At 35.3% G+C, this 124,958-nt stretch overlaps 1 protein-coding gene and 1 pseudogene across 1 annotated transcript; one reads left to right on the plus strand and one right to left on the minus strand.

Annotated features, from left to right (window-relative positions):
- Positions 1-40,700: 40,700 nt before the first annotated feature.
- Positions 40,701-40,843, minus strand: LOC114804577 (small nucleolar RNA U3; annotated as a pseudogene).
- A 20,084-nt stretch (positions 40,844-60,927) lies between these two features.
- Positions 60,928-115,233, plus strand: LOC105217201 (uncharacterized). Its single transcript, XM_011192093.3, has 5 exons — positions 60,928-61,406; positions 83,035-83,201; positions 104,390-104,526; positions 109,697-109,873; positions 114,415-115,233. The coding sequence occupies exons 1-5, from the start codon at positions 61,320-61,322 to the stop codon at positions 114,510-114,512; spliced, it is 666 nt and encodes a 221-aa protein (XP_011190395.1). The 5' UTR covers positions 60,928-61,319; the 3' UTR covers positions 114,513-115,233.
- Positions 115,234-124,958: the final 9,725 nt, after the last annotated feature.

Genomic DNA, 124,958 nt, shown 5'->3' on the forward strand with positions numbered 1-124,958 from the left:
TATGGCCCAACATAAAAGTTTATGCAAAAGAAAAATCCCTCAATTTACTTTAAACACCACTTTATGAGTTATTGATAAACTCAAAATTTTAAACTCGAGTTTACTACTACACATATTGGAGTTTATAGTAAAACTCTATCCACAAATGGCGAATTGACACACAAATATCTTGATTTTTCTTAAACACCACTATGAGAGTTAATGTTAAGCTCAAAATCATCAACTCGAGTTTATGCCCCAACATAAAAATACTATAATTTTTCTAGTTTTATACTTAGCGCAAACAAATTTTCTTTAAGCTCAATTAAAAAAAAAAAATATAAATGTATATTACAACTCTCTGTCGCAAATCAATCAAGCCGGCGATTAAACACAACATATGGTTATAAAATGCCACGTAATTACTATATTTTGCCACAAAATATAATTACTTACATAAATGCAAATAAGTCGTGTGTAATTATGGCATTTTATGAGAATGCGCATGCGCGCATATGATAAATGGCGGAAAGAGTGGAGAAAAAATTGTTGAAGATGAAAATAGCATTCAAATTAATATGCCGCAAAACATGTGCGCACACATTTCTCGAAAATTGAGTTAAAATATTTATTTGCATTAATGACAAATTCATTACAAGCACGTACAGGTGGTGCTGGGGCTGGTGCTGTGCTGCAGCGGCTGCCTGCTGGCGGCTGCGCCAAGCGGCGACTATGGGCAAATTGATTTATGCGCCAGCTGGTGAGCCGGTGTTAATTGAGCAGTCGTCTTGCTGTTGTTGTTATTGTTATTTTACTGTGTTTTTTTGTTGCTTGTTGTGATTTTCCTGCATTGCTCCGCGCGCAAGGTCGTTACCGCTTTTGCCTCGAAGTTGTTGCGACTGCGCTACATGTTGTTGTTGTTATTGTTGTGCAATGTTGTACGTATACACAGCAGCGCAGCAGGGTGTGCCGGTAGGTGAATATGCAGTGGAAGGGAAGCCATAGATTGATGAGCTCATCGTTCGCTCGAGCTGGTGGCGTTGCTGCGGCGCTGTCATTTTGCGTTTGTGACAGCAACACACCGAGGGAGATTTGCCAAATGCCGCAAAGTGAATGCAATTCGATTAATAATAATCTATTAATAGCTTGTGTTTACATATGTAAGCCAGCTTGTTAGTGCTGGATTGCATTGTTTTTTTTTTTTGTACTATTTTCAGAGCTGTTGTTGCTCAAGTAAGAAGGATTTGGATGGAAAGTTCATCTAAAGTTTTAAAAGGCAGAGGAGACGCTTAAACTGTTGTCTAAGCGATAATTTTGTTGAAGACTCAGAATCAAGAAGACTTTGAGTTGCCAACATTTTACGCTCGGAAGTAAACCAAACACTTTTTAAGAGATGGTATATCATATCAGTAAGAATTCGCACGGATTCATGTTAAGTTAAGGAGCTGTTCAAAAGTATCCCACTTGGACAAATAAAATCGCGAGACCTTTGAGATTTGTGAAACTCATAAATATCGACACCAGAGGCCCTCCGAAGTCAAATCGCTTGGAGTGTAATTCAGATTTGTTGAAGCGATTAATATTTGTTCGGACCAATCCATCTAATTCCCCGTGGTAATGAGATGTTTCTGTCTCAGTTTAGCAAAAGCCGGATAGTGAAGACGAAAGTGTCAAGATGTTGCGACGTTCTGAACCTCACTAAGAGAAAGTAGTTAGGTGGACCTCCCACGATCCACAGTAAACTGAAAGAATGTTGTTGTCACGCAGGTGCTGGTCATTAACCTTCCTACCAAGCTCATTCCTAGTCCACAGTTCTAGTGCCAGAACACAGGAGGATAGTGTGGAGAAAGTGTCTTTACATGCAAGTTTATGAGCTCTGCTGTTCCCAGCAACTTCGTTGTAACCCGGAACCCAGCAACCAGGACTGAAACAAGAACCCCCGGACTATTTTTTTAATACGATACAGATACCTTGAGGTAGTTTTAACTTACCGTGACTTGAATTTGAATTTGTTTTCGTCCGAAATCGGGAGAATCAGGACCAAAGAAACTTGTCTCTGCAGACTTCATCAAAGCTATGGTTCAAAGACAGACCTCTGCAAAACTCTCGGAAAATGTTGGATCCATCCATAATAACGATATATACCCTATTTACTCTTAATTTTCCACCTGGAATGGTATCGGACCAGGGTCATTCGAGAGTCCATCACACAAACTCGGTGCAACACCAACTCCACAGCGAATTCTTTTCATGCGGAACAAAAATCAAACTCCAAACTTTTGGCACAATGTCATCGAACTCGAAAAGTTCCATATTTTCTTCACAGAAGAATGCACTTTGTTACAGTTGCGGCAGTTACTTATTGTTGTTGTTCAACTTGGTGTTGCAACATTTGTTTATTCTACCTTGTTATATGAGTAAGCTATTGCTGTTATGAGGCACTCCACACTATTTGCATGAGTTCGGCTGTGTGTGTATGGAAGTGAGCATAAAAAGTATTATGTTCAGCAAGCGCTGTGGCTACCAGCATTTTCTCGCTCCATTTCATTTTTAACCATGACGCAAATTTGTTGTGCTAGTGCACAGTGCTTCCTCATGGCAGCAGCAGCAGCCGCACTAGCCACAGCGGCAATAGCAGTAACTCCAGCAGCAGCTATAATAACAACAACAGCAGCGATCGGTGGCAAGGAGAATATCTGCAACATTTGTGCAAACGGTCACTGGCAGGCACTCGGGCAATTTAATTCAAGACAGGCCACAGTAGGCAGGCAGTGTGGCACGTAGCAACGTGCAACTGCAACAGCAGCAGCAGCAGTGGCAGAAGAGTGCAATGGCCTCGAGAAGCAACTTGCGACAACAACAAATCGTCCGTTGTTAGTAATGCTAACAATATTTGTTGTTGTGCTTATTGCGCTTGTTGTGAAAAGAGTGAAGAAGTAGTTGGAGAAAGAAGGTGCGCGAAGGGAGAAAAGCGTGAGAGAGAGGGAAGGAGAGAGCGTGAGTGCAAAATAAGCAAGAAATCAGCCAAAGCAACCGTGAATAACCAATTCAAAGAGATTTAAACAACATTTGCTGTTGTTGTTGTTTTTATTATTACCACAGTCAGTTGCTGCCACAAAACAAAAGCAATAGAAATAACAATGCATAGAGCAGCTATAAGAAATAAGTTCGCACATCTTACTGCCGCCAGCTAAGGCAACTCCATAAGAATGGGCACTGATGATGTTGAAGGCTACGCTGTTGATGTTGCAAACGCGACCGAAGACGGGAGTTTGAGTATGCAATCGTAAAGTCAAAGCGAACGAACGACCTCGCATCATTAGAAGTGGTGCTCGCAAGCCGTCGTCTCCACCTTCTCCTAACAACTAAGCCCGTTCACACATTGCAACAAACACACGCGCCAAGTGTGGCTGGAAAACGGTAAAGAGGCAGAGAAAGGTGGACAAGTGGATGTTGAGTGTTCTTTAATGCATACATACTTGATTACATATAAAGAAGGAAACTTTGTTGTTGTTATTGTTGCCGTTGTACCCACTATTAGCAGACTGGGCAGCAGCATCATCATCAGCGTTGTTGTGGACTAGCAGCAGCAGTGTTGACACAAAATTAGACATTGTGGAAGAATACGTTAGTTCAATACTACGTCACGGTAGGTGTACTTACGTAATAACAACAATAAAAACAACAAATAACGGAAACTAATTTTTGGTTAAAATCTGGTACTCTGTACCCTGACTACCTGAATGACGAAAATATAGTTTAATATTATAAATATACCGAACTTCAATTTAGGGGTTGGGCCTAGGCTAGGTCCAGCTCAACTTAAAAAAGTTGCTATAATAAGTTTCTGAGGATGTGAACCCTGAGCTGAGCTGTTGTTGCTGAAATAAGAAGGATTTCGATAAAGGGTTCAGGCAAAGTCTTTAAAGGCAGAAGTTAGACTCCAACATTGGTCCAGAGGAATCTTATCAAGATCCCTTTTGGGACAAGTTGGGCTAAGTTAAGTTGAAGGCCTGATCCGAAGGATATCACTTGGACAACTAAAATCGCCAGTACTTTGTGATGTCGCATGTAAACTCATATATATTAAATACCAGAGACGCTCCAGTATCGACAAAGCGCTTTAAGCGTAATACAAATTTGTTGAGGCGGTTCATATCTATTCGAATCTGATTGATCAGATTCGTCGATGTGAGTGATACCGACCCTCAGTATAGTAAAATCAGGACTGTGAAGACAATTTTTTTTTGATCGGCCAGTTTCCTTTTTCCGAAAATGGTGACCAAGAGTTGATATCACACCCATAAATAAAAATATATGCATTGAGAAATTTGAATTGAGTTCTATGATATAGAAAAAGTAACCCCAACCCAATAGTTCACAATTTAAAACAAGTCTACGAATCAAAATTCATCCCTCTTCAAAGATTCATCGAATATTTCATTAGGTTATAAGGACCTTAAGACTCTGAAGACCAGAAGAGTCACGGAACTTCAAAAGATTTATGGAAAACTTTTAAATCGGGGCCTATATTTCAACGAATAGGAACCGAATAATCTTGGATCATCCCTGCGTCGAAATCCGGCTGTTTTGAGAAGAAGTATCTTCATTAGATTATTTGCCATTAAGTTTTTAATACCGATGCCTTGAAAATCCATAAGGTATCAGTCCTCAGCTTAAGGTGGATCTAGAAGGAGGTGCCTTTGCTTGATCTTAAAAATCCCCCTTTGAACCTAGTAAATGGGATGAAGAGTATGCCTGCTATAGTTAAGCATTACTGCCGCTGCGAAGATATGAACTGCCATTGCAGCTGTTGTTACTGTTGCTGATGTTGATGCCATGTGACGCTATGCAAAAATAGATGTGGACGCAAAGGTTGTTTTGCGGCTCTTGGCTCTTGGCCGCTTGACTGTGACTGCTGGAAATGATTCGTTGCCACGCAAACGTCATTTTTACTGTCTAACAACCAACCGACAGTCGAACAACTGAACAACAACGCAACAGCAATATCAGCAATAGAGCAACAGCAAAAAATCAAATCAACAACAACAAAGATGCACACAACACGAATCAGCAGCAGCAGCAGCAACAGCAATAACAGCAAAAGACAGACGAAATTGCCAAGCAGCATAAAACTTAACAACTATCGTGTTGTTCGTTGTTGTTGTAGTCATAGTTGTTGCTATTGCTGTTAGCAGTTTGATGTTTTGTCCATTGACTTTGAAATGCCCAACATGCATGTTTAGAAACATATGTTGCTACAAGTGTATGCATTGAGTGTCTTCGTAAGTTTGTGCGCTTGTGTGAGGCTTTCGTTCAGATATGTTTGTATGAATGCATGTCAGTCCGCTAGTTTATGTCCGTAAGTAAAAGCTTGCATTCAAATAGTCTCACTAACTTGTAGTTAGAATGCGAGCGTGAAAAGGTTATTGCCACCGCTTCCCATACACACAGATACACACACATACTTGCATTTGCGTTTACTTTCCTACAAATGTTGCTGCATATGTTTGTCTTCAAGCATAGTGGTATCTATGTAGCAATGCATTGAGTTGACGATGGCGGAAATGGGTGAATAAGGTAAACAACTTAGGGCCACATGCAAGTTGTCTTGTAAACACGCACACATATCTCACATATCTACGAAATCTATAAAAAGAAATAATATAGGCGGGCATAAATATGAATATTGAATTGCTTGGTTGTTAGAGAATTTATAAATTATAAATTATAGGGTAAATTACTTTCAATAGCAGATTAGTAAACTTTTAAAAAATACACCCAATAAAGTTTTTGGATTTTAAAAGGGTAGGTTCACTGTCTTGACAAATTTGATGGGATTTTAGAGTTTACGTCAGTCAAGATGATTAAAATACAATTAAATTCATTAAAAACGGTTAACCCAGAATCCTAACCGAAATTTGTGTGAGTAAAACGTGGAAATTGTTGTACACTTATAATCAGAATGGACTCAAGTAGTTTTATTCAAATTTGTATTCGATTGGAACGGCCTATTTTCAATATTTTTTTCTAAATTAAATATTTAGTTAAAACTTTGTATTGTCTTAATACACAGTTAGTGGGAGATTACAGAAATCTTTGAAAAAAAAAAATTAAAAACTCTGACATCAATTCCGGTGACCCCTCGAGAAAAAGGTACAGGCTTTACCCCTAAAAATTCGTTTTAGTTAAGACTTCAAACTAGAATTTGCACAAAAAAAAACTGAAAATTTGATATTTGGCAGTACGAACCTTTGTTTTTTAATAGTTGAAATTGTAAAAATAATAATTCGTCCAAGTCATTTTAACTCAAATACCTGTCTGAAATTTCGTCAATATCGCTTGAGTAGTTATAGAGAAATCTTGATAACCGCCAAAGCAGAGCTTTGAGGAAAACACGTTTATCTTCAGATTATCCAGAATTATTATCAGAATCAACTAAAAATTTTAGGAACATATTCCACAGATTTTGTAGAAGACAAAAAAATTTCCATTCTGTTTTAACCATGAAACCCATGCACAGCGGTTCCACCCATAGGCCAAAAAGCAGAAATCCATCTCACGATTTTTTGACAAAATGTATACTGATGTCCTCTAAATTGTCCAAACTACCTATCTAACGGTACTTTCTAAAAATAGACTTAAATGCTGGAACTATAACGATAAATTATCTTAAAAATTTTTACAAAGCCTTACTGAAAGTTTTGCCACTCCGACCATGACCAATAAAAGTATTTTGCGCATTATCGCAATATAAGTGCAATTACTGTGCTTTGTGAGCTATAGGATCTAGTAGTCGGATGTGGCCAGTTTTTATACTCTCGCAACCTGTTGCACAGAGTATTATAGTTTTGTTCACATAACGGTTGTTTGTGTCACCAAGAAATAAAAGAGTTAGATATGGGGTTATATATATATAAATGATCAGGATGACGAGTGGATTTGAAATCCGAATGTCTGTCCGTCCGTCTGTCCGTGCAAGCGATAACTTGAGTAAAAATTAAGATATCTTAATGAAACTTGGAACACACATTCCTTGGCACCCTGAGGAGGTTGCTTTCAAAATCGGTCCACTGCCACGTCCACAAAATAGCAAAAACCGAAAACCTATACAGTGTCATAACTAAATATGTGGCTAACTTTAGCTAAAACATAATTAATTCGCAGATATTTTATTAAGAATGTGGAATCATGGTATCCGATTAATTGCTGAGATCTCGTGAGCCTTGCAATAAGTTATTATCAGTCGTTAAGAACCCTTAAATTGCTTTGTGCAGCTATTACATTTTATTATGTACAGTAGTTTTCCGAAATAATGAATATTCGTTTTAGCGAAAACCGCTTATAACGAACAAGTAAATTTCTTACATTGAGTACCTTAAATAACGAACATCGAGAATTTGTAAGTACTCAGTTTAACGAACAACATGAAGAAGACATATGAAGAAAGAGGAAAAAATCAAATAGCATCGAACCAGAATTAAAAATAAAACTTGAAAAAAATTAAAAGAAATGTGCAAATTGAAAAAATGTTGAATTTTATAAAAAGGCTTAAAATTATTGATCACCACCAAATAGAAGTATGAGTGTCAGAATTGGTCCATTTTGGAAGAATTTATTGGATTTGAATTGTTTTGTTATGGTTTTTCATTTTTCTAACAAAAAATATTAATTAAGCAACTTATTAAACTGCAATTTACGGATATTTAACTCATTTTGATTGAAAAACATACCTCTAGGTGAGTACTCGAATTAACGAAAAATTCGATATAACGAACAGGCCTGACAATTAATGTGTTCGTTATTTCGGAAAACTACTGTACCATTGTGTAACACAAGTAGTATATTTCGCACTACTTCAGCGATAATGAGAGAACATTAAATTGTTGCACACTGGAAATCTACCTCTCACCCTTTGCAGTTAATGGTTACTCATACGCCGTGGGTGGCGCTTTTTAATGATTTGATTGCCTACCTTGGCATGTGCCGACAAACGATCAAAGTGACAGTCGATGAACGCGCCACAGCATATAAATACCAAAAATAGAAGATGCGCGAGAAACATGCGTGTGCGTACAAGTTGACTTGTTTGTCTATTGGACGCGCGTTTATTGCTTTTTCATGCGCTGCTGCAATTTGTCTATCAACAGTAGCCGCATACAAACACAAACAATTTACATATTTATATTTACATTTAATTTGGCTCCACTCGCTGTACGCGGGCAGTAATTAGTAGCTGCTAACTGCGAATTGTAAATAAAAGCAGCTGCGGAAAAAGTGACTTTTTCTTTTCATCATCCATTCATCCATCACTGCATTCGCTTGATGGCGATGCGTGTTTTCAAATCATTATATTTTTTGCGAATTATTTGTTATATCCAGTGGTATTTCTGTAGTTGTCTTTTGTTTTTATTGCTTTCATTTGTTTGCTTGTGCAAAAATTTGCATTGTCAATTTTCTAGTCATTTACATACGAGTGCGTTCATCAATACCGATGGACGTGTGTTTATGTTGTTGTCATGCTAATTAGATATTCAAACATTAGCACAAGCATCGAAAAAAAGAGAACGCAAATAGCAAAGGAACATGCTGCAAATAATTGAATGACAAATTTGTGGAAATTAACGCAAATTACATACTATATTTGCATAGTGGCCTTGAAATTATTGGTAAAGTTGAAGGTATTATAGATATACATACATACTTACATATGTGTGTGTGCCTATGTGGAGTAGAAAATGTATGTGCTGTGCTGAGTTTGAAGAATAGGTTATGTTATGTTATATTATGTTAGGTTATGTTTTGTTAAGTTATGTTATATTATGTTATGTTATGTTATGTTATGTTATGTTATGTTATGTTATGTTATGTTATGTTATGTTATGTTATGTTATGTTATGTTATGTTATGTTATTTTATCTTATGTTATATTATGTTATGTTATGTTATGTTATGTTATGTTATGTTATGTTATGTTATGTTATGTTATGTTATGTTATGTTATGTTATGTTATGTTATGTTATGTTATGTTATGTTATATGTTATGTTATGTTATATGTTATGTTATATTATGTCATGTTATGTTATGTTATGTCATGTCATGTTATGTCATGTTATGTTATGTTATGTTTTCCGAATAAGTGGTATTGAGAAATTAAATTTTGAAACCTAACCTAATTCTTGAAAAAGATATTAAGAGGCTGTTTTCACTTCAAATAGTAGTCGACAGGGTGACAGGCAGGGAGAGGTAGTTACTCCATGGAGAATCGGTTTATTTAGGAGCATTATTTTCGAGGGAAGTTCCCAACTTAGTTCAGATATATTTTTTAACATGATAGACACAACTAAAGCTGATTTCTCAGTCAAAAAATAATTTTAGCAGAATTTGACAGTGTAAATTTGGTTTTTCTATATATAACAGCACCAACGATATATGCCTATCCTTCCCCTACAAATTTAATACCCAGCCTTCCAGCAATCAATTCAACTACACCTCTATTCTGCTCTTGTCATCAAAATCAGAAATAAACTTTTCTATGACCAATCTTAAAATTATGACATCTCCTACAGATTCACAGATTTGAAGGCGATGGAGAGAAATGTCACTGAAGAAATCGCAAAAATCATGAATGCGAAACAAATTTGATGCCGCCTCCAAACCACCTACTAGGTCACTGAATTTACGACTATTTTTGCAGCCAAGCAAACGGTCGCTAATACATATTTATATGTAAGTATGTATGTATATTGGGAGGTGTACATGTTTACATATAAATATCTGTGCTTGCATGACATGACCATTAAACTGTTTTGTGTTGCAAATAACATCAAATGCAACGAATGCTGCTTACAGTAATCCTCGTACTTATTCGTTCAACAGCGAATTCGTGCGCAACCACTTCATACTGGGCCGTGAATGCGGCGACCTTAACCCTTTTATGTGTGTTAGTGTGTGTGTGCGTACCGCTGTGTTATGTGTCTAAGGCCGCTGGTGTTGTCGCCGACGTTGATGACCAGCGCCACAATGCAACAACAACAGCAGTACTTAGACATGTCTAACAAACGCTTCAACAACCACAACAACAATGAAAACAGCAATAACAAGCAGCAGTCAGTATTCATCAGCAACGACACGAATGCCATCAAACTATATTACAGCTATTTGCGCCGCCAACGAAATGTACGAAATGTTTGCATGTATGTTTGTATGTATATGGGTTGTTGTAGTTATGTATGTATTTTTGTGATATTGCTGTTGCTGATAAATGTGAAGATTGAAATTATAACGGCATCGCGCAGCACCCATGAAAAATAATGCTTACACACCGAGTACCGTTAGTTGGGAAGTGTTGAATAAAGATTTTACATGAAAAGCCAAAGGAAACTCCCTGTGAGTAATAGGCGTTGAAAAATATGCTAAATCATTTTTTGTTGTGCTTTTCTATAGCGGAAAAAATCAAGTTTTGACCCAATGCGGAAATGAAATCAAACCAAATTATACCATTATTGCTTACATATATAGCTTTGGATGTAAGTAGGGGTGTCCTTTTGAGCAAAAAAAAATCGAATACAGTCCTCTCATGACGGTTATAGTATAGCAATTGATAGTATACGGTTAGAATTTTTTAGTATCGATGGACTTGGGTTGGATTAATGGATTTTCATTAAAATAATGCTCAGAACAATCTTCCTAATACCATTCCACGCATTCTTAACTTAAATTTATAACTGTAAACATGTTAAATTATACTGAAACTCAGTAGTACTCCACCTAACTAATACGTACTTAGTACCCATATATGGTTTTTTTATGGTTTTGTAATCTAGACTTGAAGGGTAACTACCAAAAACTTTTAGAATGAGCAGAACTCTTCAGAATTCGATTTTTTTCAAAACCGAAAATTTGTTAAGTTTGAATTAATCCAAATTGTATTTGAATGATAAAGATAAAATATGGCATTTCTTCATATTTTCATACTTATATACAACAACACATGCATGTACAACCCTAATGTAGTATTCGGTACAAACTAATGTGACTCGGTGAACAGATAAAGGATTTGCAGCACCCACTATTGTCATAAAACACAGAGGTAAAGTTAAAAAAAAAAATATAATAAAAATAGCATAATAAAAGCAGTAGGCACTAAATAAGGCGATGACTGAGGAATCATTGAAAAATGTATAAAAAAAATCCCTTAAAACCGATAGATAATGCGCCGTCACTGTTGTTATTGCTTATGAGTAGGTACATGTTGGCAATAAAACTGCACTTAAAACTGGGGCAACAAAAGTCAATTTGTTGATATCTGAAGTAATACAACAAAGACACGTAAAAATTCATGTAACAGATGTTATGTATCATTTATTCATTTTATGCAACAGATGTCTAAATATTATAGTAAAAACGGAAAACAGAAAGCAGTTTTATGTAAAACATATTTATACAGTTGGTATACAAGTATTGCAAAATCTCATAATAAATCAATAAAAGATGGCGTTGCGAAACTTTTGCAGTTTGTCGGGATAACCCAATTTATATACAGTGGAACTTCTCTAACTCGAATCACCATAATCCACAGAAAAACTTCGAGTTATAGAAATTTTCATTAATTAAAAAAATTTTTCATAAATTTTTCAAAAACCTGAAAAATCTAGATTTACCCACAAGTTTAGTTATTTACATACATAATACATTAAAACATGTATTCTGTAGTTTTGTTTGTGGCAGTCTGCCATTGTTTAGGCCTTGACGTCTGCATCCATGGCTTTGTTACACGATTTATTAAATCTATAAGTGTAATATCATATTTTTTATTCGCCTCCGTACGAATATAGGGACTCTTTTAAAATTCTGCATCGTAGTAAATATTTAAATTTTGTATTATGTACTGATCGAAAAGTTTGATTAATGGAAGGAAATTTGTATGAATTTTTAATGTTATTGCAAATTTAAGAGTTAACTTCGAGTTAAAGAGTTGAGTTATGGGAGCAGATTTCTATGAAATTTGATATCTAAACGCTATTGCCAATTCAAAAGTTCGAGTTATGGAGAGTCAACTTATAGAAGTTCGAGTTAGATATTTAAATATATTATGATTTTTAAGGTACTAAAGTACCGCTGAGAAATAAAACTTAAAAATTCAACCGTTGTACAAGGAAAAAAGCTAACTCGTGAAACAAAACCGTCACATACATGGAAATAAATAAATATGCTATACAAGCTGTTATCGATTGGCTAACTGCTAATCGAGTAAACTTTCCAAATTTTCATACAAACTGGCAGCACTGAAATCGAATTGTCTTTACTTGGTCGCACTGAACTCTTCAACCACCGTCCATGTCTTACGTTTTCTTAAAGTTTTTTATTCAATAAATTCAATACAAAAATACTTACGATTTATCTTCGCCTGCCATTTTCAATTTCAAATTTGTGTATAACAATTTTTATTATTTTGACAGTAATTTGTCCTTTGAGCCGTTTTCAATAGTAAAATGGTTCTAAAATGTGTAAAACAAAACTTGGTAGCACTCAGGCGATTGAAATTGTAATTAGGTATTCGCATACTCTCCTCACGAATTCAACTAGATAACTTTGTTGTTGCTTTCACATGTAAAATTTTTGACAGGCGAGCAGCACCCAAAGATGGCGAGCAGAGAAGTGACCAATCGATGACAGCTACACTTACACTTTATTAAAACAACAAAAACAGAAGAATATATATTTCACTATTTCTTCAATTTTCGCATTTTATTTTCTCGTTGGATACATTCTTGCGCGCTCACTGTATTTGTGCGGTGGATGGCATGGCTAACGCTTAGAGTCAAGTTGCACACCAGTAAGCTCAGCTTTGTGGAAATAACAGGGTGCATCAGCTAAATATAATTTTCGTGACGGAATTATTTGAGTCGCGAACCCAAAACTCCGAAAATTTTTAATATAAAATCGGATGGACTGTAATACATTTAGTTAGTGATAATTTAAAATAATCGATGACAGGAATCTGGAGTTTTCGACAAACAAAGAAATTAAGGAAACGAATTTGTATAGGTTTGTGGCATAAATGGGGCAGTCAATAAGATATTTATGAAATAATTCCAGAACTTACTTGCTTTCTAAAATATAAAATGTCTATAGCCTTAATATTAATGTGTTCAGTGAAACATTCGGAAGCATATTGTCTGAATTTTTTATTAGTCTTTCTTTATATGTGACCTGGGGGCTTAGGTGTCAAAAAATCAATTTTCACTTTTTAGTTGATACGGATGGAAGATGACAGTTGTTTATTTTTAACACCTGTTTCCCAGAAAACTAGTTTTCGCACGTTAGCTCCCTTTTCGTAGACCAGGTCACATATATTCTAGTGAGATGATTACATACATACTTTCGTTTATGAAAGCTCTACTTTCTACTTTCCTAAGTGATATTATTCACTTAAAGCCATTTTCATTGCGTTTTCATTAAAATCAATAGCAGACCATTTAAAGACCCAAATTTTCTCTCAGCAAAATAATAATTTAAATATTTTTTTATCAAATACCGTGTTAACGTTCATATTCTGCATTTACATACCTTCTTTAAATGAAAACATAATTGTGCTTTCATCAATTAGTAAACACATTTACAGCCGAGTATATACATACATACATAGAAACAACTGTACAACCGCACCCGAGCACCGTCAGCAGGTGTGCAGGACAACTGCGATGCCAATGAAAGAGGGTTACTGTTGTCTTAGTCCCTTTTATTGTTATTACCCGCACTTAATTATGCTTATAAAACAAAAACAAGAATAATGTAGCATAACAAGTGCGACGTAGTATGAAGCAAAACAAAAACAGAAAATAATGCAAAAAGTTAAAAGTGCGTACAACAAAAAAATGAAGAACAACAACTATAATTATGTTCGACACCAGAGCAATTCATTCAAATTAGCGTTAAAATAAATCACGATGGTCAAAAAGCCAGTCGCTTGCTGGCTAAACGCCTAAAAGTATACAAAAATGAAGGTGCAAAATGTAGAGTTAAATTCGTAAGAATTTTGTAAAAGTCAAAAACAGAACAAAAAACAAAAAAAGTAAGGAATCTAACAACAAAGCCAACCCAGAGCAAAAAGCATTGCAGTATGCAGCTGCTGGCAGGAACAAGGAGAGAACATAAGAGTGAGTGAACGCGAGAGTGCGAGGCAAATGAGGAATTTGAAATATTTCTGCTTTGTTGCCTTTTAATGGCCACCGCTGCGAAGCTGGAAAAACTTTTTATGTAGGCGAAATTAAGATTGAAAGGTGGCATTCGTGGCGCACATAAAATTAATCATAATGGGCAAATGAGTGAGCAATGCGCGACGTGTAATGGCGTCGAGCGGCGGTACGCCTCGCCACGCATAGTTAGCGCCCACGGCGTTTGAGGTGTGTCGAGGCGTTGAAATACAACAATATGCGCTGCGCTACATTGCCGCCGTTACCGAGCGACTGAAGTGCCGAGGCGTTGCGCGTTGTTAGCGTTTGACTGAATCGGTGTTTAGGGGGTGAGGGTATTGTTGAGATGAAGGAAAACCTTTTCTGTCAAACTGAGTAGTAGCCAACGTCATCGATTAGTATTAGTCTCTTTCGCCGGATACTTCGAGCGTTTTTTTTGCTTTTCTCATGCTAAAACGGTAACTTTTGTGCAATGTTGCCAACGAGCGCGACAAGCGTCGCTTAATGAGGCATTGAAGTATGTGCTTATTAAAGGCATTCGCTTGTATTTGTGGGTGGATGTGAGCTAGAGTGTTTGGTTAGCGTTAGTGTTAAGGGGAAGACACTCAAAATATAATGATAACTTCCATTCAAGGTGGGGTTGAAAATGTGTTTCTAAACTAGTTAAGTAACTGTCACTGAAATATTTGAGAGCAATAGACATTTAAAATGTATAAAGGTTTATCAAACTTCAGAAAAATATAAAAACGAATTTCATTAAATTTTACTGTATTAAATATTCTAGTCAAAGAAAAACTGTGAAAATTATGAATGAGTGGATTTTCATGTACTGACTTCTACAGCCTGACAGCAATAATTCTTGGCTTATCTTGGCTTCATCTTCATTTCTAAGCCTTATAAGAAGATTAAAAAAATAATAAAAATATTTCTTAAATAAAGCTATCTTTCTTCGATTATGCAACTTTCACTGATTAATCCCCTAAATATTACCTAAGGAGTAACACAAATTTTTCTATCTGAAATTGAAATCGAAATTCTTCCATTTCAATTCATACAATTCCATTCCATTTTTTTCATTTGCCACTCAAAACTCTGCAGCAGCAATTAAGCCAGTCACTGACCTGAAAATCCTTAAAACTCTGCTAATTTGTATAATTGGCCGCCTCGCTTTCAAACTGACGGCAGCGTATTATTGTTTGTGCACAACAAAGCCCGTTCAAAGGCCAACAAATGCGTATGTAAAAGTTTTTTCGCATCCTGACTGACACTCAGCGTCTCAGCAGCTCGGCAGCAGCAGCAAAATTCGACAGACGAAAATCTTCTCAAGTGGAAACAACAATTCATTTGCATGCCATACGCTTTGAATGGCAACTTTGTGGCACAAAAGAGAAGACAGTATGGCAGAAAGACAAACTAAGCGAGGAGGAAGCGCAAAAAATAATCCAACAAAAGGAAAAATTATGATATGCTACCTGTTTTTTTGGTACATGAAATAAAGTGAAAACTCTTCCAGAGACCAGTGAAAATTATAAAAAAAGGTGATTTCTCTGCATATTTGGTTCACATTAATTTTTGAATGCAACTTAATGAAACATCTTACATTTGTATGTGTGTGTCTACAATGTTTCACTTGATTAATTTTCAAACAACAATTCCATAAACTCTTTTCCGACAAACAATTTGATATCTATTTCAATTTCATATCTGTTTTCTATGTTATAACTATGTTATTGTGTACTTGAGATATATTTCTATATACTGTGTGCCATCGCATCACCCCGAACTTGTCATATAATTGAAAAAGTTTTCCAACTACCAAATTTAATGTACTTGTATTTAAGGTCATCACTCGTACATATATCCATCCAAATCAATTTTGATTGCTCTCCTACATTTGATTTTCCGTCGCAAACTCTCGAAAAGTTCCATTTGTATTAATTTCAAAATATTTACTTTTCATTGCTCATTTAGCTCTCCAATCGAGTGTGTTTGCCTCTGAGTGTGTGACTATGTTTTCAGTTTCTACAACTAAAAGTCAAACACAGAGTTGATATTTATATACTCAGACACATACATATATCCAGTGATAGTATGTGGGCATGTGGGCGCGTCTGTATTTGGGCAGGCAGTGTTGAACTTTTGTGGCAATGAACTTGTGTTGCTGCAACATAAATGTGGTCGGTGAGGAAAAGCTGTGAATTAGTATCTAATTAGAACACCTTTCAATTCTTAATAAAAAAAAATTTAATTCTCAAACAATACAACAAATTACAAGAAATTACAAGAAATTAAGGTTAATTTCATTGAAATCTACAGAAGACAGTCTTTCACCAGAACATAGAGACTATCCTAGAAAATCTGTGCTATTAAAGTTATCAATTTTATCCATTGCAAAAAGCATATCATAAAGTCCATTGAAAGTTGGAAACACTAAGATTAGGTATATGGGTACTAGGGTAGGTTTCGACCCGATTTCATTTGGCACGGAGGCATATTATTAGAAGAATTTCCCTCTGAATTTCTTCAAAAGATCTTCACTTGTGCTTAGTGCATCATTGTATAGTAAACGATTCAGATGGACTTCAAAGTTCTGGTATATAGGAAGTAGGCGTGGTTGTGAACCGATTTGACCTATTTACACAACATACCAGGAAAATATTATATACCGAATTTCATTGAAATTGGTCGTGCAGGTTCGGAGATATGGTTTTTGATCCATAAGTGGGCGGAACCAGCCCATTTAAGATTTTGTATACCAATTTGAGTACAGCCTTTCTGTACCTTCTTTATAATGAGATTTAAGGTTTCTGGTGTTTTCCCTTACTGAATTAAAGTATTTTTATGGGAGGTAGGAGTGGTTACCATCCGATTTCCTCCACTTTTTGACTGTATAAGGTAGTATCTAAAAGAAACGACTCTAGAAAATTTGGTTGATATAGCTTTAGTAGTTTACGAGATATGTATAAAAACTTAGTAGTAGCGGGGCCACGGCCACTTTCCCGGAAAACTTACATTCAAATATGCCCCTTCCTAGTGAGTTCCGTTGTGCCATAATTTTATCTGTTTTCGCTTTTTCGCCATTTTGTGGGAGTGGCAGTAGACCCATTTCGCCCATTTTCGAAAGCAACCTTCTTATGGTGCCAAGAAATATGTGTACCAAGTTTCATTAAGATATCTTAATTTTTACTCAAGTTATCGCTTGCGAAGACGGACGGACAGACAGACATCCGGATTTCAATTCTACTCGTCACCCTGATCATTTATGTATATATAACTCCATACCTAACTCGATTAGTTTGAGGTGTTACAAACAACCGTTAGGTGAACAAAACTTTTATACTCTCTTAGCAACTTTGTTGAGAGAGTATAAATATCATCCTTTCAGCATTTCTGTCCTTCAAGCTCAGTCTAAAAGCTTTACAGAGTTACAACCTGAAGCCTGAATTAACTATATTTTAAGATCAAATGATCTGCTGTTTCCAGATTATCTTTCCTTGCAACTTCTTCAACTGGATCGGTACTAATTGTTTAGTGCTTGAAGACTTTTGAAGTCGGACCTACGATTACCTACCTACGATAGCCTATCGACTTGAACCTAAGAGGCTACTTATTAATGGCAGTTATTCTTTTTAGTTTCATTGAAGTAGATCTTACGTCCTCTCTCGACGATCAAAAACTAAACTCTACAAGTTCCTCATCATTCCCGTCCTACTTTATGGTGCAGAAGCGTAGACGATGTCAACATCAGATGAGACGACACTAGGGGTTTTCGAGAGAAAGGTTTTTGCGGAAGATTTATGGTCCTTTAAACATTGGCAACGGCGAATACCACAGACGATGAAACGATGAGCTGTACGATTTATACGACGGCATTGACATAGTCCAGCGAATAAAAAGGCAGCAGCTACGCTGACCAGGCCATGTTGTTCGAATGAACGAAAATGCTCCAGCTCTGAAAGTGTTCGATGCAATACCCGCTGGTGGAAGCCGAGGAAGAGGGAGACCTCCACTCCGATGGAAGGACCAGATGGAGAAGGACCTGATGCTGAATGTGAAAAAGAACCTTGCCGAGGTTTGAAGGTTTGAAGTCTCGATCAAGACAAACTATTAATTAATCAATTAGAGTAAAGATTTCTTCCGCTTGGACACTGCTCTGCTAATGCCAACTGCACTGTAACTAACACTTTATTTTTTATATTTAGTTGTTCCCTCAAATAATCTCATTTTCTTTTCATAAACTTTCTATTATACTTTACCCGTTCTCAAATCCCAATTGGCCACTTTCAAATGGAAGCCAAATAAATGAATCAAAAATAAATAAAAACTTTTTAAATACAAGTGTGTGCATACAAACATAAATAAAGCTGAGAACTGAGCTGAGTGTAAACCATGAGCACAAATAACGGTAAACTAAAATAAATGAAAACAAGTTAAACAACGCAGCTATTATTTTTTACTATGGCCTACAGTGCGCCACAATAGTCTGGCAACTCAACGAAATTTCATAGCATAACACAGTTATATGAATGAGTAAACACACACACACATACACTAACAAACGGCTCTTGTTGTAGTTGAGTTAGTGAAAGTTCTCCTAGGGGCGTTTACCTTCAAATAACGGTCAATTGGTTTAGTGTGCTTTTTGGCGCAAATGACTTTGTTTTCTCTAATTTACCAACATTTCAATTTGTACTCGATTTTGGTGTGGCGAATGCGGCCTTTGTGGGTGTGTGCCCTCTCTATACACGCCACTACGGGCGGTGTAGATAAACAAACGTTAGGTGTATATAAATAAATAAATAAATGTTGACATTGTTTGTAACTACCGCATGAGGAGTTTGTTCGAAAATGTACTTTTGATTGAGTTTCTAGATATGTGTTAGTAAATAATGACATTTGTTGTTGGACTGCAAATTGTTTTGTGGGTAACGGAATGAGCATTTTGAAATATACCCTTCGGAATATGTGTTAGTGAGTGCGAGTATTCCCAGTGGATATTAATGGCGTGAAATCTTATTACTTAGTTAGCGCAGTTCTTCTTCTAAACTGGTAAGAGATATCTTCCTTCCTTATCCAATGTTTTATAAAAAGTGTTACTGTGATCGGATTTAGTTCAAATATGCGCCGTTTCGTTTGATAATATGTTTCCATCTAGACGGCAACTTCATAATACCCCTTCGTAGAAGCCTTTTCACAAGCCTCTTTTGACTTCTGGTCGATTGCCTCCTTCAAGCTCCAAGCATATGAGAGCAGCTCATTGTGGATGATTCCCTTCCAATCTCATCAAACACACAGCAAAACCTTCCTGGCCGTCAATCCCGTCTTGGCCACTGTTTGGGACGAGTCACAGGCCTTCGACCACGACCGTTTTCGCTTGATATTGTCGTATGTGATCCATTTTTCGTCGCTAGTCACCACCCGCTTCAAAAATGGGTCGAGTTCGTTCCGTTAGCGGATTTGGCGTTGATTTGGTCCAGAAGGTTTTTTTGCGCCAAATCATGTGGCACCCAAAAATCCAGCTTTTTTGTGTATCCAGCCTTCTGCAGATGGTTTAAAATGGTTTGGTGACTAACTCCCATCTCCTGGGCGATGTCACGAGATGCCACATGCCGGCCTAACTCGATGTTTTCCATGATTTGACCGGTATTCTTCGTAACAGGTCTTTCGCCAGCTGGCTTATTCATGAGTCGTTTTTACCTGCTCTGAATCGTCGAAACCATGCCTCCGCAGTTCGAAGTGATAGAGTACCATCCCCCAAAACACGATTAATCACAAAGAATGTTTCTCTAGCGGATTTGCCTTTAACGAAGGAAAACTTTTAAATTGCGGTAGTGAACTCCCGCGAAATTCAAAAGACAAAAATGCGGAAGGGAGATATTTGCTAACCCAATATAATATAATTTACACTTACAGTTAAACTAAATGCTTGGCCGAACTGAAGCCGAATAATTGATTTTAAATCTTTGTTATAGGAAAAATATACATATATAGTCAAGGCTTAGTCATTATTATTATTGAGAGACTCGTGAAACTTTATATAAAAAGAGGATCTAATCGAAAGCTTGGTCTTTATATTTTCTTTTCCATATCTACTATTAGCTTAAAACCACTGGGTTTTTTGTTAAGTCATAACTTGATTCATTAAGTTTGATTGTTTATTTTCACTATTGTGATTTGATTGGAGTTTCGATGTTCAACATTAGTTTGATTCATTCATTAGGTGAACTATAAGGTGGGTGTCATTAATCACTGATCGCCTTTAATGGCTTATAAATAATGGTGGATGAACAATATTATCAATAGAATCACGTAGTCAACTGATATTGATATAGACTAAAGGATGTTCGAAAATATAAGTCATTACAAAAATCGGTCAACAAATGTTTCGATATATTTAATTTATATTCTACTTTTAACTTAATTTCATTGCTTTAACAATTTTATAGATAATGTTAGACATAGGATATTGATGGCATTTGTAAGACATGAAGTATTTCAAGATTCTAGATCTTCTGTCTTTCTTCTTATAATACATAGATGCTACAGGATTTGCTTTACAAACCAAAAATCTCCAAAGTTTGGGTATACCTCATAAATTTGAGAGCACAGATCACACAAAGAAAGATCTCCCAAAAACATAAAATTAATACCTTAATCTAGTCATCTCGGATTCCGATGGGCGCACTATCAATTAAGTGTCTCAATCACAAGTTTTCTATGCTGAGAGTTTGGATAGCCTAAAAGCAAAAGCATTATTCAAAGGACATCCCTTTAAAACCTCCAAAACGAATTTAAGAATCACTAAAAATTTACGCCTTTAATTCAAATAACCAACAGCTCAGCACTCTACAAAACAAAGCCGAAGAAAACAAGAACTGAAAAACCAATAAACACAAATGGCACAAAGCGCAAATAAAATCAAAATCCAATCAAAACATAAAAATATTTTGTTACTGATTCGTTGAGGGTTGGAGTAAATTTATGTCCCCACGCAGACAAATCCATAAAATACACGCGTAAGCAAAGCTCCTATGTACATACAACATATGCAATACGCGCTACAAGTAATGGCGCGTAGGAAGTGGGGGTTATGAAAGAAAGTCATTATAGCAACAATCGATGATTATGCAATACATACATATCTATATATATAGTATAGTATATTCGTATGTGTACTTGGAAAGGAGTTGACGTGCTGGCGATATGGCTGATTATGTGAACATGTTGCTTGGCGATAACGTGTTGGTAATGGCGTCAAAATAGCTTTACTCGTTATGACTTGTTGTTGTGACTAAATGTGGAGGGCCATAATATATGTATGACAACAACATAAGCCAGTCACTCGATAGCATAGAATTTAATTGAAATTATACATTAGCAGACAGAAATAATAAAAAATTATTTATAGAGATTCTAAAGAGAAACATTTAACATAAAAGAGAGAAATTTGCTTATCACAGAGGCGCTTCTGATTTCAAAAAAGCTCAATACATTTATCTTTTAGCATATTGCTTTGCATAAAGTTATGGCTGAACCTTATATGAAACATAATGTGTTTCAGAACATTAACTTTTATATCGCCTTTAATAAAAATATTTATATAGACCATATAACTCGGTAGTACTATATGTCAACACTTTCTCTCCAGCTTGGTCTAAATAACCAAATACAAATAGCATAATTAATAAAACCACACATCCACCAAGAAATTACGCGAAACCAAATTTATGTTGCTCATTTTGTCGTCTGCTAAGTGAACACAAATTAATAAAAACCGCATTCGCCACAAGTGCAGCGCGTAATTTGAACAAATGCATAGAAATATTTGTAGTTGTAAAAAAAAAATACCCTGTCGGAAATTCTTGGTAGACAAAATATATATTTTTTCAATATTCTATAAAGACTTTAATTTTATGGTACAAACTATAATTAGGCTTATTTGTCTACAAAATTTTGGACAATATTAAATTCCAACGGATTCTAGGAAGCGGTACCAAATATAGGACCACTTAAGGGAGCCCCCATTCTCGGTTTCAAAAAATCGATTTTTTATTTAAATCGAATTATAACTATTCAAGAATGTTCCTTTAAAATTTCAAGTGAAAATTTCAAAAACTCTTGAAGATATAGCCGATTCATGGTGGAAGCGTCAGGCGACAGCGAGAACGCGCACGCATGGGCCACCTCCCATTAAATAGCATAGCTGATTGAACGTAGGTAGGTTTTATACCCAAGAAATTGCTTCTAAAAACTTTAAACGCGTTTTCTCGAAACAGTGTTTTTACGACTGGCGTATGAAGTTACTCAAAACCTATCAATCCAATCGGTTTCAAATTTTAATACGTTATTCTATACATATGTAGCTATGGTATGAATTAGGATAAATCAAATCGATGAACATCTTCTTTACTTTTCAACTTGATCAAAAAAAAAATTTAAAGGTCCGCCATTTTGTTAATTTTTGTGCGAAATTAATAATCTTAGTGCAAACCAGAGCCAAACATGTACTCTTTCTAATCCCGTTGGAATTTTTGGTTTCAGATGTTCCAGTGAGCGGCAATCACATGCGCCACCGAAAAGAAGGGCTTTTGTTTGATCACAAAAAACAACAACAAAAAGTATGTAAATTATTTTTCTTCTTTTTTAAGGCTTCAAATAAATGTATGCAAAGTTACAACCCTAAAAAATAATTCATTTAAGAGCACATTGAAAATCGTCAAGATTTGAAATGGGGAATCAGGCAAATTCATAGTTGAATAAACAAAAAATTGGCCCATAGATGTCAAGTGAGATAGAACCATCAGTCCGACTTAAAATAATTAAAAAACTTGACGTCAAGAAACTCTTCGTGGATAGAATATGAGTTCATAGATAGTCTATCTGAACTTTATTTTACTTCTGAATTCGTTGGACAAGTTCGAACAGAGCTTAGATAGCCTAACTCTCTAATAGCTTTTAAGTAAAGAAGAGCTTTCTTTAGCTTTGTAGAGCTTTTTTAAATTTTAGAGCTTTAAATACCGACTTTATAGAAATGCTATGTATAAGAGGACCCCTCAAAATGTAAGACCCTATATCTTTAAGATATTTTGAGTAGAATTATAGAACTTTGAGATGAACTTCCTAGCATCCACCAACGAAATAAGTAAAATACCTAACCTTGAATCCAAAAAAATTTCCCTGCACGACCTTCACCAACAGCAGCAATTGTTGCAGTGCTCATAGAAATTACAAAAACAAAGCAACTGGAAAAGTATGCACAATAACATTTGGAATACGAACAGCTAGTTCGCCCTTAGTACTCGTATTATTAAATTTCATATTTCATTGCTTACGACTTCATCGACGAGACTCAATTTGGAGCTTTGGCGCACTTCATATTCGACTCAATATTTGCGAATGTCAAAAACCAATAAGCATAATTTTGTGCAAATACTCATTTGGCCGCATGCATTGCAAGCATGTCTGGGGGTCTCGAATTACCATATATGCATATGTATGAGTCCAAATATGTAAATGTAAACGTAATTGTGTTGTTGTTGTAGTAATAAACAAAGTTAGTCAATTTGATGCACGTGCCAGAGAGCATGCATTTTTATTTGTGGTTTTTATTGTGATTTTTTTGGTTTTTTATTGTAATGTGTGGGAGTTAATGTATGAGTTGGGGTCTAATAAAGAAAGTAACTTATAAAAATGTGTATAAGAAGTGAAACTCTTGAATATTTTGGTATTCCAAAATTGATTAAAACGAATATTAAATTAAAAGTACCGTTATGACATACAGTGCAACACTCTCACAATAAAATATTTCATGTGCCAGTCGTTACATAAAGCACGTGCCTCTAACTTGCCATTTATGTGAAGGCGCTTGATTTATATATGTACATAAAAAGGTATGTATGACCTCGAATACATATAGGCATGCATGTGTGCAATTTCATATTTGTATAATTTCGCTTTCGTACTCTTTAATTTATTTCATTTTACGAGCAAAGTTGGCAAATAACCAAAATGAATGAGATATTCGAGACACACATACCTCCGCATAATAGGTGCCTGCACAAATGTGCGCTGCATACAATCTGCAAACCGTTTGGGATTATTGGATTTCCTTTGTTTTTCTCCACTTTTCTCGCACTTGTCGGAAATCAGTTGATGATTTACCAAACTTGGCACTTTTCTTCGGCGTTCACAACTTTTCGCACACTTCAGTCAAACACTTTCGGCCTTGAGCGGAGAGCAGACACGGTAATAACTTTCACACTTATGATTTCGAGTCGAAATTTATGTAGCACAGAACAAACATATGTACATATATGAGTGGCACCTGCATATATGAGAGGTGCTCGTGTTCGTAAATTAAGTAATATTTATTGTTATAGGAAATGCGAAAGGCATGAATTATTTCAAATGTTTACGGAAGTCTTGAGTGTGCTTTTTAGTATTAACATAATAACTGCCAGTTCAGAAAGTAAATCTGTAGTACTTAGGCATTTTGAGTCTGCTTTCAGTAGTCTGCTTTACAGGTTTCAAAAAATCCATTTTCTTGTTTTGTTTTAAATCCAAATCCAATCCAAAACTATCCAAGAATATGTCTTTAAATTTCCAGAGGCCAATTCGACATATTTTCGAAGCTAGAGCAGTTTTAGTGGCCGAGCGTCGAGCAGATGCGAATGCTCAGGCAGACCTTTAAAGCGCGTTTTCTCGAGTTTTCATTTTCACAAGTGTTAGAAAACGGTGCCGGCGATAGCAAAAAGAATATATGTCCGATCGAAAAAAACCAAAGTGATCTAGCTTCAGTATTAAATTATCTTCTCTTTGAACTAAAAAGTTGGACAAAATATTATTTAAACTACTTGTTTTGCAACTTAAAGTCAATTTTTTTTTTTCTTAAAAAAGTGAATTTTATTTTTCAAACTTCGAAAAAATTTGTAATTTTATAACTTCTTCGGTATTTTTTTAGTTCATAAAGAAAAGAAACTTATAAAAATTAAAAAAAAAAAAAAATTGGTTCGACTGTTTCAGATGCATCGCACGACCTCCATCACCGGCACCAATTTACAAGTGCAGACTCCAGGCGCTCCAGAAAAATACTTACAACTTTGAAAAAATTTCAATATTTTTTAATAATAAATATTGTTTTTGAAGCCTTAAATATAGTACACTATCGTCTTAAAATTGCGTTTACCGCAATCATTTCCTTACTTAAAAAAAAAAAAATTGCTAAAAAACGCTTTTTTCGGCTTCTAAAACAGACTACTGCCTTAAATCCTAGTTTGAACTGTTAAAAATATTGCACAGCAGGACTGCATTATGTTGCTGGCCACTCGCAACATGTATATTGCTTACTGAAGAAACTTAGCATGCTTTTAGGCTACTATTAAAATATGCGCTCAACAATTAAAATAGGCAGGAGCTGGGCTCTTATTGTAAGTGAATTCAGTGTAAATCGATTCACTGATTGAAGTATAAATAACGTGTGGCGACGTGCTGCAGTTTCGTGACGGTTTGCGGAAGGTGAATTGATAAATATTTTGCAGTGAAAATTAGTGAAACATGGTGCAAGAAATAAAAATGTGTATTATTTACTATATTAACATTAATCTTTAATGTCATTAGACTAAAAATATAATAGTATTAGTGTCATAGTGAAAATCAAAGTGATCATTCACGTTTCTGCATGCAGCAACCAGTCCGTTCTCTTCGGTTCGGTTCATTCGTCTCGTAAGTGTGTGTTTTTATTTTGTGCCTTTACGCATCAGCACTAGTGCGGGTGGTGTTCGGTTTTCCGCGGTCGGTTTTGATATCAAAATATTTTAAAATATAAGCAAATTGAGTGAAATATATTTAGTGTAATAAAACCAATTTATAAAGCAGAGTAAAAATAAAATAAAATTGATAATGTGTGCAGAAATAATATAAAAATGGAAATTATTTAATCATGGAAATTATAAAGCTTTCGAACTAAAGTTTTCCACACTTCAAAGGTAAGTAATAGCAACATTTGTTTGGCAAATTTTTATCAATATTTTTCTCAGTTTAGGGTTTGATACCGATGCATTATATATGTTTTGTTATACGATTGCCTAGCGCTTACAATACTCGTGCTGGTTACCTTACATATTGAAGATATTCAGGGGTGTTGTAGAATCCAAGACAGATTTGCTGAATGTCAGAATGGCAAACCAATTCTGATTTTCATTGGTGTCACAGAATCTTATTGGATTTTCGTCTTTTCGAATATAAGCAAACCAATATTCGAGTCAGCTGTTCTGCTATCTAATCATGGGGAAAAATTAGCAAGACATGTTTTGTTTTTGTAATCATATAATTAGTTAAAAATATTCATTAAACCTAAAAAATATAATTAAAATGAGAAATTATTTCAGCTTTTATTTTATTTGGCAATGAAAGTAGCGCGAAACAATGAAAGTTTTAAGGAATCACAGTACTTCGCTTTATGCTCAAAGGAAGTCAAAAATAGTAATTATTTTTATGTAAAAATGTACATATCTAAGTGTACTATATATATACAGTGGAACTTCTCTAACTCGAATCACCATAATCCACAAAAAAACTTCGAGGAAATTTATATGGAATTGCCTTTCAATGCCACTTCAAGAGTTCGAGTTATGGAGAACTTCGAGTTATGGAAGTTCCACTGTATATTGTTTAACTTTTATATAAAAAGTTAGATATTTCCATGATCACATCTAAATTACTTATTTTGTAAAATTCTTAGAATATTTTATTTTTTCCGTTGAATTCAATAATTACGTCAGTTAGCGTTCTTATCTTATTTTTTAATAATAATTATATTTTTTACAAAGCGTTTTAACGGCAAATCAAAATAAATTTGAACAAAATGTCTCAAATCTGTCAGCTCTGAAGCTCTTGGTTTGTTTCTGATAGTTAAACCGATAAAATTGGTTCCATGACACCTAAAACCAATAGAATTTCTGATTCGAACATCAAACCAATAATATCAGAATTCATGACACGAACCAGAATTGTTTGTCGGTTTGAATTCTGATTCCGACAACTGTCAGATTCCACAACAACCCTGATTAATCTAAATCAATTGGTACCAAAAAGTTATACATTTTATATACACATTATTTTATATATTTAAAAATTTAAAATTTGTTTTTTTTTTTCATTTAAAATTTACCTTTAATCCATTAAAAGAATCGCTGCTGGAACATCTTTGAATGTTTTAACTTAAAATAGCAAATACATTTTTTCACAAATATTTGGTCACTTCGAATCGAATTCATTGTATTTATAAATTTATTTATTTATTTATGCACTGCTATTTTAATATTTGCATACATACACTACCGCTCAATATGCACAACAAAAGCACACGCGAACTCCAGTTACATTTTCGCACATTGCACGCACTCACTAAAATTTATTTACTTTTAAAATCACTTCTCACATTAGCTTCTTTATTTATTTCATAATTTTTTTCCTTATTTAATTAACCACACAAATACATCCACTTTTTCTTATTATTCCTTCACACACACATTTATCAAACCGAGCCGATGTTGCAGCACGCGCTTTTAATGTAATACAGAATTGTTTCTGCTTTTCTTTGCACGCCTTGCATAAAAACATGTTTTGTTTTGTGCAATTGTGTTCCTGAAAAATATAATTGCTCATATCACTCACATGATTTTAGGCGCTCTCATTAGCAACATCAAAATACAGTGTGGTTCCTATGATACATATAAATAAATTAAGAAAAGTTATAAACAATTAAATTATAAAAAATCGTAGTTGTTATTGTAAAGTATTTGCCAATCATATTTTAACTGTATAATCAGATAATAATATTATTTTCTTAATTCTTAATCTTAAAAAATATATAAACTATTTATTTGGGATAGCTAGCATCATGTTGCCTAGCATCATTGCATTTTGTTGCTAGCTGCCAGCTACATTTAATTCTAGTTTACTAAGAAAATTTAGCATGCTTTTAGGGGATCATGAAAATTTGCGCTCAACTTTGATACAGGCAGAAGCTGCGCTTTTATTGCAAGTGAGTTTAGTGCATCGGGATAATTGAAGTGGTAGCAAAGTGCGAAGAAGTGCTAAATTTTTGTGGCGATTCGCTCGTAAAGTATTATTTTTATAGTGAAATCTATGTTGAAAATAGTGAAAATTAATTAAAAATCGTGCAGAAAATGAAAGTGTGTTTGAATTAAAGTATTTTTTCGCCATTGTGCACGTGTGTGAAAAAATATAAAAAGTCGGATTTTTTTTCTGCAAAATTAGACTATTACTCTAGAAAAGCAATGCAGTGCTTCTCTGAAATTATATTAAGTTGTGTATATAGTTATTATTGTTATTTTAATTAAATGTGGTATAAAAATAGAATATTTGTTAAAAATGTGATCATTCATGTTTTTGCATGCAGCAATCTGTTGTTTCTCTTCACTTCGGTCGTTATAGTGCGTTATCGTTCGCCTCGTTAGTGTGAGTTTTTATTTCGTACGTGTACGCGTCAGCACTGGTGCGGGTAGTGTTCATTTTTTTGCGGTCGGTTATAGTAAAAAAGTGCTTAAAATATAAGAAAAATAAGTTAAATAAATGTAGTGTAATAGAAATAAATTAAAAAGCAGAGTAAAAGTAAATAAAGTGAAAATGTGTGCAGAAAATTAAAAAAAAAATATTAAAATTGAAATTTGTTCAGAGAGACTGAGAAAAGTGAATAGGTAAGTCACAGTAATACTTTTTCAACATTTTAGAATTATTTACATTAAAATATCTATAAAATAACTTTTATATTGGATTCTAAATAATTTACATCATATTATAACTGAAAAATCACATATCGTTATCCATTAAGCAAAATAATATTTTTTTAACTGAACTTAGCTTCCACAATTTTTGCAAACTTTGACCCACAAACAAATGCAAAAACTTTACAATTTCCCAATCTGCTCTCAACTATTTGAATTAATACAAACCACAAAGCACTGCATGCTGCCACAATTGCGACAAGCATGCAGCCTATAACATTTGCCACCAACACTTTGTTGAACAGAATTTCCAAATTTTCACCAAAAATATGCCTTCCTTGACAGCAGCAATAGCAAAGTTGCCAAACTTGCCACTCAACCGGGTAATAAAAGCGCAAACAACTGACAACACAAACAAGCAGCAAAACAAAAAATGTTGCAGACATAATAATAACAACAACAACCAAAGTATATGACTAAAATATAGAACAACCTCAAGCACACAAAAAGGCAATACGAAATTGGCCTGCCAGCATGGCATATGCTTTTTTGCAGCGCTCAAATGTGTGATGCAGCGCCGGCAGCGAGGCAAGCAAATGTTGCCTGCCTATTTAGTGGCCATTCAAGTTGTGCAAGAAACTACCTGAGGGACAGTCGGGGCTAGTTATATGCAAGACAAATGGGGGAAGTCAGAGAGGCAAAACACTAAAACGACAGGAGCAACAAAAAATATGGTGAATGAGCAATCAGTGAATGATGCTCCATACAGAAGACGAGGAGCAGCAGCAACGACAAACGACAACAATAATAATAACAACGATGATGCGAAAATATTGTCACAAATAAAATAACTGCAACGCCAAAAAACAGCGAGCAAAACATTTGCCAAGTAGACGACTAGCTGACGAGGCTACTAAAAGTTTGAAAGCGAAAAGTTAGCTCGAGAGGGTGCTCTCATTGACAATGCTTGCATGCAAATATTTAAATACACACAGCCATGTAATGCCATACAAACTTATATGTGTGGCTTCATTTAAGGCCACTCTGTTTGCCTTGCCCCTTTCGTCGGAATTTCGTAAGTATATAAACAGCATTTTTTTCAATTTTGTTTTTTGTTGTTGTTGACTGCACTTTGCTGCCTGCTGCTATATTGCATGCAAATGACGGCGAAAGGATGGCGGTAGAGGTGTGTTTGTGAATGGTTTTCGGTTCGCGAGGGTGCATATGCTGCATTGCTTTTGGTTATTATTTAAATGTATGTAGTATATATTAAGGTGTTCCTTAATTTTCATGTGAGATTTTAAAAGTGGAAGAATTTTATTTTGGAGAATTTATCTTAGGAAAAGAAAAAAAGTAGACTACAAAACCTTTTTCAAAAATGAAGAAAAAAGTCAGTTCGATCGGCTATCTTGGCTGATGAAATACTATTTGATAATTAAGGAGACATACTAAGAAGAATTGAAGAATGACAAAACAAGAAAAAAAGTTAACTTCGGCTGTACCGAAGCTAATATACCCTTCACAGGTGCATTTCTTTTAGTAACTATGTGTTTAAGCAAATCTAAAGATGTAAGAAAAAGTAAGTAAAAAAAAAGAAAACATTTTACTAATTCTTTTTAGCCGTGGTTGTTTGCTAGAAACATTAAGGTTATATAGTTAACCGATCTGAACAATTTCTTCGAAGATTATATTCATTACCTTAAGCAGTAATCCATGTCGAATTTCGTGAAGATACCACGTCAAATGCGAAAATTTTCCATACAAGCCATTGATTCCGATCGTTCGGTTTGTATGGCAGCTATATGCTATAGTGAATCGATCTGAACAATTTTTTCGGAGAAATAATTATTTCTATAAACAGTAACTCACACCAAATTTCGTGAAGATATGTAGTAAAATGCGGAAGTTTTCCATACAAGCCATTGATTCCGATCGTTCGGTTTGTATGGCAGCTATATGCTATAGTGAACCGATCTGAACAATTTTTTCGGAGATTAAATTATTTCTGAAGATACCACGTCAAATGCGAAAATGTTCCATACAAGTCATTGATTCCGATCGTTCGGTTTGTATGGCAGCTATATGCTATAGTGAATCGATCTGAACAATTTTTTCGGAGAAATAATTATTTCTATAAACAGTAACTCACACCAAATTTCGTGAAGATATGTAGTAAAATGCGGAAGTTTTCCATACAAGCCCTTGATTCCGATCGTTCAGTTTGTATGGCAGCTATATGCTATAGTGAACCGATCTGAATAATTTTTTTCGGAGATTAAATTATTTCTATAAACAGTAACTCACACCAAATTTCGTGAAGATATGTAGTAAAATGCGGAAGTTTTCCATACAAGCCATTGATTCCGATCGTTCAGTTGGTATGGCAGCTATATGATATAGTGGTCCGATATCGACAAATGAGCAGCTTCTTGAAGAGAAAATAACATTTGCAAAATTTCAAAACGATATCTTAAAAACTGAAGGACTAGTTTAATTATATACAGACAGACAGACAGACAGACAGATGATCAACATACTGATCATTTATGTATATACTTTATAGAGCCTCCGACGACTCCTTCTGGGTGTTACAAACTTCGTGACAAACTTAATACACCCTGTTCAGGGTATACAAATTAGGAAAACAACTCAAAGGAAGTTTAATAATATTTAGGACAACTTAAGTCCTCACTGAAATAAGTAAGACAACAGAAAGAATCTGTCTAATAAGGTACAAACTTAAGCGAGTACTAGGGAAGGTATTATAAATCCGATTTCTTGCAGAAAAGTATCGGCAAAATAAAATATTTGAGAGTATATTAGGCTCTGTCCCAACCAAACATTAACGTCAACCATTGAAAATTACGATTTCTGAATAATTTTTGGCTTGAAAGGCTCATCTCACTGATTCAACCTATTTTCAAAATATCAATTTTTATAATTTAGACACACCCTAATGCTCTTCCTTCTGTTCAACATATATTAAATACATACATGTATATATTTGCATGCACCGTGTGTTGGCTATTGGCTCCATCGTTGCACCTCGCCAACTCGGGCACGTTTGCCAATATATTTATGCACGTCCTGTTCGCGCGCGCTGCAAAGTCAGCCAGCAGCATCAATTTTAATATTAAAAACATTTTGTCGAAAAATTTCTTGCAAGTTGACAATTCAATTGAAATGTGATGGAAATTCATTTCTAGGCGAAAACGTGACAATTCAAGTCAAACTTTAGTTATTGCGGTGGGTACAACTAGCTTATATGTAATAATATATGGTTAAGATAAATACATAGTGATCATCTATAATTTGTATTGTGTCTCTTGACATTTCGTAGAGAGTTGAAGTCTTCCACTGGAGATTTGTTTAAAGATTATTTAAAATTCATAGAAAATTGTATGGATTGAATCTCACAATCATTTTTATGACCCAGAAGAATTACTTAAAGCTTGGATATTGTATTATCTTTGGTATCCAAACTGAAATTTATATATTTTTTAGCTTTCTTTCAAAATAATCCATTATAAAATAACGCCAGCTCAAGAGTTGATCCATAACAAATTAGCACAGACTCATAACTAATATCAAGAACCCTAAAGTCCTGTATTACAAAAGTAAAATCAGACTTTTAAGATAATCATTTAGCATTCCTTCAGAAAATTTAATTTAATAAGAACTTAAGCGCATTTCATTTCAACAAATTATGCATTTAAATATGGAATTACAAAATAAATTTTATTCCCAACCGTTTTTATCCCCTTTTATGTTTAATAAACAAAAAATAAACGAATATCTCTTTGAATACATCTATTCATGTCATGTTTGTCTATCAGTCTGTGCGCACAGTTTAAAGTTAAGTGAACTTCTCAAGGGATATAAAGAGCGCTTCGCCACTACAGTTACTCCTTCAGTGGCGTTGCCAATACGAGATACTCGTATGCATATGCGCTTGTGTCTGTGTAATCTCTAGACGAACATAAACCAGCACTTAAGCACTCAATTTGTGTCCAAAGTGTGGTGTATTTATGTGGTTTAGTTTTAATACTTAAATTGCTATTTATTTACTTAAATAGCAGCTTTGAAGTGCAATCTCAAAATGTAAGTTAGAATAAATTGTTTGCGCAGTCTTTATGACCCTCTTGAGCTGTTGTTACTGAAATACTTCAAAATTTAATGGGTTGCAGCTTAAATGTAGGCAATAATTTTTATTTAATAAACAAAAGGGGCAATGAAATAGTGAGTGCGAACTGTTGCATACCATTTGGCGCGTTTTAATACTTTAAATAAATATTTTAATCATAAAATAATAGATTTTGAGACTCAAGTTCATATATAATTTGGTGTTTTGTGTACTTTATCTCTCATATCCCTGATTTTTGTAACCAATGTTGAAAGTCTTTGAAAATATGGAATAATGAGAAACGTTGCCTACCTTTTGGCGCATTTTACCAAAGACGCATACCGAATATAATATGAGATTATATGATTTTGTATTAGTTTCTCAGAAGCATTTTTATAAGGCAAGAAAATTGTCCTTAATTTTGTAAATAAAACTCAAACTAATCTTAATTATCTTTAATAATTATTTTCTGCTGCCACATGAAAATTAAATTCCATCATATTTGGCATATAACAAGTTGAGCCGTTATATACACACTTAACTTCAACTCGTCAAACAAATCTTTTTTTTTCTTTCCATGTTCATATTTTACAAGCTGCTAAATTAAATTCCAGTCAATCTGTGTGAAAAATGAATAAAAGAAGGAAATGTGGAAGAGGTTTGTCGAAAAGAACGAAGAAAGACCGAAAGAGCATACGAAAATTATAGGCCCAAAGGTGTTGGCTGGCCAAAACGGATGCGGAATTGCAATTGCAACAACGCACTGCAAGAAATACGCTTGAATAATTGAACAAAAAAAATAATAATAATAAAAAGAGCACATTCAAAAGTGTATAAATCTTCGCTTTATGGCTTCTCCACACTTCGCTCTTAAATGTTGATAAATTGAAATGAAACTGCTTTACAGAAATTAAATGCAATGCAATGAAATGAAATTAAAAGTGTTGTCATCCTTCTCTCGACGCTTTCTTATATCGCCTGTGGTAGCAGAGCGCTTTAAAAGGAATTTCAATTAAATTGATATAAAAAGGATAAAGATATGTTGGATTTTCGAGTTGAGCGTAGTTTAAGTGGTTACTTATGTGCGATTAAATGCTGAATACCGTCGCGTATTTAAGTGAAGGTCATCAATTTGAAGCGAGAAATTACACTTTGGCCAAATAGTGAAGTCGAAGGGGAAATTATATTGGAGTGCATTGCGCGAAGACTTTTGGTGATTGCATTTATTGTTTATTTATTTAATTATAATCAAACAGAGTGTACTGATTTTTCTCTATTTTATTTTATTTTACTTTATTTTATTTTATTTTATTTTATTTTACTTATTATTTTATTTTATTTATTATTTTATTTTATTTTATTATATTATATTTTATTTTATTTTATTTTATTTTATTTTATTTTATTTTATTTTATTTTATTTTATTTTATTTTATTTTATTTTATTTTATTTTATTTTATTTTATTTTATTTTATTTTATTTTATTTTATTTTATATTATTTTATCCATCGGCCCTAGGAATTTATACCATTAAACGTCGCTAAAGCAATTTAATATTTGTTTTTCATCACATTTTTTTTTGAACTGCCAGCCAAACTTCAACGGAAACCCCGAACCCGGCAGGAGTATGCAAATAACTTGCCTTTAAATGCAATAAATGTTGTAAATGTTACGTATACGCCAAGGTAGCTGTGACATTAATTCACAAGCCGAAGGGGCGTAAGCAGAGAAATCAGTTGCGGAATGTAAACAGTTTTGCTTGCAGCACGAACTTGCTTAAAGCACAAATCTGCATGTCAGTATATATGTATAAGTGCACTTACGTGTTTACATATATGTAAACGCAAGCGGGGGCTAGTGAATATTCACACGAATAATATGCTCGTGTGCAGTTTGTTCACCACGTACACGTATGTCACAGCACTTGCTTTGGTTAACAAGTTCACACCCCTTTGGACTAATTAAATTTTAATTACTTTTCATTACACACACACACATCCGCACAATGTCAGCGATATGCTATAGAGGTGATATGGTTGATATTGCATATTTATTATTTTTTATTTATTTTGGGTTTTGGGCATGAGTGTAATGAAAGCAGTAAGTTTGGAAATTAATACATGCACTTTAAATTACTTTCGATTTGGTTGCACGTGTATGTGGGTTTTGTCACTTTTGGCAGCGTAATTATAAGAATATTGTGCAACCGTTTAACTTTGTGGTTTTCATTTGTGGTTGCCATGTGGGCGTAATGTTATTGTTATTGTTACTGAAGTGTCGTTTTGCAATGCAAGCAATTGCATGTAATTGACGTTGCAACGTGTTTACTTTTGTGGAGAATATGAGAATTTAAAATACGGAAGTGAAATTAAAAAAATAAATAAATAAAAACTTAACGTAGAGTAACGTAACATAACTTAAATTAACTTAACGTAACAATTCTAATTGAAAAAAAATTAAAAATTTAATTCAAAATATATTAAATAAATAGAAAAAACTTAACGTAGCGTAACGTAACATAACATAACATAAATTAACTTAACGTAATAACTGAAATTGAAAAAAATAATAAAATGCAAATCTAAAACAAAATAAAAAAGGTAAACGTAACGTAACTTAACATAACATAACTTAACAAGACTTAACGTAACAATTGTAAATGAAAAATAAAAAATTTAAATATAATTTAAAATTAAAAAATTAATAGATAAATGAAACTTAAAGTAGCGTAACGTAACATAACTTAAATTAACTTAACGTAGCAATTGTAATTAAAAAAATTAATATGTAATTTAATTTGAAATAAAAAAAAATATATATAAATAAAAAAATCAAATGAATATAAAATACTTAACGTAACGTAACATAACTTAAATTGGTTTAACGTAACAATTGAAATTGAAAAAAATTGAAAGTATAAATCTAAAACAAAATAAAATTCTGAACGTAACGTAACTTAATAAAACTTAACTTAACATAACATAACATAAAAGAAAACATGGAAGTAAAAAAATAAGTAGAGTAGTCTTAATTTGACTATACTGAATTTTAATAGTTATCTTTGTCCTTTAAGGTAATTGAAAAATATCATATTTTTTCTAGAAAATCGCTCGAACTCGCACCATTGTCTTCATTTACTCCTTAACCAATCCGCACTTCGGAGCAATTAAATTGCTTGTTTTATTATTATGCCGGCAAATCTAATCAAACTCAAGGTTGCTTCGAAGAAACCAACAATATATAAATTTCAAACACTCTGCGCACACAATTAAGTTAATCCACACGAACACGCACACGCGCACCGTTCTACATTAAGAAAATAACCACAGAATGCCATATTTGTGGTGAGTAGTGAGTTAAAGACCCCAGCTACCGAAAAGTGAAGAATGTAAGCTTCTTTTGACACTTCAAATTGTAGAAAAGTGTTGCCATTTTTATGGCTTCAACTTGACAATATTGCAAGGGGTTGTGTCAGCAACGCTCGGAAATGCATTGCTGCAGCGTATTAAATTGAAAGTTTTTGCTGATTTCTTTTATGGTTTTTATGGCATACCAAATTTCCTTAAGGACACTTCGGTGAATTTTTTCCCACGAACGCGTGGGGTCATAAAATGTGTGTGTGAAAAGTAGTTGGCACTAAAAATTTGCATCTAACGAGCAAGAATATTAAATGGTAATTGCTTTGCGAATTTTTGGCTATTCGAATTGTTTGTGTGCGGCACTTTTTAATGACATTGTAAGCACTTTATAGTGAGTACTTTAGTTGAGTTGGTTTCGCGATTATATGTAAGAGTGTTGAGGAAAAGAGTTATGCAATTCCAGACTTCATTCCGTACCGCGACTTTCGCTATTCTTAGTTTTTGTTATCCTCATATTTTATAATCACAAGTTATTCAGAGCAATACGGACGTTTTTCATTTTTTTTTAATTTTCTTTGGTTTTTGCAATCAGCTTGTTAATTAAAATGCGAGCTTTTTCAAAAACACCAAATACATATAAGTTTGAAACACTCTTCAGGCGCAGTAACTCCTTTCTTACACTTACATATGCAGTGGATCTTCTACAATATTATTTACTCTAGAACAATTGTAGCATACGTACTTATATATATACACCAGAAGTCAGTACACAAAAAATATGTTGGTGGTGAGTATGCACTTTATGAACTTGCACCGAGAAGTGCTTTCCCATACATCTTCACATGGTAATTACTTTGAACTACAGAGAAGCTGAAGTGGAATAATATTTTCAGCAGCAGTTGCTCGAAGTATTTGTAGGTCATGGGGTTGAGGTGGAAGGGTAGAGATCGCAGAGCCCTCATCTTTAAACTCCTCTAAAGCCATTGTACAGTAGAAAGAGAGCGGCATGTAAGTAGTAATGAAGAGTTATGGATGGTTAAGGGTGGACAATGGTCCACAGATTTGTCAAAAAATGTTGTATCAGATCGAGACAGAAGTATTTATTTTTATTAAAAGAGTAGGAGAAATACCGTTTGTTATATCAAAGAGTATTCGTAACAGATAACTATATGTGAAACCTATTGATATTGATATTAAAACCCTGAAAGTCATGCACTTCATCTAGTCTTCCTTAATTTGAATAATGAAACAAGTTTCGTAGCGGTTCTTAACCCATTCCCTCCCAATGTACTCGCTTGGGTACAGAAAAAAATCATGTGTTTTTGGGTACAATGGGATCGAATTAGTTTTCTGTACCCAAACGAATACAATGGGACGGAATGGGTTAATATAATCTTAGCATAGAAAGTAATATCTTCTAGAAATAAACAGAATAGTTAGTAAGCAGCTGATATTTTCAGTAGAACTCAATTCTCTAAATTATCTATAGTTCCATAAGAGAAAAATTAAAATTTCCTTCGAACTCTCTCCCATTTACCACTGGGCTAACAACCAATAACAACAATCCTTTCGCCACACTAATGTTGAATGTTACAATGCACAAGTTCATATTATTGTTATGTGGTGTTGTTGTTGTTCTTGTTGTTGTTGCTGCTGTTGTCTTGCTTTATTGCCTGCACTCGGGCACACAGGAAGTAAGCAAGTAAGTGCTGTAAAAGAGAGAAGAGTGAAAACAACTGGATTAGTAGTGTCTGTGTGCATTGTAATGATAGTGAGTGGTGCTTGCTGCAAGTGTTGTTACAGCTTTTACACTGCTATTGATGTGATGCTTTGTTGTCTGTTGTTGTTGGAGGTATTGTATTTTGTTGTATGTGCTTTAATGTGTTCATTTTTATTGCTGTTTCTGCTGCTGTTTCTATTGTTTAACATCAATTGCAAGCAGCTGCAAATGCAAATGCAAATGATGAACTTGCACACACATACATGCATATACACAAACATACAAACATATGTAACCATGTGTTGCCTGAGAGTTGTACTGATGCGGCATATGTTTCCAAGCAAGTGTGGTTATGTAGTTGTGGCGAAATGTTGCACTGAACAATATGATACACTAGTGTTTGAGGCCTTTGCAGTAATACAACTCATATAATGCATGTGTGCTATGCACTGCTATGTCTGTATATACGCCATGAAACTATATTATTTGAATTCGATTTCTAAATATTCTGAAAAGTAATCTGATTTTGATTTTACTTGACTTTAGTATTAAAGTTATTAAGCTTTATTATTTACGAAAAGTTTTTGAAACTATTAGAAGCTTCCCATAGCTAAAAATAAGTCGAATTTTATTTCCTTGTACTCAATTATTTTGTAGTTTATACTACTCCATTAGCAATTTCACATATTTTCATTCAAAATATTCTATATACCAAGCTTTTACCAAAAAAAAAATCATATATTTCTCCTTGAAACTCCTTAATATACTTACACCAGTTATACTTTTCAATAAATTTCCCACTAACTGTAATTTCAACTTCTCAGAAACCGCTTCCCATTTATTTAAATTGCCTCAAAATTGGTTAACCCTCATCTATACACACTACTAACCGCAGTCAGGATAACTACAAATATTGCCAACGGCGTTTCATCAGCAGCACATTAACGAGGTGTAAACGAGAATATTTATTATTACTAACAAGCAGACGATTAACACTGGCAAATATGTACACAAAATGCCGAAAGCGTTATAGTAAGTTGACGCTTGTAAGCTTGTAGTTGTAGCAAATTGGCAAGTTCGAAGGGATAACGCTAATTTGCTCGTGAAACTATATAGTTTCTTGAAATAGATTATGGATTTAAATATATTTTTTGTGCAAAATTTAGCGAAAATAAATGAAGATTCAGTAAAATTTTTATAGCTTTATGCAATTCGAAGTAGAAAAAACTATTTTAATTAAAAATATTTTTTTAGAAATAAATAAAATTAATTTGTAATGTCTATATATCCACTCGATATACGCTTTCATTCAAAATAATTGCGAAGATGTGAATGAAACTCTTCAAAGTGTAAATTCTTATGCTACAGTGAAATTATTTTACACATACAACTTTTAAAATACTGTCTTGTTAGTCCTATATTGTATACAATAAATATATATTTTGGTATATACATACCTAAGTATTTTCACTGCAAAGCTGCAAATAATATTGTTTTTTTAGTTGCTGTTTTAGCTTAAAACAGCTGATGTTGTACAGCAGTGAAACATTTTAAGATTCCATTCTGTTAAATACATAACAGTAAGGAGGTTAACAGTGTTATGTTAAAGGCACTAATGGAATGTTATATTAACGCACAGTGGTGACGGTCACTACATTGTTGTAGTAAAAAATTTTATAAGTTTTCCAGAAAATGATTTTTTTTCTGTGATTCTGTAATCTACCTTATGAGCCTTCGTTGAACTATTACGGAATGTGTCTGAGTCTTACATTACAAGATTTTAGATTTTAAAAGACTTTAGAAATCGAAATTATATTTTATGCCGCCTCAACAACAACAAAATTTATGTATGCCCTGTTCAGACACACTCCATTCAACATTTCGACCTGTAAAATTAGTTTCTCATGCCTTTGTTACACGATTTATGAAATCTATATCATATTTTTTGTTATCCTCTATACGATATAGCTGAACTCTTTTCAAATTGTGCCTCGATAGTAAAATTATAAAGCTGGTATTATGCCCTGGCCGAAAAGTTGGATTTATGGAAGGAGATTTGTATGAAATTTACCTTCTATTCCCAATTCAAGAGTTCGAGTTATGGAGAACTTCGAGTTATAGAAATTTTAGTTATGGAAGCAAATTTGTATGAAATTTGATTTCTAAATGCTAATGCCAATTCAAAAGTTCGAGTTATGGAGATCTTCGACTTAAAGAAGTTCAAGTTATGGAAATTCCACTGTATTACAAAATAATTTTAAATATATTTTAACAATTTTTTTATAAAAAGTAACGCTTCAAAATATACATTTTCTTAAGCGTAACCGCTTGGTCAGGATTTTCAAAAATTAATTTTTTTGCATTTTCGTTAAGTGCAATATTGAAAATCAAAAAAAAATTTCCTGAGGCCGCCATTTTGTTAATTTTTGAAGAAAAAAAGGTGCGTGGAGTCCCTACGTGCGGAAGAAGTTATAGTTACTTCTTAGTGATATTCCAAGAAATGCATATCATTTTGTATGAAAGAAAACTAGCGAGAGGGAAAGAATAAAAATATGGTGGAATTTCTAATATGCCACTAGACAAAATTATAAATGAAGTTCATAACGCTGTCAGATAAAACGATATACCTCCTCATCGCGGGTGCTAATACTTTCGATTTGCAAAGAAAGTAAATGAAGACTGACTACAGAAATGATCCTGTCAAGTATGGTCTTAACTTTTCAACGGCCAACGCACACAAACTAGTTGAGAATTCGCAGAAATGAAACAGAAACAAAATAAAAATAATGCGCAAGCATACAATCATACATGTAGGTACACATGTGAATATGTCACTAACCAAAAATTTAAACATTGTTCTACAAAAACAAGAATTGCTAAAATAGCATAAGCATGGCAAGTGCTTTAAGTTCTCTGCTTTACTCTCATTCACTCTCTCTCTCTCTTGCGTTAATTGTTCAACGCTATTTCCTCTCCACTGAAGCGTTAAACAATTATCGCAACCTTTTCCGAAGTCGTATAAGAAGTATAACTTCAAAAAAATAAAAAAGTTTCGATCCGACCCGGGATTATCTATTTTTAAAAGTAATCCAATTGATTTTAGATGAATTTCCAAGGTCCTATAATTGTCACCGCAAGAATATATATAACTTTGAAAATTATACTTTTTTCCAAATTTTCGTGACTTCAAGTCAAAACATTGTATAATAATGACATATTATTACTTTTGTCAAATAACATGATTTAATAGCATAAAAAATTACTGAATAATTTTGTCGTGTCTCTGACTACCCCTAACCCCTTAAGTCACTTAAGAGCCTTCAATAAAATTTTATGTGAAGTTTTTGAAATTTATAGTAAATAAAAGATTTTAGGAATCAAAATAATATTTTCTGAGGCTGCAACTGCAACAACATTAAACATTTTGATCCATAAAATAATGGGTAGTAGTGTAAAATTTAATTTCTATGATATTTTTATGGCTTTTAAACAATTTTAAATCGCGTAATTATAGACCCAAGATGATATTTTAAAAATTTTGTTAACGAAAATTAAGGTTCTAAAATATGTAATCAGTACTTTAAATTTCACGTAAATTTTTCGAAAATAGCACAGTTCGTTTCATAACATAGCATTAACAGTGCTCTGTTATATACAGTACTGAACAACATAACTCATCACAGGTTACTCATACGCACTGTACCACCTGTAACAGCGAGCCGGCTGTTATGAAAAGTAAAAGTGTGCAACCACTCTGCTCAGTAACAGCAGCTTGTGCGCAGCTGCCAGTGAATGCTGCAAAAACAAAAAGAAAACATACAAACATAGAAATTCATTAGCACAGCTGATATGTCGCGTACAAACAACCCCCCAAAACCAATCGAACACACACACGCAAGTCAACATTTGTATTTGAAAGTATGAGAGTGTGTGTGTGCCGCATATATTGCGCTGCTTGTGCATGCCGTTAATGTGCTGGCTGTGCAATGCGGTCGGTTAGTCTCACGTGTGCGGCCAAAGCGTCAACAACTCGAAACGGAAATCGGTGAAAGTACGCACGCTAGTGAAGTTTAGAAAAATATTCTAAAAAGAGTAATAAGCGAACACCCACGCGTAAATTGTGATTTGTTAGGTGCTGAATTTGAAGTTGAATAAAATAAAATAAAAATTAATTTGAGAATTTTCGAAGAAAAAATATTCGAAAACGCATTAGCAAGCCTAGCTTAGCACTACAAGCGGTAAATTTTTGTATTTATTATTATTATTTTTTTTATATATTCCTTTGTTGTTGTGCACTGCGACCTGTTGTGTTGACAAGTCTCCCGTATTTGTGGCACGTATGCATGAAATAAACAAACAAATATCCGCTGTTGGCTGAATAAATAGAAGAAAGTGTGAAAATTAAGTGTAGAAACATAAAAATAAAAGAAGATAAGCCAAACAGCGACAATCAACTGTCGCACAAATGAAGCTATAAAAATGTGCGCGTATGTATGAAGATGTGTGTTCGTGTACGTGCATGTGACAAAATGAGTGGCGTATAATTTTTGCTGCCAGCCAGCCAGCCAGCCAGCGAAGGGCATAGCGCTGCGCGTGACATTTCGTGTCTCTGCTGGCAAATTATCCCAGTGTAGCTGATGAAACGACGTGCGGCGTCTAGAAATAGATAAGCAGCAAGACATACAAAACGACATATGTGTCTGTGTGTGTGTGCAAACATGCTGAACGTATACAATTTCACCTACACTGTGTGGCAAAAACAAACGCCATTAAATAACAAAACGTAGAAGTAGCAGAGACAGTGTGTGCGCCGGAAATGTAACACAAATGAGACAGTTAGGAAAGACAAAGCGTGGGCGTAAACAGTGAAACAAAAAAACACTAGGCAAGCGAAAGTAAATAATATGTAGAAAAACAAACACACACATAAAGAGCGTCCTTAATGTGTGCGAAAAAAGAAATGAATTAAATACACAGCTCCTGCGGTTCAGGCGTCGACTTCCAACCAGCACGTGCATGTCGTCCCAAGTGACATACTCGAACATACAGACATACACCGGCATACATGATTAGAATATTTTATACAACTTTCCAAATAGTTGGCGTACATTTTTGTGGGCGAAGTGCTAATTAAGTTGAGTTAATTTGGTTTCTGAAAGTATATAATTTCATTTCTCATTGAGGTATTTCATAAAGACTTAAAAAAATTAGTTTAAATTAAATAAAATAAATAAAATAAAATAAAAAAAATAAAAAAAAAAAATAAAAAAAATAAAAAAAATAAATAAAATAAAATAAAATAAAATAAAATAAAATAAAATAAAATAAAATAAAATAAAATAAAATAAAATAAAATAAAATAAAATAAAATAAAATAAAATAAAATAAAATAAAATGAAATGAAATGAAATGAAATGAAATGAAATGAAATAAAATAAAACACTAAGAAATTTCACTAAGGGCCTGTTGTTAAAAAAAAGAAGATATGAAAATGTTGTTCTAAAAATATTGTGAAATTCAAGTAATGGAAGGATAAAGTTAACATTATAATCCAATTTCGTTTTTATTAATTTTTTGAAAGTTGGCAATAAAATCTATAAACATAGCAAAAAAATGCACACAAATTAAAAATAAAATAAAATAAAATAAATCGTTAAATATTATTCTTATTATAATTTAAAGATTAAAAAAAATCGTACATACTCCTGAACGTTATTTAAAAAAAAATCGTTTGACTATGTAGATCACATGGTAGGAGATGTATATCGACAATTTCCGTATACCCAGATAACTTCGAATGTTTGAAAAGCTTTCGGTATGATGACGTTTCTTTTGATTTAATACTTTAATTAACAAGTCTTTAATTATGAGTCTTATCTCTTTAAACACATTCTTGTTATACAAAAAGTATGCGTCGTATTCCGAGAATGACTGATCCATTATCTTTGTAAAACTAGGTGTGTGCCTCTGATAAAAGCAGCTTTAGTGAGGGTAACATTTCGTTTAATTATTTCTCTTAAATTACTTATTTGAATAACAATGAAAAACTATTTTTTATTACTAAATATTAAGCAAAGTTTTAAAAAATAAATAAATTAAATTTTATAATAATAAAATATACAAATTTAAATAATAAATTTTTAATTTTTATTTATTCAAATTGTATAATTTTAAAAATTTAATATTTCATATTTTTTATATAATTTTCTATTATTTTTTATATTTAAAATTCAAACTCTGATTTATTTTGTAAGTATTTTTTATATAAAGGTCATATTCTAGGCGAATCGTTTGCCTTTAATAATTAGAAATTCTTGGTTCCAGCTTTTCTCAGAACCAAGCATCAACTAACTACCACCCACTGCAATAAACTGATTTCGTTATTTGCCCGGTTGCTTTATTTGCCGTGTGACCATGAGCAATTATTTTATTTTTCAATTTCGTTTTATATTCCGTTTGCCAGCAGCAGCAGCAGCACTGTCTATGTTTTTTGTTTGTCTAATTTGTTTTTTTGTTTTGTTGCCAATTTGTTGGCTTGCATTGTCACTGCCGTTAATTTGTACAAGATTTTCATTTGTCCGTTACCGCCTCTCATGAGCAAGCATGTGAACGTATGTACTTAATATGGACATACAGAATATTTCACTTTGCTTTGCCTTCACGCTTGCCTGCACAGCTATTAAGCGGACAGCTCCTTCAACTGCCTTAGCCTCTACCGTTGTCTAATGTTTGCTTAGCTCGCACCTCGTCGGCTATATTTGCCATGTCCTTAATGTGTCGTGGGCGCAACCGTCAAGCCAAACCGAGTCGAGCCACTGCGCCAAACTGGGCAGCCAGCAGTCACTGATAGTCGCTGGTGAGCCTTTAACTCTCGCCATGTCGCCCAACACGCTGTGTGCGCCCTGCAGCGACCCGGTGTCTCTGTCCGGCTATGGCCAGCTTGGTTTATTGTCGTCATTTATTGTGCTGTAACTAAAACTAATTGAATCATTTCTTTGTTTGCTCGCCTGCATTATCTGTGTGCTTTGCTCAGTTTAACTGCTATTTTGTCGCTACTGCTATTGCTGCTCTTGTTGTTGTTGGTGCTGTTGTGTCGTATTTTTATTTTGCTTTATTGCCATTTTGTAGCCATTCTATTGCTACCTAATTACACCAGCAACAATCGTTCGGCTATCGTGCAAATGCGCGAGAAATGAAGACAACAACATTGCGTCGTGTTTTTATTGTTTTTTTTGCGCGTCTGTTGCATAAACAAAGGCGCTGCCATCGCACCCATCGCCACCGTAAACGCGGTAAATTACTTTACGCATGTCTGGTTTCATATTTTAATCTTTGTTTAATAACAAAAAGTGTCTTGTCTTAAGCGGCAAGGACAAACAAGAAAGTGTTGTCATGTGCGCCTTTGTTTACTCGCACACTCACTCACTCTCTCACTCACTTGGACGTTGTTGGGATATCAAGTAAAATGGCTGTAAATAAGCAACAGCGTTTATTTAGATATTAATGCTGCGCAATTTTTAGCTCGTCTTCCATGGTAGCAGCGAAGGCGTGTGAAATGGAAAGGCAACATAAAGCTATTATAGCTCTATTAAAGTTTAGTGCAAACGGAAGACGTTAACGGACAAATTTGTCTGAATGAAGATTTGATGTAAAATTATTTATTTTTCTTCTCTTAGTATTTGTAAGGAGAGAAATTGAGAGATGTTTAATTCTATTTAGTTTTGATAAGAACTACGACTAAATTCAATAAAATCTAATTCGAAGGTAGTTTGTGCGCTGTATCAATAATTTTAAAATTTTATCCACACTAAGAAAAGACATCAATATACCAAACTTTGGTGGATCAAAAAACCTATTATAGATCCAATGCTGTGATGTTGTGTTCAGAAAATTTCAATTATAATATACCCTTACGGAATGTATGTATTTGCCTTACTCGGCTCACTCATCAGTTGTGATCAGTAGAGATATTTAATTACTTAAAATCTTATAGAATCTAGATATAGGATATAAAGTTATTATATTAGGTTGTCAAATATCTCCCTTCTGCTTTTTTGTTCTTTATTCAATGCTTTATAAAAAATGTTACAGTGATCGGATTTAGTTCCGTTCCGCCGTTTCGTTCGGTAATTTGTTTCCATCTAGACGGCAACTTATTTGCGAAGAACTCGGACAGCCACATTTCACAAACCTCTTTTGAGTTCAAATTTATACCACCAAGGACGTTCGCCATGACAGGAACTGGTGGTAATCACTTGGCGCTATATCTGGGCTATATAGTGGATGCGATAAAACCTCCCGTCTAGCTCCCGTAGCTTCTGACAAGTCATCAATGAAGTATGTGGTCTGGCGTTGTCCTGGTAGATTACTACACCCTTCCTATTGGCCAATGGACGCCTGGAAGCTTCTGGTCTATCGCCTGCTTTAAGCGGTCCAATTGTTCGCAGTAGATGGTAGAATTAAGCGTCTGGCCATATGGAAGCAGCTCATAGTGAAGCTCCCACCAAACGCACAGCAAAACCATCCTGGTCAATCCCGCTTTGGCCATAGTTTGGGACGATTCACCGACCTTCGACCACGACCATTTTCGCATTCCACCATCCGCTTCAAAAATGTGTCGAGTTCATTCCGTTTCAGCAGCGTATCGCAGGCGTTGATTCGGTCAAGAAGGTGTCTTTGCGTCAAAAAATGCGGAACCCAAACATCAAGCTTTTTTGTGTATCCAGTCGTTTGCAGATGGTTTAAAATTGTTTGGTGACTAACTCCCATCTCCTGGGCGATGTCACGAGATGCCACATGCCGGTGTAACTCGATGTTTTCCATTATTTGACACAGGTCTACCTATGGTTTATCCATGGAGACGTTTTCACCCGATCTGAATCGTCGAAATCATGCCTCCGCAGTTCGAAGTGATAGAGTACCATCCACCAAAGCAGCATTAATTTCACGGAACTTTTCTCTACCGGATTTGCTTTTAACGAAGGAAAACTTTTAAATAGCGCATATTTCGGCGTTGGTGAACTCCATGTTTACACGTCTACAACTGTTGAACGCAATATCCAAACTAATCGTGCACAGCGTGGTTTTGTAGGTTATGTCAAGACCTTTCAAAGATGTATAGTATTGCCAGATACGTGCTCTGTAGCGCTTTATACATAGCCGCGAAATTCAAAAGACAAAAACGCGGAAGGGAGATATTTGCCAACCTAATATATGTATACTAAAGACTAAAGAATAAAATCTATAACCACAAATTTCTAAAATGACGTCAAGAATAACGTTCGAAACTATAAATCGGTCTGGAGATGGTTTAAGAAATAATCTCTTCTCGGAGATTATGTTGGCTTGTTCCATGAGGAGTTTCAAAGTTGTTTTAGCTCCTTTTTTAAGAGCATAATTGGATCTTCTTCTTATATTAGTCGTAAATTATTTTTTTTAATATCAGTTTTTTCACGTTTAAATTATTATACTTGCCACAAAAAATAAACTGATATTACAATATCTACTCTATTGTAGCATTCTCAGTATATTGACTGCCTTAAATCGCTTTGGCTTTTCAGCAACTATAATCCATACTTGACAGCTATGCATAATAAATACTAATAAATATATTGTATATTTAAATAAAATAACTGTTGAAAGTTATTTATTATCGCATCAAAATATTTGTTGTTAGCTTTCGTTATTAATTTTGCTACAAAACAACCAGCTATGTACCATTAAGATGCCGCAAATTGACTTTTGATCTTCACAAAATAAATATAATTTTTTATTGAAAAACAAATTCAAAACGAAATGAATGAATAATAAATCGCATCAATGCATTTCAAATGACAACACATCAAATCTGCATTCATAACTGTACATATATCGCATGTAATGCAATTGTTTTAGTCAAACAGATAGCAAAACTCACACGTGGATATGTACATATGTATATGTATAAGTAAGCTGATGTGCACAACAAGCAATTTCATTCAGTTTTATATATTTATGTGATTATTTGCTTAGACTATAGAGACCAATAACTAGTATAGTAAAACATGCAAATAAAATTTTATATTGAATTAGAAAATGGAATTAAAGAGGGCGCGGGAGATTTCTGGGATTTTTTCGTAAATTTTTAATAGAAAATTGCACAAATTGTCGATTTATCCCTTAATGCGGACTAGTTTTTTTGTTGTTACATTTAAAAAAAAAATATCTAATATGATATATTTTTTTTATAAATTTACATTGTGTGCATTATGTATGCGAGTGTTTTTGATGAATATTAAAATTTTTTACGTTCGTGAAAAAATGCTGAGTCAAAAAAAAATGCATAATATGTAAGGAGTGGTATAGTTCCAGTGGAACAAAAAATAAACACTTTTTAAAAAATAAGGAGTTTGTAAGGAGCCTTAAGTATATACAGTGAAACTTTTTGTTCACCTCCATAAAATATAGAGTGACTCTTCTAAAATTCTATCTCGATAGAAAAATTTTATATTTTATAATATGCCATGACCAAAAAAATTCGATCTATGGAAGGAAATTTGTATGAAAGTTGCACTATTGCCACTTCGAGTTATAGAAATTCGAGTTAGCGAAGAAAATTTGTATGAAATTTGGCTTCTGCCAATTCAAATGTTCGAGTTATAGAGATCTTCGATCTTCCACTGTATATGGGATAGAGTTCTTTTTGTTTGGTATATGGAGGCTAATAGACGTTTCACACAGGAGCTAATTGATAAATTAACCGGCCTCTGCTGTATTAAAACGCTGATTAAGATCGATTTACCATACAAAATAAAAATCTATAAAAATTTTTAATTGAATTTTAATCGACTTGAAAATGGAATGCAACTCTGCGACAAAGACCATATTTGTAATTATATATACGTTCGTTGTTCACACTGCAACGACGGTAGATGTCGCTGCTAAAAATAGCAATCAGCTGTTAAAACTTACCATATTCTTATGAAAAACAAAAACACAAATGTATAACAGCTGATCGGTTATCGAGTACCAGTGCGAACGGCAAAAACTGGTATCTCAATTAAAATTTTAATTGATCAATTAATTTGGCTGCGTGAACAGGCTATAAGGGGTTTTAAGTTCATTCCCATTTTTACGAAAGTTTGTTCTACATAACCAAGCCGATTAGGGGCTCTCAGGAATAATATGCCAAATTCGTTGTATAATCTACTCAAGTATCACTTCTTGAGATATGCTTTTAGTCATTCATTATTCATATCATTTTAAGTTCTTACAAACAATTGTAATGCCAACAACACTATTATACCCTACACCATATGCTGCTCCAGTATAAAAAATCACACATTTCACGCCCTGCATGCTCACAATAAAAGATACAAGCGAAGTGTCAATGAAACGCTGTTATTTTGATTGCGGTTTTTTATGCCATTTACTGATTGGCAATTTTGTTTTTTTAAAGCTCCACAATCCGCAACGCTAATAATAATTTTGATTGCAACGCTTTTGATGTGCGATGCAATGTGGATTTATTGGATTTTTGCAGCTTAAAACTTTAAACGATTATTTGTATATGTCAAAAATATAATTTGAAATTAAATGCGTTAAAGTTTTTATGCATTTAGCAAGCAATTCAATAAAAAGCGCAAAATGTGTTTATTTGCTTTACGAAGATTAATGAGGTTTAAAAGCTTATATTAATTGTTAGAAAAATATAAAAAATGTTAAGATATTTATGGAAATGTTTTTAACGGGTGATTTTTTTGAGGTTAGGATTTTCATGCATTAGTATTTGACAGATCACGTGGGATTTCAGACATGGTGTCAAAGAGAAAGATGCTCAGTATGCTTTGACATTTCATCATGAATAGACTTACTAACGAGCAACGCTTGCAAATCATTGAATTTTATTACCAAAATCAGTGTTCGGTTCGAAATGTGTTTATCGACAAATTTTGTTCAGCGATGAGGCTCATTTCTGGTTGAATGGCTACGTAAATAAGCAAAATTGCCGCATTTGGGGTGAAGAGCAACCAGAAGCCGTTCAAGAACTGCCCATGCATCCCGAAAAATGCACTGTTTGGTGTGGTTTGTACGCTGGTGGAATCATTGGACCGTATTTTTTCAAAGATGCTGTTGGACGCAACGTTACGGTGAATGGCGATCGCTATCGTTCGATGCTAACAAACTTTTTGTTGCCAAAAATGGAAGAACTGAACTTGGTTGACATGTGGTTTCAACAAGATGGCGCTACATGCCACACAGCTCGCGATTCTATGGCCATTTTGAGGGAAAACTTCGGAGAACAATTCATCTCAAGAAATGGACCCGTAAGTTGGCCACCAAGATCATGCGATTTAACGCCTTTAGACTATTTTTTGTGGGGCTACGTCAAGTCTAAAGTCTACAGAAATAAGCCAGCAACTATTCCAGCTTTGGAAGACAACATTTCCGAAGAAATTCGGGCTATTCCGGCCGAAATGCTCGAAAAAGTTGCCCAAAATTGGACTTTCCGAATGGACCACCTAAGACGCAGCCGCGGTCAACATTTAAATGAAATTATCTTCAAAAAGTAAATGTCATGAACCAATCTAACGTTTCAAATAAAGAACCGATGAGATTTTGCAAATTTTATGCGTTTTTTTTTTTTAAAAAGTTATCAAGCTCTTAAAAAATCACCCTTTACTTGGTTTTATTGAAAATATAAATATTTATTTAGTTTAGTTTTGTTATTTACATATATTCTGTATTCCTTAAGCGATCATTGTTGGTCATGTCGTATACGTAACTTTTATGTATTGAACGCATACAGCCACTTCTCACACTAGAATCCTTCTTTTATGTTAAAATGACTTTAAAAAGTCTTTCTGTGCATTTTAGTCAAACCAAAATATCTCAGGGGAAAGGCTACAAGAGGTCCCTATAAATGGAACAGTAAATGACATACATGCCTAACAGTTCTAATATCCTTGACTAAAACAAATCTAGAAAAAAGGAAATCATCATTAATATCCTTCTCTAAGGATGCCTCTAAAGTATTCAGCTGAAGGTATTCTTAGATATTCGTTTAGTGACCTTGAAGATGAAACCTCTCTGGACTTGCTTAATCATAACAGTAAATACAATTACACACATAATCTCCAATTAATGCATTGTTCTGACCACAAGGCAGCATTCTACAGCTACAACATTATTAATATTTCTAACGGAAACACAACGTTATGCTGCAAGAAACAATTAGTACACTGTTAGTGACATTGCAACATCTTTTGTTGTAGCCAACACACACACACACACACACAAACACAGTGGCTTGCAAAGCTCCCCCTCTGTTGTTATGTAAATAATTTAATTCACTAATTAAGTGAAGTGAAGAATTCGTGCAACTTAACCGCAGGGGAACTGGCTACTTGCCACAGAGTGCATTAATGCCAAACAACTTTGCTCCCGTGCGGCAGTTTAAGCGTAATTTTGTATGTCCGTATGTATGTATGTATATATATTCTTATGTATGTACATATAAGTATTTTTGTGTGTGTGCATGTGGTCCAATGCCAGGTGAGGGAATTCAAAATAATGAAATATAAAAATTATTAATTCAACCACAAAATGACGCAGTGTGACCTTTTGCCATGTCATGCGTATGCAAAGGCGCCAATGCATTAAAATAATATGGAAATAAAATAAAATATAAAGCGCTGAAACAAAAGAACTTCCGCCATGAGAGTTGCTGAAATTTTAATGAATGCTATGGTCGCAAACAAAAAGTAAAAGCGAAAAATATTTATATATCCGCATGCAAATATGGGTGCTTAATTATGATGGCCGCTGGGGAAATTGCATATGCGTGTTCATTTCCAAAGAAAGAAATAAATACATAAGAAAGCAATGAGTGCGTGGCAAATTTTACAGGGTGACAGAGACTATTTGCTTACAAAAATAATAAAATAAAAAAATTAATTGCCAAATGGTGGCTTGACCCAAGTTCTTCTTTAACCCAATTCTTCATGACACATTTTCAAAAAAAACCCTCGATTCTATCAATCATTCAAAAATTTAGACCATATATGGTCTACAACTTTGCTTCCGCCGTTTTTTCCAAATTTAAGACTTTTTTTGTATAAAAAAGGGTACAAAAATGTTATTCAAAATATCGGGCGTCGCTAGCTACTACTTTTGACCATTCTTTCTGACAGCATGCGTATTCCGTGCAAATGTCGAGAATTCGGCACAAAAAGTGACACTTTCACTTGAGAATAAGTTTGGGATGCAAACAGATCTCTACAAATATTTTGTTAGGTTAATGTTGACAAATGTCCAAGATCGATATAAAAAGATTTAATCGATTTAATCGACCAGTGCTTGACCCTAGAGACATCTATTGGAAAACGGCGGAAGCAAAGTTGTAGACCAATACATAATTGTTAAACAACCTAACTTCGACTCCCTCAAAATTTTCCTCAGTTTTTTTGAGGGTTTGAGACCCCTTTACTAATTCTCTAGACTCTAGTTTAGCTCTCAAAAAAAGTTTTGTGTAGGTAGGTTTAGGACTAAATATTGTTCGAGAATATCAGAAGATCAGGCAGTCCGTGGCTGCCCACAAATACGGCACCGTTCCGTTTACTTACACTCGACTGACGTAAGAACATTGTCTATTCTATTCTTTCTCTTCAATGCGGTATAATTGGTTTGGGTCCTGGATCCAATTTGTTTTCCTATATCTCCTAAAGAGATAACATATCACTAATTGAGAGATTTCCAGATACTAGTATTTTAGCTTACTACCGAGTTAAATAATATTGAAGACTGAAATCAAAGAACTTTTGTTGAAGACCCAAATAAATATTGGTGAAATCCTTCAAATACTTCCTTAAACGATTGTAAGTGTAAGTTATGTCAAGTTCGACATTAATTTGAAGCCTCAATAGATGATATGTAGGGATTGGATACATCTCACTCGAAACTCTAAAATTTGATTAAGGTCCAACTTCAGTCCATATGAGTTCTCCGCCACTTTAAACTATTTTTTCAGCCTAAAACCTTAAACATCTACACCCCACTCTAGCTCTCTTCACCTCATTAACTCAAGTTACTTACAAAATAAAACATTTGGAGTAGTGAATCCTCGTTATACTTCATTGCGCACGTTCAAATTCAATTATGCTGCGTCAATAAGTGAAATTATTATTATCGGTCTGTGTACCACTCAACATCCGAGGGACACTAACCAAACCCGCACACATTCAACAAATATATTTGTTATTGTTACTAGAATGGGGTTAACACAACATCAGCGGGCACTGGTCTGTGTGCGATTGTGCGCTCTTTTCAACTATTTCGTTTATTTGTAGCAAAAATGCTGATATGCATACAGATTACAAATAATATGCTACTACAGATTTGTGCCCCACATATACATATATATATATATATATATATATATATATGTATGTAAGTATGTAGAAGAAAATCATTCGTACCCAATTCATTCGCCCAAAACGATTTCACTTTATTTTATGAGTTTATTTGTAGCGCAAATATACATATGTAAAAGGATTTCACAAATAAAGAAATATAACGGAGTATACATATAACGGGTGATTTTTTTGAGGTTAGGATTTTCATGCATTAGTATTTGACAGATCACGTGGGATTTCAGACATGGTGTCAAAGAGAAAGATGCTCAGTATGCTTTGACATTTCATCATGAATAGACTTACTAACGAGCAACGCTTGCAAATCATTGAATTTTATTACCAAAATCAGTGTTCGGTTCGAAATTTTTTATCGACAAATTTTGTTCAGCGATGAGGCTCATTTCTGGTTGAATGGCTACGTAAATAAGCAAAATTGCCGCATTTGGGGTGAAGAGCAACCAGAAGCCGTTCAAGAACTGCCCATGCATCCCGAAAAATGCACTGTTTGGTGTGGTTTGTACGCTGGTGGAATCATTGGACCGTATTTTTTCAAAGATGCTGTTGGACGCAACGTTACGGTGAATGGCGATCGCTATCGTTCGATGCTAACAAACTTTTTGTTGCCAAAAATGGAAGAACTGAACTTGGTTGACATGTGGTTTCAACAAGATGGCGCTACATGCCACACAGCTCGCGATTCTATGGCCATTTTGAGGGAAAACTTCGGAGAACAATTCATCTCAAGAAATGGACCCGTAAGTTGGCCACCAAGATCATGCGATTTAACGCCTTTAGACTATTTTTTGTGGGGCTACGTCAAGTCTAAAGTCTACAGAAATAAGCCAGCAACTATTCCAGCTTTGGAAGACAACATTTCCGAAGAAATTCGGGCTATTCCGGCCGAAATGCTCGAAAAAGTTGCCCAAAATTGGACTTTCCGAATGGACCACCTAAGACGCAGCCGCGGTCAACATTTAAATGAAATTATCTTCAAAAAGTAAATGTCATGAACCAATCTAACGTTTCAAATAAAGAACCGATGAGATTTTGCAAATTTTATGCGTTTTTTTTTTTTTTTAAAGTTATCAAGCTCTTAAAAAATCACCCTTTATATTCATACATTTAACGACATGTGTAAATACATTGAAGCACCCTGTTGCCATAAGCACTGGAATTTTAATGACGACAGCCATTTCTAGCATTCGTACGAAATTGCTAAGCGGATATTAAGCTAAAGTATGTTTTTATTGTGACAGGTTATCCTCAGCTCTCACTCTCTGTCTTTGGGTCTCCAGGGTTCACCATGACGTATTGAATTCTCAGTGGGTCTCTCGGGTTGTCCTCTTTGGCTCTCAAGGGTTCTCCACTGCTGTTTTGGTCTCTCAGTGGTCTTCTTCGGATCGCTTTGTCTCTGTAGTGTTCTCTGTTGCTCTCTTTAGGATTTTCCTGAATTGTCTCAGTGCCTCAGGGTTCTCATTAGTTATTTTTGGCTCTCAGGGGTTCTACCGGGATATCAGTTTCAGTTTTTTTCTTTGCAGGCACCTCTAAGCAATTCTCACGAGCTCTCAGTTGCTCCCTTCAGTTCTAAGGGATTCTTTCGTGTTCTCCGTGGCATTCAGTAGCTCTCCCGTGTTCTCCTAAGCTCTAAGAGGTTATCCCGGGTTCTTTTTAGCTTTCAAGGAATTTTTGTAGCATTCCCCCAGGTTTTAAGTAGTTCTCATTGAGTCCCCCGTGTTCTCCTGAGCTTTCAGTAGCTCTCTTGGACTCTAAGGGGTTCTCCGGGGCTCTCAGTAGCTCTCAGGGCCTCTTTTTTGCGCACGGTGATTCTTCTATGCTCTAAAAGGCTCTTTCGGACTCCCAGTGGCTCTATTTGACTCTCATGGGCTCCCTGCTATCAGTCACTAGCTCTTTCCGGTTTTTACCAACTGTCACCGATCCTTGTTAGCTCTCAAAAATTCACACCGCTCTCACAAAATATCAACGATTTTCACGTATTGAACCTTTTATTTTTTTTAATTTTTGCTCACAATCAAGTGATAAATTTCAACTGTAACTACAATGCTCGCCCTCTACCTGCACGGTCGTAAAGAAACCATGAAAATATATGAGAGAAATTTTCCAAAATATTTGCATCTGTTCAATGTTACATGATATTTCCTTATTTTTGCATGATTTATTGTTGTTCAAGGCATAAAGCAAGTTCAGAAGTACTTCCTGTGCGTGGACAAATTAGGTGTATTGATATGTACACGAGAGTATGTGTATTAGTATTTTTCTGTATTTTTCAACAAATTGGCCATGCCTTAGCTTACGACTGTTTCCCAGTTTGCGTTTTGTGGGCTTTGACTTCAGCTTTGGCTTTCACTAACGAACTGCGAATAGCGCATTGTCTACACATGCGAAATGTTTAAATGCATACTTAACGGTATTAGGCACGATTTATGCATGCCACCCTAAGCAACATACTAGCTAAGTTGGCTGCGCTTACAGATATTTTTTATGCTTTTTCGCCAGCGCTGAGCATTGAGTGTGTGCAAATTCCTTGTTACGCCACAGTGCCACAGTCACAGTTGTAAATCAGCGGATGTGTTTGGGTTTAAGCGCCGTGTATGCTTTTGAGAGCGTCTGTGTATGAGTGTGCGTGGGTGTTAAAACGACATTCTCAAGTGCTGCTGTTGCATGAGCAGCGCTTAAATGCGTACATCTCTAGAGATATGTATTTGCAGGCACCACCATGAGATATGCATATTTGCATATCTGTGTGTGTGTATTTATAGAAATTCAAGTTGTGTGTGTGCAAATCCATATAAATACTCACATTCTGTCGTTTTGTTATATAAGTAATATGTATTTTTGTATTACTTCCGCTTTGCTGCCTTGTAGCACTTTCTGCCGGCATTCATTTTGCCACTTTCAACAACTTACTACAAGTGAAATAAATTTCTCCGAGTCTCTTGTGGTAATACCCACTTGACACATTGAGTTTAGCGAAATTTGTGAATTTGCGGTTTTGCCACACAAAATATTTATTTTATTTAGTTGCCAGAGAGCATGACAATATTTGTGTGAAATGTAAAAATGCAATGTTTGTAGCTTTATTATATATGATATAGTTTGCATAGTTTCACTGTCAGTGGTTTTACATATGAATTTATTTGCTTACTTTGTGAGTAATAAATTTAAGATACTAAAATACGCTTGATTACCCAAAAGCAGCGCATAGCCCAAATGTACTTTTTATGGTCAAATGAAATAGGTTGCGGTCAAAAGGGAGCCTAACCTGTGTGGGTGCAATTGAGCTTTCATCGGAAAATAAATAAAATTTACATTTCTTTTGGAAAAATTTATGCGAGACAGAAATGTGGGTTTCTACTATTACATTTCCAGTTTTCTAAAAATAAATGCCAGGTGTTGGTTTAACATTTCTTTCAACGATGTATTTAAAGGAGTTTTAAAGGTGTAAATTTTTAAAAGGAAAGTTAAATATAGTAGTGATAGCGGGATGGGAAACATACCGAGAGCTGAAGAGAGAAGCGAGACGCATTTGCAGAAAAAAAAGAAAGAGGCCGAAATGCGTGAGTATGAAAAGCTTGACAAGCTGGCCGACAGGGGTAATGCTCGAAAATTTTACGAAAAGATCCGGCGACTAACTGAAGGTTTCAAGACCGGAGCACACTCCTGTAGGACCCCCAGAGGTGATATAGTTATGGATGACCAGAGTATAGTGAGTTTGTGGAGGGAACACTTCTCCAACCTGCTGAATGGCAGTGAAAGTACAACAACAGGAGATGGCGAACCCGATTCCCCAATCGACGACGATGGAACAGATGTTCCATTGCCCGACCGTGAAGAAATTCGAATACCAATTACCCGCTTGAGGAACAATAAGGCGGCTGGGGCCGATGGATTACCGGCCAAGCTATTCAAATACGGCGGAGAAGAGCTGATAACGTGCTTGCATCAGCTTCTTTGCAGAATATGGTCAGAAGAAAGCATGCCTGACGATTGGAATCTCAGTGTATTCTGCCCAATACACAAAAAGGGAGACCCCACAATTTGCGCGAATTACCGTGGGATAAGCCTCCTCAAAATCGCGTATAAGGTTCTGTCGAGCGTACTAGGAGCTTTCGAGAGAAAGGTTTTGCGGAAGATTTATGGTCCCTTAAACATTGGCAACGGCGAATACCGCAGACGATGGAACGATGAGCGGTATGTGTTATTCGACGACATAGACATAGTCGAGTGTTGTTCCAATGGATGAAAGTGCTCCAGCTCTGAAAGTATTCGATGCAGTACCCGCTGGTGGAAGCCGAGGAAGAGAGAGACCTCCACTCCGATGGAAGGACCAGGTGGAGAGGCACCTGGCTTCGCTTGGTATAACCAATTGGCGCCAAACTGCCAGAAGGAGGAGACGTGGCGGAGAGATGCAGAGCTCTCTTTTGGAGCATCTCTATAGCATTAAGTCGAAATAAATAATGAAACTTGAAGTAGTCAGCGCTGAAAATTTCCAATATAATTCTGAAATACATTGAAAATAATTTTAAAAAATGTTTCCTTATAATTTGAAAGTCATTTCTCATTTTACAATCAAAAATTTTAAAATTTAATTTTTGGAAGCATTATTTTATCAATTCTTTCATAATTTATTCCTAACTTGTAAACAATTATTAGCTAATAACCACCTTAAAAGCATTAAAGTTATCAACAATCTACTTTGTACACACACACCCAAGCATTCTGTACATTCAACAAATGCACAGGGCACCACTGCGTATGATCAACCTTAATTATGTATTATCCACAGTAAGCGCTATTTGTGCTCACAACTGCATTTAATTGAATTATTTGCATATTTTTTCATACAATCACACACACACACACCTGCATTTCTGTTAAATGCTCTAACAACCGCACTTTTATTATGACTTTATAATGGCAATTGCGGTTTGTATGGAAAATAAGTGAGAACAAAAGCTCGCTTGCTCGCCCGTTACTTCAATTTATGCTCATGTGCCAGCGTGCGTTGAGCGGTGTACGCTTATGCTGTAGAATATAATAAGTTAATTTTCATTTAAATGACTGTTATGTGGCATATACATCGGTGCATACCACTGTGTGTGGTATGCAACTGAGTGCAGGCAATTTCTCTTTTATGCACACCTTTTGTAATTATGGTAATGAATAGCAGTAGTTTAATTTTATGCACATTATGCACATTTTGATGATGGTCACCACATACATATAGCAAGAGAGTGTGTGTGTGTGTGCTTGTAAAAAGTCTCAGGCTTGCGAATATATGGAGAGGAACTGGTAATTATGTTTGATGTGTTATAGAGACCATTGGTTTAATTTATGTGATGACTATACTATGTTGACTTAAAATTAATAAATTAAAATAATGTTGAAAATATATTTTTTTAATATTGAAAAAATACCGATTTTTTATACTTTCGCAACATGTTGCAAAGACAGTATAATAGTTTTGTTCACATAAGGCTTGTTTGTATCACCCAGAAATAAAAGAGAAAGATATATGGTTATTTATATCAAAATGATCAAGATAAAGAGTAACTGAAATTGGAATGTCTGTTCACCTGTCCGTCCGTCCGTCTGTGCAAGCGATAATAACTTCCAATATATGATATACAAAAATGACCTTATTATTTCGCTCATGAAGGAAAATCGGTGTGAGATGGTGAGAATCCACGCTAACCAGTGGGATCCAGTGTCATTAAAAGCTTAAAAAAACCATTGAGAACTATTGAAAGTCAAGGAGAAGTTCTAAACTAGTTCTCATAATAATACTTTTCGTGCAAAGCTACCTTACCGTATTTAATAAGGGTTAGGCTTGAAAATCATAATGTTGTTATTGAAATAGTTTTTTTGAAATATTTTTCTATTGGAAGCCTCCCCTCTGATTGACGAGGCCCCACCCGTAATACGAGTTTTTATATGTATCTCAAAAACTACTAATGCTAAATAAACCAAAATTTCATTTCATTCATTTTAGTCACTTTATAAAGCGGCATGAAAATGGAAAAAATCGGATTATAAGAATAAGTTTTTTCCGAAATTTTATATTAAAGATGGTAGGGAAAAGCTCCACTTCGGCTGATAGAAAAAGTGGACTTATTATTGACCACTTATGGGTCAGAAACCATATCTGATTAACTACTTGACCAATTTGAGCGAGATTTAGTTGGTAACAGTTTCTAATTATTACAGTAGTATAGTTTGAAAATGGTAGAACTCGGTTCACAACCACGCCTACTTTCCTTATACCACAATTTTGAAGTCCATCTGATTCAATCACTTAGTTATCTATAAATTTATCACCAGTGAAGACATCTGAACAAAACTTTGCACAAATATAGCGTTTCTAGTGTGACATAACCCATCTTAAAATCACCGACTTTTCAAGGCCCCAGATACCGAACATGAGGACTTCAGTACTTGTGATCTATTTTTACAGCAATTATACTTAAATCTCTCAGATATTCTAAATAAATTCAAAAGCGATCTGTTTTTTTCAATTGTGTGCCTCTGTGCCAAAATCGGAGCAATACTTCCTGTGTGTATAATTTTTTCAAACTTACGGTTTTCTTTATACCGTATATATCGGTTAATATGTGAGATATCTTAGCAAAATTAAGTGAACATATAATAAACGGTCTAGAAATTATCTCAGCCCCCATATATTATATATATATTGATTTTTGTTATTTTAAAAGACTTTATGTCGATTGGTCAAATTGTGTGTTATTTTAATAACAATAAATAAAAAACTTGCAAGATTATAAAATTTTCGTTTTATACCGAATTTAGCCCTTATTTACTTGTTTTTAATTTATGTTTAAAATTTACTGTGAATGCCACAATGATCAAACTGACTCTCTTAGTTAGGTCGATGGTGAAAACCAGTCGAATTGTGAACTGAGCAAGCAAACACCCATTCAATGCCCAAACCCACACATGACCGCAATGGCGAGTGAACTGCAACGAATTTATATTCTGTTATATATGTGTGCGTACATAAATCTATATACTCTGGTGTGTGCATGTTTTTATGCACTGATAAATGTGCTTAAATACTAGTGCCTTACAGCATATGTACAAGTAACGGCGAATATTGCGGTTGACAAGCGACCATTTATCGTTGACTCCTTGACATGCACGCGCTCGCCCCCTTCACATGTATTATATGTTGCACATTTATTATATTAAATTATATATGGATGTGTGTATGTGTGTGCGTGCCACATGAAGTGCACTCGTCAGCTGCCGACATTTTGCCGCAAATAATTCAACAAAAACAAGCATTTATTATGTTTAGCCTGAAATGCAAGCACTCAGTCTCTCACTCTCTCACTCATTTCATTCCATTTTATTTTATCTTTTGCAGTGCATTTGCTGCTCGTGCAGTCAACGGGACTACTACTACGTGCGTGTGTCCACATGCGAGTGTATGTGTGTGCGTGTGTGCGCGCAAATGCAACGTGGCAGCTACAATATCCGTTATGCTGACAATGCAATTTGAGCAAATACTGTTGTCGTGCACAAATAAGCTCTAAAAATCTTTGTTGTGATAAATAATAATAATATTATTATTGCTCGATGTGAGATTATATGAAATATTTGGTTGAGCGCAGTGTAAATAAAGTGCAAGTGTTGTGAGTTTTATTTACGAGTAAATAAATAATAACGAGCGCCTTGGCGTGTTGTTGTTGTTGTTGGGGGCACACATATACAGACGGTACGATTCGTAAGCGTGTAGTGAAGCAACAAAGCTCTTAGCAACATGTTGACAACACATCATTTGCCACATTTACATCATCATCGTGGCAGCACAGCAGTGGAATTGGATAAAATAACAAATCTGAGTACGGTGAGTGCAGTTTGTTTTTATTAATCGTAAATTTATTTGTTTTTGTATTTTTCTTTGTTTGTACTGAGTGGAATTTTCATTACGGTGTCTTTGTTGGTTGAAGTAATTCAGATCTCATATAGAGAAACTATCTCACATCTTAATTTTATCGTTAAAAACTCAACTTTTTTGAGGTGTACAGAACTTTTACATAAAAAAAAATTCAATAGAATTAATTCGAAAATTTTCGAAATTCGAAAATTTTTTTTTTCGAAAATTGAGTATTAATACAGAATCAGAAACATTTTTGCCAAGTTTGAAAAATAAGCGCAGAAGAATTAATTCGAAAATTTTCGAAATTAGAAAACGTTGTTCGAAAATTGTGTGTTTATACAGAAACCTAAAAATATCTACCCTAAGTGTGAGAAAGTGAAGTTCAGAAGTATTAATTCAAAAAATGTCGAAGTTCGAAAAAATTCAAATTTTCGAAAATTATTGTTCGAAAATTGAGTCTTTATAAAGACTCCAAAACACTTCTACCGTAAGTGTGTGAAAAACAAGTTCAAAAGAATTAATTCGAAAAATATCGAAGTTCGAAAAATTTATAATTTTCGAAATTCGAAATTTATTGGTGGAAAATTTAATTGCTTATACAAACGTCTTATTACGGTCATTCTGTTTATCCATTGTTTCTGCGTACCCTGCCTTATCTCCAGCAAAGCTTCAAATGTCAATTTTCAAGTTACAAAGACGGCATTTATAGACTAGAATTCGTCGCGATCTTCTTCTGATCAGGTAGCGTCAGAATGTACTCATTCGACTCAGAAGTGACATTGAAAGAAATACGGATAAAAAAGTCATCACTGGTCCTTGGAGTGAGTTTGTAGTAGACAAGCTACTTCCTTAATAACTGCTTCCGCAACCTGAATCATCGAAAAATAAACTTTCCGTCGTGTAACATCTTTACTAAAACATTTTTAAAAGCGCTTTTTGTTTTTGTTTTCTCAATTCTTCCGCAATTCGTTTAATGAGAAAAGCATGCATTGCAATCATTTTACATTTTTAATGGCGCATAGTAAAAATATTGAAAGGAACAATTTCGCTAAAAGCATCAACCGAAACCAACACACACGGGCGCACTTCCACATATACGCCCACAGCACCGCAATAACAACCATAGCAGAGCATACAAAATAACACAAAGTTATGACATATGCCACAACCGTTGCCACATTCGCTGCCGCTTCCGGTGACTGCTGCTTCCTTGCGCAAAACAATTCAAGTCAAGCGAAGTCGCTTTAAATTCGCTACTCAATTCAGCTGCCAACCTCACCAAGCACAGACACACACACCCACACAAATGTATCTTTGAATTACCACATATGTATGTTATAAGCCCGTAAGAAACGTTTACGCCGCACATTTGTCGCAATAAAAAATCAAGAATTGGAAAGTGAGTGACGGCAGTGGCACAAGCATCCTAAGTAGAGGAGGCATCCACCAGGCGGTTGTGTGCGTATTCATCATTGACATTTTAGCTGAGTAAATGGTAATCGATGAACCGACTTACAGTTGTCAGGCGTTGTGCTTTCGCTCGGCATTGTGTTGATTGACAGGACTTCAATTGGAATGACAGCTTTGAGTGCTGGCGAAAGAGGAGAGTAAGCAATTTTAAAATGAAAAAAAATGAACGTTATAAAATGGCAGTGAAACAATCGAATTGTAAATATTTGTAAATGGTAAGAAACCAAAAAGGAAAACATCAAAATAAAAATGTGGTCCGAAAGTGGGGGGTTAAGGACTCCGAAGGAGACAAAAATCAAACAGGAAAAATTTAAAATAAAAGTACCAAAACCTGTCGTAAAACGCCTACAGGCAAATAATGGCATTCTGTATGTCAGCGCTGTCATTAAAGTCGCATTCTTTTTTTTATACGAGTATACTCAAAACATATGCGCGTACTTTTTACGAAATTTTGTAAATTGTACATATTACGTAAATATGTAGACTATATTTCGTGGTACTCAATTTGTACGCCACAGTGTCACAGACACAGAAATGAAATTAATATTATATTCGTAATCATACTCATATTTATACTCATACTTATACTCATATGCATATTCATATTCATATTCATATTCGTATTCGCATTGGCATACATATTCATATTCGAATTCATATTCATATTTAATATTCGTAGTCATACTCATATCCATACTCATACTTATACTCGGATCCATGTTCATATTCATATTCATATTTACATTTGCATTCGTAATCGTATTCGCATTGGTATACATATTCATATTCGAATTCATATTTATACTCTTATCCATATCCATACTCATATTTATACTCGCATTCATATTCAGATACGCATTCGTATTTGTATTCATTCGCATTCACACTCGAATTAATATGAATATATTTTATTCACATTTATTTTTAAATTCCTTTTCATATTCATACTCACACTCATACTCATATCCAAATCATTCTTTTCGTCTTTATTTGTATATTTATCCTAGGATTTTCTTTTATATTTGCTTCCACATTTTATCGCATTTCATCCCACTGTTCCGAATATTTGCCAACATTGAAAACTTTTCATCTTTCATTCATTGCTGCAAAATGTCTTCAATTTACTGCTGTGCTGCAAACAAGCTACACGTCGCACTCTCGTCCTAACGAACGAACGAACGACGGATGAGCGAGCGCGTGCGACCAAAGCATTCAGAAGTCATTCAAAGCTCATAAAATAAGGGACCATACGCTATGCGCAGCGCAACAAAATGGCAATGCTGCCAAATGACAGGATGTGCGATGAGTGCTTGGCAGCGGACAGCAGGCGGTGGGCAGGACGACGGCATTCGAAAATGTCGCAGGCAATGTGCGTGAAGAGGCATGTCAGCCTGCCTGCCAGGACTGATGAAGCGCGTAATGTGGAAGTGTCAATGAGACAAGGGCGAGCGGAATGCAAAATGATAAAAGGGTCGTTGAATATGTACCTAACGGATAAGGAGCGCACGGGTGGGCTCAGCTAAGTGCGTGTGTATCTGCGCCTTGCTGCCGCGCTACAGCCGAATATTGAAAGCGCGTGCTGCCGACTGAGCGCGCTGCCCTGGCGCTTGACATACTATGCAGCGCGTGTGAGGCGAAAAGTGATGAATTATTTTCGTTGCAGTCGACTGTCGCATGTTTGTATGTGTGCGCGTTTGTCTACCCCTGCAGTTGAAGGACGAAGTAGGGCGGTTACGCTACAAAATGGCTTTCCACTTGAAATGCGCTCAAACAAAGGAATTCCTTCCACCGAAACTGTTTCTTCAGCAAAATTGAAGAAAACAAAACGGCGAAAATCAGTATGCGCAAATCCCGTTGCTAAAGCGGAAATTGTTGAATTTTCGAACGGAAATCTGTGGCAAACACTCGCACTCAAAATGAATCACCAGCCAGTACAAGCACAAGTGTCGATACAACTACCGGACAGCATAAAAATTAATGAGCTCGATAATGCGGCGATTTTGTGCGCGCCAAGCGCGACAACTTTAAAATTCCAACAAAACAGCAACTGTGTTCATTCATTAATATTTTGTTGGAGTTGTTGTTGTTGTTACATTTCTTTTTTGTTCCGCCATCACTATTAACCGTTCTGGGCGCAGCTGCTAATCGCTTCGACGCTCATGAATGCCAACTGCGACGTTGAGTGCTTTCTAAATGATTGCTCATTAATTTGCTGCGTTGTCGGACGGACGCCATTGGCGTTGGTAACGTTATGATGCGGCAGTGCGCATTGGCACTGCTACATATTATTGTAAATAAAACTGTTGAAATCCTCTTAAGTTCAAGGTTGTGCGCACCTACTTACATACTTGACGAAAGCGACGTAAGCGTTTTGCTTACGATTTGTAATTTTGTTAATGCCTTCACTTAAACGTAATTACAAATTAATTTAATTTTCTCTCACTCTCAATTAGAAGAAACAGATTTACTTAAATTTATTGTATCGCTTTTGGTACTGGAACATTTTTTACCGTTATTGGGAGTACAGTGAGGATTTCGGTTTTTGTTTTTTGTTTTGTTGGTATATATAGTAGAACAGGCTAGCTTTGAAGTATAGAGCTTTAAGTTAAGAACGATTTGGTTTCATTTAGTTTTTTTCTTTGACGACAGCGTGAGTGATTACTGACTGCAACCATGTTGACTATAGCTCTCAGTTTTTCAACTAGACTTTCTGGGATCCCATTGTCATGAGTTGGGCATCTAGAATCACTGGAAGTTTTCTAGCACAGTCCGATCGACTGACTTTTATCTAAAGAAGTTCAAGATACCATTATAAAATAGGAACTGACATTCATCCAGTATAAGTATGATCTGGGTGATCTCCACTCAAAATCATTCATATATTTTAGAAATTGGAAGAAACATGAATTGATAGATCTATCAAGTGTAGGGCTTTGATATAAATATAGTAATACCATATGTTTTATATTTTGAAGACCAATATATGACAGTTACTGGCGTACGCCGATGATATCGAAATCATTGGAAACAACACCCGCGCGGTTAGTTCTGCTTTTTCCAGACTGGATAAGGTAGCGAAACGTATGGGTCTGGTAGTAGAACGAAGACAGTCAGCACATTCGCGTCTTGGCTTCCACGTCACTGTTGACAGTCATAACTTTGAAGTTGAAGTAATGTCAGCCTTGAAATCCAACGCAGAATCACCCAATAGGTGCTACTATGGACAGGATAGGCAATTGAAAAGTAAAGTCCTCTCTCGACGAACAAAAACTAAACTCTACAAGTCCCTCATCATTCCCGTCCTACTTTATGGTGCAGAAGCGTGGACGATGTCAACATCCGATGAGACGGTACTAGGAGTTTTCGAGAGAAAGGTTTTGCGGAAGATTTATGGTCCCTTGGACGAAAGTGCCCCAGCTCTGAAAGTTTTTGATGCAGTAACCGCTGATGGAAGCCGAGGAGGAGGGCGCCAAACTGCCAAAAGGAGAGATGCGTGGCGCGCTGTTCTGGACTCGGCTATAACCACGTAAGCGGTTTCTACGACAGTAAAAAAGAAGAATATATGATAAAATGGCAATATATTTTTTATGAAAGCTTAAAGTAATTTCTTCTCTGCACATGTAAGCAAGAATCGTATTTTCCTTAGTGCCACAATTTCACTAAAAACACGAAACAAAATATATATGCATACTCCCAAGTCCGAGTGAGGTAAATTCTATTTATTTGCAACGGTGGCATGCTGCTAAAGCTATATTTCTAGAAACTAAAGCTAGAATATAAGTGTGAATAAGAAATAACGACGCCTCACAGCACTAAGTTTGCTTTGACGCCCATGTGGAAGCGCCTGAGGAGGCGTTAAAATGGCGGCGGCGGCTATGCCAGAGAGTCAACAATAAACAACGGCTGCCATTTGTTTACAGTATCTACATAAAACACTTATTTTAATATTAAATGTTTAACAAAGAAAATCCAACGAATTGTAAATTCGAAAAAAAATAGCAGTAACTGTTTGCTCAAGGAAGCCCTGCAGTTTCGCTTTATGTACCGTTAAACACATAAAGGTCATGCCCACTAAGCTTTCACACGCCAAACAATAGAGAATCTAGTTCAAAAACACATAGCGTGAAAATCTCGCCGCGCTTGAGAATTTCTCCACTAAAATACCGGAAATATTATATTAAATAAAATAAATCACAACAGCCAACGCTAAACATCGAAAATAATATAGAAAGAATAAGCATTTCAATGCAACATTCCGTGGGCTATGCGCCAAAAGCTTGCAACCAAACATAGCCAGTCTTCAGACATTTGCGCCACGCGCCATTTTAACAAACGCTCACGGCAGGCATACCATGCTCTAACGCCCTCAATGCGTACAGTGGTGTGCGGTAAAATGGCAGCATCGCATTTATTATTATCAAGACGCTCTTAATCATTTGGTAACGGAAACATCCATAAAGCAAAATATTTATTTGGCTAATAGAACCGAACAATTGTTCCCATAGCAAGGAGATTAATTGAATTCGATTTCTTTTCTAGAAATCCTCTAAAGAGACGATTACTGTCAAAAATCATGATTCCAGAATACTAAATTGACCATATATTATTTCAACTGATACTTTATTAAATAGCGACGAGATTAACATGGTTTTTTGGCCTCTAACGGATGTGGAGATTACAAAAGAAGGGCGAAGCTTCCTTGTCGAACTTCCATATAAATTTGAGCATTCAGAAAAGTATACCTTCAGGATAAGAACCATATAGATTAAATCGAATAGGGTACTCTATCGATCTATAAAAGCGATGGATTAAAATTTCATCATACACCTGTGAGAATCTAACCCTAAAACTAGAATAGAGTTTTCAATGAGATTACCTACTGTCAGCTGTCGAAATTTGAACTCAAAAAAAATATTTCGGATTTATCACTTCTGCTATTTTTCGCAACACCACTGTACCAAAAAATGTACTAAGTTGCCACAAATAATGTTGTAAGCGAATTGCTGCATTGCTTGGCAAATATTCAATACATACGTACGTACATAAATTCTGTGCTTGCATTTTATTATCATTTTTTATTTACGTCCATTGTTTTGTATTTCATTATTTTTACGATTTTTATTTTACAATATCTACCGTTTAGTTTTATTTCTATTGCTTAACAAATATTTCTTTCCGCGCTTACTGCTAACAGTAAACAAGGCCACTGTGGAAGTATTATTATTATTTTTTTTTTTCTTTTAAGTCGGACAATCTCCTAGCCATCTCGCGGCACTTTGCTGCTTTGGGCCTTGCGAAAACTTTTGTTTTACACAAACCCATATATTTTATTTATAATAATTTCACTTATTTCGTGGAAGTCGAAATGCTACTTTTTAACTTGTGCCAGCGGTCTGACCTTTGTTGCATACTTTGCACGCATAATTAAAGCACTTTGCTCTTACGAAATTTTTTCGTAACTTTTCGTATCTGTGATTTAGTGAGTGAACTTTGCAATTTTTAAGTTTATTAAGTCATTTAAAATTTAGAAATTGTTGCTTGAGTACAAAGTGCAGCGCATCTGCAAAGTTTGTCTTCTTCAGTGTTGAAATAATGTGCTTAACGTGGCCGTTGAGTGGGTGGAGAGTTTAGCGAGAACACGTGTGTGTACAAAGTATTAGTTTCATACGAGGAAATGTTTAGAATGATATAAAAAACTTATGAGATGCTATTTTTGTTTAAAAAGAAGATTTCGGCCTCTTCCTTATCATTTATGCGTTGATAAGTAGAACAGATTAAGGTGATTTAAGGAAAAAGACTTTCCAACTAAAAATACCAACAAGTAGTAGTAGGGAACACTAAAGTAAGGTAGGTATATGCAAAGTGTGGTTATAAAGCTGATATATTTATTTGATTTTACTGTTTGGCTATATATTTAATATTTATGGGAATCAAATTTAATTATTCGCAATTTCAACATGTAAAGCAAAGACAGTATATGGAATTGGCTGTTGATTCCAAGAAATCTGAAAACATTCCGTCAACTTCATAGACGGAGAGGGAATATGATACACAGAATTCTACCACAATGAAACGCAGATGAATATTATGCGCCTATCAATATTATACTAAGTTGAGAAGTTCATGGAAGTACATCAATTGTAGCGAAATCTCAAAGACTCGAATAATATGTTATTCGTATCTCATATTTTCTCTTTGAACTAGTTAAGAAGGTTTTGTGATCCATGTAAAGCTATATAACTTTAGATGTAGTTTCAAAGTTCAATTCTTTGTGATCGAAATAAGTAAGGTTATGTATAATATGGTGTAGCGTAGTCACTAAGAAAGTAACCAAGTTTTTGGTTTTACTTTTTGAGAGAACCCTACATTGAATGAATAAGTTCTTACTCAAATCTTTCGGTGCAAATAGAATTTATTGAAAGCAGTTAGCTGTACGTTTTTTCTAATATAGACCGTATTCGTATCTGTATTACTTTTCTAAAAATATTAACCACCTTTTGCTAATATATGCGATATGCTGAAACGGAACGAACTCAACCCATTTTTGAAGCGGATGGTAACTGGCGACGAAAATTGGATCACATACGACAACATCAAGCTGAGATTGATAGCTAGAAAGGTTTTACTGTGTCTGGTGGGATTGGAAAGGAATCATCCAATATGAGCTGCTCCCATATGGCCTGAAGCTTAATTCTATCATCTACTGCGATCAACTGGACTGATTGAAGCAGACGATCGACCAGAAGCGTCCAGAATTGGCCAACAGGAAGGGTGTAGTGTTCCACTAGAACAACGCCAGACCAGACACTTCGTTGATGTCTCGTCAGAAGCTACGGGAGCTCGGACGGGAGGTTTTATCGCATCCTCCATAGCCCGGACATAGCGCCAAGTGATTACCACCTGTTCCTGTCCATAGCGAACGCCCTTGGTGGTTTAAAATTGAACTCAAAAGAGGCTTGTGAAAAGTGGGTGTACGACTTCTTCGCAAATAAGGAGGGGGCTTCTATGAGGGGGGTATTATGAAGTTGTCATCTAGATGGAAACAGATTATCGAACGAAACGGCTCATATTTGAACTGAATCCGATCACTGTAAGACTTTTTTATAAAGCATCGGAAGGGAGATATTTGCCAACCTAGTATAACTAATTTCTGCGGTAAGCGTTTAGTTCTATTTTTAACTCAATTAAAGTGAACCTGTTGAAAGTTTGTGGCAAAAGCTTTGTGCAGTAGTGCAAAGGCAAAAAATGCGTTTAATCCGCTATAGAAGCCAACAGCTAAGTACAACTGCAAAGCACCGGAGCTTGTTTTTGGTAATTTCCACCATTTTTGTTCGCGTATAAATCTCAATTAAAGCGAGCGTTGCCACTTGTACTTGTGAAACATTTCACATTCCGTTTGGGGCCAAAAAAACAAAAGCGACGGAAAAAACGTGTAATGAAATGATATACAGCCAACAAATGAGCATATCCGGTTATGCCCACAAACAGACAAACACACTCACACTTAGATAGCGCAACATGCGTAGATAAGACGAAGGGACGCACGACCGTGATGATACACGCGCGTGCCTAAATGGACACTTACTTAGACGAAAGGCACTTAAATGTTTGCTTTTATTTCTTTGCTTCTCAATTATCAGTACATTTCGTTTCGCTTTTTTTCTGGTTATTTCTTTGCGTCACTTAGGACGCTCGGCTCGGCGCTTATGTCTACTGCCAGCAATTTGTGAACGCTTCATTACGCACACTTCAAGCAAAGCCGCGAAGAAGGGGAAAAATACATAAAATAAGAAATAAGAAAAAAAGGGAAGCGCAGAAAATTCGTAAATAAGAAAAATGTGAAAATAGAAATGGATACAGGCCTATGGCGGCAATAAATATCAAGCAGACAGTAAATGCGGTATAAATAGCGCAATGCGACTGCAGCTCCTCTAGGCAAGTGTGAGCACAACAAATACTCTGCGAAAAAAACAACAAAAAAGTGAAATAAAATTACAGCCAACCAACCAAAAGTAAAAGCAATTTCTACAAATGGAAACACATTATCTATGAAACAACGATTTCGTCTGCGGTCAGTAATAATGCCGTTGGCCCCAAAACGCTCTAACACCACGCCGCTCAACCGCATAGCTTGCTGATTGCTCGTCGAAACACTTTGATATGCGCTGCGCGTTTGTTTCGGCGAGGAGCGTGTCTCATCTACTATCTATTCTTGTAGGCATGCCAGTATATAATAGTCCCATTGTCATTAAGTTTCGCATCGAAATACCGCCAGCGTTGGCAATGAATTCAACACAATACTGTTTACAATTTTGTAGCATAGCCGCAGGCGCACACAATATATGATATTTGAAGAGACAACAATCGAAGCAAATACGGAAAGACTAAACTCGATATAAATACTACTTTTCATCGATATATTCCATAAACTGACGAAATATTTCTGTTGTGAAACTGTATAAAGAGAGTGAGCGGCTCTAGGAAGCATTTAGTGCTTGACTAGTATTCGATACTTCGTAGATTTGTACCTAACTCATGGCTAAGTATAAAATTCCAAAATAATAATTTATTGGTATCGGCTCACCCAATACATTCGATAGAGATAGATAGAATTTCGGGAACAGAAAAAATCACAGGGCTCTGAAGCTGACCAATAAGGAACATGAGTTTGTACTATGTAGAAGCGCACATTTCATTACTCTCTCCTTCTCACAATTTTTGCAAAAACTGATTTCTTTTGGTAGGTATTTGACGTTGATGGTCTTCTTTGACTACAAATATAATGTCTTGAACCCCTCTAAGCCCCATATAATGATATTTCCTATCACCTCTTTGATATTAATTTTGCAATACAAAGGATTCTACTGATACTTCTTCTCATTTCTGTCAGTATAAAATTCGAAAATAAAGGTACAATATTACCGATTATAAAGAACTTGATTCCAGCACCATCTATCGGTTTTAAATTTATCAGAAACTTTCTACCGGCTTCAAAGGAGGATAAGAAATCGTTGTTTATGAAAGCATTGAAGCTTCGAGAGGTTAAGATCAAAACGTTTCTTAGACCTACAGGTTTTGGTTATATCGTACTCAAGAATTTCAAAAAACAACCAGTAGTATTGCATTAAGTATTTTTAAATTACTACAAAATCTCTGAACAGTAAGCAAAGTAAACAAAAACAACAACAACAATACTGTTTTGTGTACCTCACACAACCAAAATCAATTTCGCTTTGTACACAGCAATAGACTGCGCTTGACCACATGAAAGACAGACAGCCGATGGGTTATCAGCTTATCATTGAGCAACTCAATCTAAAGGCTAACCTCATTGAATGACCATCATCAGCTGGTCGACCTCTCCAATGCTCTGCCGGTCGGTCAATTTGAACATGATTAGGAGACGGCCTACACATGCAGCAGCAGCAGCCGCACAAATAAAATAACAAACAGTACATATGTGTATGTGTTGGTGTTTCTGTGTGCGTTTGTGCGTTGAACTTGAGCAATAGCAGCCTTTGTATTGACTGCATGACGAAGGATGAGTAGGGATAATTTAATGTTTGCAAAGGTACTTAGCCAACTAAGTGTGTATGCATGCGTGCATAAACCGTTACAGGCATGTGTGAGAGTGCGTTTATTTCTATGTATTTGTGTAATAGTCGCTAGTATGCCCTTAAGGTATGCCTCAAGTTGCAAATGAAACCAAACTTATTTCAACTGTGGCACATAATATGCGTGTTTGCTTAAGTATTTGTGCGTCCTCTCACATATGTGTGCTCTGTTCCCTCAATGCGGGTGATTAATAATGTATATTATAGTACTCTGCTATTCATAACATTTTGTGAACTCAGAGATAGGAACACAAATAGCGCATTGAAATACTTAACTATATACTTATACACTGTTGGCAATGCTCATTGTGTATTTACTGTTATTGAAACCGCATTTATCTGCAAATCGAATGCGTAATCCAAACTCGCTTGTCAAAGCCAAAGTAAACTAGTATAATCGTATACTAAATGACAAACACGCTGTGTGGCTTGTGGAGCTGGTAATAGCTTTAAGGCGCCTAACAACGTTAAGCTTTAATAATGTGCTATATTTATGCCGTAAAGTACTTTTTAAGCTGCCACTGCTACTGCCGCAACAACAACAACAAATTGTAATAAAATGTGCACAATTGAAATAAGCAACTTGCTCCTCCATACAGACATACAGTCCTGTTAAACTGCGTTTGCTTTGTTCGCATTTGCGAGTGGTCAGCGCCGCACGCAAGGATATCCCCACTCGTAACTTTCGCCTAACTAAACTAATGTAATTGTAAATTTGTGCCTGCGCCATTGTGCGGCACTCAGCGTATAGCGGCCGGTTCAGAAAGTATACGATAATGCTGAAAGGGAGTGTCCTTGTGTGTTTTGTTTAGAACAATATATATTTAGCTTAGGGCAGTCTCTCGCTATTCATTCATTCATTGTTTGCTATTACGATATAATCACAACTAGTTGGAACTTTTACAAAATATTTTCAATTTCAATAAAGTTGCGTTCGATTTCATTTCATTTCCTTGAATGTGGCAACAATGGCGAAAGTGGGGGTTAGGGCAATTGAAATGTACGGCATACTTGTGATAACATAACGCAATATTATGAAATAGCTTATAGTTTACCACTTAATTTATATGAAATAATAAAAATTTACATAATATAACTTAACATAACTTAACTTAACATAACATAACATAACATAACATCATCAAATATAAAATAGCTTACGATTTAATTAATATTAAAGAACAAAGCTTAATATAAAACATAAAATAAATTAACTTAACATAACATAACGTAACGCAACATAACTTAAATTAACATAACGTAACATAAGATTATTATCGCCTATAAGGTTTTATCGAGCGTATTGTGTGAAAGACTTAAGCCCACCGTCAACAAACTGATTGGACCTTATCAGTGTGGCTTTAGACCTGGAAAATCCACCATGGACCAGATATTCACCATGCGCCAAATCTTGGAGAAGACCCATGAATATAGGATCGACACACACCATCTCTTTGTCGACTTTAAAGCTGCTTTCGACAGCACGAAAAGGAGCTGCCTTTACGCCGCGATGTCTGAATTTGGTATCCCCGCAAAACTAATACGGCTGTGTAAATTGACGTTGAGCAACACCAAAAGCTCCGTCATGATTGGGAAGGACCTCTCCGAGCCGTTCGATACCAAACGAGGTTTCAGACAAGGTGACTCACTATCGTGAGACTTCTTTAACTTGATGTTGGAAAAAATAATACGAGCTGCAGAGCTAAATAGAGAAGGAACAATCTTCTACAAGAGTGTACAGCTCCTGGCGTACGCCGATGATATTGATATCATCCGAAGCAACAACCGCTCCGTTTGTTCTACTTTTTCCCGCATGGATAAGGAGGCGAAGCGAATGGGTCTGGAGGTGAATGAGGACAAGACGAAATATCTCCTGCCATCAAGCAAACAGTCGGCGCATTCGCGTCTTGGCTCCCACGTCACTGTTGACAGTCATAACTTCGAAGTCGTAGATAATTTCGTATACCTTGGAACCAGTATCAACAACACCAACAATGTCAGCCTCGATATCCAGCGCAGAATCACTCTTGCCAACAGGTGCTACTTTGGACTGGGTCGGCAATTGAACAGTAAAGTCCTCTCTCGACGAACCAAAATCAAACTCTACAAGTCGTTTACCATTCCCGTCCTGTTTTATGGTTCAGAAGCTTGGACGATGTCAACATCATATGAGACGACACTAGGAGTTTTCGAGAAGAAAATTTTTTGCAAGGTTTATGGTCCTCAGAACATTGGCAACGGCGAATACTGCAGACGTTGGAACGGTGAGCTGTACGAGTTATACGACGACATTGACATAGTTCAGCGAATAAACAGACAGCGGCTACGTTGGCTAGGTCATGTTGTCCGCATGGACGAAAGTGCTCCAGCCCTGAAAGTGTTCGATGCAGTACCCGCCGAGGAAGGGGAAGGTTTCCACCCCGTTGGAGGGACCAGGTGGAGAGCGACCTGGTTACACTTGGAATCTCCAACTGGCGCCGAACTGCGAAGGAAAGAGAAGTGTGGGGCACTCTCATCGATTCGGCTATAACCAGCTAAACGGTTAAACGCCAATAACGTAACATACATACAACATAAGATTACATCATGTAATATATAAATAATTTACCACTTAATTAATTTGAAATTCATTTACATAACATAACGTAACGTAACTTAACATATCCTTATATAAGATAACTTACAATATATTCATGGAATATAAAATTTAATCACTTAATTAATATAAAATAATAAAACTTAACTTAACATAACGTAACGTAACATGACATAACATAACGTAACATAAAATCATGAAATATTATATAAAATAATTTACTACTTAATTATTATGTAATAACAAAATTTTTATAACAGAACATAACTTAACTTAACACATCATTACATAACATAACTTAGCATATCTTCATGGAATAAAAAAAACTAACCACTTAAAATAATATAATATAACAAAACTTAACTTAACTTAACATCACGTAACATAACATAACATCACTTAACCTAACTTAACATCACGTAACATAACATAACATAACTTAACTTAACTTAACTTAACTTAAAATAAAATAACATAACTTTTTGAAAAATATTATGAATATAAATAACCAAACAACAAACTTAACATAACCCAACTTAACTTAACATAGGTTTTTTGTTGTATTTAATACGTTTAAACCTCATTTCCAACATTTGTTTACGCTTGCTACCCGACTTTCACTCAACTTCAATCAGCCAGCTTTATAGCAAACACCTGCATACGCTGGTCTTGAATATTTTATGCAGTGGTAACCTCGCTACTCTACAAATATTCCCGGCTACAATAATCCAGCAGCTGCATTTGAATTTAAACAGCATACCGCGCGATAATTTATGCATGACAACGCCACTTTCCAACGGAAAATCTAATTTCACTATTTCGCTCTCACGGAAAAGAGCGATAACAGCTGACAGCCGCTCAACACGGCGTGGCACGGATGAAATGGCATGGCTTGTGGCAGGGCATGTAGCGCGGAAACATGACACAACAAGCACATATGTACATAACTTCCACACATATAACTTTTTAGCGACTAATGCTAATGCGTTGACGATAATCTGTGGCGCTGATACTATGGCGTTGGTATTAAAGTAAACTCAGCAAGCACTCATACGAGTACTCATGTTCATATAGAGATATAGTATATTGCAAATGTGTATGCATGTGATTTCAATGCCACACATGGAGCATATAAAAAGCAGAGTCATAAAATTCACACCCGCTCAAGAGTGTGTGCGTGTGTTTGTGCTTGAAAGCCAGAGATTTGCATTGATGATGGCAGACAAACAGGCGTGCGCGCATGCCAGCACACACTCACTGTCAGCGGCAACGAAAACCAGCGCCAAACTAACTGTGGTGGCATGCAAATATGTTTGCTTGGGTTGGAGTGATGGACTAACGGACACACTGACACACTGCCACTGTGATCTAATGTCTCGCGTAGGTGTTGAATTTGGCGCGTTCCTCGCGTTGGCATATGCAAATCACACATGATGCACACTGATATGCGTATGTGTGTGTGATTGTAGGGCTGCATATGCTCATCTGGCAGCTGAAATGTGCTCTCATCTGCATCCGTTGCTGTTGAGAGATTACCGATTTCTTTTTTTTTTTTGGTCGCGTATGTTATGAATTTTTAATTTTCTTTTGGAAAAAAGACACGTAAGCTGCTTACAATGTAACGCAAGAAGTGGTGAATGCAAAAATCAAAGAAAAAACAAAAAAATACCAAAAATTGTTAGAGGAACTAAGGGAGCGCACTATCGGTTACTAACTTTTGTTGCCGCTGCATTTTCATCCACTCGATGTCTAACAAATTTTACTTGCAACAAAAGCGTTTTTTGTTCTGTTGCACGCAACAACGATATGGCAACGCCAACGCCAACTGCCAGAAAGTCGTATTTTCCCAAGGTTTTTAGTCAAGCACTTGCGCATATAAAATTTAAGCAACTAACTCTTTCAGCATTTCGGAAATGAACTGCTTAGAAGTGAAAGCCCTACGAAATCCCCGAAAGCAAGCTGCATCTGCAATGAACTCAGAAATATACATACATGGGTGTGTTTGTGCCACACACTTAGTAATTGTTTGCCACATTCTTTTCACAGTTCTTATTTCTTGTTGTTCTCAACAAACACGAAAAAAGCATAGTAAGCAAGTAGGTGGAATGGTTGATATTGATACTCGTATTTTCAATTTTCTACTTCAATTCCTGGCAACCGCCACAAAAGCTCTGCGCTTGTCGTTGTAGTCGGTTTTCTGCAGTGTGTGCGTTTTTAAAAATTGACAAAGCGTTGCACAAATGAAAAACGTGCAACACAATGCCACTACGCCACAATACAGGCAGGCAGGTCGTCTTCATTGTAGTGGCATGCCACCTGCTCAGCTTGGAAAACAATATAATTATGTGCACACGCACACACCCGCACTCTACGCAGTCACAGCACTTGCTTGTTGCATGCCAACAGCTGTGTGTGTGTGTGTGTGGTGCGCTTTGCAGTTTTATGCTTGTAATCGTAACTCGATTACACTTGCTGCATTTAGTAGTTTACTCTGCTCTTCACTTCGTCGCAAGCATGCACTCACTTGCCACACACACACACATCTATTTATCGGGTTTGCGGTGCAACTTCCCGCATTTGCAATCTATTCACATTCACCCATCATTCGTTGTATGCGGGCACCTTGCCACATTCAGTGTGTCCTTTGTTGTGGCTCTCTTCATGTGATCAGGTCTTACGCTTTTGAAGTGGAGCGGTGTACATTGTAGATTGCATTTGTGTTTGTATTTGTTTTTGTATCACCTTGAAATCACTTGGTTACAGTGGTAAAGATTCGCATGATACAGTTCTTCGGTGCAGTCTTATAAATGAGTGACTTCAGTGAAGTTCATACACTATTTCAAGAATATAAAATAATGAACTCGTATTGAGAAAGTCAATTATAATAATGATGTTTGACATCTGGCATGTATTTGACATTTGAAATCTGATATTTATTTGACGTTTTTTTGACATTTGGCATCTGACGTCATTTCTGATCTCACATTTGATCTCCATCTGACGTCTATGTGACAATTGTCATCTGACATTGATATCAGGTCTGCCGTCTATTTGACAGTTTTTATCTGACATTTCTCATCTCACAATTATTTGACATCTGACGTCTATTTAACATTTGACATCTGACGTATATTTGTCAGTTTCCATCTGACGTCTATTTGACATTTGTCGTCTGATGATGATTTGCAAACATTCTCTATAAGAAATCGACAATATCTCTCAGATATCAATATCTCGAGATCTTAAAATACTTTCAGAAATAATTCAATTATATCAGATCAGGGATAGAACGATATTTTAACTGTCGGTACGGGAAGTGGATTGTAAATAGTATCTTACCCAGGCCAGAGTGAGAAATATTAGAAACATTGAAGTACAAAAGGTATATCTCCAACACCACTGATATCTATAGAGATTTTGAAGCAATCAGAAGAAATTGGTAGAGACTTCATAGGGACTTCAAAAATAGATACGTTATTTCATATAGGGTTATTTTGAAATTGGAACCTTTAAGTGGCTATACCAATGTAACCCATGAAAAATGTGGGGGTTTTCGTGAATTTTTTTTAAAGAAAGTACTTGATCGAAAGTTTCGTACTTTTTGGAAATAATAAGGTATATTTTCAGCTATATTTTAAGACTTAAAAAAAAATAATTTTAATATCGGAGTTATGTGCTGTTTTGGGAGGTACCAAAAAAAAAAGTTCCTCAACTGCTGACATGATTCCGGCCGAATGAGTAGCTGAAACAAAAAAAATTCAAAAGGGGCATTAAAGTTGAAGATATTTCCTATACAATGATCTACGATTTTTGAAAAATATCAAAAATTAACAAAATGGCGTAGTTCTGAAAAAAATATCTTTTTTTAGGTAAAAAAATGTGTTTTTTTTTTAATATCAAATTGACAATTTTCAACAAATCAAAAAGATCGTTTGCCATTGTATAGTAAATATATTCAAGAACATTCCGTTTAAATTCGATCGGTCAATTTCTCGTTGAGTTATGATGCCAGCAGTTTTGAAAAATGTCGTTTCGAGAAAAACGCGTTTAAGGTTTCGACTTTGGCGGCTTATACCTGCGAGCGGTCGCTTTTTAGAACTCTGCAATTCAAAAACTATTCTAGGTACGACCTTACCGCTTTCTCAGGATATTTTTTAAAGTATTAACTATCGAATAAACAAAATATAAAAAAATCCGTTTTTTGTAAAATGTCACACTGGTATAGCCCCTTAAAGTAGATTATATTATCTAGCTTTCTGTCATTATGTAAAAAGCTTCCAGGCACTCTTTCATATTAATTTTCCGTTTCACTCTACATTTAATGTAATGAAATTTGCATGCATTAAATATTGATTTGTTTTTGTGGTCATATTTATTAATCAAATGGCCGAACGGGTAAACTGGGGTCAACCCTTACAATTTGCCACACGCACCTACATAGAATTTGCAAACAACACGTTCGTGCAATTACATTTGCCTACGCAAAAATCTATTTAATGGCTAGTTGGGTGGACGCAGAGGCCGACGCACGAAAGAGTTACCCTTTTAGCCAACTCTTGAAGAAGGAAAAGCAACTAGGCTTATGAGAAAAAGTGGCTATTTCCGTATTCACATTAGTTGCTTGGGTGTGTGAGAGTGTGTGTGACCAGAAGTAAAACCTCAAAAGCACTCAAAGAGCTTGCTACTTAATCACTAACACCACTCTTACTTACTTACTTACTACAAACTATCAGGCAACAGCACAGTTGCCACTTCTCAAGTTGCCCAGAGACACGACACGACACGACTCGACCTACACGCCCTGGGCCGGTGGCTTAATGAAAAATGTTCGCTATGCTGAAAAGCGAAAGTAATAAATGTTGGAGATGTCAGTGCGTAAATGGCAAATGCTATATCACTATAAATCCACACCAACACACCCACCTAGATGGTTAGATAGATACACGGCCACCACGTGCGCACTCAAGTGTCTTCATCAAAGCCCGCAAACCCTTTTGGGAGGCGGAGGCAAACGCTTGAAAAATTAAAATGTTACGCTTATCTAGTTGCGTCGAGAAAATATAATTACAAGTTGCCCTGCACCTACTGAATTTGAGGCCTACAATTAAGTGTTGCTGCTCGTGCTGCGTGGCTCGGCGGCATTGGGCTGTTGCTGCGTTTCATGTTGCAGCGCCATAAAGTCCGTAAATGTTGCGCAGTAATTACACATTCTCGGCTTTATTTTGGCAATCAAATTTTTATATTCATATTTTAGTAGGCAATTATTGTGAACGATTGCAGACGAAATAAATTTGAAATGCAGACACCGAAAGTGGAAATATATTAACTTGTTGGCTTTGCAGTAGCAATTGGAATGTTACTAATTTGTGTCGATAGAGAATTTTAATTACAAGTGCGTATCTTAGGTACAATCGAAACTTTGCTTAACTCTTGTTAATTAAAGGCAGGCTAATTGCGGTGAATTCGTACTTTCTCCAGAGAGCAAGCATCGCTTTGAAACAATCGGGTTTGAGGTGTTGCCATTCGTTGGCTGAAGGACGGCCAACGTTAGTTAATGAGATCTTCCCGACTCTAAAAACATTCGTACGGATTATTTTAGTTACCTCAATTATACTTTGGAAATGATTTCTCAAGAATGTTTGGCTTTATGTCAATGTTCGTTAAAAAACTTACTCTCGTGTTCTCGTCATGACCCATCGATCCTCTGATCGGATCGAAGTAGCCTTTAGTAACGACACCACTGCTCCATCTGCTTGGAAAGAAGAAGATATCTTCGGATTTTTATCGATTCGCCCTTTTTTCATCCACCGTAGTTCAAGTCTTTAAGTAGGTCTAAAATGTATTCTTCTTCTAAGTAGAGGCTTAAATTCCGTTATCAAGTATTTCTAGAGCATATATTGTGAGTGAAGCCTGATATCGAATTTTGATGATAACTGACCGAACATTAAAAAATCTTCCAGATTGATTAATTTCAAAAAGGTATATTAATCCAAAGGCTCTCTAGTTGAATATAAACCTGGACCTGATTTGGTGTTATGTTATGTTAAGTTGACATAAATATTAGAATAATAAAGAATTTAGGTAACTCGACTTAAAATAGTATTTAAGAAAATTCTCTGAATTAGTAAGTAAGTAGTAACACAGACTATATTCATTGAAAAACCTTAGATTAGAATCAATCTAGTTGTTTTGAGGCGATTGATTCGATGAAATTCCAAAATAAATTACTTAGAGTAAATGCTTTTCCCTAAAAGCTATGAGGAGCTTTAAGAAACAAAATTTTTCGATACAAGAAATGGAAGATCCCCAGAACAGTTTTAGACTAGCTAGTTTAAGAGATTAATATACTTAGAGCCGACTGATTCAATGAGCTTTCATAATAAATAGTTATAGGGGGAAAGAATTTTTTAAAGCTCTGAGGAACTTTAGGAAACAAGATTTTGCGTTACTAGAAGCGGAAGTGTCCCAGAACAGTTTTCGACCAGTTAGTTTGACAGATTTATATACTTAGATAGAAATAGTTATAGGGGAAAGCTTTTTTTTAAAGCTCTGAGGAACTTTAGGATTTGATTTTGCGTTACTAGAAGCGGAAGTGTCCCAGAACAGTTTTCGACCAGCTAGTTTGACAGATTTATATACTTAGATAGAGCCGACTGATTCAAAGACTTTAGAGTGAAAACTTTTTCCGAAAAGCTCTGAGGACCTTTAGAAAACAAGATTTTAAATACAAAAAGTGGAGGTTGTAAAAATCCAAAGTATATCTTTTGATAAGAAATATTAGTTATTAAAATAATTTAAACATTCTAAAGAATATCTAATTATTGTGAAGCCAACAGTGTTCAGAATTCATTACAAAAGCTCTTAACTAAAGAAAGAGAGAGTAAAGATACTATATTGTGATCATTTTATGAGAATTTCTCATCCAAAATGAGTATATACTATTTACCAACTGTGCTGAATTAATTACTCAAAAGCAATACTTGCCAAAATGCTTGTTCAATTTCAAATTTTAATCAAAATTCGCATAAAGATGCCCACAAAAAGCTGCAATTTATTTGCTGGAAAATATTTTGCATTAAATTAGCAAATAATTTGCCGACTTAACCTAAATATTGCTTTTTCCTACAACACTGTGGGCGCACCCACAAACGGTACACTGAGCCAAGTGATTGTCATAAAAACGCACACAAACACAAAGCTTTTACAATACAAGTAGACTGTCTGTCTCTGTATCGTTTGAAATTAAGTTTTTGTCGCTTAAGCGCAAATAATTGCAAGCCGAATGAATGTAAATATTAAAACCACTCGGGTTGTACAGCAACAAATATAACAAGCGCCTAACCTTTGGGTGCTGCCAGCTGGCCCCACTTTCCACTTGCCGCACTCATCTTTATAACTCTTTTGGCATTCGAGCACTGTTTGCCCTTACTGTTGTTTTTGTTGGCATTTACCCCTTTTTGTGTCATTGCGAGTCTCCTAGCCACAGCAGGCATCTCTGTGGCACATTGCGGTTGCACCAATACTCATACACTCACTGGCAATTTGTGTCGAAGCCAGTCGATTGTGTCGTCCTTGTGCGTTTTGTTGCGATTTCTGTATTTCGTCTTGTTACTGTTCTTGTTGTTATGTTTATTCTAGTTCGTATTGCTTTAGGTAGCAAAACTACTTTGGAATGCTAATTTAGCAGGTAGCAAGTAGCAGCAGCGCTGGTTTGGCAATTTCAAAAGCCAATTTAATTAATATTTAAATGACTTTAATATGGGGTCGGGAATTCGGCAATTTACGAGTTCAATTTTGTGTTTGTTTAACTATTTATATCTGCTCCTCTATGCATACCCGTGGGCACCTCTCATTTATGTGCTCCTTCTTCTTCTCATTCTTGTTCTACTAAACTTTTGCGTCAATCTCATTGCAGCTCATTGTGGAAATCAACAGTCAAGTGGCGCTCTTTCGTGATATGCTAATACATGTTGGCCAAACCAGGGACAGCCCCGAATTGCGGGAGAAAATCCGTAAATTGCGCCGCACCTGCGTGGAGGCGTGCAAACACACGGGTCAGATAATCATGCCCCAGGTGAAAAGGTGAGTGTTGCTAAAAATAATGAATGCGGGGGAGGTGGGGTAAATCAACTTGTTTATTTGAAAAGTGTTGGTGGTAGCGAAATTGGCTAGGGTAGTGGGGGGGTGTAGGTAACAATAATTTGAAATGAAATTTTGTTTGACTTAAATAAATAATGAAATATTAATGCCACTCATTTTGCCTATTTTTTGTTTAGTGATAATACAGCCATTACAAAGTAATTTCCACAGCTATCATTTGACTATACACAATACCGAAATTTTTTATAAATCCCGATTTTTTTATAAAATCTCGAAATTTCGGTATGGTGTTAATTATTTATTTTTAACTCGATTTTGAGCAATTAACCAGTAATAACCTATTTATTATATTTTTAATGCCTTGAAATATATTTCGGGATCCCGAAAGTTAATCCCGAAACCTCAAAATTTAATATTTTTTACTATTTCTACTATTATTACTTCATTTGATTAGTATTTTTATACTCTCGCAAAAAAGTTGCTTAGCAACAAACCATTACGCCTACCTCCCATACGAAGGTCATGTTCAAAAGTACTAAATAAAGTTCAAATTAGGATGTCCGTCCGTCTAACCGTCCGTGCAAGCTGTAACTTGAGTAAAAATTTATATATCTTGATGAAACTTGGAAGACGTATTTCTAGGCACCATGAGAAGGGTAAGTTCGAAGATGGGCGTAATCGGTAATCGGACCACAAACTGGCAATCACCGAAAACATATAAAGAGCTATTACTAAGCCATAAATTAAGCTATTGAAGTAAAATTTGGTATGAAGGATCGCACTATGAAGGGGCATATGTGGATGAGGAAGCAGGCATGAGTTTTTTGTATATATCTGGTAGACTACTAAAGCTATATCAACGAAACTCTCAGGAGTCGGTTTTTTCAGGCATTTCCTTATATGGTCCAAAAATAGAGGAAATCGGATTATAACCACGCCCACCTCCCATAAAAAGGTTATGTTGAAAACTACTAAAAATGCTTTAATTCAGGAAGGGAAAACACCAGAAACCTTACATTTCTTTATAAAGAAGGTACAAAAGGGCTTAAAAATTTTAAGTGGTTGTGGCTCCGCCCACTTATGGGTCAAAAACCATATCTCCGATACTACTCGACAAATATCAATGAAACTTGGTTTGTAATATTTTCCTTGCATCCCAATGATATGTTGTGAAAATTGGCCAAATCGATTCACAACCACGCCTACTTCCCATATATCAGAACTTTTAAGACAATCTGAATCGTTTACTTTACAAAATATAGAGTAAGCACTAGTGAAGATAACGGAACAGAACTTTGCACAAAGATTACATTTATAGTGTGGCATCGCCCTTCTAAAAATCGCCAAAATCGGACCATAAAAATTCAAGACCCCATATATCGAATATATGGCCCTCAGAGCTTCGAATAATTTTTTTACCGGAAATATGGGTGAGGCGCTCAGATATTTTGAGAAATTCAGAGGCAATATTTTTATTCTAATAATATGTATCCGTGCAATAAGTGAAATCGGGTCATAACTTCCCCTAGCTCCCATATACCTAATATTAAGGGTTTGAAACTTTCAATGGACTTCGTAAAATATATATGACGAATATATGGGTCACATTTTGTGTTATCTGATAAAAATTAAATAAATCAATTGCGAGAGTATAAAATGTTCGGTTATACACGAACTTAGCCCTCCTTACTAGTTTTTTATTGAAAATATCGGTAAATTTCTCAGATATTCTAAAGTAATTCAAAGGATATGTATTTCTTCTACCAGTGTACGTCTGTGCCAAAAATGATTAAAATCAGGCCAATATTTCAACTAGCCTCCATTTACCTCATATATGGATTTTCAAACTTCCGGTGGACTGTATACCGTATATATCGGTTAATATGTAAGATATCTTAGCAAAATTAAATGAACGTAAACTTTGGGATATAATATAGCTTGGTATCTAAAATATTTGAAATCGGCCCTGGCCCTCGAATCGAATCGGCCCTCCAGTCCCCAATTACTAAATATATATAATGGTTTTTTGTTTTCTAGTGGAATTTATTCCGAATATATGTGGAAATTTCAAGAAAATACTGTTAAGTACGGTATACTAGTTCAAAATTAAATATTTGTACCGAATTATCGGGATCCCAAAAGTGAATCCCGAAATAAAAATATTGAAAAATTTCGAAAATCTTTATATAAGCGGTATTTTTAAATTATTTATGTAGAAACGCGTTATTTTGTGCTAACAATATTTCGGACAAAACCCTACTGTGCAGCGTTAATAATTTTTAATTTGACTACTTATTGTTGTTCTTCTCTTCTTCTTCTTTCTATAATATTGTGAGTAAATGTTTATTCTGCTTGAGAAAATATCTATTTCTAATTACCACAATAAAGCTGGTTGTAAGCTACCGCCCTTCCTTTCCATTCACTGTTGAATAAAATTTAATCCCATAAAAAAGTTGCTAAATGTTATGAAAAGGGTTCAAAGCAGTATGTTGTATGTATGTAGTAGAAAAATATTTATTTACACGTTTCACATTTTTTCAAATTTTTTAAACCTGACATGCGAACTTTAAGCCATCAAACAATTTTTCTTACTTTTTTCCAATAATTTGCATGTAATTGCATGAACAAGTTGACCTTAGTAGCAAAACATGTAATCAATCTGCAAAAGTTTGAGAAGTTTTTCTGTTGTTAGGGTTTAAAAATAACAGTAATTAAAAATTTTAACATTTTTCAACACATACACTTCACCAGAAAAACAAGCAGATTTTTATAAAGGGTTATGTAAGGATATGAGGTCATATTATTTTTATGGATAGAATAACAACTACCGTCAACTTACTACCTGCATAAATGAAGAACGCAATTAATACTCATCAACTTGTACGAAAATGTTGATATTTAACAACTGCAAGTTAATAAATCACAGCTCATATGTTTGCGTTGGTAACAATATATATATTCACATGTACTTCGTGCGATCAATACATAAATTTCGCTGCAGTGAGTGATGCCATGCAGAATTTTGATTAAACTTTCCGCGTCAATAGCATTCAATGCATGTTGTATATATGAATAGTTTAAGCATTTCTGCATTGAATTTTCGCTTTAAACGCCAGGCAACACGCCGCCATTATTAAATCACATTTTAATCAACACCTCCACTCAACGCTGGCGCTCAGATATGTGTACATACGCGCGCACAACTGATTGAATTTAATAATTAATATGCATGAGCCCAATGCGGGAGGGAGTAAAGCGCAGACCTCCGCCGTCCTTGCAGTGGTGCCTACTTGAAGTGGCATAATTTGTGCATTAAATATGTAGCGGACCGCGCATGAAAAGCTCGCATGTAAGCGCAATGCGCACAGTCGAGACCACAGTCATGCTGAGTGGACATAAAATTATTAATAAATTGAAATTTAAATAAGCACGGGGTATGCTGTCGTAATTGCACGCAATAAGAGGTGATTAAATGCGCTTAATGGAATGAATGAACTGTGGCGGTTTACTGTAATGATGCAAATGATGAGTTATCCGCCACCACTGTTAAGTAGATTACATTTGCGGATAATCTAAAAATTATTTGTATCTACAGCCTAAATGCTGTGACATGTGATGTGATGTTAGATCAACTGGTCAAGTGATCATATCATATCCCACCATTTTATAAAAGTACAAAATATAGAAATTTGTCGCATTATGTGATATCACATCACATCATCATACGGCATATCAACAAAATGAAACGAATCGTATGATATGACAATGCATCACATCTTACATCATATAATCTAAAATCAAATTTTATTTTTTACTAGCAGACCCGGCGAACTTCGTACCGCCTTAGTGTAAATTTGATGCACTACTTTATTTTGTATAGCTGACCTATCTTATGTATGCGTACCTATTCAATTTGAACTGGAATCTATAATATCCTCCATATAAAAATGAATAACTATAACAAATTGTTTGTATGGGAGATTAGAAAAGTGTGAATTTTAGACATTTTCAGCCAATTTTTTTTTTAAATTCTCTCCATAAGAACCATTCTCTAACCCCCTTGGAATACACACAAAAAAGAATCAGCCAAATCGGTCAAGCCCTTTTCATGCTATGTCGTGACAACGGAAAACGGGTTTCATTTTTATATATATAGATTTAACTCAAATACTCTGATTTCATATCCATCATTACAACAAATCATATGAAGTATGTGATATCAGATCGTAACAAGACATATCATTTCACGAATAAGTCAAAAGGAAATCAAATCTCATTAAGTGATACCGCATCACATCGAATTACATCGCGTCATATAACACCGCATAATATAACATCAGATGATTCCACCTCATATCTGACCATGTGATTTATATTTGATTGCATCACATCAGATGGTATTTTCCCATACCATCTCCCTTTATTAGATCACTTCATATCACGTCTTATCAGATGATTCCACATCACATCATATCAAAGCAAATGTTACCACATCATATCAGATCAAGTCATAAAGTATCACATGAAGTGATAACATACCACATTAGATCACATCATACAATATTAAATCGGATGCTTATCACATCAGATGGTATTTTCCCATACCATCTCCCTTTATTAGGTCTTATCAGATGATTCCACATCACATCATATCAAAGCAAATGTTACCACATCATATTAGATCAAGTCATAAAGTTTCACATGAAGTGATAACATACCACATTAGATCACATCATACAATATTAAATCGGATGCTTATCACATCAGATGGTATTTTCCCATACCATCTCCCTTTATTAGATCACTTCATATCACGTCTTATCAGATTATTCCACATCACATCATATCAAAGCAAATGTTACCACATCATATCAGATCAAGTCATAAAGTATCACATAAAGTGATAACATACCACATAAGATCACATCATACAATTTTAAATCGGATGCGTATCACCAAGTCACATCATATCATTTCACAAAATATCAAATAAGATCAATGTTTTAATAGATCACATGTGATCACATCACGTCATATATATCGAATCAGATCTTATTATTTTTAATAAGTATTCTTCTCTCCACAAAAATATATATTTACCTACAAATATATGCGGGCTCACACTTAATGAACTCACGGTTTCTCTGTACAATACTACCCAGCTTACGCATATATTAAATAAAGTTCATTAATTTCACGTAAAATGAGAATATGAAAGTATAAGCAGAAACTTTCGTAAGACGAATCGCTTACGCAGTCGTTAATGACAAAAGCATAAGCGAAAATATACATATCTACTCGATTGCTATCTGATAAGCATATTTCCACGCATGCAATAACCAACAATGCCAAAGGCAACAAAAAATATTAATAAATACTCCAGCAGCTGCCTGACAGCATCCAAGGCAAATACGCATACGGCACTTGAGCTTCATCTCTGCCCTCGCTGTGATCGCCGTCGATACTTCGAATCGTTTTAATATGAAATCTCAGCCACAGTGACAAGAAAATCCCGAACGCAAGTGCTTCATGTATTGCTTACAAGCGCATTTATGCGTGTGTGTGTGTGTGTATTTATATTTATCAATGTGTGCATGTAGCCAGCAAGTTTTTGCACTTACCATGCCATCCTTTATCCCACACCCAAACTGACGCACTCAACTTTCAATGTGATTTATCATTTTACAACAACAATAAATTGCTCATAAATGCATTGTATACAAATACTCATACACACACACACAGTTATGGGAAGCAGCTTGCTTTCATATAATACTTTGGCAGTGTTTGTCAACAGGAAATGAATGATGCTCGAATTGACGAACTTTATTTATTTATTTTCTTACTCGCGCTGATTTCAATGCGATTTTTTGTCAACAGCGATACTCATATACGCGTGCACTAGTCTACATATTTTCATTTTTAATGCGCCAAATATTGCTGACACGAGTATCAAGGTATATACACTGTTTATATTTACATTGGATATTCGCAGCATCCGCATTTTTGTATTTTTTTGATGTGTGTGTGTATGTGTCTAAAAGTATATGAAACGCACGCTTTCTGTATAAATATTGAATTTCGCGCCATCACTGACATGACACTGACACGAAAGAGTTAAAATTGTTGGGTATCTTTTCAATTATTTTCGTTTGGTTTTTTAATGTGAGTATTGTTAAAATCTCGTTTTTGTTGTTGGCTGGTACTTGCAATCAATCCTTGTTCGTCGGCTGCGCATTTTAGATTCGTTTTTAATTTTTATGATTGCAAATATTTATGAAATATAAATAAATATGAATGGGAGATGTGATTTTTATACATAAGATTTATTGCTTCTCTTTAAGCCATATTTGAATAGATGAGAATAATTTTGGTTGAGCTGGCTCTGAGAAATTTTCTATGGAAAATTGAACGAATAATTTAAATTTCGTCAGAAGTGAGTGGGAAAAAGTAAGACAGAGAGAGATAGAGATAGAGATAGAGATTGAGATAGAGATAGAGATAGAGATAGAGATAGAGATAGAGATAGAGATAGAGAAAGAGATAGAGATAGAGATTGAGATTGAGATTGAGATAGAGATAGAGATAGAGATAGAGATATAGAGATAGAGATAGAGATAGAGATAGAGATAGAGATAGAGATAGAGATAGAGATAGAGATAGAGATAGAGATAGAGATAGAGATAGAGATAGAGATAGAGATAGAGATAGAGATAGAGATAGAGATAGAGATAGAGATAGAGATAGAGATAGAGATAGAGATAGAGATAGAGATAGAGATAGAGATAGAGATAGAGATAGAGATAGATAGAGATAGAGATAGAGATAGAGATAGAGATAGAGATAGAGATAGAGATAGAGATAGAGATAGAGATAGAGATAGAGATAGAGATAGAGATAGAGATAGAGATAGAGATAGAGATAGAGATAGAGATACAGAAACAGGAACAGAAACAGAAACAGAAACAGAAAGAAAAATAAATGGAGACAGATAGAAATATAAAGGTATGAAAGGAACCCCAGGTACATATAATCACCACAGTCTATAATCACCCCGACCCTAATCACTCATAGTTCCCGTAATTCCCGTTCAACGTAATTTGTCGACTTCATTTAAAGCACTTTCTGATGCCATAAAAAATTTGTGGCTACAAAAAAATTAAAAAAAAAAAAAGTTCAATTAAAAAGCCTTCCACTCAACTTTGCCCCCCCACCAACCATAATGCATTTAGAGTTTATACTTCCCCTTCTATTTGGACTGTCTGCCAAACTTTAGTGCAGCTACCACTCAATCTAGCCGCTCAACCTAATTTATCTACTTAATTACCAACTTAATTTATCAAAGCTAGTTTGGCACGCATTTGGCGCGAATCCGAAGTTGCTGCCACAAAATGTGCAACCAAAGCGTTGCAGTGCGACGCAATACATCGCGTTGGCATAGATGCCGCAAAAGTTTGCAGCAACCAATGTGGCACCGCAGCAATGACATTGTCAGAGATTACTCTTTTTGCGCTCGACCAAAATCGACAAAAAAAAACCAAAAGCACCATATAATGTCTGTAGTATGTTATGCGGTGGGAAGATAGACGGTCACTGGGGGTTGCAAGTGGCGAAATAGTTTGCAGCAGCAGAAAAAAAGAGCAAACCAAGATGAACGCAAATCGCTAACTAACCGGAAAACTTTCAAGGCGACCAACAAGTTCAATAGCAACGCGAGAAAGTGCTGAAAGTCACCAAGACGTCGGTAATTCGTTGCCGTTACAAACGCGCACAGCAACGAGCAACGAATGTGGTGTACCAAATAGATAGTTATATGTGTGTGTATGGAAGTTGTGAACTTTTTAAGACGCTGTAGTAACTTTAAAGGAATTTGTAAATCAAAGTATTTCAAGTAATTTAAATTGAGCTGCGGCGAAATGCAAGTCCTTTGAAGTAGTCGCATATAAAAGTTTGATATTAATAGCAAATTAATAGGAAAGAGTAGCATGTTTCACATATAGGCACTCATAAATACATACAAACTATATGGGTCTGTAGAAGAGTTAAATGTTTGCTTGTGGTTTAAGCTTAGAGTTCTAGCTTCCATAGTAGATTCTTGGAACACACACTTGCACTTTTCTTTTCACTTCGATCCGTTCAATTTTGAGCCTTTTCACAAGCCTCTTTTGAGTTCTACTTTACATCACCAAGGGCGTTCGCCATGGACAGGAACAGGTGGTAATCACTTGGCGCTATGTCCGAGCTATATGGTGGATGCGATAAAACCTCCTATCCGAGCTCCGGTAGCTTCTCACGAGTCATCAACGAAGTGTGTGGTCTGGCGTTGTCCTGGTGGAACACTACACCCTTCATGTCCGCCAATTCAGGACGCTTCTGGTCGATCGCCTGCTTGAAACGGTCTAGCTGTTCGCAATGTGATGTGATTGGCGTTGCAACCGTTTAGCCGGTTATAGCCGAATCGACGATAGTGCGCCACCTGTCTCTCTCCTTCGCAGTTCGGCGCCAGTTGGAGATCCCAAGTGTAACCACGTCGCTCTCCACCTGGTCCCTCCAACGGAGTGGAGGCCTTCCCCTTCCTCGGCTTCCTCCGGCGGGTACTGCATCGAACACTTTCAGGGCTGGAGTGTTTTCGTCCATTCGGACAACATGACCTAGCCAGCGTAGCCGCTGTCTTTTTATTCGCTGAACTATGTCAATGTCGTCGTATAACTCGTACAGCTCATCGTTCCATCGTCTGCGGTATTCGCCGTTGCCAATGTTCTGAGGACCATAAATCTTGCGCAAAATTTTCCTCTCGAAAACTCCTAGTGTCGTCTCATCTGATGTTGACATCGTCCAAGCTTCTGCACCGTAAAGCAGGACGGGAATGATAAGCGACTTGTAGAGCTTGATTTTGGTTCGTCGAGAGAGGACTTTACTGTTCAATTGCCTACTCAGTCCAAAGTAGCACCTGTTGGCAAGAGTTATTCTGCGCTGGATTTCGAGGCTGACATTGTTCGTGTTGTTGATGCTGGTTCCCAGGTATACGAAATTATCTACGACCTCGAAGTTATGACTGTCAACAGTGACGTGGGAGCCAAGACGCGAATGCGCCGACTGTTTGTTTGATGACAGGAGATATTTCGTCTTGTCCTCATTCACCTCCAGACCCATTCGCTTCGCCTCCTTATCCATGCGAGAAAAAGCAGAACAAACGGCGCGGTTGTTGCTTCCGATGATATCAATATCATCGGCGTACTCCAGGAGCTGTACACTCTTGTAGAAGATTGTACCTTCTCGGTTTAGCTCTGCAGCTCTTATAATTTTTTCCAGCATCAGGTTAAAGAAGTCGCACGATAGTGAGTCACCTTGTCTGAAACCTCGTTTGGTATCGAACGGCTCGGAGAGGTCCTTCCCAATCATGACGGAGCTTTTGGTGTTGCTCAACGTCAATTTACACAGCCGTATTAGTTTTGCGGGGATACCAAATTCAGACATCGCGGCGTAAAGGCAACTCCTTTTCGTGCTGTCGAAAGCAGCTTTAAAATCGACAAAAAGGTGGTGTGTGTCGATCCTCTTTTCTCGGGTCTTTTCCAAGATTTGGCGCATGGTGAATATCTGGTCAGTTGTCGATTTTCCAGGTCTAAAGCCACACTGATAAGGTCCAATCAGTTTGTTGACGGTGGGCTTTAGTCTTTCACACAATACGCTCGATAGAACCTTGTATGCGATATTTAGGAGGCTGATCCCACGGTAATTGGCGCAGATTGTGGGATCTCCCTTTTTATGGATTGGGCAGAGCACACTGAGATTCCAATCGTCAGGCATGCTTTCTTCCGACCATATTCTGCAAAGAAGCTGATGCATGCACCTTATCAGTTCTTCGCCGCCGTATTTGAATAGTTCTGCCGGTAATCTATCGGCCCCCGCTGCTTTGTTGTTCTTCAAGCGGGTAATTGCTATTCGAATTTCTTCATGGTCGGGTAATGGAACATCTGTTCCATCGTCATCGATTGGGGGATCGGGTTCGCCATCTCCTGGTGTTGTACTCTCACTGCCATTCAGCAGGTCGGAGTAGATGGTAGAATTAAGCGTCAGACCATATGGGAACAGCTCATAGTGGATGATTCCCTTCCAATCCCACCAAACACACAGCAAAACCTTCCTGGCCGTCAATCCCGGCTTGGCCACTGTTTGGGACGATTTACCGGCCTTCGACTGTTTTCGCTTGATATTGTCGTATGTGATCCATTTTTCGTCGCCCGTCACCATCCGCTTCAAAAATGGGTCGATTCGTTCCGTTTCATCAGCATATCACAGGAGTTGATGCGGTCCAGAAGGGTTTTCTGCGTCAAATCATGCGGCACCCAAACATCAAGCTTTTTTGTGTATCCAGCCTTCTGCAGATGGTTTAAAATGGTTTGGTGACTAACTCCCATTTCCTGGGCGATGTCACGAGATGCCACATGCCAGTCTAACTCGATGTTTTCCATGTCTTCCGCCGGCTGGCCTATCCATGGTGTCGTTTTCACCCGCTCTGAATCGTCAAAACCTTTCCTCTGCAGACGGTCAATGGATGATTATCATTATTTCTGCTTGGGGTTCTAAAATCAATTGTTTTAAGGGGTGACTGATTGGGACAATCCTCTTTCTGGGGCTGTTAGTGGGTCTCCAGGCCGACACACAGACAACAGAATCTCTTTTGCGCTGGTTGAAGGATATATAGTTTATATAATTGGACGACAGGGCCGCGTTACCGATAGCAAGCCTCTACGGGCGGTGGGTGATGTTGTCATTTGGCATTGAGAAATTATATATTCCTTTCTCTCCCAATTAAATATCCATTTACGATTAAATTTATCTAATATTTTTTCTGAGTGTCCATTTTGGCATTAAATTTTGCCTTTAAACTATTATCATTTAATATTTTAGCTGTTGTTCAGTATCAATAATTTAATATATATTTATATAATAAAAAAATTTATCAGATCGATATCGCATATATTTTTCTACACCCACAATGAAAGTATTGGCCGTGGAAATACATACATCCATTCGGTCATGTCTGCCTTAAATTTCACACTATCGGTCCGATTACAAATACAATCTTAAGTGCTTAAAAACGCGTTAAAGTGAACACATTTGCCAGAATTATATAAGTGCTGTATGGATATAAACACATATATTTGTATATATTCTACTACGAAACTAAAAGATCTAGAGTAAGCAAAAAAAACTTTTCACGCTCACTTCTTTCTGCTTCACATAATCGCATTGTATGCAAGCGCAATAAATATAATGCAGACATATAACAGTAGACTTCTATACAAACCGACTATATACATATGGACATAAGAGCGTACACCTTATTTCGCCACACGTACACCTTTTTCACAATACGAAAAATATTTGGGACAAATCCTAACCAACTCATGTGTGCATTTGCCATATTTATTGTTAAATATACACACTTCAGACTATCGGATAGAAGTGAGAGCATCTGTGTGCGCTTGCTGGCCATGCAACTTCTTGGAATGTACCGTACTACGAAATATTTGTAGCAAAGAAAAACAAAAAATAAAAAAATTTCACACACTACCATCGTTACTCATAAATATATGATTTTCGCTCAGACCTTTCTTCACAGACAACAGACCCAGCTAAACTAACGAAGAAAGGCACCGAGTGGCAAGTGAGCAGCCAAGCGGAGTGTGGCACGAAGTTGGCTGGCGCATTGCAGTGTTTTATGTTGAATATTAATGCCAAAAGGCCTATGTGAGCCAGACAAATTTACAATCTCTCAGGAATACATACATCCATACACACTTGCTCACAGGCTCTTGTGCTCAACAGCTGAGACTGTCGAAAGTCACAACTTATTATTATTGTTGTATTTGTTGTTGTTGTGTATACCTTAAATTCTCATTGTTTATGCTTTTGTGCCATCATAAACACAAACTTCACTTCAATCATCTCAAGTTCGCTGTCATTCGGTTGTCTACGTACTTTTTCAACCACTGTGTCACACATATCTACATATGAGGATACTCATTTGCCGAACTGCGAGTGTAGCTTAGCTAAGTTGGTATGCTTGCGATTTTAATTTCATTAACTTATTGTCGTGTGTTTTATATCAGCGTGCCTGTGCAGACATTCTTACAGTACATACCTAACTGTATATTTATGCATCTTTGTTATGAGTTATATACCACTGATCTCAAGCACAGCATATTTCATTTTATGCGTTTCACAGGTAAATTAGTTATTACTTAATTGGAATTGGGCTTTGGCATAGACTCTGTGTATTATCTAAGCTCATTTGCTTTATATTGCCGTTCGTCCTTCGCATATCCTTAATCCTTTCGTGTCTGTGTTTTTGTTTTCATCAAATTGACTAGACATGCCGCTGTGATGGAGAGGGTCTACCAGTTTAATACATGAAAGCAAATTACCTTTGCTTATCTTTGCTTGCTTGTTGTGTGTGATCGTTTAAATATTAATTTTCGTAATTTATTAAGTAAAAATGTGCTGATTAAATTTTGTACTTAAGCATGAATGAAAGGATTTGTACTCACTCAAGTGTAATTCGAGTAAACCTACTACAATGTAGGCTTCACATATTGTTCATGGGAAGTTTCGTTAGAAGAGGTGTGCCAATAGACTAGGTTGAAAAACTCGTAGAGGATTGAAATTGGTAAAGTCGGTTGACTGAGATATATTTCTGTTATCAGATCTCTTTACTGGACCTAAAGGATGATATATAAATGTATTATTCCAAATTTAATGATAACCAATGAATACCTCAGTCAAATAAGTACCCGTAAATTCTCATTTTATATTTTCCCCCTAGGAATATTTCAAATTTTTGTTTTTTCCAAGTTGGCACAACTGTCAGCCACTATTCTGTCAATTTTTATTGCTATGTGTCATTTAGTTTGTTTACGGCGTCATTAGGAACAAGTCAAACTTTTGTGTGCGTTGTGATTTTTATATGCCCCTCTTTGAACGATTTATACCAATCGTAAACTTGAGTTTTCTACATGGTTGAATCACCAATTGTTTTTTTTTGTTTTAATTTCCAACGTTTTGGCACAAGCAATTTCGTTTGAAATACAAAATTTCACACAAGCTCTTTGTTCAATATTTGTATCCATTTAATTTGAGAATTTCCGGGTACTTATTTGACAGAAATAAATTCTATCGCGATGCTAGTTATAAAGTCAGCATTAAATTATAGCAGTCTTATCGGAATTGGAACAGTAAGCAAAATGGTAAAAATCGAATAAACAAAACTTCGCTTAGTGAAATATATATGATGAAAGAGCGAAGAAAATCATTCGATGTCATTCCCACGAGACTCGGCTCTCACAATCGGTAATCATGCAGATTTTTATATAGCGGTCCCTTCAGATGCAATTAAAAACCATTTAAAGAATACTTATGTCTAACTCTAACTCTAACTCAACTCATAATTCCTTGATTTATCACTTTCCATTCATCTGATGCCAATTCCATCCGATTTGTTCATTTTCCAGTACATAAATTAACCATCGATATCGAAGATATCAAAAAAAAACTTTACTTTAAAAAAGTTCATCTAAAAATTGTCGAAATCGGACATAATTTGTCAAGACCTCAGATAGGGAACATGTCAATGAGGTTACTGTGGCAATTTTTACCGAAATCTCTCAAATATTCTACAAAATTTCTTGGGGAATATTTTTTTTCTAATAATGTGCCTCTGTGCTAAAAATAGGTAAAATCGGGTTATTACTTTCCCTAGCTCCCATATACATAATGTATGTGATTGGCGTTGCAACCGTTTAGCCGGTTATAGCCGAATCGACGATAGTGCGTCACCTCTCTCTCTCCAGTTGGAGATCCCAAGTGTAACCACGTCGCTCTCCACCTGGTCCCTCCAACGGAGTGGAGGCCTTCCCCTTCCTCGGCTTCCTCCGGCAGGTACTGCATCGAACAATTTCAGGGCTGGAGTTTTTTTGTCCATTCGAACAACATGACCTAGCCAGCGTAGCCGCTGTCTTTTTATTCGCTGAACTATGTCAATGTCGTCGTATAACTCGTACAGCTCATCGTTCCATCGTCTGCGGTATTCGCCGTTGCCAATGTTCTGAGGACCATAAATCTTGCGTAAAATTTTTTCTCGAAAACTCGTAGTGTCGTCTCATCTGATGTTGACATCGTCCAAGCTTCTGCACCGTAAAGCAGGACGGGAATGATAAGCGACTTATAGAGCTTGATTTTGGTTCGTCGAGAGAGGACTTTACTGTTCAATTGCCTACTCAGTCCAAAGTAGCACCTGTTGGCAAGAGTTATCCTGCGCTGGATTTCGAGGCTGACATTGTTCGTGTTGTTGATGCTGGTTCCCAGGTATACGAAATTATCTACGACTTCGAAGTTATGACCTAATACTAGGTCATAACAATCTTCTGGGTGACTATATATGGTATATATCGGTTAATATGTGAAATATCTTAGGATAAATTAAGTAAACGGATAATCTTGGATATAATGGTGATAATGGATAATCTTGGTGGCGGTGAAATCGGATTAACGACCCCTATATGTTATATAGAATTATTTAAGTTACTGTGGCTTTTATGCATGTAAAGGAGGCTATATTGGTAAACGAGTATCAGTTTCTATCCCTAGTCAATATACCCAATATTTATTGATGAAATCGATCTAGACCTTGAGTTAGTTCTCACATAACTATTCTCATAACATTGTACTAATAAATGAAAAGGTTGGCATATTTTTTAGCCTTGCAAATTGCGAGAGTAAAAAAAAAAATCGGTATCTTCCTTCCTGCCTTACTTATTTTCTTGAAACCACCAAGGAGGCCCGACAATAATATTTTAAGGACTTCAGCTTACACAGTAGTTATTGCTATAATTTCAATTATTCAAATCTTTTCTACAGTTTGTACACATAATATCGCATACTGCTTGTATCTGCAACATTTCTCTCAAGCAATTTCTTTGCTCTCATTAGTAAGATATTTTTTAGTCTCCTGCCCCCTTTAGCACTTAAAATCGCATCAAAATTTCATTCGGTGTAAATAATTTATAATACACGGTTTAAAGATAATTAAAGTGGAGTATTTCATGAGCTCAATAATTCATGCAAATCACTTGATTAAGTGTGCGAAGCCAAAATATGCGGTGTAACGCAACAACACACGCCACACAAATACTTATGAGGCCTGCAGCACACTCACAAAGTATCAAAAGAAAGGCAACTTCATATTTTTTACGAGAGGGAGGTTATTTAAAATTCAAATTTGTGGCCAAATTTCCATATCATGAAGCGGAGCAGAAATTGAAGGCAGATGTGTGGCAAGGAATATATTTATAGATGTATGAAAAATGTGTAAAATGGCTGGTGGGTGCTTTGAAAGAGTATGGTTATTAGAAACAGAAGGAATGTCTGAGCGTTTTGAGGTAGGCATTAAATATTTTTTTTAAGATCAAAAAGAGTGTGTGTGTGTGGCATTTAAAGAGTAACTGTGCTATGGTGTGTAGCAAGTAGAGCTTTGTGGGCGTCTTAGCTTATCAAGCTTATGTTATACATGTTTACTTGTAACTTGCAGAACTGTTGCCTACTTAGAGTATGTAAATATGTATGAATAGCATTTGTTGTTATTGTTTTTATTACTTTTTGTTTGTTGTCCCTTTTCGACTTCTACTACACCAATGTGTCACGTACACACTGAGTAATTTGTGCCATTTTATTTCAACAATTTGCATATCTTTTTAAAAACCGGAAATTCAATTGGTGAAATTCCACAAACATGCAGGAAATTATGCGACAAAAACAACAACAACAAGAGATAATTTCGCTTTATGGTTAAAGCATGTCCCAGTGCAGTGAAATGTGTATGCAAAGTATCTAAATCTACGCTCCGAGCCGCCTCCCTTGTTTATGTGTGCTACATGGCGTATGAGCAACACAAATTGCATGGCATTAACATAATGACACGCTAATACATGCCAGCTATGAGCGAGGAGCGCGCGACAATGTGTGTTCGAGTTTGTTGTTGCAATTTTGTAAACGAGCTGAAATTTTTTTAGAAAAAAATTTGTAAGAGAAATTGCGGCTGATTTGTTACTTCGGTCATTAGCATATATGTTGCAATTTAATAGGCATCGTAAATTTGCACAAATGACTTTATTATTTCAATTACTTTAAGCTTAAATAATTTGTTTCTTGTTTTTTATGCTGATTCAGTGCCCAGCAGCCTTTACACTCGGTTGAATTATTTGCTGCTGTTTTTGTTTAATTTTAAACTCCATTGCAGCATTTAAGTTGTGCACTTTTTCTTCTCTTCTTCACTCTGCCTCTTGGCTTTGATTTCATGTATGCGCTGGTGTTGCTTCTCCGAGCCAAAATGTCAATGCCAATGTCAAAGCTAAGGCTCAAGCTGCAGACCATCCGACTCGTCCATGGCCTCGGCGCGCGCTGCTGTTGCCCTTATAATATTTCGGCGTCTGAATTATTGCACATCATCATAAGGATAAAAAGGAAAATAGCAAAAAAAAAAAAAACGCAAAATTCAGCGACAAAAAGTAATAAAAATTTGTTAAAGTGCTGTAGAATTTTGTCAGTTGTACGAGCGCTGTTGAAATACGAGCGTAATAGCTATTGGCAGCAGCTGCTGAAAACTTTTTTACTTCGTATTTTCTTGTCTTTGCTTTGAGTTTTTTGCTTGCTTTTGTCTTGGATTTTCTGTCCATTCTGCGAGCTTGTTTATTTGGAATTTTTATATATACATATGAGAACCCTGTTTTTTTGCCGCTTTAATGACATATTTCTTGGCTGAAATAAATTTTGTTTGCTTTGGCTGGGCGTCTAAATGACCAAAGTGTAGACAAAGGCAAGACAAATGCTTGCTTTGAATGGCCTTGCAATATTGTGCAATATTTGTATTTAAGCAGTTTTTATTGCAGAATAAGATTTCGTAGAGACAAAGTAAAGTGTTTACAACTCGTTACTGCTAAATAATTGGATAGTAATTATAAGACAAAAAATGCAAAAACTGAAAATAATTTATTTGATGAGTTACTGAAAAGATTGCGCAAGCATTTTTGAATATTTCTGTATTTGAGATTACAATATTTTTACAATGCAGAACTGAAAATGAAAATGAAATTTAATGGAAATGAAAGAAAAGATTTGAATTATAAAAATGTCTTACTAAACCTAATATTCTGCACAGAAAGCATTAATGGCCTCCTAAATGTAGGCAACGTTTATATAAAGTACCAAAGTTATTGCCTACATTAAGGCGCTTATTAAAAAAGTCTCAAATCTATTGAGGTTATTTTAAACTCTATATTTTAATATGAAAGAACATATCATTAATGGAAATTTTGGGTAAGCGAATGATTTATGTTAAGTGTCTGTCGCGACTGTTCACAATCGACCGATGCACTGTATCACAATTCAATGAAATCGAAGTCAATTTTTCACGAATTGAACTTGTGCAAACAAAATTTTCCCGGAATCAACTTTTAATACACTCAAAAACTCTCTAGTTTGCATAAAATTCCACAGAATTGCCACTACAAAAAACATTGACGAGACTGAGTCCAATTTCGAACAGAATACCAATCGTAAAACAATTCGAATTTAATTAAAAATGATGTATTTTTTCAATACGATACGATCCATTCTACCGTTAATATGAAAAATTTAAGCAAAATATCATAACTACAAAAAATACGTACCCCTAGCAGGATATGTTACAGTTTAATACCTCTAAAAGCCATTACATTCTCACCTGGCATTAAGGGCTGCAATTTGTCATAGAACACGTGCCATAGCATACCGCCACCACATAGGCACGAGTATTTATAAGCTGCAGCGCACTAAAACATTCGCCTTGAAGCTCATAAATTTACGCAGCATTGATCCCATTACAGCGAATACTTACTTGCTAATTAACTGTATACACTCATACTATAAACCACTTCAACTTTTATGTTGTGTGGCTTAACTCCCAAGCGTGGAAGGCATAACAGAAAGCGCTGACCTTGGGAAAATCGTCCAATTTTACCTGATGCTTAGCAGAGTAGCGGCACCGGCACCACACAAATCCCGTTGGTGCTGCTCGACCGAGTAAATGCACTGATTTAATTTCAGCCAAAGCAGAAGATGGAAAAAAATTAACGAAAATCGGAAAGGCAGCAGAAGGAAAGTAAGCTAAAGGCGGCTAAGGAAAAATTGTGCAAAACTTTCGTTATGCGCTTGTAGGAAGGAAGCTGAGCCGGCAGTGGGTTGGCCTCAAGAAGCTTACGTTGCGGCGGCGGCAAGCAAAAAGGAGATTAATTTGCAATTTGTATGCCTCAATGCGGTGGTGGCAGACACGGAAGGCAGCGGCAAGGACGCGCATGAAATGAAGCAGAAGAACAGAATGTTGAAAAAATTACAAAAAATATATATGAACAGTGTAGGGCATATGGGTATGCGCAATTCGGTGTGAAAATAAAAAATTAATGTACCATTTTACAAGTCCAATATGCCGTTATGCTACATACTACATGCCGAGATTGTTGGTATGCTTGTATGTGCTGGTGTGTGTCTGTGTATCTTCATTGTACTGCTTGCGAAAATTCCATTTGTTTACAAATCCACAACTTTTGATTGCTTTACGAGCGTTATTATGAATATCTTATTGGGTTCTCGTGGCATTTCTGTGTATATGCGCGCTTTTTTGTGTGGGTGTGTGTGCTCGAAATGAGTTTTTGTGGCAGTTGCAAATTAAACTTTGTTTGTTAGTATGTGTGAGTATTTGTAGTGTTTCGTGTTATACTGCTACATTCTGTTATTAATTTCAGTTTTAGTGATATTGAGGCTCATAGTGCTCAGAACTAGTAGAACGGTTTTCATATTAAACTGTAAATATTCATAGGTTAGGTTAGGTTGTAAGGCCGTTTCCCAAAGGGAAACACACGTAGACTTTAAAAAACAGTCCTTTATTTAGCCTGGATCTCCCCATAGATTAACAATTAGGAGTCGACAAAAGCGTCCTGAGCCTTCTACAAATCTGCAGATATTTTTAACTTCTATATTTGCTATTTCGCGAGCCTGCTCATAAAATTTCTTTCTTGATCTCGCCAAGGTGGGACATTCCAGTAGAAAGTGATGAGACGATTCCACCTCATCCTCCTCCACGCAGCTTCTACAGCTAGCGTCTGTTAAGATTTTTAACCTTACAGCGTGGATCCCGATGGGACAATGGTAAGAACCCCTACGACTAAGGAGAGGTAAGGTTTACTGAGGGCGAAAAGTTCGGTGGATCTACCGCGTTTTACCATAGGCCAGAAGGATCTTGCCACTACGCATGTGTTGGTGACTGACCAGCGCCTACCCAGCTCAGCAGAGGTCTATCTGTCCATTAGCGCTCCTAAATGTTTCCATTCTTCTAATAGTGAGTCCGTCGTTCCTGACCTTGCAAGCTCATCAGCCTAACAATTCCCCGCAATTCCGCAGTGGCCAGGACAAATAAATATACATACTGAGAAAATATTTGTAAGTTAATCTGCTTTGGTTTTCAGTCTTGTTTCTGGATGAAATGCCGGGATCTCTTATACTGAACCTAACTTCATACACTTCTCGTATATGCAGAGTTTTAAGCCGCTTAGATTATTTTCTTCGTGCTAGTGCTTGTAATACGAGATCCCTTTCGACATAGTTATATTGGATGTAAACTTTATCGATATAACTCTATTGGATCAGAAAAAATATTTCAGAGTGTAAACTGTTACAGTTATTTTAATATTATTCCGGGTTCTTGGACAGATTCGATTATTAATACTGATTTGAATCGAATATTAAGGAGCGAGTTCCCCGAAAATAGTAACTAGGTACTTATGTCAGTAATGGTATATAAAATGTATAAAGTTAGGCGCTGACAAGAATTTAGAGTTCTAATTTAGAGTGTATCCTAAAGTATCGTTGGTTTCCAAAGCAGAAAAAGATTTGTGGAGCTCAGATATAGTGATCAATACCTCAAGAAAAGTCAATAAAAAAGACGCTATTTGAAAGAGCTTTTCTTTAAGTTGTGACTAATATATATCTGTCCTAAAAAAATGTTAGCTCCGCCAATTTTAATTCGGGCACGAAGGGTTAAAGTGATAATATGTATATCAAATTTCCCCTTACAATACACGAGAGATAAGAAAATGAGATGACACTAACTGCTAAATTTCCTAGTCAGTCGAAACTATTACCATTTTGTAATTTGAAACTGACACTGTTTTCGTTATTGTTACTTGTACCCAGCCAAATAAACATCAAAGCTCACAAAAGGGTGAGCTAAGACTCGAGTACTTTATTTGATGAAAGAAGTAAGAACTAGTAAACAGTTTATGTAAATTCAAAGTGTTGTTGTAATAAAAACTCTCAATTCAACTCAAGCTCAACTCCACTCGCATAAAATCCCCTTTTATTTTCACTCGCAACTTCACAAAGCTTACTTTCGTTTTAATTTAGTGCGAATTTATTTGATTGGATTGACGGGAAGGTCGTTTGAACTGTTTAAAAAGCAAACTGTTTACAAAATGTGTTTATTTATTTTTCATATTCTTACTCTCTGCTAATTGGCTTTTTCTTTCCACCTTTACCTTTGTTTTCTTTGTTTTTGTTTTTTCTTATTTGTTTTGTTTGTTTCCTCATCTTGGCGCTGATGAAGCAATCAATTCCGCTACTCATGTACGCTACGCGCTTTTGACCTTGTAATGTGCGCTCACACCCTCAATGTCGAGTTACAACAATTAATTATGTTGGCATGAATACGAAAGGGCAGAGTTTAGAGAAAGATGTTGTGCAGTAAGTGTTGTTGTATACAATTTAATATGAAGTGGTTTAGAATTTAAATTAATTTTGTGTTTGAGATAACTGCGATCAAATTCAGGTGGAGCTGAAGGGTGTATATTAAATACTCTGCTTTGATCTCTCAGAGTGGTTCAGGGAAGTAGCTGATTAGTTCTACTGATACTGATAACACTGAAATAATTTCTATAAGATATTTTTATTTACACAATATAATTTAGTAAAAAGGTTAGCGGGTTGCCAAATTTTAGTGAAGCATTTTATTTTGCGTCAATTTTACTTAACTTTGATTTTAAAGTCTTTTTCTCTTTCTCTTCTCTCTCCCTCTCTCAATTTAGCGCTGTCAGCGAAGGCGTACTCACCGATAATCCACATCTTGTGCTGCTCTTCTATCTGGCGCAACGTTTTCTACACGAACTAATAAAAAGTTATCGCCTCATACAGGTGGTGCCAATGGACATGTCCGGTTATTATGGTAAGTGGTTACGTGTATACAACACCAACACACACGTACACACACTCGCAGTGTTGTAATTGCATACGTCAAGTTGAGCTCAACCGCAGTTCACACCTCAAATGCGCATATCTCTATATGAGTACAGTTGTCTCAAAGTCATCGCAACATTGCTTAACACCTACTTTTGGGGTTATGCTCTTGCTTTTCTTTTTGCCACTTTTATAGCTGTCAGCGGAAATCTCAAACGCTTGCGGTGCTTACTTTTATTACCGCTGACAGCAATTGAAGTGTCACAACATCTACACATTCCATACATACGTACATAGCTATACATAGCAATGCATACTGCCTGCCACACATACTTGCTCACTGAACATTAGTATAAATGAAAAATTCTTGTGAAATTTGGTCAGCAATGCAAAACTGGAAGGCAAAACTGTAAAGCAGTGAAAATTGTTCATTGAAAACAAGTGCTTGTATTACACAATCACAATCGCACATACGAGATGATATGACATTGTGAATCGGAGTTCTCATTTCAAATTGTTGTTTGAAGTTTTGATGTGTTCTTGCTTGCTGTAAGCTCTTTGTTTTTTATATATTTTACCCTGGACTAAGCGCCATGTGCCACTGCTTTAGGGTTATTACTTTGAAAATTTCGGTTTCTTCGGAAACAATCACTCGGTGTTTCATTAAAGACTAGCCTTGCAGAATTTTGCATTTTTTGAAAATATACAAAAAAAGGAAGGAAAGACTAAGTTCGGGTGCAACATTTTATACTCTTGTAATTTATTGCTATATTTTTATTAAGAAAACATACTGATACCTGAGAGATTTACCGAAATTTTCGGTAAAAAGTTACCATGGTGCACTGAGTTCTTCATATTTGATATCCGGGGCATTGAAAAGTTATAGTCCGATTTCGTCAATTTTATGACAAGTGATGCCACAGATAATATACAGTATTTGTGTAAAGTTTTATTTCGCTATCTTCATTGGTCCCTTATGTATATCTTATAAAATGAAGGAATCAGATGGACTTCAAAATTGAGTTATATGGCAAGTTGTCGTTGTTGTGAACCGATTTCATCCATTTTCCACGCGTGTCATCAGGGTGTCAAGAAAATATTATATACCGAATTTCATTCGAATCGGTCGAGTAGTTCCTGAGATATGGTTTTTGTCCCATAAGTGGGCGATGCCACGCCCATTTTCCATTTTGTCTGAAATCTGAAAAATCTGAGTGCAGCCTTCCTCTATTATTTCTGTGAAATTTAGTGTTTCTGACGTTTTTCGTTAGTGAGCTAACCCACTTGTAGTCATTTTCAACCTAACCTTTGTATGGGAGGTGGGCGTGGTTATTATCCGATTTCTTTCATTTTTGGACTGTATAAGGAAACGGCTAAAGGAAACAACTGCAGAAAGTTTATATAGCTTTATTGGTTTGCGAGTTATATATAAAAAACCTATTTGAGGGCGGGGTCACGCCCACTTTTCCAAAAATCAAAATTACATCCAAATGTGCCCCTCCCTAATACGATCCTATGTTCCAAATTTTATTTTCATAACTTTATTTATGGCTTAGTTATGACACTTTATAGGTTGTCGAAACACTTCTCCAAATAGATTTTTGGGATAGCTTTTGGCTCTTTCATCGATTTCTAGTATGCTTGTAATTCTAAAACGAGGGTCCTTTGGAGTTTCCTATATTTTTTAAAATAGAAAATAGTCATACGGAGTCATGGCTGACGATAATGAAGGACAGTACTGTTTTTGGCAAAGAATTCTGGAACACGTGTACCAAGTTTCATCAAGATGTCTTAATTTTTAATCAAGCTATCGCTTGCACAGACGGACGGACATACGGAATGACGGACTGACAGACGGCCGAACAGACATCAGACAACAGACTTTACTCGTCATCCTGATTAACATGTTGCGAGCGTGTAAAAATTTAAAAATTCCTTGAGAATTTCAATGAGACCTCGAGAGAGCCTATGAAAGTTATTGGGATCCAGCTAGAAAAGGGCCACTGAAAGACCTGAGAGGAGATTTGAGGAGAGTGCAATTGAGAATCTATGAGATGGGGCTTTCCAATAGCCAATGAGATGGGGGTTTCCAACAGCGCATATGCGGGGACTTCCATGAGCCAATGTTGCGTAGATCAAAAAGTTTCCAATTATATGTTAGGGAGAGCCTGACATATTTGTGTAAAGAACTTAAAATTTGGAAGATTTTATTCCTTAAGTCTCTCAACTTGACACATAATCTTATAGTGGGACTGCAACCCGAAAAAAGTAGGGTCTTGAGAGGTTTTCTATAGCGGTTTCGTAAATAATTTACCAAATATTCCTTTCTATTAGAGTTCGGACAGTATCTCTGAGGGCTTCCTCTTCTATGAAAAATTCACCCGGTTTATTTTAAAATTAAGGTAGTCAAGGAAGCAATTTTAATACAATTTTCAGAAAATGCAGTCTCTATAAAGAAATTGCTAGCTAGGAACGAGTGCTAATGTGGTTATGGCAGAAAGAAGAAAATGTTGCCAGAGCTCTCGTTCAAGATTAAGAAATTAAATTCTATAAAAAAAAAACATTACATTCTAAAAGCCACCACCTTCACCAACCGACCTAGTAAAATCCCAAAACTTTTGTTTACCCTACAAATCGGTGTATGTTCAAGCCCTCGCTATGTGGCTGTGTGTGTGTCTCATTCAACTTGCTATTTCGTTGATTTGCTTGTCGCGCTGCAAGCATTACAGTAAACTTCTTCAAGTTCATTGCGCATTGCGTTTGCCTTCAGCACTCTTAACCCTCCGCCTCTTGCGCTAAGCAATATAATGCACTCAAAGCAATATTCCCGCGTTGCTCATTTTAACTTAAAAGTCTTTGCTTTTGTGTGTGTTTGTATATGTGTGTGTGTGTGCGCAGTGGCGTTGAAAACTTTGCTTTTGCTTTTGCCATTTAAATGCTTTGCACGCGCACAGATTGCATTCGCGTAAACTTATTCTGCTACATTTAATGCAGCAACTATTTGCCACACAACTACAAACGCACACACGCTCACACACAGTCGAGTTACTGGCCATAATTTAAATTTTTGTGCTGCACTCTTTGCATAGTTTGGCAAATGTTGGCTCGTAAAAATTCAATTTCTGGTTAGATTTGCGTTGATATCTCTCTGGTGCAAAGGCAAAGTATTTACAAATTATTGGTTGCTAGATGTGCGAGTATTTGCTTTGAAAGCTTTTGCAATAAAGCTATTACGAGTTAAATGCAATGGCATTGCATCGTGTGAATGGAAAAGTTGCTATAAAATATTTGTAATCTGATTTCGAAGTGTTGGCGATTATTTCGGAAATTTATATTAGTGACCAAGCTTTTGTTTGTGTCGTCACCTTTTGGGTGGAGTTTTAATGTTTTTGCGTAAATTTTTTTGTTATTGTTGTAAAATAATTTGTTATTGTTGTGAAATTATTTGTTTGAGAAACTAATTTTCCTCGAAAATTATATTGAAATGTCAACTGGTGCAGTTTTCGAAAGCAACTAAGTGGCTTCCCAACACCAGCTTTAGGCTACCAGACCACTGCAGTGTCTTCCAAGCAGAGGTCGCTGCGAGGTCACTGCGCTAAATTAGCAGTGGACACCCTGCTCCATATGGCGGCCTCTTTTAAAGAGGTATGTATTCACTCCGACAGCAGAGCGACAATACTAGCGTTGAAATCGCTGACAGTACGCTCTAGGCTAGTTAGGGTAACTGTAAAGCGGACAACCTTGCAAGAGAGTGTATCCTAGCTACATTGAAGTTGGAAAGTGATCGGGTAGGCGGTCCATGGCCCACCTGCGCAAGAGCGCTGGACATGCAGACTACGCATGAGCTCGCCGAGCACTGGTCAACAACCAGCACCTGTGCGGTTCCGAGGTCATTTTGGCTCGCTGTGGAGCGTCCTTTCAACTGCTTTCTCTTAGCAAGGTCTCCTTCTTAGCACGGTCATTTGTTTGCTTACTGGAGATTGTCCAATGTGTTGGGACTTTAGATCCTGAAAGATGTAAGTTGACACAGCTGTTTGGAGGTAGCCGAGGTGGAATCATCTCAGGATTTCCTCTTCCACTGTCCAGCTTTTGCCAGACTGAGGTTGAAACACCTTCGAAGGATCAGCTTCGGCGAATCGACATTAGCCGACTAAAGAAGTTCGTTACATATTACAAGCGTTTTGCTGAATCTTGAGGGTCGCAATGTTACCACTATTCGAATAATATTAATCGGTTAATATTCATACCAACGGTAACAAACCGGATATTCGATTAATCGGTTTTCGGGTTATTTGAATAATTTTACCTAACCTAAGTAGCTTCCCGGCTGAGACTCAGAAGTTGAATAGGCTAAAGACCAGCATAAGTGGGAAATAGATATATGGATACTGGAGATGGTCTGATATGCTCTGTTAATGCCTCTTAAATGCTCTTTAGAGTGTAATGGCACCTATTGTAGTTTAGAAAATGGCAGTTACATGGGAGATAGGCGATGTCCAGAAATTTTGTGATAATATCTTAAATATATATACGTAGTTAGCCTACTAGCGGACGATCCGTGACCATTTTTAAAGAACTTTTCATGCATTCTGCATCTCTTTATTGCGAAGCCTGTGCCAAATTTGACTTTTATATCTTTATTAGTGACTAAATCAGTGATATATCGCCCTTATATATAAAAAGATTACATATTTCTCCCCAACGCACATTCAATTTTAATAAATTGTGTAAAATATTTCCAAATAATGCCAATGAACAGCTAATTATTTGCATTGTACACATATTTAATTTGTGCATTAAACGCAGCCAAACGCGCTTGACTTAATACACGCCCGCTGTTTAACATATAAAATGCTGTCAAGCAGCGCGCAAATAATAATAAACAAGCACAGCAGCAATAAAAACAAATAATTTGCTGCGCAATTAATGCAGAAAGCATGCTTGTAAGCAAACACGACGCTGGCAAATAGTAAAAAAACGCAAATAAAAAAGTTACTCATACGCCATGTATACACAGCAATTTGAAATTACACACACAATCACTTCCTTACAACTGCAGAGCGCCATTAATATTCATTTTATTTAACAATTAAACCACGTCATTTAATATGCATTTAATAAAACAATATTTTAATTACCATCTCTCTGGTCTTTTGCAGAGAATCGTGCAGGTCCCTCCAATCTCGGCAATGTCATCAGTCAAATACTGCTTTGCAAACAAATAACACCCGACTTCAATCAAGAGGAATTATGCAGCATTACAAAGGATTCGCAAGAGATCGCTGTGCTGTTGGCCGAAATGCAGGAGTACATGCCACAGCACGACACATATCTGGGTGAGTACACTTACACTTACTCGGCAATTACACAGTAAACACATTAAAATAATGCAAACAAATTGCATTTATATATCTTAATACTACACTACACTGCAACTGACATTCATAATGAGTGCTGTGTGCAATACAACTGAATGTATGTGTGTGTTTGTCATATGTGAGGAGTTATGCCTTATTTCACATAAATCATTATAAATCATTTGTGCAACATGGTAGAGACATCGTACAAAGTTCATGGATCCATCAAATATAGGTGTGTATTTGTACAAGAAATTATATTAGTGGGGTTCTGTAATGGATTGAAGATATACAGACAGTAATAATTTTGGAGGAGAATAGATTTTAACAGTCAGATTATCTAGTTCTACTCACTGAGATCACGATCTCGATATAAGTTATATACGTTTCCAATAGGAAAGAAGTGAAGAAGGGCTAAGTTCGGGAGTAACCGAACATTTTGATCAGCATATCCACATACAGAGGTAGTCAAAATTATTTACACATCGGACATTTTTTTACATGTTTCACACAAAAAGCTTTCGCTTGTTGTTGTTGTTGTCGCAGGGTAACAAAATGCTATGTTGTTGTAAACCTTGATCTATTCCCGAGCGAATGAAGTCGGTTTGGCAAGAATTGCTAGAAATATGGCGGAGATATAAGCAAATGAACTACAAGCTCGCAGTAGTCAAAAGTATTTACACACAACATAAACTATATTATCCTGTTCTTATTTAATGATAACTTTAAAATTTTAATGTTCAGTATAAATTCCTATTCTAAAGCGCTAAATTTATAATTGGTTACATTACCATTGGCATTAATACTAGCCTGCTTTATAGTCCGAATTGATTCACCCCAATTGTGCGCTAAGTTAACTGTTAATTTAGACCAAATGTCGGTAATCTCGGCGTTTTCGGTTATTATATTATATGAATTGTCCTGTGATATTTAACGAAAGACCAAACATTTTGACTAAAGTTTTGATAATGGCTGGGCGGAGGTCAACTTGATTTGCTTAATTTAAAACTTTTGTAGGTAAAGATCCCTTATGAAATGGAGCATTATCCTGTTGTAAAATGCAGTCAATAGTTGGAAAAGGCCGACGGACCACTAGAATGGCATGGTCATGTGAATTCCTATATATCCGGATGATTTAGGGTCCCTAAATTAGTACCAAATCTTCAAAACAGAAGTAAGGAAAATTTCCAAAAAAATTTAAAAAAATCATAATGTCACTCCCGACTCCATTTAGCGTCTAAACTGCATTATTCTTCTTTTCACGTGGTATATACATAAAGCGTTTACTAAAGAAGCCCTGGAACAAAAAATCAGCCTTATCTGTCCACGACTTGCTTTAGAATGCATTTTAAGGCATATCGCTTTTTTGGTTTCGGAAATAAAGCTTTTTTGGTTTCGGAAGTGGTCAACTTTATGCACAACGTATGTATTTATGTTACTATTTTTAAATGCCCTAAGCAGTGTAGCATCATTGGCTGTTCATGCAATATGCTGATTCAATGCTGCTGCAATATTAAGAGGACTAATTGTGAGATTTTGTATGACAGTTCCTACTAATCTTCTGCATTCTCTTTGAGTTATCACAGGTTTCCGCCCAATTATCTTTAAATTGTCCTTGCAATTGTTCTTGTCCTTCTTTTTAATAACATTATAAGCAGTATTCCAACAAATTCTATAAATTTTAACTAACTCCGCAGCCTAAGCCCGAGTCTTAAACTTAGTACTAATCTCCAATCTAGTTATAATCGATAATTCCTTTGCTTTCGATATTTTATTTACCAATTTTTATATTTTAAGGCTGAGTTAGGTTGTTAAGAATACAATAGAATCAAATTACTACTTTTGCTCAAACCAAATCCAAGGATAAAGGCTAAATCGCCGTGTGTACATACTTTTGACGCAAAAAAAATGTGTGTAAATACTTTTGACTACTGCGAGTTTTCAGTTAATTTGCTTATTTCTCCGCCATATTTCCAGCTATTCTTGCCAAACCGACTTCATTCGCTCGGGAATGGATCAAGGTTTACAACAACATAGCATTTTGTTACCCTGTGACAACAACAACAACAAGCGAAAGCTTTTTCTGTGAAACATGTAAAAAAACGTCCGATGTGTAAATAATTTTGACTACCTCTGTATATATTGTATAAAGTCCATTGAAAGTTTGAAAACCGTAATATTAGGTATATGGCAGCTAGGGGAAGTTATTATGCGATTTCACTAATTTTTGGCACGGAGACATTTTATTAGAAGAAAAATATGCCCTCTGAATTTCTTCAAAATATATGAGAGACTTATCCATATTATCGGTAAAAAATTTATTAGACGCACTGAGGTCCTCATGTTCGACATATGGGACCTTGAAAACTTATGGTAAATACACACTATAAATGCAGTATTTGTGCAGAGTTCTGTTCCAATATCTTCACTAGACCTTACTTTATATATATGTATATTTATATATTGTAAAGTAAATGATTCAGATTGACTTAAAAATTCTGGTATATGGGAAGTAGGCGTGGTTGTGAACCGATTTAGCTTCTTCTCACAACATTTCATTGGGATCCAAGGAAAATATCACAAACCAAATTTCATTCAAATTGGTCGAGTAGTTTCGGAGATACGGTTTTTGGCCCATAAGTGGGCAATGCCACGCCCATTTACACTTTTGTATTCCAATTTGAGGGCAGCTCTTCTTTACCATCTTTATAATGAAACTTGAAATTTCCGTACTGAATTAAACAATTTTCAGTAGTTTTCAACATAACCATTGTATGGGAGTTGGGCGTGGTATTATCCGATTTCCTCAATTTTTAGACTGTATAAAGAAGTTACTGAAGAAAACGACCCCTGAAAGTTTCGTTGATATAGCTTTAGTAGTTTACGAGATATATACAAAAACTTAGTAGGTTTTATTATCCAGTCGTCTATTATAAAGGATCATATTGACTGAGAGGCTATGAAAACGTTCATATTTATTATTTGAAATTATATTTTCTGGTCCTTTATCTCGTCTTGTTGCATACTTTTAGGCTTCACGTACATTTTCTAACTTAAGGCATATGCACTTGTGCTTCAAATGCTGTACATGCTTTTACCTCTGTAAAATGATATCTAACTTTACAAGTTCGCCCTTAATCACTGCAGAATGAGCCTAATAACGTCCTCAAATGTCCACTACTTGGCCGTATATACTATATATTATAGTACTAGTTTTCTATACTTTAAAATAATTTACGAGCAGGCTTGCGCATGTACTTTGACATTGATGAATGTGCATAATTGTGAGAATAGCAAGAATAACTTGGCACAACAGCAGCTATCAGTCATCAGGCAACGCAGTGGCAGTTCAAAATTATACAAATACATATGGCTGAGGCATCTGGGTATATTTGTGTGTGTTGAGCTGGTCATGCTCTGGAAATATTATGTGCAGCTTTAAACTCATAAATGTTTGTGAAATGCACACATTTGCCTTTACTCTTTATATACGCTTTAATTGCGTTTTAACTGCATAATTGAGTTATCTAATGAGATTTATACATATGAGACATATACATATGTACGTAAATATAAATAGACATATGTAATATAAATATGATATGTTATATAGGCACCTTTGCTGATTTCTGGCTTTTGTTTATGCGAAATTACGTGTGCACGTGCCAAAATGCAATAAGTATCAATCATACGCCCTGTTGAGCTGCAATTAATATGTTTCATTCACTAATAGTAGTTGTGGAATATTATTACACAAAACGAAATTTGATGATTTTAGGAAAATCGTGATTAGTTGAAATGAAATTTGATTCCAATATTTTGTTTAGAATTTTGATGAATTTTAGCGCAGCTAGGTGACGCTGTTGTCAAAATTCTTGTTAAATTTTGTTTATTTGTTGGATTTTTAGCAAATAAAGAGATATATTAGCAATTATGTTATCTAATACTCACTAAATTTTAGGCATGAGTTCAAAATTTCTTAAAAATAATGGTTGAGCAACATCAAAAATTCGTTTTAAACTTTGGCTACTAGGTTCATATACTAAAATATCATTCAACGGTTGAGATTAGAAAATATTTCTGAATTTTTTCATTTGAACATGACTCTTTCTTAAATCTCATTCTAATTCTTAAACCAATAAAACTTCTTGATGAATACAATTTTTCATTGGAATTTAAAATACAAATTCTAAAAGCTGATAAAATAGAATGAATATCAAAAAGAGAAATAGCAAAATAAATGAGAGCAATTTACCAGGAAACAAATTTCCAAAAGCAATGCACGCATAAACGCCTGTGCAGGTGTACTGTGTGTGTGTGTTTGTGTGTGAACATAAATATTTTTCAATATAATTTCCATTTCGACATCATCATCATCAAGCATCGACACGACAAGCAGAACACATTTCGCATTTTCACCACAGCAATTTAATAAATGGCAAATCGACTTATTTTACTCTTACACTCTCTTCCATCCTTCTTTTGAATTTGATTTTTTCCCTGCTTGCCGGCCGTGACAGAACGCAGCGCCGCACTCGATTCGGTGAAAAGCAGTCACAACTTCATTTGCAAGAATATGAGTTTGCTCTGTTGTATGTCACGTCCGAAATATCTCTGAGAGGAAACCTAGGGACTGGTGTGCGGGCAAAGTCCAATTGCGATAACAACAACACAGCCAGCAGCAGTCACAACAAGAACGACAGCAACAACAAAAACAGCTGCTATAACGGCTGTGAAGGCAAACGCTACAACAACAACAGTAACAACTGCTGTCACCACACCAACAACAACCAATACAACATTAAGCAAATGGACAGACACGCTGTGTCAATTGTGTCGAACAAAAAATAATGCAAATAATAATTCATAGTAGGCAATTAAGATGCGGACGTACATTAAGTAGATAAAATAGAAAGTAAATAGCAATTAACAGTTATATGCTATAAAATATATATATATTCATATATATATATATATAGAGAAGAAATGTGCATATGCGTTGACTAGTTTGTACGTGTAGTTAAGTAAAAACACCAAATTGCAAGCCAACAAGCGCGCTTCTGTAAGTATCCAAGTACACCAAAGCACCTAAGCGCGGCAGTAAATATATACATACCTATATATAGTCGATAACTAATTGTAGGCAAATAAATGAACAAGCTAAAGTAAAGGTCAATAAGTTTAATGATAAATTAGGAAATAACCTTTTTGTTCATTCACACACACTCACACACAATCACAAGCATTCTAGTTCACACATTTATACATCTGCATTAACTTAAGTACCTTTATCCTTCCTTCAAATGAGATATTAAATATAATTGCAGTGCACTTAGTCAAATATATATATAAATTCACGTAAACACATGTATTATAGTCGCACCGACACACACACATGCACACCCATGCATACATATAATACTCCCACATAAATAAAAAGCTTTTAGCCATTCAATAGCTGTATTTAATAGCGACTAAGTAAACTAATTAATTTATAGGTTAGCATTAAAATGTATTAGTAAAATCAGATCAGATATTAGCATGTGGCAAGTCTGTGCCATCAACAAAATTGGCTGCATTAATCAAATTAAAATTGATTTTAGTTATGCGGTGGCGTGTAATATAAGCTAAAAAGCAGCAAAATGGAAATAATGGCGTTCGAGTGCGTCAAATTGGCAAAAATTTGGAGTTGGGAGTTTGATAATTTATTAAATTGACTCAATTTGTTTCGGTGCATATCGCATTTTTGTAGATAATTAAATTAGAATTAATTTGTTTAAAACGCTTCATATTGAAAGAATATAATTAATTGATCAATATCAATCAAAGTTTAGAATTCAATGACACTCTCAAACGCGAAGTTTTTTTTACAAAAATTAAATTAAAATTAAAATTAAATTTAAATTAATTTAACTCATCTAAGATGAGATTTCATTTTTATTCAGTAAAATATATATTTTATACTATTAAATCGCCTAGATGTAGGCAATTTTTCTTATCATAAAAAGCTATTGCCTATATTTAGGGTATTACCTCAGAAGAAGAGTGTTCCACGATATGTGAGGGTTAGAAAGAAAGTTAACAAGATTTTTAATAACATATAGTTATTTAAAAATTGTGAAGAACATTTAAATTTAAATTTTTTATATAATAATTTAACGCACATTATATAATAGAAGTCTACAAGCAATTTGTTGAAAAAGCTGTCTACAGACTACCATAATTATTGCTGGAATTTTGGTTCAATAAATTTGCAGCTTAGAACTTAATTAAAAGTAAAATTTAACATCAAAAAATGAGCTCCTTCGCTTGTTCTACTTGATTCGATCACATTGAACACGTGAAGATCGTTAAGCGCGTCGCTCATTTTGCAAATTAACTACTTTCCCAATAATTGCTGATGTCAATGCGGAATTAGCAGCTGTCAATTACTTTATGCTCTTTTGCTGCTCTTCAAACAGAGAAAATTTACTTAGTTTGAAGTATTAGCAAACAAACAACAAATTCATATAAGAAAAGGCCAACATAACGGCCATAAATGGCAATGAAAGTGCTTTTCATGTTTCCTTTTGGACATGCTTTGTTAGACTGTCAATGGCACAGTGCTGCCATTGAGCTACTCCAAAATATATCAAGCTAATTGAGTGAAGCGAGCAGTTAGTAGGGATACGTAAGTATATAGTAAATATATGCAGCTCATTATTTTTGGGAGTCGAAATTGATATCTAGTTATTAAACAGGAATAATTTTTTTAGGGAAAAAGTTAAATTTTTTTAAGATATTAATTTTTTGAAATAGTTAATATAATGTTCCTGAATTTCAAACTTTTTTTTGTTAGAAGACATACTATTAGTTGATAAAAATTTCTTAAAAAACCCACCAGAATAGCTAATACTAATCTGGTATTCGTCTCCACTAAGTAATATGACTCCTAAAGGTAGGCAGCAGTTTTTGAAATTCTAAAGCGAGTAAACTTTTGAGAAAAATTTAGGAAGGATATTTTATATTACTTCTTTTATTATTTTATTTTATTTTATTTTATTTTATTTTATTTTATTTTATTTTATTTTATTTTATTTATTGTTTTTTGGTGTTCAAAACTTTAACGGAAGTTACTTTACTATTATAATTTTTCAAAATAGACACATTTAATAATAAAGTCTTCATTCAATATACAAATTTCCAAAAGTTTGAAAATTTAATAAATTAAATGCAGCCAATTAAAAAAAGGAAATCAAGCAAAAGCAAAGAATTTTTGTTTAATAAAAATTGTTAACTTTCATAATCACAGTAATGAATTTGTGCACATCACTTTTACATATACATGCATACAATAAGTAAGACTAGTTCAAAGCAGTCAATTTGAATGTACAATTAATCTGTATATGTCTTTGTATTGTTGAGCATAAAATGTCTAAAATAAATATAAGCATAGCTACATATATAAAATCTGAATAAACAAGTAAATATGTGTTTACTTTCAATATAACTGTGCAAAGTTTATCCACAAACACATTTAAAGAATCACATATAGAAATTGTATATTGTATATGAAATCAAAACAATGCATTCGAACTCGGCAAATATATATTTAATTAAATTTGAAATGTTTACACATACAAACAAACAAATACATGCATATGCTGGTGCTAACAAGGAAAATCACATATTAATTTGTATCTATATGTCCACATACCGCTCATTTGCAGCAGTTATTCCATGTACTCTCTCTGTGTACTATTGGCCAATAACTAATTACATTGGTCTCATTTTGGCTGAGTGACGTTGCCTTTTGTATAATCAAACCGCAAATGTGTCAAAAATATATACAAATAATTACGGTTGCATATGTCGTTTGGCAATAATAGCAGTGCACGTTGCTCGGTGTGCCAGGGCGTATGAGTGATATTAAATTAATACTATATTATGTGACTGCATTTCGGTGGTTCTCATTGACAATTTGTTGTTTTTGTTTTGTTTCATTAAATTTACAGAATATTTTGATTCATAATGAACCGATTTCGTATTTCAATTATTAAAATATTTCCGTTATTCAATGATATTGCTGACTCAAGCGAGTACATTTTTGGATGGTTTAACTTTATCGACGGAAGTAAAGTTTTTAAATCCAAGTTATAGACTTACTACAACTTTGCTTCCGCCGTTTTCCAATAGATGACTCTAGGGTCAAGCACTGGTCGATTAAATCGATAAAATCGTTTTATATCGATCTTTGACATTTGTGTCAACATTAACCCAACAAAATATTTGTAGAGATCTGTTTGCATCCCAAACTTATTCTCGACTGAAAAAATGTAACTTTTTAGGCCGAATTCTCGACATTTGCACGGAATACGCACGCTACCAGAAAGATTGTCAAAAGTAGTAGCTAGCGACGGCCAATATGGCCAATATTTTGAATAACATTTTTGTAACCGTTTTTATACAAAAAAAGCTTTAATTTACAAAAAAACGGCGGAAGCAAAGTTGTAGACCTAATATTTTGAAAAGTATTTTAAGTACTCTGTAACAGTTTGAATATTATAATGAACGAATATTCATTTCGGTGAATGATAATTTTATAATTTGAAGATTTCACAAGAAGCATATAATTTTAAGAAAATCATAAAATATGACAAAATAGGTAATATATATTTTGATTTTAGTACTACTAGCCATTTTAATATGAATCTGGCTCCTTTAAGTATTGCTTGAATAAGTGTTGGTCAATGTTGTTTTGAAAACAGGAATAGGGGTATTCAAACAATTTTAATTTTAATTTTAATTTTAATTTAAATTTTAATTTTAATTTTATTTTTATTTTTAATTTTAATTTTAATTTTAATTTTAATTTTAATTTTAATTTTAATTTTAATTTTAATTTTAATTTTAATTTTAATTTTAATTTTAATTTTAATTTTAATTTTAATTTTAATTTTAATTTTAATTTTAATTTTAATTTTAATTTTAATTTTAATTTTAATTTTAATTTTAATTTTAATTTTAATTTTAATTTTAATTTTAATTTTAATTTTAATTTTAATTTTAATTTTAATTTTAATTTTAATTTTAATTTTAATTTTAATTTTAATTTTAATTTTAATTTTAATTTTAATTTTAATTTTAATTTTAATTTTAATTTTAATTTTAATTTTAATTTTAATTTTAATTTTAATTTTAATTTTAATTTTAATTTTAATTTTAATTTTAATTTTAATTTTAATTTTAATTTTAATTTTAATTTTAATTTTAATTTTAATTTTAATTTTAATTTTAATTTTAATTTTAATTTTAATTTTAATTTTAATTTTAATTTTAATTTTAACTTTAATTTTATTTTTAATTTTAATTTTAATTTTAATTTTAATTTTAATTTTATTATATATATATATATATTAATTAATTTATAATACCAATTAATTTTTTTTATTTTAAATTTAAAATTATATTTTTTTAAATAATTTTTTTATTTTTTTTATTTTCTTTTTTTAATTCATTTTTTTCCTCTTATTTTAAATTTTACTTAATTTAAATTAAATTACAAACACCCTAAATTGATTTACGCAATCAAATTACCATGTTTCATATTAAATCATTAATAATCTCCCACTTTACTCATACGCCGTGTATGTGCCAAGGCCTAATTAACACAAAAATTGCAAGTAAAAAAGTATTAAATTAAATTAAATATTGACCAAATCAAATGCCAACCAAGAAAAAAAAAAATACATAAAAAAAATTTACTAATGCAACTGAGCTCATAATTAAACATAAGCCAATTAAAATGTTTACAAAAACTAGCAAAATAGTAACAACAACAAATCTACACAACTTAATCATATTAATTACATAAATTGAGCAATTAAAGTTTCGAACACCAACAACAAAAAATCACTAATTCAATTATTTATTTATTAATATTTACTAATATACACATACATATATTATATATATTGCAAATAGATAAATTTAAAGTTATTTAGACTATGAGAATGATTATGTATAAAAATATGTATGTATGTATGTTAATTAATGTTAAACTGTTATAAGTGTATACGTAGTTATATAAGTACATAAGTAATTGAGCATATAATTATATGATATTCATATAATCAACTAGGGAATTGTTAACATAATTAAATGGCAAAAGCTGTGGCAGTGAAGCAAAGCAAAAAAACTAAATTATATTAAATATAAAAAAGAACAAAAAATTAATGATGAAATAAAATGCAAAAGAGCAATGAATAAAATACGATAAAAAATGGGAAAAATTAAATTAAAATGTAGTTTCTTTATTGCATTCATACGTGTGCGAACAGGTAGCAGCAGGTGTGTGTACGGGGAGAGTGAATAATGAGGCTGACGTTACTCACAGAGAGCAAAAAAAATAGAGTACTTTGATTATATTATAGTAAATAATAGTGTGAGGAGTATAGTAAATCACTTGGCGCTGCTAGTTGCAGCCAAAATCGCGTGGTCTGTATGTACCTGTGTGTGTGTAAAATATTTGCGCAATTTCTAACATAAAATATTAAAATGGCATTCCTAGTTAATATACAAATAATGCCGCTTTGAGTGCGTTTGTGCGCCTCTAAGTGCAAATAAATAACCTGCAAGCACGCACACAAAACAAACATGTGCAAAGCGGTATGCGAAGTATTCGCAGCAGAAGTCAGCAGCAAGAGCTTTGTATTCGACCACTGAATAGGCTAATCGTGCCACAAAGCAAGTGAAAGTCGCTGGGGAATGTGTGAGTGAATGAGGTGGTAAAAAATTGAGAAGGAGGGCATATGCGTTCGCGTGCTTTCACATGCATATATACACCTATATAAATATATTTTCATACATAAACACATATGTATCTGCAATTAAATACACACTCGCACTTACATCAAAAATATGTAGTTGTTGTAAAAGTATGCGCGCACATATTATTTTACCTTCAAGTTAATAAAAATGCTTTTCATGCCAAAAGCAACGCATCGCATGGCATGCATTGAAATATATAAAAACCACTATGCGTGTATACCGTTATTATTTGCGCTGCTTTTGATTGTGGCATAAAAATATATGTTTGCACTTTTTATTTCAGCGCTTACTTTTCATTTATTTATTTACTTTTTCATTTCATTTTACTGGCTTTTTCGTGCGCTCGCTGCCATAAATTCCATGTCTGAATTCGCCGCTTGCACTTTGCCGCGATGTTTATTGAAATACGTGCTTTCTATGCATGTTCATGCATGTTTTTTTAATATTTTTTATATATATTTATATTTTTTTTTTACAAAAAACCGCGCTTATTATTTGCCAACTTCAGTCAGCAATTAGTTGTGCAGCGCTTATGTCACTGCCTGTTGCATGCATCACTTAAACTCAATTAACATTTGTGGTGAACACGCACTCACACACTCACGTATCTGCTCATAATTAGGATATATTCAGTTTAACCACAACTGTGCGTGTCACAATTGAATCTATAGCTTTTAAGTAATTTTTGAATTATAACTGGAAAATACATATATAATTCATAGAATCATAATATTCTTCTTCTTGACTGGCGTAGACAGCGCTTACGCGGTTATAGCCGAGTCCAAAACGTATCCCTCCTTCTGGCAGTTTGGCGCCAATTGGTTATACCAAGCGAAGCTAGGTCCCTCTCCACCTGGTCCTTCCATCGGAGTGGAGGTCTCCCTCTTCCTCGGCTTCCACCAGCGGGTACTGCATCGAATACTTTCAGAGCTGGAGCACTTTCATCCAGACGAAATTATCTACAACTTCAAGGTTATGACTGTCAACAGTGACGTGGGAGCCAAGACGCAAATGCGCTGACTGTTTGTTTGACGACAGGAGATATTTCGTTTTGTCCTCGTTCACCACCAGACCCATACGCTTCGCTTCCTTATCCAGTCTGGAAAAAGCAGAACTAACGGCGCGGGTGTTGTTTCCAATGATATCGATATCATCGGCGTACGCCAGTAGCTGTACACTCTTATAGAAGATTGTCCTTTAAACGTTTGCAGTGGTCGACATCAAAATTGGGGTCTCTCATCCGAGGCTGTTTTGTTCTTTTCATTGGGGGGGTGTTTTTATGTGGTGGAATTATGAATCATAATATTACAACAAGAAAAATAGCATAAATAAATTATAGTTCGAGCTCTTTGGAAGCCAATGGAACTATAAATTCAAAGCAAGCGGTGTTGACCAGTATTAGATGTAGGTTAATTGTAAAAAATATGAGGCCAAAAATATATAAGATATAGTTTATGTGACGGTAATGTTATGATGTGATATCAGACGGTATAGGATAAATCCAGTTTTGCATAAGTTCATGTGACGCTAATGTTGTGATGTGATATCAGACGGTATAGGATAAATCCAGTTGTGCATCAGTTCATGTGATGGTAATGTTGTGATGTGATATCAGATGATATTGTATTTCTATTTTTAACATTTTTTATTATTTCCAAACAGTTATTATTTTGACGACGATTTGTTATTCAAAATAGCCACATATGATGTCATGAGTTTGCAGGTGACGTGATATTATATCACATGATCTCAGTTAGGTGATCTCATATCTTTTCTTTTGGCTTTATCCACTGTTGGTGACGATTTTTTAATATATTACCATAAATTACGTTACTTTGTAGCTAATTTTGAGTTCTTCTAATATATAACCTGATTTGGTTGTACATTTATTTTCCTAAATTATGTATCTTCCAATACCACACACTCACAAATGAATGTATGGCTGTAGTGATTTAGCATAAATAACTCACAAATATAATTTTTGTTTATAAAATTCGCGTTTGTCTGTGTTTCTACAAAAAACCTTAACTTTTTTAATTAAGCTTGTCTATGGCAAACTTTGAAATACGTGAACCCAAAACAAAAGCTTAACACAATGGCGAAATATGGAAAGTATAAATCACATCATACACAAGTACACTGTAGGAATCAAATGCTGAATGAAATTTGAATTTGTATCCAGAAAAAGAAATCCACATATCTATCTCTTCGAATCCCGTATAGAAGATACTTCGATTGATCGTGAAAAAAAATTGTTTTAAATGGCATAAAATTTCTGAAGAATTCTGTTTACATAGAAAAAAATAATCCATGGACAATTATGGAAAATAAATTTTGGATCTCAACCTGTAGGTTTCCTGTCTTTCTCCGCTATTTAGGTTAGGTTAAGTGCGAAGAAAATTTTGGGAAGATTCTACCTCAGCCTCTTCCAAGCATCTTCTGCAGCTAATATCCGGTAAAATTTTGTAGTTTGACCGCGTGAATCCCAAAGGACATTGGCCAGTTAGAACTCCTATGACTTGGAAAAGATTGACCTTGTTGAGGGTGAAGAGTTCCCTTGACTATCCGCTATTCACCTGCTCAACAATTTCCTACAAGGCACGTTAACACTCCCACCACTAAGGTGCACTTTGTGCGAACGGGAAGAAAAAACAGAAGTTGCAAAAGAATATAACAAAAGCAAAAACAATTGTCTCCGTTTTTTTTTTTTTGCACATCAATGCTTTTACATTTCAATCTACTCCACTGTGTTTGTGCCTACTGTTATTTTCCAGCTGTCTGACAGGATCTGCCGGTAACTTGCTCCACTCTTGAGAGCTTAAGCTCTACAAACCAACAATAGCACTCAACAACTTGCCCTGCCGTGCATAATCTCACTGACGGCTGGAAAGCTACGAGTCGCTCACAGCGTTTTCTTTGCAAATTGACGTGTTACCGCTTGCTTAGCTTAAACGCATAGTCACTGAGCGGATAACGGGATTGTGCATAGAGACTAGGGTAACTGTGTACACATTCCAATGTTGTTTGCTTGGCACGCAGCTGATGTGCGACTGTGAGTGGTCTCGCGATTATTTTTTCAACTTTGTTTCACTCCTAGACACACTCATACAAACGCATATTCACAGGCGAGCTCACACGCTTATTCGCTAACTTTCGCTTTCGTTTCGAGGTTGTGATGTCTGTGAAACGCAGAGGCAGAAACAAGTTGTGGCACACATGAAAGCGGCATACATATGCACATCACTTTTCACAAATACAAACACACACACATTCACTAGCGTTCATATGCAACAAATTATCTCACAGTTTCTTTTTTTTTTTTGTTTTTTTTGCTTTCAACTTTTTTTTTAATTTCCCTTCGTTACTTTATCGCTGTGCCGATGCGCCGCTTGAAATGCTAATTTCTCTGCAACAAGCATAATAAGGATGCGCCGTTTTTTCATCTTTGTATTTGTTTGCCGACTGTCGCGCTGCCTGTCGGTTTGTTTACGCGCTTCAGCCGCTACTGCTGTTTCACTTTAATTTCACTTTTTTACAATTTTGGTTTTTGCTTTCGTTTGCTTGGCGGTTTAAGCTTTGACATGCATGAATACATTAAAGTTATATCCTTGCCGGAAGTGCGGCAGCCACAACATAAACTCCACATTGCTTATGCTATTGGCGGGGGTTTTCGCTGTGCAGGCTGCGAGATTTGGTTTTCATGTGGAGATTTATTTTGCTGTCAAAATAGTGTGGTAGAGAATCTAGGATTTATATTAAGAAATCTATATTTGGTAGAAGTGCGGTTGAACTTCCCAAGTGTTTCCTAAATTTTTAAAATAATTTATAAGGTTAGCCAGTAATCTCAATAACCCCTAATTAAATATTTTGTCCAGCTAAATCGAGGGTTTGAACTATTTTCTTAAGAAGCCTTGCATCGAGAGTTCCAGTTTCATGGTTAAACAAAAGTAATGCTAATGGATAATGCATTAAGGTTATAAAATGAGGTGTAAGGCTTCAGAATTTCTATTCCATAAAAAATTAGACGATTTTCGTGAATTTTTTTTAAAGAAAGTACTCGATTGAATGTTTCGAAGTTTTCTGGGCATAGTAAGGTATACTTTCGACTATATTTTAAGATTTTTTTTTTTAATATTGAAAATAACGGAGTTATGGATTGTTTTGGGAGTTACCAAAAAAAAAGTTCTCTAACTGCTGACATGATTCTGGTCGAATGAGTAGCTGAAACTCAAAAATTCAAAAATGTTATTAAAGT

The sequence above is a fragment of the Zeugodacus cucurbitae genome, chromosome 3 (assembly GCF_028554725.1).
Source record: "Zeugodacus cucurbitae isolate PBARC_wt_2022May chromosome 3, idZeuCucr1.2, whole genome shotgun sequence".
Taxonomy (NCBI): domain Eukaryota; kingdom Metazoa; phylum Arthropoda; class Insecta; order Diptera; family Tephritidae; genus Zeugodacus; species Zeugodacus cucurbitae.

Excerpts from the sequence above, each read along its gene's own strand:
- LOC105217201 (XM_011192093.3), top strand. The coding sequence starts at position 61,320 with ATGTTGACAACACATCATTTGCCACATTTACATCATCATCGTGGCAGC. Across the intron at positions 83,202-104,389 it reads ATCATGCCCCAGGTGAAAAG|CGCTGTCAGCGAAGGCGTAC; the intron begins GTGAGTGTTGCT and ends CTCTCAATTTAG. Across the intron at positions 104,527-109,696 it reads GGACATGTCCGGTTATTATG|AGAATCGTGCAGGTCCCTCC; the intron begins GTAAGTGGTTAC and ends GGTCTTTTGCAG.